Below are 144,179 nucleotides of genomic sequence, written 5' to 3' on the forward strand. Positions count from 1 at the left end.
TTCTGCATACAGCCTTAAAAGTGGGCTGCTCTTACAACAGTGTTCTCAACCTTCCTAATACTTCTGTGTCCCGCGCTACTGTCTTGCCAGCAAGAACGACGCAGGGCACGTAGGATCCTTCTGCAGAACAGCTTTTTAATGCATCTTGAGAGCGAGAGCATAAGCCAACATGGCGGAGACCCAGAGCGAGGCGAACCCAACCCTTATAAAGGAAACAGTCCCCGCCTCGGACGTGTCACTCTCAGATTGGTCAGCTACCCATCATCCCAGATGACGCCTCGGGAGAGGCAGGGACTACAGCGTTGGAAATTTACCAACACATGTGCGTTATCCTGTTCACCGGGCGGGGGAACCGGATGTCAGCGCCATCTTGCAATGGTGAATGTGGTTGCGGTCCTCTACACTTCTGCCCTTTAAAACAGTTCCTCCTGTTGTAGTGACCCCCCAACCAGAAAATTATTTTTATTGTTACTGCATAATTATAATTTTGCTACTGTTATGAATAGTGATGTAAATATCTATCCCACTGGTCTTACATAATCCCTATGAAAGGGTTGTTTGACCCCAAAGGGGTTGCGTCCCACAGGCTGAGAGCCACTGTCTTATGGGGAAGCACTCTTGCCCAAATGAAACAAAGATCTCTGCCACTTGCTTGCCACTGTGGAGAAGCAATCACTGAATTCCACCAAAACGCAAGCAGCTGATGTTTCTGGAAGCAATGTACCTTCTCGACAGACAGTTAAACAGGCCAGATGTTGTCATTCACTCCTGTAAACTCAACATGGTTTGATGAAAGCATTCTACAACTTGGGTAGGGAGCAGCTGGGTGACATTGTGAATGAACTACATACTATAGGACAGGATTCCTTACAAGAGTTAATGCTGTGTTATGTATCTTCCATCTATATTTTAAAATATGCAAGGGGACTAAGAAATGTAGTTCCTGGCTAGGAGGCTGTTGTTTGCTTCCTTATGCAAACCCCAACACTCTAGAAGGGGCACATGTGTCTTTGGTGAGGAGTCAGTATTTGTGTTCACATTTCTGCTGTTTCCCCCATGTTCCAACACATATTTTCAGTACTCAGTGCTGAAAAAAAATGCTCAGTGCGTATGCACACAAGTTCTGTCTTGAAACAGAGACGGTGGCGGGGGTGGGGAGACAGAAGGGAAAGGGGAGGGGAGGAAAAGGAGAGAGGAGAGGAGAGGAGAGGAGAGGAGAAGAGAGGAGAGAACTACACATGTATGTGGAGGCCCAAGGTCCTCTTCAGTCTCTACCTTATTTTTTTGAGACCAGGTCTCTTCCTGAACCTGGAGCTCACCAACTACCTAGGTTGGCTGCTCAGCAAGCCTCAGAGAGCCTCCTGTCTTTCTGACACTGGGATTACAGGTGAATGACACAGATTTTTCTGTGGGATTTAGGGATCAGCTTCAGGTCCTCAATCTTCTGAGAAAGCACTTAACCACCTCCCCATCTTCCTCATTTTCCTCTTGAAGTGAATGGACAGTGCACTCCAGGCCGATGGTGCAGCTTCTTTTTTAATGACATAAACAAGCTTCCAGGTAAAGTTCAATATACAGAGGCCAACGGCCTGGATATCTGAGATTCTTCTTGACAGGCATGGAGTAGATGTAAAGATGACTGGGAAATTCCTCCGTCACCTCTGATGCTGAGAAGGGCTATCAGGTCCACTGGTCCTTATGGCTCTGACACCACTCTGAAGATTTCTTCTTGCTAAGCATCTCTGGAGTCACATGCAAATTGAGTTTTGGAGAGTTTGCCCTATGCAGAGGGTACACAGCATTCATAAGCTGGCTTCCTGCCCGTGCAGGTCCCCACCAACCCAAGTTGTTTAATGCTTGAACAGTCAAAATCTTTGCTACTTTGTACTTATCAATTTCCTGGCAATAAGATGCCCTCAAAAATGTCATCGGCTAGGCCAGGCATGGTGGTACATGCCTTTAATCCCAGCACTCAGAAAGCATTGATAGACAAGCTCTGAGTTTGAGGCCATTCAGCAAAAGAGTGAGACCCCGTGTTAAAAAGTATTAGCACAGGCTTCTTAATAGACTCAAACCAATACTTACTGCATAATTTTAGTTACCTGACATCCATTAATAGGCAGAACGAATTTAGGAGGTGCTTAGGTGTAACATGAGGGCCAGCTTGTTGGGGTATCTGTTCCTGCCCAGTACCCCATAGCCGGCAAGTCCCAGAGAAAAATCAATCACACAGCGATCTCTATAAGTTATAAAGTTGATTGGCCCATTAGGTCAGGCTACTTATTAGCTCTTATAACTTATGTTACCCCATTATCCTTATCTATGTTAGCCACATGGCTCAGTACCTTTTCCAGCGGGGCAGCTTACATCTTACCTCTCCGGTGGTCTGGGCAGGAATGGCGGAGGGAGCTTCCTCCTCCCTAGCCTTCTCCTATTCTCATTGCCTGCCTCTACTTCCTGTCTGGTTGACCCGCCTATACTTCCTGCCTGGCCAATCAGCGTTTTATTAAAATACACGATTGACAGAATACAGATAATTCTCCCACACCACTTAGGCACTACAGTGTTTACTGAGCAAATGAAGACCTGAGATTCCCAAACCCACATAAAAATAAGCAGGTGTCACGCATGCTCTGAGATGAGGACAAGCAGATCTCTGCGGATGGTTGACCACTCTAGTATAGCTGAATTGGCAACTTCTAGGCCAGTGAGGAACCCTGTGTCAGAAAACAATGTGGATATAGCATTCTAAGGGATATCTGAGGTTGACCTTTGGCCTCAGCATGTAGATGCACCTACAAGTACACATACATACCTGCACATGTGTACACCTCTATGAACATGTAATTTCATAAAAACTGGCAAAACTCAGTGATGATGACCCTTTGTGTAATGTCATTTGATGTCTCCGAGAGAGTCCAGTCCCTTTGATTTGGAATCTGTTAGATGAGAAGACAGAGATGATCAGAGGGTCTGAGGTGCTTGCTTCAAGTCACACAGCTATTGACAGCATAGACAGGACTCAAACTCAGATCTCCTACATTGCAGGCCACACAGTTCTCACCCCCAATTCCAGGAGGAAGCAACAGAAAAACTAGATTACAAATGCAGCTTCTCCTTTCTGTGATTTTTAACTAGCATATATGAAATATACTGCCAGTCTAATTTAGTTATGATTAGGTAACCAGGAGGCTGATTATGCTGTAAATTTAGATTAAGGAGCTGTTGTTTTCAATTAGACTTGATACTACTCTGACCGTTTTTCTGGCCTCTGAGAAAGTTTCACATTTCATTTTGTCCACAGGTCTGGGATATTGGTACTAAAGTTCTTGGGCACCCTCAGTCTGATGCAGATTTGGACCTGGTACGTAATCCATTGCTGGCAAAGGCTTTCTCAGTAATAAGGACCCTACTGGAGTGGCTCAGACCACAAGGGAGGGCTTGAATCTCATGCAATAAGAAGTTTAGAGGTAACTCAGTTCCAGGGTTGGCTGATCCACTTTTGAAACATCTGTGACTCAAACACATTCCAATTTTTTTGTGCATCAAACTTATCAAGTACTGGCTTCCAATCTCAGCTTGACCTATTGTATTTTTGATGGTTGGCTCTGGCCCAAGCTTTTCCCTCAGAGGGAAACATTCCTATCTCACGTCTCTTCATACATATTGTCGGTTTCCATAGACCTCTCTAGAATCTTTGGCCAGAATTGTGGCACCAACATTTTTTTGAGTCAACTCTTAGTGACATTCACCATGGACTTAATCTTGGGGCCCATAGTTTCCTGAGGTCTGTGGCAAATGGTAGAGACTATAAATGGAAAGACAGAAAACTGAAGAAGAGAAGGGAAAAATAGCCTTCACCCTGGATCCAGGTTGAAGCTTCCCACCAGCTGAGACAGGTCAAGGGAAACGGAGTGTACTTGCACTCCAACTTCTTTTACCCCTGACCCAAGGGGTTTTCTTCCACCAGTTTAGCCTCAGGTACCTCTAGGCTTCTTGTGATGATTAAATAAGATAATCCATATAACATGGTTAGCTTAATGTCCGGCGGAGACAGCAGGCAACGGTGGTTTGCTAATGTTATCATTGGTGTTATGATTGCCCCGTGTTCTGTGCACCTGGAGAAGGTGCCGTACTCCAACCAGCTCAAACCTGACTCCCTCTTTTTGTTTGTTTTAAGAGTAATTGAGTCCAGAGGAGAGGCAGCTCCTGTGGATGATGACAAAACCATTGGTGCATGCCTGATACGCAGCAGGCAGACAGTGACTGTTGTAACAGGCCCCAGACTTTAGTAGACCCCCAGACTTAGCACAACTGATTCCATGATGGAAGTGCTATTAAGGCCATAAAACTCAACACACAGACAGTACCACCTGCCAAAATGAAAACAAAGACCTAATCCATCAAAGTCTGTAGTTTTGGTAAAGTCTCTAAATGTACTACTTGGCTTCTGTAGTCCTGCTTCGGGCTAACTGTTCTTGTTAACTGAAGTGTGTCAACCCAGAACATGGTTTTTGTGCTTCAAAGGTCATCCCGAGAAAGGCTTGGGGCTACACTGTAATCTGAAACACCCAGTGTAGTGACCAGGCTAACAAAGACTTTCTATTGGCTTAAATCCATGTCTGAGCAGTCTTCTCTGGTGAATACCTCACAACTGTTCTTCACTTTCTTGACTTAAAATCATCCAGCTACATTCATGATGTCTCCATTTCCCTTCTAGTGAAAGCTCAGAGATGCTGCAGCTGCTGTCTTGGAGGCATGGTGCTCCAGTAAAGAGGCCACCATTCGGAAGCTCTGTAGACTTCCTTACAACACAGATTCCTCAAAATTTTGGACCAAATTAACCACAGAAGTTGAATAATTAAACCACATGATCTGAGAGGCTTGACTATCCTCAAAAGTCAAGAATATTACAAAATCCACAATTACAGCAGTCCTTTTAGATAATCCGTAGCTTTGTTTCAATGCTCCTACCCTCCCCTATTTTTGAGACATGGTCTCACTTTGTACCCTGGGCCAATTTGGAACTCATTCTGTAATCCAAGATGGGCTCCAACTTCTGAAAATCTGTCTGCCTCAGACCCATGGATGCTGGAATTATAAGTGTCACCATACCTGGCAATATGAATTTAATTTCACTCTATACAATTATCGCTATGACCAGCTGAAGTTCAGGGAATCAGTGATAAAGATTAAAACTCCAGTTTGCACCAGATCTAATGATTACATGTTTCTAAGATGGGTTATCATTGTAGTTTTTTAAAATATTTATTTATTGTGTATACAATATTCTGTCAGTGTGTCTGCCTGTGGGCCAGAAGAGGGCATCAGATCTCATTACAGATGGTTGTGAGCCACCATATGGTTGCTGGGAATTGAACTCAGGACCTTTGGAAGAGCAGGCAATGCTCTTAACCACTGAGTCATCTTTCCAGTTCTTTTTTTTTTTTTTTTTTTTTTTAAGACAGGTTTTCTCTGTGTAGCCCTGCTATCCTGGAACTGCTTTGTAGATCAGGGTGGTGTTGAAATCAGAACTCCACTTGCCTCTTCCTTCCAAGTGCCAAGATTAAAAGGTATCACCGCAGTTAGCTTCTTTTCATTTTTTAAAAAGAAAATTACTAGTGTTAGGTGTGGTGGTGCCTCTAATACTGGCGCTTGGTAGGTAGGGACAAGTGGGTCTCTGTGAGTTCTCGGCCAGCCTGATCTACATAGTGAATTCCAGAACAGCCAGGGCTACATAGTGAGAGAAAATCATTAGTATGGATTTATCAAGTTTTCCATTTTCTATTTATTTTTCTAAAGCAATGAGGAGTAGGTATGGGAAGATTGCTCAGCAGTTAAAAGCGTGTAGCTCTTGCTGAAGACTGGAGTTTTAACCCCACCATCTACATCAGGTAGCTCACAACTGTTTAGCTCCAGCTTCAGATGGTCTGATACCCTCTTCTGAATTCTGCAGGCACCTGCACACACACACACACACACACACACACACAGAGGCATGCCCACATACACATAAATAAAAATAAAATTAAAAGAACAGGGAGGGGAAATGTGGAATTTTCATCTGTATGTACTAGGGACAGATAGTATATGACAGGGATGCTGCCAGTGCTGACCTGCGTGCCGATAGGGCCAGTTCTGCACCAAAGTTAGAGTACAGAAGGCAGTTTCAGGTAGTGAATGTGAATGTCCTGACTGTCTGAAATAAATAGAAACTGGGATTCATTTGTATGGGCCTCTTCTTCCATATGGCAAGACAGAAATAACTCTTCCCAAATAATCAGCATGTCTATAAAGGAACCCTGGCCACTACCTAGTGTTTATCTCTGTGGGGTGTTGGAGATAAGCTCATCAAGCATTTTGATCCAAACTCCTGGGATGCTGGTGAGGATTGCCTGAATCCACTGGCCATGAAGAGTCGGATGTCTTGGGCTCAGTGGTGCCAATCATGGACACCGTGACATCTGCTGTGCTGGCTGATGGTAGAAGACCAGTTTTGCTTTTCAGCTCCGTCAGACCAGACCTTGCAGGCCACAGCTGAGCTGCATTTGGTCTGGGTCCCTTTTCCACTGAAATGCCACTGGGATTAGGCATGCTCTATTACTGTGACATTTCATCACCAGAATTTCAATTGCCCTGAAAACATTTCTCATTTCTCATCTCCAAACTTTCCTGTAATCCTGTGGCAAGTTTTTCATTCCTTTTCTCTTGCATACTCCATTCCCTTCATTGTAACTTCTAGAACTCTTGCTCCAAGGTCAGCCTTTTCTATTTTTTTTAAAAAAATATTACTTCATTTTATTTTATGTGGATGGATATTATGCCTGCTTGTATAATTGTGCACTATGCATGTGCAATTCCTGCAGAGGCTAGAAGAGAGTATCAGACACCCTGGAGCCAGAGTTACAGATGTGGGCTACCTGACAGGCGCTCTGTAAGAGTAACAATTCTTAACTATGATACATTTCCCCAGACCTCCCACCCATTTTAATGGATTTTTTTGTTGTTCAATTACTTCTCCCAGATTCCTTGTCTTACCTTGAATTTAACAATCATTTGACTACTGCCTCCCTTGTTACCTTCTGAAGGCAAACTGTATTCTCCCAACAGGGAAGGTCTGATGGTGGCCTCCTTGCTGCTCCTTTCTGTTCCTTTCCTAAAGTTTAAACTGCAAGGGTGTTCCACCCTACTTCCTCAGGAGTGACATCTCCAGGTCTTACAGTCATGTCCTGTAGTGATATTTCATTTGTATTTTAATGAGTAAAATGCCTGATGTTCAGAGAGTAAAATAGCAGTCATGATCAGCCTTACAGACCAGACAGTGGTGACACACACCTTTAATCCCAGTAGCCACACTAGTTTGCCTTAGAAACCGGATGGTAGTGGTGCACACCTTTAATCCCAGCACTAGAGAGGAATAAGAAACAGGAGGAGACAGATCTCAGTCAGTCTCATACTGAGGCTTCCTGGAGGCAGGATCGCCTTTTCAGACAGAGGTAGAGGTAAGAGCCAGTGACTGACTGTTTTGCTTTTCTGACCTTCAGGTTAAAGCCCGATTTCTGTCTCTGAGTTTTTATTAAACGTACTACAATGCCCTCCCCGACGTTTTAAAAATGTCCATCTCCTGGTCTTGAGGCCATGGTCCCCTTCTCATCTTTTTTCCTGGATCATCTTTGTCTTTGTACCAGTTCTTATCATTCTCATGAGGAAGCTCCAGCATTCACATCCATAGTCCTTCTCTTTCTCTGGTCTCTTCCAGGCCCATTGGTAATAATTGCAGAGACAGTTACCATGGAGGCTCATCTGTATGGCTAAAAGGTTTGGATGTTAAACATCCGGTCAACAAACTGTTAAATAATACAGGTTTCATTTTCCTCCCCTGATCAATATTTTTATGATAAACTAAAACTAGGTGTAAAATATATGGTAAGGTATATGACTGCTGTGGAACAATCCTTTTCTACACTATGAATATGTACTACTCTCATTAATTAATATAAAGCTGACAGGCCGATAGTGGGGCAGGAAGTTAGGTGGGAAGTTAGGTGGGAAAAAGGAGGGCAGAGTCAGGAGAGATGCCAGTGACCCAAAGGACAGGTAAAATCACGAGCCATGTGACAGTACATAGATTAATAGAAATGCGTTAACTTAAATGTAAGAGTTAGCTAGTGACAAGCCTGAGCTATTGCCTGAACATTTATAATTCATATTTAGTCTCTGAGCTGGTGGTCAGGACAGGTGATGTCCATTTACATATACTGTCTGTAATTTATGGAGCACATCTGAGTGCCTTTTGATAGGCCAGGTAAATAAGTAAAAGTTATACATAATGTATTTATGTCACAAGAGTTAATTTTCTTGCCATAAGTGAATTGCTAATTATTTTGAAATCAAGACTTTCACTAACTGGTATTTAATTTAGAGTAATGACACATTAAGTTTCTTATCTAGGGACACTGGTTCTTTGGATGATTTTCACTAGTTTCAAAGTAGGGAAACCATTTTTCTGACATCAGAGCAAATGGAATTATGAATTAAGTTGTTAAAGCAAATGCTTAGATCAGAAATGAACCATAAATTTAACATAAATTTCTTTTTTAAAAGGCAGCACAAACATTTTTAACTTATCCTAATTATAGTTTTTAATGTTTTTTGTTATTCATTAACGTTTGAAACATTTTTCTGTCTATAAAAAATAATAAGTGTTTTGTGGGGGTCCTTGTAAATGTCATGGCAGTTAGAGAAATGAACCATGAACAGGTAAGAATGAAAGCTAGGTGCAGCCTAACTTAGTAGGTTCGGATCAAACTTATAGTGAAGCACGATTAATAAAAACAGAGACAGATATTAGGGTTCAACCCGAAGACCAGAAAAGCAAAGCAGCCAGCCACTGGCTTTTGTTTGTTTAAAAGATTTATTACGCATGCCTGCATATATCCCTACAGGCCAGTAGAGGGCACCAGATCTCATTATGGACGGTTGTGAGTCACTATGTTGTTGCTGGGAATTGATTTCAAGACCTCTGGAAGAATAGCCAGTGCTCTTAACCTCTGAGCCATCTCACAGCCCTTCAGAACATTCTGCTTCACAAGAAAGTCTGTCGGATATGCTAGACCTGTTAACCAAAGATGGATGCCCCGATGTTGCAGAGGAACTTTGGGCAACTGTCCATCTTGCTCAGTTAATATTATTTCCTTCTTGGGTATCTGAGAGAGTTGAAGACTAGATAGTTATAGTTTTCCTTGTTTGTCTGATGCAGAAAGCAAGTTATGATAGAAAGTAAATTAGGTACAAGACTTGAACTCACCAAGATAGGATAGATATGGAATATTTTCTCTGAATTTGTCAAATGAAAATGGACTAGACATTGTTGATATATGTATTGCCTGTATATATTATATATAGTTACTGTATTTATTGTATATAGTTTTTCTTATATTAGTTATAGCCTTATCTTTTATTTTATACAAAAAGAGGGAATGTAGTGGCAAGTCATTTGTATTTTAATAAATAAAACTTGCCTGAAGATCAGAAAAGTTAAACAGCCACACTGGCCAGCTTTACAGATCAGGCAGCAGTGACACGCACCTTTAATCTCAGTACCCACACTCGTTTGCTATAGAAACCCGTCGGGGTCCAGTGCTAGTCCAGACCATAAATTGTTTCTCTCGACCAGACCCCAACATAAACTATCTCTCTCTGGACTGGCGTGAAGGCATGGGTATAAAGACACAACTCACATGGCTTCTTCAGTAGGGAGATTCTCAGAGATCCCTCATGAAATCCTGAGTTCACATCCTGAAGAATTTCTCTGTTTATTCTCCAAACAGTCTTTATACCAAAATTTAACCGAGGGGAAATACACCAGCATTCTGTCTCCTAGGTAACCAGGTGAATGGCTTTTAGTCACATCCACAACTACCTGTGTGCTCTGTATGCTTCCTGTCCAGTAGGCTGAATTAGCATCTCTATCAGGCACCCTCCAAATTACAAAGAAAGAACCAAAACAACATCCTGACCCTTTGTTAGGTTAGCTACAGCCTGTCTGGAAGGCTACGTGACCATCCTCAGATACTGACTATGGCTTTAGAGCCTGGTTGCCATACCAAATGGGCCTACAGAAACCAGATGGTAGTGTGCATGCCCTTAATCCCAAAACTAGAGAGGATTATAAAATGGGAGGAGACAGTTCTCAGTCACAGTCTCATTCTGAGATTCCTGGAGGCAGGATCGCCATTTCAGACTGAGGTAGATATAAGAACCAGTGGCTAATGGTTTTGCTTTTCTGACCTTCAGGTTCAACACCTATCTCTGAGATTTTATTAGCCGTGCTTCACTTATAGTCTGAGGCCAGGAAGTTTATTGTAAGCATATTTTAACACAGAATTTGGAAGAAAGGTTTCCAGGCAATCACCCCACTTCCAGGTGCACAATAAAATTTAAGGCATGACTGCAGAGAAACTCCTTTGCATAGGAAGATGGATTCTGTAGCTTAAGGTCTAAAATCCAGTGTGGCTTCTGATTGAGATAGCATAGAGGTCAACAGTCTATAAAGTTTGTGTGACATCCACCCTAAGGACGGGTACTATTAACTGGGAGCTAAAGACCAAGTTCTAGGGAGGGAAACTTTGGGATAACCATTCTGGGGGATTTGGGGGAAGTCTGATCGTACAGAGAGCAAAAGGTCACCAGGTCGTTAACAGTATTCCACTCTCAGCTTTCTGCGTGGACTGTAGGTATTTTATTTCCTCCATAGAGGAGACAGCCCTGTGTGATTAACATTCCTGGTTTCCCTAGTTCTCTGTGGGCGCAAGGACCTTTGTGCCCCCAGCAATGCTTGTTGTAAAATTAAAAGATACAAAGAAGATTAAAGCATCCATAGTCATTTTCCCTCTAGATAAACTTCTATGAACGTTTTAAATTGATTTTCTCTTTAAGCATATAAACTTACACATATATTTTGCAGGTATATTTTTACTGCTTTAATAAAACTCACATCCTAGTAGGAAACAGAAAGAAACAGAAAACACGAAGAGGTTAACATCAGGGACTATGGAAAGGTGTATAATTATTAATCTGAGCCCACTGTTGGATCAGTGTTCCCGATATTGTTGTATCTGTCTCTACATACTGAACAAACCAGCAGTAGTTTTAAGTTAATAACTACTAAAGCATGATATACTTTAAAGTATAATTTAACAGTGGCTTACAAAGTTCTAAGTAAGGGTCAACCAGTTATTACAGGCCCATTTGATTTCCCTTTAACGTTTCTTACCCATGACCACCTATAAAACCTGTCAATGATTTCTTTGACCAAACCTGTTTTTAAGTTTTTCCATAATGATGTTTAATCAGTAAAAGTGTATTGAGTATCTTAATAAAATACACATGAAGAGTTCAGTATTTACTAGTGTGCTGGGAAAACCTCCTTGAACAGGGCCGTACTAGAAACGTTTACTATGCTTGTACCGTTCTTGTCAGTTCTAAAGTTTTTCTAGTATTCTGACTTTCAGATCCATGAGTTAGTCAAGGGAATAACAGGGACTTGCTATTGTTCAGTTAATGGTTTCTAACTACACAGTGGTCAGAGAATGTGGTTGCTGTGATGTCAGTCCTCAGACACGCAGAGACACTTGCTTTGGGACCCAGTATATTTATCTTTAGTAAATGTTTCATATATTCTTGGAAAGAATGTATATTGTGCAATCCTTGAAGCAATATTCTGTATGTCTCAGTTTTGGGCTCCAAGGGCTAAGAAAGGCACATACCAGCAGCCTACCCCATTTAGAGTCTGTATCCAGGGCATGCCTCAAGCCTATACCTCTGTTTCCAAGCAAAGGCTGAGACTGCGAGGCCAAGACCTAGGTGGCAAAAAGCATGTGTCGGTGGTGGTGAGGGAACCCCACTATAAAAGATTAGCCAGCACAGATCGTGATGGGACACTCGGGAGGCTGAGGAAGAATGATTGCCAGGAGTTGGAGGCCAGATTGCTCTACAGAGTGGGACCTTTTTCTTTTTTTCTTTAAAAAAACAAAAGCTGATACACATAACCGCTGCCCGCAGTTTTCTCTTGCACTCCGGGTCACACCCAGGTTCCCAGAGGTTCTGGGACCAAGTCAGAGAACGCGGGCGTGCGTAGACCAGTCCTCTATGACGTAATGCAAGCGGGGGCGGGGCCGGCGGATGCTGGTCTGGGCACCTGGCCTAGGCAGAGCCGGGGAGGTAGCAGCTGGGTCTCGTCGCGCGCGGAGTGGGACTCATAGCTCCCGCCCCCTTTCCGCCCAGCTTTTCCTGGGCCGGTCCCTCGCACCACGTGTCTTCCTGGCCGCGCCCCCTCACAGCTCTTCCCAGGCGCCTGTGGAAGCTGCTGTAAAATGTCGTGAGGGACGTCGCCGCTTTGCGGCCGTCTCTGTGAGAAGCAGAGCCCGGGAGTGCCCACCGCAGTTAGCGGTTCTTTGAGCGGAGTCCTGAGCAAGGGCTAAAGCACTCGGGTGGGCGCGCTCCTGGCCCCTCCGCCGCGCCCGTGAGGGCTCCGGGAAATGTGAACTCGAGGCAGCTGCTGTGCTCCCGGGCCTCGGGGAGGCAGGTGCCTGGGAGGCCGCCGGGGGGCCCGGCAGGATGGAGGAGAGCATGGAGGAGGAGGAGATGCTCAGCTACGAGGCGATGATGGACGACCAGAACCACAACAACTGGGAGGCCGCCGCGGACAACTTCCGGCAGCCTCCACCGCCACCGCCACCGCCACCGCCACCGCTACCGCCCTCGTCGTCTATCCAGGATCCCGGCCGAGAAGCCCCGGGGGGCCAGCTGCTGGCTGTGCCCGCGGGTTCCGTGGACAGGAAGGGCCCTAAGGAGGGGCTCCCGATGGGGCCTCCTCCTTTGCCGGAGCCCAACGGGGTGATCATGATGTTGAAGAGCTGCGACACGGCTGCCGCGGTGACCAAGGCGGCCCCCACCCCCAGCTCCGCCATCAACATCAACACCTCCACTTCCAAGTTCCGTGAGTCTGGCCTTTTCCCCCGTAGCCTCGGCCGCTCCTCCACTTCGGCTCGCCGAATCCCCCCCGCCCTGAGAGCAGCTCCACTTCCTTTGTTCCAGGCCTAGGTCTCTCTCTCTCCCCTCTTCCCTCCCACCCTCGTTCGGTGTCTGCAGCCGGTGTCTGGCCGACCAGCCCGGGCTGCTCGTTTACCTTCGCCCGCAGCCCCAGATTATGCTTCAGACAAGATCTTTATTACGCCTGGCCATCTCTCAACATTAGTAAGCTCTTTTTCTCACGCGTCCCCTTCAAAGTTTCACCTTACAAGGCGAGGGGGGACGAATAAGGCGGTCTTGAATTTCGTTAGCAAGAAGTCAGAAAGCAAAGAAATTTGACAACTTGTGTTCTTGTATACTTAGCCGCTACACTTTAAGCAAATCGGGAATCTGAACGTTGTCTTTTTATGTTAGCACTTTGTTCTTTGCTCTGTGCATATTTTGCATCTTCTCACGGAACTCTGAGTTGTTTCTTTATGCAGTGGGAACTGCTGCAACTGTTTTGAAGCTGATGTATAAAAATCACTTTTCAGAGAAGCAATTCAAGTGGCCATACCTAGGGCCCTGCCGCTTGTTGAACTTTTTAGCGCTCTGCCTTAACATTTAGTTGCAGGCGGAAGACAAAAAGTAATTCGAAAACATTTACAGTCGGGTGGTGTGCTTTCGTAGCTAGGGAAAGAACGAGACAGTGTTTTAACCCTGGGAGATGGTGTGGTAAAAGGAACGTGACCACTAGCGGTAGCCAGGTCCTTGTTAACTGCAAGTTTAAAATGACATCTGGTAATTTCATCTGGAGATTTTATTTATGGTTACCAATTTTATTAAGCTATAACAGTAATTGCCCACCTAATTATGAAGAGAAAATTATTTGTCCTGATGTTTATGTGTAGTCACAACCTTAGAAAAAAAATTTTTTATGGAAATAGCACACCGTGACCTTACATGCCTTCAAGATACTGCTTTAAGCAAAGACACTTTTGTGTAGGTGTGGATAGGAAGCTTTGTTCCCTGTTATGCATAGACGGAACTATCATTTATTTCATATAGGTTTTATGTTGAAGGTTATGTTGTGAAAATAGACCTTACAGTGGCAGCGTGGTTTACCTTAAATGCTGAAGGAAGTTTGTATTAATGGTTAAGTAAACTTTCTTTGATGGGTTAAGAAATGAGCATAAAGAACAGAAGTCATCAGCCAAGCTGAGAGCAAAAGACGATCCCTTGAAAAGATGAACACATTTGGGGTGTTGGGGATGCAGCTGGGTTGATGAGTGCTCGCCTAGCTGGCTGGAAGCCCTGAGTTTGATTCCAGTACCTTATAAAACTTAACATGGTGACTAACAATTACAATCCCAGCATTTTGGAGGTAGAGCCATGAGGATCAAGAATTTCATATTCCTCAGCTGTATATGCTGTTCAAGGCCAGCTTGTGAAACATGAGACCTCGTTAGAAAGCAGAAAGGTTAGTAAGCTATGCAGACCTGTTAAAGGATTGGTCCAGGGCAAAAGTTGCAAATAAATGAAAAGATTAAAATAGAACATTAAATTTTAAAAAGCTACCATATGGTAATAAATTTGAGAAGGTAGATGAAGAAATCCATGGTTGTTAGGGAACTATTAACTCAGAACAGTTATCAGTAGAAAGCTTGGACTATGCTTAGACTTGTAATAGTAGTGATGAGGGCCTTCCCTTCCAAGTCTTTTGGTTCAATACTCAATAACCTTTCCTTTCTGTAAATTCTGGAACATAGGTCACAAAAGCAAGGCAAAGCCAAAACTCCCAAGGCCATTTTATGGGGATAGTGGAATCTTGATTCTAAAACTAGATAAGATTATATATAGGTGTGGTTCACCTATTAGTGTAGAAATGAAATCCTGTATACCATTAGCTCATCAGATCTAACCATGTCAAAAGAATCATGATTCACAGTTTGTTCCAGTTTTTTTTTCCAGTGTCGATGTATTAGTATAATTTATCTCAGCAGATTGGAAAAACATGATTTGATCATTTTTTTATGCCAACCAGCCAGTACCAGTTTTTTTTTTAATGATAAAAACTTAGTAAGGCAAAGAGTGCAGGATGACTATATAAAAGTCATTACCAGACCTGTAGCTAATAGTAATGGTGGAGAAATTTTCAATAAATTCATTATAAGATGGTAACCAGTCATAGATACCCCTATTTCTATTCCTGTTTAATATGTTAAGAAAAATCCTGGTTGCTGGTGTGATGGCTCACACCTTTAAACCCCCTCATGGGGATCTTAGGAATTCCAGGTCAGCCAAGGTGATACAGTGTCTCACAAAACAAAAACAAACCCTTTAGAACTTGGCAGTAATATCATTTATCAAGAACCATTGAAACTTTGAGAAACTCAGTGTTGATAGATTGTTAGGTTGAAGACTAGCCTGGAAAAGTTAATATTTATACTAGTGGCAGTATACCAAAAATGGATGCCTTTGTAACAGTAACAAAATTATGGTGTCTGTATTTAAAATAATGCAAGAATACACAGATTTTTAAGGAGAGACAGTGAAACTTTACTAAGGAACTAAGGTGGACTCTAGTTAAATGCCTCAAATTTCCATGTTCTTGAATCAAATTATTTTAAGAATTCCCTTTGTCTCCATTTTAATCTAGAAATTCAATTTAAATATCACCAACATTACGTTCGCTTTGTTTGACAAACTCAGTAACCTAAACCAGATTTTTGTGTTAGTGCCTGTTTCTCTGGTGCTTCTAGACAGCACTGGCTAGGCTCCACGCTGTCAGTCATAAAGTTTATCCTGACAAAGGTAGACAGTAGTAGGCTTTGCTGTGGCCCTGTTTACACGGTTTGGCTCTTTCAAGTGATTTCTGGTCTTTCTTACAGTTATGTGGGAGTGTTCAAATCTGCTGCTTATTTCTTATTTCTTGGATTGTTTGTTTTGTTGTGTTTAAAGACATCCTTGTGAACTTGGAGTGCATGTTTGTCAGATAACCTGCGCTCTGAATGTCCTCTTCCCTAACTTGTCTTTCTTTTAGTGTTTTCTGAGGAGTAGTTTTAGTTTTGATGTTAACTGATTTTTTTTTAATCAGTTTTCTCTTCTATGGCCTGTTTTTTTGTTGTTTGTTTTGTTTGTATCCTGAGAATATTTATGTAATCCAGAGTCAGGAAGAGTTTCTCCTAGAAGTTTTGTGGGTTTAATTTCTAATCTGTGGTTTGAATTAGGAGTTTATATGTGTGCAGTGTGAGATTGACATTCTTTTTTCTCCATATACATGCCCAGTTGTGTCAGCAATATTTGTTGAAATACTACCCCTGCTGTTTTGGTAATTTTGCAAGAAAGTAACTGACTGTATATGTATAGACTTCAGTTCTGTTCATTCATCCCTTTGTATGTACATCATTTTCAGGATTGCTGTGTCCTGGACTATGGGTGTTTTATCAGGATGGAATGAATGCCTTTCTTTATCCCTGTAGTGTCTGATATCTGAGATGTTCAGGTTCATTGTAAGCTGTGTCTTTTCCAAGTTCATTCGTTTTTAAATTAAAGTGCTTTTGTGTGTGTGTGTGTGTGTGTGTGTGTGTGTGTGTACAACATGTGCTGTAGGAATTCCTACAGCCAGTAGCCTTTAAGTTACCCGCCTACTTGGGCATGGCCTCTTATACTATTTATGCCGATGTAAAGATTTATTTATGGCAACCTTTGTGTTTCCTTCCTTTCATTTTCCCTTTCCCTTTCCTCCCCTCCCCCACCCTTCCATTTTCTTCCTTTTAGTTCCTTCTGGTTTTTTGAGACTTTTTCTTTGTAACCCTGGCTGTCCTGAAATTCATAGACCTTGAGCCCAAAGAGCTGCCTGCCTTGTGCCTTTGAGATGAAAGGCATGGGCCTCCAGTCTCTAAATCTTGTTGAAAGCTCTTCACATTGACTGTAAGGTTGAAGTTCATTGTCTATTTTCTTTTACTTGTTTTTTAATCATTTGATTGTGTGTGTGTGTGTGTGTGTGTTGTGTTTTGTTTGTTTGTTTGTTTGTTGTGAGGATGGCCTTGAATTGCTTGCTGGTTCTCCAGTCTCCAAAGGGGTATATCTAAAGTGTTTTGCTCAGTTTTGATGAAATTTGTCTTCAGTTTGGCTTATCACTGACCTTTTTTTCTCTTTAGTGGTCATTCTAAGAGTTGCACTGTGAAAATCTAACTTGAGTAATGCATAATCTTTTCATAGACTACCTCACAAGTGTTAAAGTGTGGCCTTGTTAGCAGTGTGTCAGTGGCTTTGTTAGCCTCTGTCTCTGCTAGTAGATCAGGATGTAGCTCTCCACTAGTTATCCAGTGCCGTACCTGCAGCCATGCTCTCCACCATGGTGATAATGGGCTAAGCCTCTGAAACTGTAAGCAAGCCCCCCCATTAAGTGCTTTCCTTTATAAGAATTGCTGGGTCATGGTGTCACTTCACAGCAGTAGAACAATGATTTAAACAACTGGGAAAGAAATCTTTTATATTATTCTTTGTGTTTTTCTTCTTTAGTTCTGGACTTTCATAAAAACTTTTGCTTGCTTTTTTTTTTTTCTTTGTTTTATTTTGTTTTTTGAAGTAGGGTTTCTCTGTGTAGTCCTGGACACCCTTTAACTTGCTTTGTAGATCAGGCTAGCATCGAACTCAAGAGATTCTCCTTCTACCTTTGCCTCCTGAGTGCTGGGATTAACCACCGACTGGCTTTTTAATGTTTTTTTAGATGTGGTTTTGTTGACCTCCCACTTAGTCAGCTTTTGCTTGTCTGTAGAAGTCTTTGTTTTCTAAGAATATATTTTACTGGATATAGAATTTTATATTATAACCCCTTTCCTCCCATTATTATTTTAAAAGCTGTCTTTCTCTTTTCTCTCGACCTTCATTGTTTCTCTACAATTTTTATTCTTTGAGAATTTCATACATGCATACAATGTATTTTTATCATTCACCTCCTGTTCCCTCCTCCTAACTACTTCTCGATCCACTTTCATATCCTCGCCCCTCATTAACTTTATGTGTGCTTTTTTTCCATAACCCACCCGGGACAGTTTGTGGTGCTTTAAGCATAGTGTCCACCCATTGTCAGCCTACCAGAGCTCACAGCCTTAAAGAACACTGACTTTGTCAACGTCCACTCAGGGTGGGAGTTGTGAGCCCCGTTCCTCCAGTGTCTGTTTCTTATCTTGATTGGCTGAATAGTCTTTGTTCCTTTCTTTATGATATTTTCCTTTTTTCCTGGCTACTTTTAATATATATTTTTTAATCTCTCATCCAGTTACCCATCCATCCAGACGGGATCTGTTTTGGCCCACCCACCCCGTCTTTATATTGATTTCGTAACTGAGGATGACCTTGAACTTTCCACACTCCTGCCTCTACCCTAGGAGGGCTGGGACTGCCCAGGCTACACCAGCTGATTATCCAGCCCAGGACTTTCTGAAGCACTAAAAGCTAAACCACCACAGCCCCAGCTCTGCTTTATCTTTTTAAATATCAGCAGCTTGACTGTGACGTTTCTAGTTTTTCTAAAAGTGTTTGCCCTTGGTCTTTCTGAACTTCCTGGATTTAGAGTTGTCAGATTATCTCCCCCACGCCCATCCCCAGTTCCCTCTGACAGATTGCTGTCTCCATGAATACTGTACTGAAGCTCTGTTCACTTCCTTTTTTTTTTGTTCTTCATACAAATATAGTTCTCTAAAAAGTGTGTGTGTGTGTGTGTGTGTGTGTGTGTGTGCGCACGCACGCGCGCACACACGCGCTCCAGAGGATAACTGTATGGAGTTATTTCTCTCCTGTCTCTATGTGGGTTCTGGAGAGTGAGTTTAGGGTGTCAGACTTTCAGGGCAAGTTTATGTGCTTATCTCTCTGGTCAGCCCACAGATAGTTTTTATTGCTGTGTATGCATGCTCACTGATCTTTTCATTTTTAGTGTCTAATCTGCTTGTACAGATTTACTTGGGAATTCTGACTGCAGTGCATGCTGACATCAAGTCCAGATGTTGTTAATTGAGCAAATCCTAGGTGGTGATGAGTGGAGTCTTCAGTAAGCGCGCCCATTCCCAGTGCATTCCCCGGTTTCTGCCAGTGTCAGGTGCTGCAGTTTTTATGGAATGTTACCCACCTCTTTTTCATTATTCTTGGCACTTGCTCTTCGGTGAAGTCTGACTATAATTAGAGGCCTGGAGATATCATGGGCTCGCTCTCAGACTGATCAGCTTTCAACAAGTTTGCTGCATTCTGGGACTCAGGGTTTTGCTGTATCACAGGTATTGTACTTATTTTCCTTTAGACTTTGGATTCAGTTCATATGGTAATTCCAAGGACTTTCTGTCTGTAAATTTTTTTTTTATGTCAGCTTAGTGCTGCTAATGGTTAGGAGATCCATTGATGGGTTTTGCAGAGGTCTTACATGCTCTGAGACAAAATAAGCTAGACTTTCTCCTTGAGCCTACCACCGTCTTCCGATCAGATTTCATAGTCCATGTATTTCTCGTTCCCCACTACCTCAGCAGCCCACCAGATTGCTTTCTATTTTTAAATATATCCACAGGTGATAATTTAACTCTTTGTAGCTGCATGCCATGTGCTGCTAGAGCTTTTTCTAAAATGTTAGCAAGACTCTACTGCTGTGAAACTCAGTTGTGATAGAAAACCAAAGCTGGTTCTGAGCCTTTGAGCCAGTTTCCTCTGGGAAGTACCATTTGCCAGTCACAGTTCAGTGCGAGAACTGTGGTGTCCACAGCAAGAGGGGATTGAGTACAGGAACACAGGTGCTTTATGAATATTTGGCAGTTTGGAAGGATGGAAGTCAGTGGCCATTCCAGAGAGTGGTCTGCTGTCCTTGTCACCTTTTTACACCAACTCTGTAACCTGTCTCATCCTAGGTTAGTGATCAAGTCCTGGAATTTGGAGTTTGTTAGTGTCTACAGAAAGATCAGCTGTACTCCAAGGCGCTTGGCTTTGATTTGGCCTTCCAAATTGCGCTAAAGTGTGTTTTCTTGGCACAACCTAATTTGGAAAGTGTAACTTTTTTATTTAACTTTCCATTTAAAATTAATGAGCTTTCTTATGAAAATAACCTCCACATCTCAGGGGCTTATATAACAAAGGGTTTTTGTTGTTTTGTTTATTCTTTTTCTTGCTCATGTTATGTTTAATAGGTTTTCTGTGTAATGTGATAATAGGTTTCTCTACTGACACTGTAAGCCAGATCAAGCCGAATTGAAAAAGCAAAAGAACATGTTTATTTGAGCAAAGCAACTCCTGGGTGAGTTCTCCGGCTCCAGAGATTGGAGCTAGAGAGGTCACGTGACCGAACTAAAACAAGGAGCATATATACCCTGTAAGTGAGGGGGTGGTGATGTACTGTCCACAAGCTGAGTTTGTGCCCAAGTATGGTCAAAAACTGACTGCTTTAGTCGGGGTCTTGGGCTACTGGCAACTTCAGCAAAGGAAATAGCTGCCTCAGATTTTCTGAAAGGGTGGGGTTTGGAGAGAGAGGAATGGGGCTTTCTGGATCAAGGAGGAGTGAGCTGGAGGTTCCAGCTGAGCAATATAAATGGCTGAGATTAGCTGTAACCCTTCATACGTGATTTTATTGAGAAGAGCTTATTTTAGATCCTATTTTGTTTTGTAGAGAGAGACAAAGCGGGGACAGAAAAACAAGTTTTTTAAAGATGCTTTTCTGTTTAGATTAGCATATGTGATATAGCCCATCTGTAATGGCACATTTTATGATACAAGCTAAAGTCATGAGAGAGGAAGGAGCCTCATTTGAGGAAATGCCTCTAGGAGATCCAGCTGTAAGTCATTTTCTCACCTAGTGATCATTGGGGGAGAGCCCAGCCCATTGTGGGCAACCCTAGGTTCTATAAGAAAGCAGACTGAGCAAGTCAAGGGAAGCATTCTTCCAGGATCCTGCCTTGTTTGAGTTCCAGTCCTGACTTACTTCATTGGTGAACAGCAATGTCGAAGTGTTAAGCTGGATAAACTTTTCCTCCCCTACTTGCTTTATGGTTGTTGTAAAACCTCGGCTGGCTAAGGAGTCCCACAGCACATGAGAGCCCACAGCAGGTGAGGAGCAGACACACCATGCCAGCAGAGCTTATGTATGTGGGAGTTTTATTGAGAAAAAGGGAGTGGGGGAGGTAAGAGAGAAAGAGGAAGAGGAAAAAGAGGCAAGGATCAGCCTGCCTCCTCAAAAGAACAGTGGGAAGGAGAAGGCAAGAATGGGCAGAGCGTGTCTCTTAAAGGGACCTTTTGTACCTGTGTATATACGTAGTGATGTAGCAGTCATAGGACCCTGGACTGACCAGGGTACTGCCTGGGTTCATCCTGCCAAGTAACAGGAGCCCGCATAATGCCTGAATCTAACAGTGGTAATGGTGTTTTGTGGCAGCAGTAGAATTCCATAATAAGACTCTATCAGAATGCCTGCATCTGCTCACATTCTATTGACGTTAGAGTAGTTCCAGAGTGTATTTGGAAGCATGATGAACTAGGGTATGTTGGGACAAATAATGACTGAATGAATGGCTAAATGGGTAGAAGGGTCTTGCTGTAACTGATGCTGATGTGTCCAGGTCTAAAGGGACTGTGTGTGGATGTGGTGTGGCTGTAGGTGCATGTGCACACATATGAGAGTATGTGTAGTTGTCAGAGGGCAACCGTGGGTGTCTTTGATTTGAGGAGACTTAGTAATCCACATCACTAATAATTCTTGTCCCTAAGTGAGAAGACAATTTATATTTCAAATTGAACCTAATGAAATTACTTTTTTTCTAATATTAAGTAAAATTTAACTTTTGAATTGATGAAAAGTATTAACTGATTTTTCTAAATTTTAAATTTGTCCTTTGGTTGTCAGGGCCTGTCTTTCAGTTTGCAAATGGGTTGATGGACTCCAAATGTGGTGTGTGACTTGTCACCTTCCAGCTTACTGGTTGTGTTTGGCAAGCATCACCATGAATGTGATCCATTAGGTGAACTGCAGGATATTATTGGGGCTCTTCCTTTGCTTTTTTGCTTTTTATTTTTACAAACTGGTATCACATAAAATGTCATTGATAAAGAGAAACCCGCTTTTGATTTGTATGATAAAGCTTAGTTTCAAATCTCTGAAGAAAACAGTTTACTTATTTTGTAAACTAACTGAGCTGTAAACCATGCGCATTGCACTGTAGGTTGTTAGGCACTTTGTGAAGTTTGCTTTTCTTAGCCTTTTGTGTAGTCTGTCTTAGAACTATAAACTGGTTTCGTGTCTCTTCCTGGTGTTGGTGACATTTGGCTGTTAGCTTCTGTAGGTTTACAATACATAGTTACAGATGTGATTAGACATCTGAATGGTATTTTATTCAGCAAGTGTTTCTTTATGCAAAGTAGTGTTTCAGCTTCTGATAATGAGGGCATGGAATGAGACAAAATTAATGTGAGATGATGAACAGAAATAATGCTGGTGTGTTATGACTAGATGCTAGTGTTGTGTACATACTTGATAGCATGAGGAGAGAGAGAGAGAATGTGAATATGAGGATTCAGAAGGGTGAGAAGTGAGGAGTAGTTGGATTCAGATATGACCCATGGTTATTTTGGGAGCACAGGGTATAAGGATGGAATGGCACAATTAGATGTGAATGAATAAAAGTGGTTGGATAGAAGGGCTCCACTCCATTAAGTGTTAAGGGAGTATGTGCCTTGCTTAAGTTGTGTCTTAATGTGAGTGGAGAGGGACAATGACCATTTTGAAGCTGTAATAATTGTAGACAAGAGATGGAGCCTGGACAATTAAAGCTTTGGAGTAGGGGTTTTCAGATGTTTAGAGGTCTTCAGGGATTGAAGTCTATAGAATTTTGGGTTGAGGAAGAGAGGATGAATGGTTTGAATTCCTGAACTTTATTTCTCCTAACTTAGAATATTGGAAATCCTAAAACAGTAGTTTCATCAAAAAACTTGGCTGTTATTAAAATAATACAAGTTGCGGGAGGGGGGGGTAAAGATGGCTCAGTGGTTAAGAGCACTTGCTGCTCTCATAGAAGATGTGATAGTCACTAAAGGACCAAAAAATGTGCTCAGGTACATTCTCTTTGATCTGGAACTTTGACATGCTTTTGTTGAATATACTCTTATTTTATTGTAAGACAGGCTCTCACTGTAGCCCTGGCTGACCTAGAAGTTCCTGAGAGCTGCCTGCCTTTGCCTTTCAAGTGCTGGAATTAAAAGCATATGCTAACATGGGCGGCCTGAACATATTCTTAAAACTTGTCAACAGCGTCATTCCATTAACTTGGTCTTTGCTTAAGTTATCAGTCCTCTTTTTCCTTTTGGTTCCTTAGGGCTAAGGCATACTTGTCACTCAGCAGCTTAAGTAGATAGTGGCCACACCCATTCTCCTTGCCTTTCTCCTTTCCCCATTCCCTCTTTAGTTTTGGTGATGGTGAAAATCAAACTTAGGATCCCTACATGCCAGACAAGGGCTCAACTACACCCTCAGCTTCTATGATTGCATCACATTTTTTGTTGGTACATTCCTGTGTGGGTATGTATGCATACATTTGAAGAAGTCTTCTAGTAGGTTCCTGATAAGAATGTTAGATCTTGCCTAGCTTTAAAAAAAGGGGGCTGCATTCATACTTACCTAATTGACAGTTGAGATGGAGAATCCCTCCCACCCTCATTCTGCAACAGTCTCTTACTATGTAGCTCTTGACTGTTCTGAAACTCTATGTGTAGACCAGATTGGCCTCATGTAACATGTTGGGCCTACAGGTTGTATTTTTGTCCTGCCCAGCCCCCCAGCTATTTAGCCCCAAAGAAAATGACATAGAGGACTCCGTAAGTTATAAAGCTGATTGGCCCGTTAGGTCAGGCTTTTTACTGGCTAACTCTCACATCTTGATTAACCCATTTTTCTGATCTATTTTAGCCATGTGGCTCAGTACCTTTTTTAGTGGGGCAGCTTACATCCTTCTGCTTTGGTGATCTGGGCAGGAGTGGGAGGAATCAACTTCCTCCTCCCCAGAATTCTCCTGCTCTCCTTGCATCATTTCCACTTCCTGTCTGGTTTTCCCGCCTACACCTCCTGCCTGGCCAATCAGCGTTTATTTAAAACATGATTGACAGAATACAGAGAATTCTCCTGCACCATTTCCCCTTCTTTTTTTTTTTAAAAAAAAAAACAAAAACAAAAACAAAGGAAAATATCCATAGTCCATATTTTGGGAATGTGGGCGTAGTATTTCAGACTACTTCCTGCTGGTTGGGGGCGCTGATAATCTTATGGGGACCTAAACAAAATTTAGAGTTATGATCAAGTCCTGACTGAAGTATCCTGTGAGTCTTGATCATCTCAGGCAGCAGTCTTGAATCTGTTCTGGATGAAGAACTCAGACATCTGGGCCATCTGTTCCTACCGGAGATTGCTCAGGTGGTCTCCCTTGGTCAAAGATGATTTTTTTAAACTCTGAATAAATCCGCAACCTCTCATTTTCTGTGGAAACAAAAGCAAAATCTCTTCTCCAAAGTAACATACCTTTTGACTTCAATTCTGAAGCCAAGGTATTTTTAAAATATCTATCTTGGATTAATTTTGCAGCATTTATAAGCAAATATCTTTTAGCAGCTGTTGCTTCTTTCTCAGCATTTAAACAATTTAGAGAGAGTATAATAGCATACAGTATCAAGATTTTTTGTGTATTTTTTATCTTTACGTGGCTTTATTTTTAACCTCTATTTCTTTTATTTTTGCTTTTAACTTTTGGCTTATTGAGACAGGTTCTCTGTATATCTTTGTCCTGGAATTCCCTCTGTAAACCAGGCTATCCTTGAACTCCCAGAGATTCGTCTGTCTCTGCCTCCCCAGTGTTGGGATTAAAGGTGTGTACCACCATACCCAACTACTACAGACAATTCTCCCGCACCAGCCTCAAACTCCTAGAAATCTGCCTGCCTCTGTTTCCTGAGTGTTGGGATTAAAGGCATGTACCACAGGAATTCTTAACTGAAATTTTTCCTGGAACTTTTAAAATGTTCCATCTTTGACTTCAAGCTTGTTATCTACATTGAATGGCATCAAATGCTACTTTGACTTTCGTTTTTGAGGAAGCTTATGGGATACTTTCTTATGTTGTAATCTGTCAGTATCTGTTTGTCTTTACATTTTTCCTGTTCTTCCATTCTCTTGAATTATTAGTAGTCATGTGGAATTTCCAGTTTTTTTGTCAGTTAGCTAGGTTTTATCTTCTGTTTCTCTTGATGGTCTGGGAAAGTTCCCTGATGATTTCTTTATCTCTCTATTAGACTTTGACTGTATTTTTAACTTTAGAAGCACCTGGATTGCTTCTATGCTAAGACAGTTTTTAATTGTATCTTATTTTTTTTTTAATAACACTTACTGTGTGTGTTTGTGTTAGAATGGTAACATATGGAGGTCAGAGGACAACTTACAGGAATTGTTTTTCTTCTTTTACCAGGTAGGTTCCAGGATTGAACCCAGGCCCTTAGGCTTGTTGGTAAGCACTTTGAGCCATTTACCAGCTCTAATTGTATCCTTTTGAGAACAGTAATTATAGATTTTTAAAAAATGATTTCTCCTATCCTTTGAATTACCTTTGTTCTTAGTTTGCCATTTTTTTGTTTTGTTCATGTCTGAAATTTGATCATCCTTCACTGTCTATTCATGGTTAAAATTGAAAGAGACTTTGGCAGGTCTCTGAAGGGGACCTTGCTGAGTTGTTAAGTGTTGACTTCACTTTAGGTGGATTGGATGGAGAACTGCTGTTAAAGAACTGCCAGGTGCTAGTGCATGAGTGTCATTCTCTGGGATGTTCATCCTGAGAGAAGGAGGGGGGATAAGTGGAGCAGGAAGAAGTATATTTCTCTTGGTTGGACTTGAACATTTCTTTTACTCTTGGGCTTTGTAAATGGTGACTGTGCTTTCATTTCCCAGCTGCCCATACCCAAATAATCACACAGAAATTATATTAATTACAACACTGTTTGGTCAGTGGTTTAGGCATATTCTTAGCTAGCTCTTACACCTTAAATTAACTCATTTCTATTAATCTATGTATCACCACAAGGCTGTGGTTTACTGGTAATGTTCTGACATCTCCTTCAGTGCCTACATGATGTCTCCTCAACTCCATGTTTCTCTCTTTCTAAAGCCGCAGGGCAATTGGTAATGAAAAGTCCCCAGACTATCTTAATACAAAATATACAGCTTTAATAAACAGAATTAAGGCTTACACCAGTTTACACCAGAATCCAAACGTCTGGACGCAGGAGCCAGACCAAAGAGAGCTAGCGGGAGCGCGCTTGCTACGCTTATAGGCAAGCTTTAGCCTAAGGGCAGCGCGCCCCAAAAACAGAATGTGATTGGCTGAACTCCCCTATCCTCTCTCTCTCTCTCTCTCTCTCTCTCTCTCTCTCTCTCTCTCTCTCCCTCTCTCCCTCTCTCCCTCTCTCCCTCTCTCCCTCTCTCCCTCTCTCCCTCTCTCCCTCTATCTTTGTTTGGACTTCCTGCCTAGCTTTAATCTGCTAAGCCATTGGTCGAAACAGTTTTATTCATCAACCAATAAAAGCAGCACATATACATAAAGACATCCCACATCAGGGCTTCACCTCAACACCTGTCTTTGTATCATCTTCAGAACTCAGACATTTTTGGTCTTAGTGTCAAGCAGTGATCACCTTGTTGAAATATTAGGAGACAATTAAGAATTTTAAAGCAGTGACATACTTGTAGTTAGTGTAGTTGAGAACTGATTTTCTATTTTAAATACTTTTTTACTTTGGTGAGAGTTTGAACTAGATGGAGTTGGTACCATATAGATGTCATGATAACCTAACCATTTCATACATGTGCTGTCATGATGGGTTTTTCTACATAGCTGTGTCTCAAGTTGAAATGTGATGGTAGAATTGTAGCGCAGTGTTGTGCAGTACACACACAACACTGTTCTGCAGGAACAGAGATTTCTATCTTGCCGGTAGCCAATGCATTGAGTGTTGATTTCTTAAGCTATCTTCTGTTGGGGGCATTTCTACTCTCTTAGTCTATTCCTCTTGCAGAAATGGGTTCTAAGCAATAGAACAGAAATACTATTTACAACCTTTCAGTGTCGGGAAGAGCATTTCATTTGAAGCGAACTTTGTTAGTAGAAAATCACTGACTTGTTGCAGCCTTATCTAGACCAATGTGTCTTTGGGGACAGTTGAGTAACGTCGAACACCTAAGGAATGTGTTAGTGAGGACCTTGATAAAAATCAAATGCCAGTGTAATATGTTTATGTGAATATAACTCCAGAACCTAACATATCCATGGTAGACATTTTAAGCTCTCGATAGTTTCTCCAAATCCCCAGACTTAGAAGTCCCCAAATACCCAAAACCTTTTCATAGAATTTGTCTGGGTAGAAAGAAATGTAGCTTCACTAGATACAGATAGCTGCTCTCTTCTACTGACAAATCAAAATATTACCAAGTAGGTGGCTCAGAGTTAGATTTTTCTCTCATCATAAACAGCCTATTTACAATGGATAATTTTTGTTTTTAAACTGGCCAGTTCTCCTAGTAACAACTAAGTGTTACGGTTATTTCCTTTTTGTTTTGAGATGATCCTTCTGCCTGTTCCTGGAATACTGAAGTTGTAGGAATTCACCTCCACATTCAGTTAATGCTTTCTGTGATGCTGAGGATCAAACCTAGGACTCTGTGCCTGCCTGGCAAGTGCTCTACCAGCTAACTAAGCTACACCCTAGCAAAATTATTTCCCTTTACAACTAGGGTTTTGCTTCTTAAATACTCCCATTCGTTTATTAGAATACATTATCTTGTTTTTGTTCTGCCATCTGTTCCCCTTATTCCCAAGGACTTCTTTCCCACTCTGAAAGTGTAATTTTTGGCCTTCAGCTCCTCTGTCTAGTACTTTAAAGAGTTCAGTCAACCCCTTTTGATGGAGGGAGCAGAATGCTGTGCCTGATATTATGTTTTGAGTAATGCCAATTAACTGGCTTGTTACTGAGATGAGCAAACTGTGCTAACAAGTGGGGTTTTTGTTTGTTTGTTTGTTTGTTTTAAGAAACATCCACTTTCTCCCTGATCTATCACTTTCTCCCTGGTCCATTTCACCAGATGTAAACAGATTTTTCTTTGGGCTGCCAGCTCACAAACAAACAAAGAAACAAATCAAAAACAAACAAACAAAAACCCAGAGACTGACTTACTATTAATTATGAAAGCTCAGCCTTAGCTTAGGCTTGTTTCTAACTAGTTCTTTTTAACTTAAATTAACCTGTATCTTTAAATCTATGGTCTTTTATGAGGCTCGGTTACCTTTATTCTATATTGCCCATCCTGTGTCCTCTGTGTCTGCCTGGCAACTCTGCCTTCTTCGTCCTAGAGTCCTCTGTGTTCCTGGAAATCCTACCTAACCTCTTCCTGCCTAACTATTGTCCATTTAGTTCTTTATTAAACTAATCACAGTGACACATCTTCACACAGTGTGCAATATGCCACAACATTCCCCCTTTTTGTTTTAAATAAAAAGCAAAGGCTTTAATTCTAATAGAGTAAAATTGTATACAATAGGAAATTTTTTCAAGTAAGAATTCCATTCACAATGTCCAGTCCATTTGTTTTTGGCAAATTCAGAGAAAATATTATCTGTTATATCTTGGTGAGTCCAAAGTTTTGTACCTAATTTACTCTTTATCATAACTAAGAAAAGCTGTAACTATCTAATCTTCAATCCCATCAGAGACCTGGGAAGGACGTAATGTTATCTGAGTAAACAGGAAGTGCAGAGCAAGCAACTTCCAAAACTAAGAAATGACAGAGACATCTGGCTGTCTGGATAGTCACCCCAGGGTTCCTCTGTAATGTTGGGGCATCCATCTTTGGCCTATGGGCCTAGATACCTAACATACTTTTCTATGAAGTGGGAATTTTGAAGGACTGTCCTACCCTTTCTAGGCAAAGTTTGGCAGTTGCTTTTTTTGTGTTCTGCTTGTCCAATTTGAACAATATATTATCAACAGTCAAGGTGAGGGCAGTTTCTTTCCCAAATGACTAGCATTGTCACAACAAATGCAAACTCTATATGGAGGTTCTTTGATGCCCATCATCCTTTTTTTGAAGTAAATTAGTACTGCCAGGAGCAGACATGTCTCTCTGTCATGAATAGCCTTAGTGTACCTAGTCATTAGTTATAGTTTGTTATGGAAGGCTGCTTGTTCGTTCCCGGCTGCCCAGACCACGAAATAATCACTCAGAAACTATATTATTTAAATCACTGCTTGGCCAATCACTTAAGCGTATTGCTAGCTAGCTCCTATATCTTTAGTTAACCCATTTCAATTAATCTGTGTGGCTGTGGCTTACCCAGTACCATACAGCCTCTGTCTCCAGCAGGGCTACCTGGCTTCTCTCCCACTCTGCCTTCTTTTCTCCCAGCATTCAGTTTAGTTTTCCCCTCCTAGCTCTACTCTGTCCTATCACAGGCAAAGGCAGTTTCTTTATTCATTAACCAATAAAAGCAACACATAGACAGAAGGGCTTCTCACACCAATAGTTAATTAAAAAAAAAACACAACTATGTTTCAGATGTAATTTAGTTTGCTGAGCTTGGCTTATTTTAAAATTGTCATTACCAAGTCAGAGAATCAATACTATAAGGTGGCTTTCTTGATGGGGAATAGGGATACCATGTGGAACTTTGGTTATTTTACATGAAAGCACTTCTGCCTGCTCTTTCAATATTGTCTTTGATATATTTATACATTGATTGACCACAGTGCAAAAGATGACAGACTCCTTACTAGCAATCCAGAGAAGAAAATAAATGATACTTTCTCTGGCTGCACTATACTGTGTGTGATGTGGGCCAGTGGTTCTCAAACTTGAGCAGTCTTGAGGGTCATTGGGGAAGAGAATATTGAACAGATTCTAGGGTCTCTTCTGACTTCAGAGTTCTGATCAGGCCTAAGGTAGTGTACTGGCTGGTTTTGCGTGTCAACGTGCCATACGCTAAAGTCATCAGGAAGGAAAAAGCCTCAGTTGAGGAAATGCCTCCATGCGAGGCAATTTTTCAATAAGTGATCATTGGGGCAGGGCCCAGCCCACTGTGGGTGGTGCCGTCCCTGGACTGGTGGTCCTAGTTTCTGTAAGAAAGCAGGGTGAGCATGCCAGGAAGCAAGTCAGTAAGGAGCACCCCCCTATGACCTCTGCATCAGCTTCTGCCTCTAGGATCCTGCCCTGTTTGAGTTTCTGTCCTGGCTTCTTTCAGTGGTGAACAACACTGTGGAAGTGTAAGCTGAATAAACCCTTTCCTCCCCCAACTTGTCTTTTGGTCATGGTGTTTCATAGCAGCAATAGAAACCCTAACTAAGTAGGACAAGTGAAGTCTCACAGTTCCTATGATAAACTGCCTTCCCCATGATGCTCCTGTGTAACCAGGCTTTGACTGTTGGAGTGTAATGATCAGTCTCTGCAGTAGCTAGACCAGCCTGGTGAAAGCACAAGAAGTCATTGCAAAAGGATTGGGGAGTAGGACCAATTTTACTTGCAGTAGCCCATGTGAAATGGAATTCTAAACAGCAAATAGTATGCCTTGGATTGTTTCTCCAGTAAACACTGTTAGTCTACTTCACAGACTTTGACTGCCCGTCGGCAGTACAGAGTTGGGCTCTAGCTTTTAATTTCTTCTCAGTAGTATTTGTGTTAAAACACCTTCTGTTCCCTGCTCTCAGGCAGGATTTCTCTTTAGTTCTGGCTGTCCTAGAACTCAGTCTGTAGACTAGGTTGGCCTTGAACTCAAACTCACCTACCTCTGCCTCTGGGGTGCTGGGATGAAAGACATGTGCCACTACTCCTGACTTTTGTCAAGTTTTAAGTTATTTGGTTAATGAAAGTGCCTGCTATGAACAACATATTTCTAGTAGTTTCCTAGTTTTTGACAGCTGTATAGTATCTCCCAAGCCCTAGGTTCCAGCTGTTTGTGTTCTAGACTTAGTTTCATTTGGTTGCAGTAAGGGTCAGTTTAACTACCTTTGCAGTAGGAGTCTGATTGTGAGTTTGATATCTTCCCTGTAAGTATTTTGAGGCTTCATCTTTGTGGCAGTTGTGTGGAGAGTCACACAAGTTTTATTTTAAATTGGAATGTCTCTTTGTGAACTCACACCTTCTAGTTCATTTGCTTTTCATTCTTTTCTCTTCTTCCCTCCCTCCCTCCCTCCCTCCCTCCTTCCCTCTTTCCTTTCTTGACAGAATTTTTCAGCATGCATTCCAGGCTGGCCTTATGCATACTATGCAATTCAGATATCTCCCTTCCTTAGCCTGCCAAGTGCTAAGATTACAGGTGTGCACCACTATGTCAGGCTTTAATATGAGACACTTTTTTTTCTAATCAGAAGTAATAGGTATTGAACCTGTCTTATACATGGTAGGTGAGTTGTCAGCCACTGAGTTAAATTTCCTAAAAGGACATTTATATTATGTCCTTTAGGAGAATTGCCACCCCCTCAGTGTGGAGATTCGAACCCAGGGTCTAATACATGCTAGGCAAAGCTTTATCCTTTATTGTTGTCTCTGATTCATTTGTCATTCAGACTTGTCAGACTTTAATTTCATTTCTGCCTCTGTAACCTATAGCCTCGTTGATTCATTGTATGGTGCACAGTTCTTTTGGTTCTGACACAAGTAGAGTGGTATATTGTTATTTCAATTCCATACAAAGCACCTCATTGCCCTAACACTCTCCCTGTTAGCCCTTTATAGATACGCCTTTTCTTTATTGACAAATCCCTGACAATCAATGATGTTTTTAATCCTTACAGTTTCACCTATATTAATATTATATATAATCTTCCAAATATGGAGACTTTTGATTATGACTTCTTACATTGAGCACTGTCCCCAACCTCTGTAGTTTTGGTAACTGGACTCAGGACTTCTCATATACTAGATGAGCATTATACTGAGCCTTATTCCCAAAATGTACTTAAGGTTATGGTATACTAAAACTGGATGTGTTGGCATACAGCTATAGTCCCGCTCTTGGGAGGTAGAGGCAGGAAGAGCAGGAGTTGAAGGTCATCCATGGCTACATGAGATCCTGTCTCAAAAAGGGAAAAAAATTCTACCATGTTGTCTTAAGAGTCAGTAAGTCATTCTTTAAGTGCCCTTTGGCATGTATTTTATGACACTAAAAGTAAAATGATTTATAGGAAGTTGAATAATAATGATAGCGGTGGTGTATTTTATATATATCCTTAATGGCTAAGGTTAGGCATTAGGAATATAATAGTAAGGTTTTTCCTGACCTGGCCTCTCTGTCTGGAATTGGTCATGTATTCTGGAAGAAGCTACTTAACTTCCTTGCTTCCCAGGTTTTGGCAAAATGAGCAGTAAAATACTTGATTTGGGAGTTGTTACCTCTTATCTTCTTGGGTATCTAGAAATCGTTAGGTAACTCTGTTTAACTTTAGCATCTTGTTGTAAAGCACGTGTTACCCCTGAAGTTAGGAACAGCTTGCTAAGGCCTTGAAAGGATTCGTGATGAGTGTTTGAGTTTGTCCATTGAAATGAGGTGACCCTTCAATGTAAGGTTTCTAGGTCATTTTTTTTCCCCCTTGGACTTGTCAAATTCTAGGTACATCTGAGTGGTACTGTGATACCATAAGTGTCAGTACATTTTGTGGGATCCTCTTTTGGGACTACAGTGTTGTTTAAATCTCCGGCCCTGTAGTTCAGTCATTAGATAGATTCCCCCCCCCCGGGATGTCTATAAAGATTAATTATGAAAGGCTACAGTTCCTGGAACCTTCTTGTAGTTCATTGATGGCTCATTATGTCACATAATTGTGACAATATGTATTTGAGGGTCAGGATTTTTGGAGAATGCTTCACTGATGATAGAAGCTTAGAGCATATTGGGAAAGCAGCCAGTGACTGCTTAACATTCCTGACTAGTTAGTTCGTGTGTGTACGCGCGCGCATGTGTGTGCACGCTTTCACTCTCTCTTCTGCTCATTCTCTTCCCCATCTCATCTCTCTCTTTCTCTTGTCTTTCCCCTCAGCTCCCCTATCTTTTTTTTTTTTTTTTTTTTTTTTTGAGACAGTGTCACTGAACTGTCTCAGAGCTCACTATGTAGATCAGGCTGTCCTAGAACTCAAGAGATAACCTGCCTGCCTCTGCTTCCATCTTCCAACGTTCTTTTCTTTTTAAAAACTGAAATAGGTTGGGTAAGTAATGGGAGGACAGATTTTGAATGTGTATACACTTGCTATGATTTGTATTTCTGTGTGGCACATAGTAATGATTATTTTACTTCTATTTGTAGTAATGAATGTCATAACAATCGAAGATTATAAGAGCACATACTGGCCAAAATTAGATGGTGCCATAGACCAGCTTTTAACCCAGAGTCCTGGTGACTATATACCTATATCCTATGAACAGATTTACAGGTAAGTTACTATTTAATTTGTGTGTGTTTGAATGGAATTTGATTGCTGACAACATGAATGTGATATATAAAGTATATAAGATAACGTTGGATGTAAATATTCTCCACACTGGTGAATTGGATGTTTGGTTCAGAAGTGGTTTTCATATCAAGATATATCTAGTAGACTACACTATTAACTTCCACCTCTGCTTGCTTGCTTGTCTTTATCATATACAATGAAAAACCTCCAAGGCCAGTGAGAGAAGCTAGTGGAGTGTTTGCTATAAAAATACATGTTTTTAAGGAGATCCTAGTTAACCCTGTTGATGCTGACTGATGTCAGTTCTAACTGTTTCAATAGAGATCCTAGTTAGCCCTCCTGATGCTAACTGATGTCAGCTCTAACTGTACCTAGCTCTTAGTCAATGGAAGCAGTAGATTAGGAACTGGGATGGGAAATGAGATCAGCACAGTGACGGGAAGAAGTGACAGCTATGTACACCCCACGACTGGTGTACAGGAGGACGGATTGCAAACACCTTTGTAAGTCAGAAACCGTCTCTCTTCTTGTTATCATTCTCTTTCTCATTTTGTCAAGTATTTTAAAAAAGAGAAAAGCTGACTTATAAGGAGTTACCACATTCAGACCATAGATCCTCATTTTGGATTATCTTATGCCTATTTCACGTGTACTATCCAGGTCATTTGAAGTTAATTGGCAGTGTCCTTTCCTTCAGAACATTGAATGGGGAGGGTAGATTTTTTCTTTCAGTTTTTGGTTGATCACCTGTTGTAGGTTGATGAGTTTTATTTTGAAAGTGTACTTTAACATGGGATTGCAGGGAATGCTTCTTCATTGACTTGGTTTCTGTGCCTGTTCCTTCTTGCAGCTGTGTATATAAGTGTGTGTGCCAGCAGCACTCGGAACAGATGTACAGTGATCTGATTAAAAAGATAACCAGTCACTTAGAACGAGTCTCCAAGGAGCTGCAGGTAAGGAGCTGAGTGCATCAGATTTGCTGCTTTGAGTGTGTCTGGTGGAACTAGGCTGTCTCATGAACAGTTGGAATCTTGTTAATTTGATTTACCATACAAGTTTATACTTTTCTAGTTGGATAACTGGCTAAATGGTCTAATCTTTAGAAAAAAATATTTGAAAATTTGACATAAATTATGGAACTTTTTATTTGGAATATATTTCAGTTCATAACTGATACCACACTGTCAGCATTTCTTTTATTTAAAATCATGGGTTTTTTTTTCCTCTGTTAACTTTACTATCTGGTGAAATTTTAAAAAAAAAGATCCAATATATTTTAACTTCTTTTTTGAATTTGTATTACCTTTCAAGAGTGAGTGGTTTGCCTCCTAGTTTCTAACCCTTGATGTATAAACAACTAAAACTGTTGACAAACCCTTGCAGATGATGCTATTATCTGGGTAACAGCAGAAAGCCCCGAGTGGGGTGCCTGGACTCAGTCAGTAGCTTTGGGCTAGAGCCAGGTCACACTTGGATTCTGGTATATAAGTAACAGGGCCTACAAAACTCACTCACAGTAGGTGACCAGGGTTCACTCCAAGGTGAGGAACAGCTCCAACAGTAGGCTTTGTGTCTGATATTGTTTCTCACTTACCTTGTTGGTTCTTTTTCCACATTTTATCTTGTGTGTGTTTGGGGGCAGCGTGCATATGTGCCATGGGGTGTCCTGCTACATTTGGTTTTCTCCTTCCACTGTGTGGGTCAGGATGTGTGGTGTCAGGCATCTTCTCATCTTTCCATGCTGAGCCACCTGTTTGGCCCAGAGTTTGTTTTGTTGTTGTTTTCCTTTTTTCCCCTCAATTGCTGCATTCTGTAAAATATACACCTTTGCCTATTGTTTTCTTCATCTTTTTGTAACTGAATATATCATAATCATTAACAGATATTTACTGCCTATATATCATATGTCAGTTGTAGATGTTTATTGTGCCTTAAATACTTTGCTTTTAATTCTGTACTCTTCCTTTCTCCCCAAATTCTCCCTAAAGGCATCTTGCAGCTTGCTCTCTGTCTGTCTGTCTTGTGACTGTCATTCCTCTGATTTCTGCCACTGTCCTTTGACAAAGGTTTTGCTGATTATTCTCCCTTACTTTTTGTACCTAAGTTTACCCAGCTTTTGACTGATACTGATATTCCCAAATTTTAGTCATATTTGTGTCAGAGTTTGTGTTTCCTCACCCAGCTAATGCAGCATTTTACAAAACTTAATATTTAACTTCCTGTTAGGAAGGACTTATTAAAGATTAAAACAAGATAAAGGTGCTGTGCTCTTTCTAGTATTTAAAAAGTCTGTCAGTAAATGTAAAGTAAATGTATCATGTAAAACCAGAGAGTTTATTTTTAGAATCAATACACATCTTACTGAGTTTAAAAAGCATTATTTTCTTTAAAAATTTTTTTCTTGATGTTTTGTGGATCATACTCTCTGGTCTTGTGCATGCTAAGCAAGTGCTTCCCCAGTGAACTGAACTAGCTCTTGACAATCTCACCTGGGCTTCCTCTAACAAACACCTGCTGAATTAGGATTGTATTAGACCACTAGTGATCCTTCTGCCTTGACTTTGTGGTGCTGGGATTATAGGCACACACACGCACAGACACACACACACCCCAACCCGCCATTCTTAGTGACTTCTTTTGGAAGTTTTAAATATCTAGGTAAAGTAGGTAACAATACGGGGACCTCAGATGTAACTTGAGGGCCGGCTTGTTGGGGTTTCTGTCCTGCCTGGTATCCCACTGCCGGCAAGCCCCAAAGAAAATCACACAGAGATCTCCATAAGTTATAAAACTGATTGGCCCATTAGCTCAGGCTACTTATTAGCTCTGGTAGCTTATATTAACCCATTATTCTTATCTATGTTAGCCACATGGCTCTGTACCTCTCTCAGCGGGGCAGCTTACATCTTGCCACTTCGGTGGTCTGGGAAGAACTGAGAGGAATAGGCTTCCTCCTTCCCAGAATTCTCCTGTTCTCATCACCCTGACTCTACTTCCTGTCTGGTTGACCCACCTATACTTCCTGCCTGGCCAATCAGCGTTTTTTTAAAAAATGATTGACAGAATACAGACAATTCTCCCGCACCCTGGTTCCAGCTTTGTCGCTCATCAGTTGTAGGCCCTTTCATTAAATGTGTTCACATCATCTTGTCAACTTTTACAACATTAAGGTGAAATATCCTTATTGAAATATCTGTGATACCTAAGATTACACTAAGTTTTAGGATACTTTTTTTTCCTTCTGCTTCCTGCCTTGCAAAGCCTTCTTTTCTCGGTATTACATTTATTTCTGTTAACCAATGCATAGCTTTCCTGGAATTCTTGTCCAGCCCTCAAAACAGTACAGAACAGAACAAAGTGGACAGTTGCCTTTTGTTTGTGGATTCCTGGCCTCTTAGCAGTAACAAGCCTGTTAGGGCTGCAGCTGTGTTTCTGTCTTTGTATTCAAGTTCGACTACTTCTCTGGCTCTTCTGGGAGGCAAGGACTCTGTCCTGCTTCTCTTTTTAGCCTTAATGTCTGGCACAACCATAACTCAGACTCTTGAGTGAATGAATGCTCATCGGCTGATTTTGACCTGTACCAATGGGAGAAGTATCACGATTAGTCTTTGATAACTGATCCTCATGTTCTCTAGGTGTTTAGGTAGTTTTGATAATAACCAGAAGAATATGGCAAGTCTTACAGGGCAGGCCATTGTGTTTCTGTGGAGCATGTTATTTTCTAACCTGGTTTTTAAGTTTTTGAGCCAGAGCAGTATTGTGGTCTGAGTTGCATTTGGCAGATAAGCAAAGATTGAACATTGCAGTTGACAGATCAATGGATTGAAGCCACAGGGCATCAGCCTCTGTCAAGGGCATCTTAAAATAGGTACTGGTTTGACTTATTTATCCATATTTGAAGGTACTTTTGGGGGCTTGGAGAGATAGTTCAGTAGTTGAGAGCACTGTCTGTTCTTCCAGGAGACCAGGGCTCAGTTCCCAGCACCCACATGGCAGCTCACACCTATCTGTAACTCCAGTTCGAGGGCTTCTGACACCCTCACAGAGTCATACATTCAGGCAAAACACCAGGGAACATAAAAATAAAGGGAACATAAAAATAAAAGGTTGGAAATATTAAAAAATGCTGTGTGAAATAGCATTCCATATTTATTTTTTGGTGTTGACCTAAAAAGTAGAGAATATTGTTTTCAGATTTTAATATTATTAGTCTGTAAAACCTAAATATTTTTTATGGTAGCACAATCTAACGTAGTGTTGTAAAACACAGACCTCACACTCCCACATACACTTTTCAGTTTGCAATAGTGTCTTTTCCACCCCTTCAATGACTTGAAAAGTCGCTCGTTGTTGAATTGGTAAAACAAATAACTGAACCCATTCAGTCTTCTTCTCATTTGTTGATTCACTTGATGCTTGTCTATAGTTTCTATTTGAGATTGTGACAGTTTATCCTGCCCATTTTTTATTTCCCTCTTCCTTTAACTTCCATCTCTTTTAAATATAAAGAAATTCAGGGGTTCCCTCCTTTTTTTCTATGTCGCCAGAGTATTTGAATTTTTAGTTTTTTATTCTCAAATGAATGGAACTAGTTATATACAGAAAATTGTTTTACCAACTTAGCAAATAATCTGCTTAGTGTTTTTGTTGTTTGTTGCCGAGACAGGGTCTTAGTATGTAGCACTGGCTGATCTGGAACTTGCTATGGGGACAAGGCTAGCCTCAGAGAACTCTACCTACTTCTGACTCCCCAGTGCTGGAATTAAAGGTGTGCAGAGATGTGTATTACCACTGCTGGCCTGCTTAGTTTTGCAAAGTTCTGTTTAACTTTATAAAATTCACCAAACTTGTGCTGAGGACCTGGACTAGGACTTCCAACATGCCTGCTGAGTTCGAATTACTTCTGATAGATACATCACATTCATGGCCAAGTTGGAATGCCTCTACCTAACTCACTCTCTTAGGCTTGAGATCTCACTCTTATTTGGCTCCTCTTTTCTCTCTTCTTTTGCTTTCAGGTTCAGTCAGTTAGTAGGCTGTCATACTAGTTTCTGCTGACACCTGCTCCAATGCAGTATTCTCTTGTTTGCCTTTACAGGCTCTTTATCTAGTAGAATGTCTTAAGAGTCCCTAATTCATGACAATATATTCTTTGGGGTGTGTGTGTGTTTGTGTGTGTGTGTTTGAGATGACACCTTACTGTGTAATCTTTACTGGCTTCAAACTTAAAGAATCTACCTGTCTCTGGTTGCCAACTTGTGGGATCAAAGCTGTGTGCCACCATGCTTGCCTAGCTTGTGGTCATAAGCGTGTAAGATGGATTGGAGTAGGAAGGATGGGATATGAGGAAGTGCTGACTGTGATGGCCTAACAGCTCATTTGTAATTCCAGAATCTACAAAATAAAAACCTCTGGAAGAGGGTATCTTTTCATAAATTTGGCATCCAAACTCATATATTAAAACTTGATCTAGGGGCTAAAGAGACAGCTCAGTGGTTAAGAGCATTTGTTGATCTTGCAGAAGACCCAGGTTCGATTTTTTTTCAGCACCCACATGGTGGCTTCCAATCACCTATAACTCCAGTTCAGGGATTCAAATACCTCTGACAGCTCTGAGCAGCAAGCTTACATGAGACACATAGGCATATGTGCAGGCAAAACACTCATACACATAAAAACAAAAAGACAAAACTTGATCTAAACTTGTGTGAACAATTTACTGGGACCTTTCTTAAACTTTCTCCCAGAAATGTGTTCTCAGGCCCTACTGGGTCTTTTAATAACACATAATTACATATTACAATGCCTTCTAAATTTGCAGAACTATGAGTAAACTAAACATAGTAAACCAAAGTAAACCAAGGTAAACACTTGGTCCTAGGAGTCTTCATGACAAAACCAGGGACCAGTTGGTAATGAAAAGGAGAAAGACCAGTCATAGTGGTGCATGCCTTTAATCCTAGCACTCAGGAAACGGACAGAAACTATGTGACCAGGCTATGTGTAGGCTAACTAGAACTACATAGTGAGAATAACTTTGGTGCTCAGAAATGGGGTAGCTACAGAACCCAGAGATCATTTCTGCTTAAAGCAAATTTTACATGTTCATTACAGGTGGGGAAATAGACAATGTTTTAGAATGTTTGATTTTACCAATATTAGTGTCTGTATGTTAGGCCTTGCTGTGCAGTGCCTAGAAGCTAGGGTTATAGAAAAAAAATACAATATGACTTTATTCTTGATCATTTTTAAAGGGAAAGGTGTAATGATTATGTTACTAGTCTGAAATGTGAAGAGTGACAGGTTAGGACCTGCTAACTATCAAACCCCAGGAGTATCTTTGTTTCTACCTTTCTGGTGCTGGGATTATAAGAATGGACCATCCATCATGCTCCGCTTGCTGCTGCCGCTTTTTCTTTTTTCCATTTCTTTCCTTCCTTCCTTCCTTCCTTCCTTCCTTTTTTTGAGACAGGGTTTCACTGTGTAGCTGTGTGTAAACCAGGCTGGCCTCCCAGAGATTGCCCTGTCTCTGCCTCCCAGGTGTGTAGTAGGAAGTTGCTTGTTTGTGCCCGGCTAGTTCAGTCGGTAGAGCATGATGAAACTCTTAATCTCATGGTCATGGGTTTGGGCCCCACATTGGGTACCAATCTGTAGTAAGAGGTCACTTGTTCATTTCTTGGCTGCCCAGACTCTCAAAATAATCACGCAGAAACTATATTAATTAAATCACTGCTTGGCCAATCACTTAAACATATTGCTAGCTAGCACTTACATTGTAATTTAATCCATTTATATTAATCTGTGTATTGCCACGTGGCTATAGCTTCTTATGGGCAAGGTTTCATCCAGTGTCTCTCTGGCCGGGCTCCATGGCTTCTCCTTGACTCTGCCTTTTTTCTCCCAGTATTCAGTTTAGTTTTCCCCACCTACCTCTATTCTGCCATGCACAGGCCGAGGCAGATTCTTTATTCATTAACCAATAAAAGCAATACATATACAGAAGAACTTCCCACACCTCAAGTGCTGGAATGAAAGGTATGTACCACTGCACCTAGCCCCATGTCTTGCTTTTTACTTGTGTGTAGGGATCAAACTCAGTTCTCATGCTTGTGCAGTAAGTACTTTACTATCTGAGCTGTCTCTCCAGACCTTATAATTCATTTTTTTAAATTGAGACAACACCACATTTTCTAATATCTACTTGTTAAGACATACAGTTTTTGTACAGTCAAAGTTGTGGAGCCATTGCCAGTAATTTCAGAACATGTTAGTATGCACTGAAAGGAATCTCTTGTGGAATATTTAACTGTGTAAAGATGTGTTATATTTGATTATGCAGCGGAATATTTTTATAACTGTGCAAAGGTGTGTTAAATTTGTTTCTGCTGCCTTTGTTAATGATGTGACGATGTGTTACATTTGTTTACGTTGCATTTGTTTAATTATGTAAAGGTGTGTTGCTGTTTTACCTTGCCTGTGAAAGGCACCTGATTGGTCTAATAAGAAGCTGAATGGGCCAGTTGCTAGGCAGAAGAGGGATAGGGTAAGCAGGGCTGGTAGGCAGAGAAAGTAAGAGGAGAAATCTGGGCAGGACAGAGAAGAGAACAAGGGAGAAAGAAAGGGACTTGATCTGGGAACTGGTTAGTGACTTAAAAGAAAAAGCCTTCTACAGGAACCTGTTAACTCTTTAGCAGATACTCTGTTCTTCTCCTCTTTTGCTCTTGGCCGCCATGGAACCTGTCCTATAGATTTGCCTGTTTTGGGTACTTCAGACAAATGGAGCACACAGTGTGTGGTCTTCTGGTTCTGGTTTAAAACCTAGTACAATATTTTCAGTGCTTAGTGATACATGATTAGTACCTCATTCCTTTTCATGGCCAAATGATATTCCGTTGTAAAGACAGACGACTATTTGTTTAAGCTTAATTGTAGGTAACTTGGATTTTACCCCCGTGTTTTCATGATACATTAAATATTTCAAATTGTCAGCGTTTAAGATGAATCGTTCTCTTGTATTACAATTTAGGTAATTTAATTACTATAGCATTCTTTATTCTTAAAGCTGTCTTAAATGATGATTCCACATTTGGGGTGTGTGTGTTGCAGAATCCACTGGAACGGCTGTAAAGCAGCTTTTCCTCCAGGCAATTTTGTTGATAAATTTGATGTACTTGGTTGAAATGCAAGTGTGTCTTCACTTTAACACCTGAGCATTGTGATTTCTGATGTAGTTCATAGTCCCTGACCTTTAACAGTTGCTTGTTTTCAATCATTTGGAGCTTTTACTGTTATTACCCACCTAGCTGTTCAGGAGAGACTGTTTCCAGAGAAAGACAATAACATTACAGTGGGGGAACAGCACAGACAATGCTGCATTAAGGTCCTGATCGGGAGCAACCAAAATAGAACAGAGGGAGGAAAATGGTATAAGTTCTCATTCTTAGATCTCTAAACAGCACTTTAAATTTATTTCTTTATATTTTATGTGCATTGGTGTTTTGCATGCATGTATGTCTGTATGAGGATGTCAGATCTTGGGAGTTACAAATAGTTGTGAGCTGCCATGTGGGTGCTAGGAACTGAACTTGGGTCTTTGGGAAGAGCAGTCGGTGCTCTTAAGTGCTGAGCCATCTCTCCAGCCCCACTAAACAGTGCTTTATGGAAGTGTTTGTCAGCTGTTTTAATTAAAAGGAAGTTGACTGGGTATACTTAAGGTTTTTTTTTTTTAAAAAAAAAAACTAGTAATTTTGGTACCTTTTAAGCTAAATATATCTTCGTTTGTAGTTACTATATTTGACAAACCAATAAATAGTGAAATTAGTGGAAAGTAAGCCATAATTAGTCTTAACTTTATCCAGGCTGTACAAACACCAGCTTATATTAGTTTGTTGTATATTGTATAACTTATATTTTTCTTACCCAGCTGTTAAGATCTGGGCAGGTGTTGCATTGCTATTTGCTTTTTCCCCAGTGGGTGGCAGTACAATCTAGCTGGTTGCTTACAGTTGTCTTAGCAAAAATAAAAAGTAAAAATAAATTAAAGATCTTGATTTTTAATTCTGTTGAAGTATATAGTGTATCTTAAAAAACAAAACAAAACAAAAAAACAACCTCTTTACTTCCAGTATACTGTTTTTTCCTTACTAGACTAAAGATTTTAGGTAATAAAATTATTGGGCTGGAGAAATAGTTTGGTGGTTAAGAGTACTTGTAGTTCTTGTGCAGGACTGGAATATGGTGTTGAAGGAGGCCGCTTGGTTGTTCCAACTGCTTGGCCTATTAGTTATAGCTTCTTATTGACTAACTCTTACATATTGATTTAACCCATTTCTTTTAATCTGTATATTGCCTTGTGGCAGTGGCTTATCAGGTAAAGTTACATCTAGCTTCAACAGGGCTACATGCCTTCTCACTGACTTCTTCCTTATTAACCCAGCATTCAGTTTAGTTTTCCAGGCCTAGTAGCAGGTCTGCCTCCTATAGCTCTGTTAATAGGCCCAAAGCAGAGCAGTTCCTTTATTAACCAATGATATTCACAGCATATAGAGGGGAATCACATATCACCTCCCTTTTCTGTTTAAATAAAAAGGAAAGTTTTAACATAGTAAAATTACATATAACAAAACAGGTATTAAGCAAGAATTACAATTACAATATTTATATCTATTTTATCTTTTATCATAACTAAGGAAAACTGTAACTACTATTCTTCAACTCCATCAAAGACCACAACAAGATTTAATATTACCTAAGTAAACAGGAAGTACATTGTATGCAACTTCCAAAACCCAAGAATTGACAGAGACATCTCCCTGCCTGGACAGTCACCCGAAATTCTTCTGTACTGTTGGGGCATCCATCTTCACCCTACAGATCCATGGTATCCAGCAGACATTTCCATGAAGCAGGAAATTTCAGAGACAGTTCCACCTGTATTAGCAGTTTGTCAGTCACTTTCTTCTGTGACCTGCAGAATGTCTAGCAGACTTTTTCTTTTCTTTCATGAAGCAAGAACCCCACAGGACCGTCTTATCTTTAGGCAAGTTCAGCAGTCATTTCTCTGTGGGTCCTGCATGTCCAGTTCATCATGCAGTCCAGGCAAGAGCAGTTTCTTGCCCAAATGGCTAACCAACTTCATAAGGAGCCTCTTTGATGCCCATCTTCCTCTTGAAGTAGATTGGTGCTGTCAGGAGCAGATGTGTCTCATTGTCATGAAAAGTCCTAAGCTCTTAAAACATTTTAAATGCCATATTCTGAAGGTCTCTAAAAGATTTGAAGAATACTTACCTAACTAAAATCTATCTCTATATATCTAAAAAAACCTAACTAACATGACTATAAGCTTGCCTATTATAGATGATTATCTACTAACCTATATTTCTTAATTATACATTACATTTTTAAATGAACTACACAATCACAATACCTTAAGAGCAGAAATATACATATAACGAAATTTACTTTAAAATTGTATCAATAAACCAAGATCCATACCCATGTAAAGCTCTATAATGTATCCCCCTTTAAATGTAAGCAAACATTTATAGGCAATATTTGGGAATTTGGGCATAGTTCTCTAGACTACTTCCTGCTGATTGGGGGCACTTTTAATCAGGTCTTTCATGGTGTATCCTGTATGCTAGGTTGGGCAAAGTAATTTTTGGGAGGTGTTCATGGCAACCTTTCAGGGGGTTTTGGTCCATTAAACCACATTAGTCTGGAATTAATCCACAGGTTCTCATCCTCTGTGGAAACAAAAGAACCACCTCTTTTCCAAAGTAGCATATCCTTAGACCCATATTTTGAAGTCAAGATACCTTTATAATATACATGCTGGTTTAGCTTAGCAGACCACACAATGAAATGTCTCTCTATTCTTAGCTCCTTTACAGTCAAAATATTCAAAGAAAACACAACAATATACATAATCCACTCTCCGTGTATATTCCATATTTAAGTGGCTTATTTATTACATAATCCACTCTCCGTGTATATTCCATATTTAAGTGGCTTATTTATTTTTACTCTATTACTTTTTAATATTTTATTATCTTTACTCCTTTAATCTATGACTGTCTATACTCTGTCTCTTTAAAGACTTTGTTTTGTTTTTTTAAAAAACCATTTATTTCTTTTATAACTCTCTATACTATTTTTTTCTCTCTCCCAAGCCTACGTACATTTATCCAACACTGTGGCTCATTTAGAGGTCTTTTATGTCTGAATTTGTACTATTGTATATCTGAAATTCTTTTTTGACCAGAAGTACTTTTTAAAATGCTAAGCCCTTTTTTATGAACTTAAGAAGGATGCTAAAAAGAAATCCCACACTAGCTCAGAATTGAGTATAATAAAGGGTTATTTATTTAGGGGTAGACTCACTGATCACAATCCTCTGCACAAATGGGAAACAGGAACCAGATCACGCCTCTGGAAGAGAGCCAGGACCCATGCTTTACATCGGCATATATAGTATAGGTGGCCACACCTAAGTGGGCTGATAAACTTAAAGACTACTGGTGGTAGGAATTCCTACAGCACCTCCCCCTTTTGTTTAAGTAAGAAGAGTTTTAAATCTAATGCAAGCTTATATACGATAAGAACAAATATCAGGTATAAAAATAAGAATTACAATCAGCATAAACAATATCAAACAAGAAACATGATAAATGTCTCAATAATTAACCAATCATAAGAAGTTTAAGTATTGCATTATAAATAACTTGACCAAGTCACAAGAGGAAAGTAACTACAACTATCTAGTCTTCAACCCCAATGAAGAAGGGAAATTTTACTTGAGTAAGCACATAGTGCAATAAAGCAACTTCCAAAATGTTCAACAAATGACAGAGACATCTGGATACTTGGGCAATCACCCCAAGACTTATTTCCAGCACTAGTCAAACTAAATTTGGCTAAGGCCTAGAATAACTAACAGACCATTTTCAGAGGCAGGAAAATTTTTGAAACTGTCTTTCCTGTCTTGACAAGATGTGATGATCTTTTTTTCTTGTATCCTGCTTGTTCTGTCTGGACATCGTGGATTTTGTCAGTTGTAGATGCATGGACAGTTTCTTGCCCAAAGGCCAGTTTTGCCAAGAAAAAAATAAACTCCAAGTAGAGTGTCTTCGGTGCTTCAAGATTCTCTCAGAAATAGATTGGTGCTGCCAAGAGCAATTATGTCTCATGTCAACAGAACCCTAAGTTATTTAAATGATGTATTCTACAGTTCTTGGAAGTAGTTAAAGATTGCCTCAGTTTTCTTTATAATTCAGAGACTTTTCCACAAAAATTTTTAATTTTTTACTTGGTTTATGTGGTAAAAATATCCATTCTAAGATGTCTTTCCTTTGCATTAAAATTCCTGTAGGAGAAATTCTGGAAGGCAATATGACTAAAATGCAATTAAGATTTGAATTCACCCAATCCACATGTGCCTCCTGTAATTTCTCCTCAACAATCGTCAGTTCCTTTTCTGCTTCAGCTGTTAATTCTCTGATACTATTTAAGTCTTTGTTACCATCTATGGTTTTGTTTAAATGAACTGTTAGATCAGGTATTATTCCAACAGCCGGTCGTAGACTGGAAATGTCTCCTAGCAATCTTTGAAAGTCATTAAGAGTCCATAATCAGTCTCTCCTAATTTGTGCCTTTTGTGTTCTAATTTTCTGTAAACCTATTTTATAACCTAGGTAATTAACAGAATCTCCTCTCTGTATTTTTTCAGGAGCGATTTGTAATTCCCATTTTGGCAAAACTTTCTTTACTTCTTCAGACATTCTTTCTAAAGTATCTATGTTTGAACCAGATAGCAAAACTTCTTCCATCTAATGATAAATTATGGATATAGGAAATTTTTAACGTATTATTTTCAATGGCTGACTTACAAAGTATTGGCATAGGATGGGATTATTGAGCATTCCCTGTGGAAGGATGGTCCACTGGTATCTCCTGGTAGGTTGGGAATTAATATAAGTAGGCAATGTGAAGGCAAAACTTTTCTCTGTCCTTTTCTTGTAAAGGTATAGTGATGAAACAATCTTTTAAATCAATAACTATGAGGCCATCCTTTTGGTAATAGAGAAGGCAGAGGAATTCCAGATTGTAGAGGGCGCATAGGTTGAATTACCTTGTTGCAGCTCTAGATCTATCACCATTCTCCATTTACCAGATTTCTTTTAAACAACAAATACAGGAGATTTCTGATGGCTGGTTGATTCTTCAATATGGTGAGCATCTAGTTGCTCCTGTACCAGCTGTTTTAAACCTGCAGTTTATCTTCTGTTAACGGCCACTGTTTAACCCATATTGATTTCTCAGTGAAGCATTTTAAGGGTAGGGCTGTTGGTACTTCTAAAGGTTTGCTAGTTGCTTTGTGTTCTCGTACAGCCTGAATGACTGGTGAGCTTTGTGTGACTCTTCTTCCATCTAATGATAAATTATGGATATAGGAAATTTTTGTATATAGTACCTTATAATATTTTTCCCAGAATTGTGAGTTTCTGGAACTGCAGGAACGTTAATCTGGTTATTCCATTGCTGCAGCAGCTCATGACCCCATAAATTCCCTGCAATATTCACCACATATGACCTCAGCCTTCCTCTCTGTCCTTCTGGCCCTGTGGATTCAACTCTTCTTGTTTTTTGTTTCACTTGATAGGGTTGCAATTCCTAGTAATTGAACGTCTACCTCTTGAAGAGGACAATTTGGATGCCAAGATTTTGGAGTAATGATACGTTTGCACCTGTGTCTATCAAATCCACAATTACAATATGTGTTGCTTTGGCGAGTGGTAGTATGATATTTACTAAATCCACCTTGCTGTCTAGGCTCTTCATAGTTTAGAGTTGGGGTGTCTCTTGAGAATACCCTGTTTACCTGTTGGTAAAGCCCAGTTTTATTTGTTTTGGGGCCATACAGTCTCATTGCGTTACCCAGGCTGTTCTCAAACTCCTGGGCTCAAAGGATTCAGCCTCCTTGGGAGTACAGATGCTCTCCACTGTACCTTCATTAATTCCAGATAGAAAAGGCTTTTTTGGAGTCTTTAGGGTTAAAGATTTATCATTTATTATTTTCATGTGTATTTGTGCTCCCATGTGAGTTTATGTGCACCATGTGTGTGCAGGAACCTGTGGGCAAGAAGACAAAATAAGATCCCTTGTAAAATGCCATGTGTGTGCTGGAATCTAAACCTGGGTTCCCTGCAAGAGCAGTAAATGCTCCAAACTGCCGAGCCATGTACCCAGCCCCATCTTTAGTTATTTTAAATAGTGCAAATGATTCCAGGGATCAAAATGTTTTAGACTCAATAAAATAAAACCTACTCCAAGATAGTTGTTAGAAAAAGTACACATTGGTACTAGAATAACTTCACGTTTGTGCAAAGAACTATTAGACTCTTAATTCTACAAGCAATATATTTCGAAAGGATAGAAAATAATTAAATGGTCGTTGTTTCAGGGAGGAAGAAGTGAAAGTGAAACTCTAAACCCATTGAACTGACGGAGGGTGTGGCTGTGGTATAGAGCACATTTTTCTGGCACTGGGTGAGGCTCTCAGTTCTGCTCAAGCACTTGTACCACTTCCCCTAAAGACTGGAAGAAGTTTGGAATAATAGTTTTTTGTTTTGTTTTGTTTTGTTTCTGCAGATTCCTTTTTCTTGTTTGATGTGAGGGATTTTTTTTAAATTAATATTCAAGCCAAGTACTGTCATTTTGGAATAGTGAAGCTCAAACTAGGCAGCATTTCCTAGTAGAGACCAAAGTGTACTGATTTTAACTTTTAAAGAGGAACAGTTTGATTTTATTCTCAAAATGACATTTATTTCTAGGTTCCTGGAAAAGATGAAGTTTATTTCTCAGACTGTCATAATTTATAGTCTTTGTTATTTCCAAGGTTTTAAGTGAGTAAGTGCTACATGAAATGTGAAAGTAAAGAAGCTGAGTGTTCTGACATTTGATTCAGCACAAAACGTACTTTTTAATACTCCTAGCCTTTGAGGCTTGGGGACTTTGTGAAGGAATACGGAGCTCAATTTTACTCATTCTCTCTGCTGTTCAATGTGCCTTTTGATCAGTATTCATGCTTTTAACTCTTAGATGAAGTGTCCTTTCATGAAAAGGGAAAACTATTTTAATGTAATGGATTTTCAGATTTTTTTTTTCTTCTATATGTGTAAAATTTACTTCTTTGAATGCTGAATATCATTTCCTGAGTTCTTTGAAGCTGCTTTGAGAAAGATGCTGTGTGCCGGTCTGTTCATTTCTGGTAGTTAACCTGTAATGTGGAATCATTTCCCGCAGTTTCTCTGGTTGACAAAGACAGCTTTTTAAAATATTATAAGTGTTAGGCACATGGTTGCTGTTTACTCCTACTCATGGATAGGAGGTTGTTTGTCTGATTCTTGACACATCCTTAGAAATAGCTTCGTGTGGAAATTGCTACTCAGTATGGAAATGAAAATTTTAAGGGATGAGTTACTCAGTACCGTAAACCCTTATTAATACTAAAATAGAAACTTAGATTTAAACAGAACTAGGTTATATTATAAAGTTTAGATTTCAAAAGACTCTGTCTTTGAAAAATACATCTCTCTGTGTCCTGTATTCTAGACAGTCTGGTCAGATTGGAGAGGAACAGGTAAGGCACAGATCCTGCCTCAGGGTTTGCAGTTAGTGACAGAGACTTGTGGGAGCAGTAAGTGAGTTGCCCAACTGAAGGGTCATGAAACTCAGATGTTTTGAGAAAGTTCCAGTAGATCTTGAAGGAATAAAGCAACTCTGATGGAGGTAGGGAGAAAGATGTCTGGGCAGACAAAAGAACACTGATATTACTTGGGATTGGCTGGTTGGTCCAGTGCTGGGCTGGGCGGTGTTAAAGGTGTAGGCTGTAGATGCAGAAAAGTAGACAGTGTGCCTTCAATTGAGAAGTCCGAACTTAAAATAAAAGGTGGCGGATTTGAGAGTACTAAGAAGGGAGTTTCCGTACAAAGTAACCCAGAGTCCCCAGGGTTGGATTGAGTCTTAGTGCATATTGAGCTTAGGTTGTATTACAATCAAATACTTAAATATTCCTGAGCTGTTTACCTCCTACATATGATGGAGACAACCGTTATTCCACAGGCAGTTAGGAGGACTAGGAAAAGATATGGAAAGAGAACACCAGACCTTTAAGTACTCTGTAATGAGAACTGAAATAGACACAGTTCCCTGCATGTATTCTAAGTTTCTAGGTAGAAATGAAAACATTTATGAGGTGTTTTTACAAATTATGAATTTAAAAAATTAAAAACATTTAAGAGTATTAGAACATTGAATGTTTCTCAAACAGCTTAAGACATGGTTTCTATAATTTCACTTTTAAAAAATTTTTAATTTTTTTATATGTATTTCTATATGTGTATGGATGAGTGTGTCTGAAGAAACCAGAAGGCTGGGATCATTGGTGCTAGAATTATAGGTGGTTGTGAGCTGTCCGATAATGGGGGTTTGGGGAACCAAACTTAGGTCCTCTGGGAGAGCAGCAAGCATTCTTTCCCACTGAGCCATTTCTCCACTCCCCTAATTTCACATTGTTGGACTTGTTACTTAGGAGTCTTAGTGTGGCAGAACTGGAAAGCAGGATTTGTCTTTAAGGTCGGGTTGTCAGATGGTGAAATTTCCAAAGGACAAGCTTTATGTAGGGTGTGTTCTGTTTTTGTATTTTATACATTCCCCAACACCCTGACCCAGGAATTAATTTTTAGTTGAACATGTGTGTTTTACATTTGCTAATATTTTAATCTTTTAAATTACTTTCATTTAGGCTTCTTTACTTTTAAAATTAACTTAAAGAATAAAGTAAAGTAGTACATGAATATATTTTCTGTAAAACATAACTTAAAGCCCCACAGCATAACATCTTAACTTACAGCAAAATACCAAAGCCTGGGAAACTTATTTCTTATAGTTTAGAAGCAGAGAAGTTCAGGATCAAGTTCTGGATTAGGGGTGCCTGGTGAGGACTTTTGCTTACTTGTAGGTAGAAGCATTTTCACCAAAGTCTTTCTTCCTCTGTGCCACATTTTGATAGCAAATGTTTGGGAGTAAGCCCATTGGTATCCTTTCAAGGGCACACAGTCTTGTAGGATGAGGGCCATGCCCTTATGACCTCATGAAATCTTAATTGTTTCCTTATTTCAGATCCAGCTACACTGGGAGACCAGACATGTTCAGTCAACACAGAGTAAAAAAGAAGTTTCCATAGTGACTTTTGTCACTTAGTATCTTGTAGCAGTGGGTGAAGTTAAGTGTGCATTATACTGTATTTCAGTCTAGACCTGCAGGTCTATGTGAATTCTTCGAGTTCTTACTTCTCATGTTGATAGTTTGTTAGCTGCAGTCACTGTTTGCAACCAAGCTAGCATTATAAAATTTATTAGCCATTCTAACAGTGTCTTTTTTTAAAAAAGATTTTTTTATGTGTATAAGTGTTTTTACTTGAGTGTGTGTGTTGTACACCTCATGTGTACAGTGCTTGTGAAGGCCAGAGGATGATATCAGCTTCCCTAAAACCAGAGGTACAGATGGTTGTAAGCTGTGGGAATTGAACCTGGGTACTTTTGCAAGAGCAACAAGCATGTTTAATGGCTGGGCATCTCTTCAGCCCCTCTAGTAGTGTCTTGAACCTTGAACCTGTGTTATTTGCTTGAGTCCCCCTTCTCTCAATGTATTTTGATTCCTGTAGGGAGTGTCTCCCTAATTTAATGGTGATTTATTAAAAAATAATATGTTAAAGTTCTACAGTTTATAAAGGTGACTAAACTGATTTGGAACAAAGAAACCGTAGCTGACTTTAAAATATAAGTCTCTGTCTTACACACACACACACACACACACACACACACACACACACACCCCACTACACACCTTACTGAGAATTTGAATTCTTTCTAAGTTGGTTTGTATTGCAGGAAGTTGAAGAAGGGCTTTTACCTGCTTTCTCCAAGTGCTTATGTTGATATGCTTTCTTACAGGCCAGCCCTCCAGACCTCTATATTGAAAGATTTAATATAGCTCTGGGACAGTATATGGGAGCATTACAGAGCATCGTGCCTCTTTTCATATATATGGTAAGTTAGAGCTCTGTTTACCTCCCAAACCATGTGGGGTTAAGTGTGTTTTGGTTTTCTGTTACTATATTTGCAACTCCCATTCCTGAGTCAGATTAAAGATGGGTGTCTTCATGAATTTGGAGTTGAGAGTAGGAGGTGTAATCACTACCTTATTCTTCACAACACATCTAAATGGAATGAGCCTAAAAGTGAAGGTGACAGAAGAAATCATACCCAATTTTGAGAGTGAAGAAAGGCATTTCTTCTCCCCCTCACAATTTTATTTTATTAAATTTGTTCTTTCACCATTTCATCCTATATATAGTACATTCTGTTTGCTTTCTCCTCCAACCCTCTCTTAGCCCCCTCTGTGTTACCCCACACCGCCGTACACAGGTCCCATTCCCATATTCTCGCTGAGAGAAGACCTTTAGATCCTGTCAGGAAGGAGAATATTGGTTGGTGTAAGAATAAAACACCCTTGTTCAGCAAAATACCAAAACCAAAAATTGGTGGAGAAGTTTAGGAAGTTTGCAAAACAAAAGACACAGGTTTATTGTCTTTTCTAACTAGTTTCATGGATTACTTAGAAAAAAGTCAGTAATTATATTTTTTGACAAAGGGTATGAATTGTATAGTTCACAGAATATATAGCATAAAAGGAAAATATATATGACATCATTGTTAAATACAAGTTAAAATTACTTTTAAAAAGTTCTTGCAAATACTTTTGATGAAGCTGTAGAGAAAGAGGTCTATAATTTACAGTAGAAATATAAGTTGGGGGGCTGGAGAGATGGCTCAGAGGTTAAGAGCACTGACTGCTCTTCCGGAGGTCCTGAGTTCAATTCCCAGCAACCACATGGTGGCGCACAACCATCTGTAATGAGATCTGGTGCCCTCTTCTGGCCTGCAGGCATACATGGAAGCTGAACACTGTGTACATAATAAATAAATCTTTTTTTAAAAAAAAAAGAAATATAAATTGGTAAAATTGCCTTGGAAGGCTCAAAATTTTATCTCTAGAATTTCTCAAACTCATAAGTAGATATAAATATTAATAAATAAATAGATATAAATATTGCCTATGTATAAGTTATGTTTTAATTTCTTTTTAATAGCAAAACATTGGGCATATCTGTATTGTCATCAGTTGGGAACTGTTTAAATAATTTATGGAAAACAGGAAAATATATAGTTAAAATAATGGCATGTTTATATAATTTTGTGGAGAACAGTCTCCTAGAACGTAACATTAGGGTAAAGGGTACAGGCAGTGTGTTGTTTTCTCAGCAGGTGCTTTCTCCCAGGGAGAGAAGGGGGTCACATGTTCTTGCAAATAGTGTTTCAGAACAAATGTACCATATGGTTTTCTCTACAGAATGTGACCTATAAGAGCTAGAACACAGGATCAGCTCTGGTTGGCTTTTGATTGTGCACCTGGTCGCATGGTTGTAGTTTTTAACTAGCCATGTACATCTTCTTATTGTTTTTGTTTGTTTGGGGTTTTTTTTTGTTGTTGTTTGTTTTTTGATACAGGGTTTCTCTGTGTAACAGCTCTGGTTGTCCTGGAACTTGCTTTATAGACCAGGCTGGCCTCCAACTCATGGAGATCCTCCTCCCTCTGCCTGGGGTTAATTTTAAAGGCCCACACCACCACTACCTGGCTTTTTTTTTTTTCCCCAGAAAGGAAAACACTGTTCAGAACCAAGAGAGTTAGTGAGCAGTTTGTTTTCATTTTGTTTTCTACCCTTTGACATTGAGCTAGCATTTAAACATGAATAAATTTAATGGTTTAAATGGTTTTAGGTTTTTGTTTAGGTGATTTTGGTGGCAAGAAAGAGAAAACTTGATTCAAAGTGACTCAGGTAAATAAGGAAACAGTAGGCATCCAGGGACGTTGGAGTTGGGGGCTTAGTTTTGTCTTGTTGTATACCATACCGCTCATCTTGTTTTAGATATAACTGAACAACTTCCTTCAAGCATTGCCTGCTCTCAGCCTCATTAGGGTGTCTGCCTCTGAGCAGAGATGGTATCTGGAGTTTGTTACTCTGCCCATTGCTGATGGGCGTGTTTACAGGGACTCTTCTTAGCTTCCACTGCCTGTCCTCATCCTAGATGAGTGCCCTTCCTGAGTTTCCCAGCATTGCCTTTTGATGCTTCTGATGAACGCTTAAGGACACAGCACACAGTGTGGCTCCATACTGCCTCTGTAGTTCTGGGATTGATTGATCTTTCAGCCTTTCAACCTCATGCCAAAAAAACCCGTGACTAGGAATGGCTGGGTTTTGCTTTTTTGTTTGTTTGTTTTGTTTTGTTTTTGTTTTTCGAGACAGGGTTTCTCTGTGGCTTTGGAGCCTATCCTGGAACTAGCTCTTGTAGACCAAGTTGGCCTTGAACTCACAGAGATCTGCCTGCCTCTGCCTCCCAAGTGCTGGGATTAAAGGCGTGTGCCACCACTGCCTGGCCTTATTATTTTTTTAATCAATACATTTATACATTATTCCCTTAAACAGAATTTGGTTCTCCCACTCATGGAAATGATTGCTTTCCCTTGTTGATATATTAAAAACTTATTTTATTTTTCAGAATAAGTTTTACATAGAAACTAAACTTAACAGAGACTTAAAAGATGATCTTATAAAGCTGTTTACGGAACACGTTGCAGAAAAGCACATTTACAGCCTAATGCGTAAGTAATTTCACTTCTTATGGGGGAAGACAGCACTAGCCATGGTCTCCTTTCTCCTTCCCTTCCTTCTCCAGCTCACTCTTACTCTTTTCCTTTCATCTGAGAACATTGTCTTCTAAATTCCAATATTGACATCTCTAGAACCAGAGAACAGGAAGTCGTAAAACTAACCTCAGTCCGCAGAGAGACACCTGGGGTTGAAATTGTGACTTGCCAGTCATCTTTTGTTGTTGGAATACTCAGGAGGTCATGTATTGGACAGTGTCTTGTGCCTGCCCTGATCTGTGTTGCCTTTCTTCCCTGAGCAGAAGGGTGATTAACAGGGTTACATGTAACTGCGGTATCACTGACTCTCAAAGGGGTGCTGGGTGTCTGTGAAGGCCAGCACAGGCTCTATCTGGTTTCTACTGTTAGTCTAATGTGGCTGCTACTCACTGTGTTAGCAAGCTGCCAGCCTCCTGTAGATGAGCATTTGTAAAATATTTACCATGGCTGTATCGATAGCTAAATAAGGTACAGGTGCCAAGCTCAGCCAGCCTTTCCCCACTCCTGGCTCACAGCAGGTGGCATCGTTTCCCCTTCATCTAAAGGAGCAGACTCCAGGTGTGCCATCACTTGTCACTCAGCACCTTCAAGAAAGCTCATGTTTTGGTCAGTACACAACAAGTAATTTTGGTACCAGTGTAGATTGTAGTCTATATTTTCTTGCAGTATTTCAGTTGTAATTAGTTGTTGCCACACAGATGTTTTACTGAAATTTACAAAGTAATTGTTTTAAGCTTGACCACAAACTCTTTTTGTTACTTTTGATTTAAATTAAGAGAAAGGATTTATATACTGGACCAGTTTACTTTTGCAAGACACAGTTTTTACAAAATAGTATAGATTCAGTTGACATCAATTAGCTCCAGAGAGTCCAGAGTCTCTTGGAGAGGGCCTTGCTTAGCCTGTGTTGGCTTAGAACTGTAAGCAATTGTCTTGCCGGAGCCTTCCAAGTTCTGGAATTACCGGAGTTTATTACTGCGTCAGCTTCTAACCTTTGGTCATAGCCTTGGATACTGACATTGTTTTTAATTTTTTTTGTGTTTTGTTTTGTTTTTGGAGACAGGGTTTCTCTGTAGCTTTAGAGCCTGTCCTGGAACTAGCTCTTGTAGACCAGGCTGGCCTCGAACTCAGAGATCCATCTGCCTCTGCCTCCCAAGTGCTGGGATTAAAGGCATGTGCCACCACTGCCCGGCTTTGTTTTTAATTTTTTAAAGCACATTTTTTTTCTTTCTAAATATGTCTTTATACTTGCTAATAATTTGAAAGTCAATTTTATTGCACATACAGAAAGAATATTAAAGAGAATATTACACTTAAATTGGATGTAAGGACTTTCTAGTCTGGACTTTTCAGGAATTGACACTTAAAGGGTACAGCCTTTTCCCAGCAAATAGAAAAGGCCTTAAATTTTTGTAGGTTGGATTAAACTAAACACATTAGATATTTATTGAGCAGCTGGTATGTATTGTACGTAGGATGGAAGACACAGCTGCTGGCCACACTGGTTTGGGTCCCAGGACAAGGAAGCTCTGTAAATGTCTTAACAGTTGCATAGATGATCGGTACAAGGATTTTTAACAGGCACTCACATGTTTACATGTAGTAGTTTACCTGTTCTAGATACTTTACAAGTTCTACCTAAATTTCATGACACTAAGGTAGGTGGTCATTACCATAGAAATTGAGGCAAAGAGATAAAAATAAGGTCAAAACAACAGTAATTCAGGGTTGGTATTTTGACCACCACTCTAGTGGCTACAACACAAGTAAGTATACACAGTGTCTTTTCTAAAAATCTGAATATAGTTTGTAGCACGATTAATAAAAACCCAGAGTCAGGTAACAGATATTGGGGCTCAGTCTGAAGACCAAAAAAGCAAAGCAGCCAGCCACTCAGTCCAAAATGGCGATACTGCCTCCTGAATCCTCAGAATGAGATTGAAGTAGAGCTGTATAAACATAGTACCTTAAGCAAAAGTAGAAATGTACATATAACAAAATTGACTTTAAACTTATATCAATAAACCGAAGTCCACACTCATGTAGTTTCCTTCCTTTGGCCTTCAGCACACTGAACAGTGCTGCTGTTCCATTAACTATCATTTGGAAGTACAGTGGCTCCAGCCAGCACCGTCTTTCAATCTGCTGTATATTCTGGAAAGGGCTTTTGTGAGGCGGCTTTTCTGCCCTGCTCTGCACTGGCTGATGTGGCCTAGCTGGGGCTTTCCATTGCTGGCTTGCATGACTGCTAAGTTAGTGCGGTTTTTAGTTTCTTATACTTTCTCCAATACTGAAATGTTCCAAGATTCAGAAAGTAGAAACTTGGAAACTATGTTTAAAGTCCTGAACGCAGGAAAGATTTCCTGCATTCTGTTGGGTAGGCTACTGGGGGAGATCATGGACCCCCATCTCTCAATGGGGGGATTTCAGACTAGTGTATGAGTGTTCATCTTAAACTAAGACAAGAGTGTGTGTGTGCTAAAGACAGATTGGTACTCAGTGTCCTCATGTTCATGAATTAATATTTTGTGAATAAGAAACCGAGTTTCTGTTATAGGTGAGGCTAGTTTTCTATCAGCACAGTGCATGGTCATTGCATACATGTGTCCTTAGAAAATAAAGTGACGTGGTTTTGACTGGTAACAAAATTGCTTTCCTTAGAAAAAAGTTTTCACTTTGAATTAAAGCTTGAAGAATTTACATTAAATGAAGTATTTAGATGGTGCTATACTGAGCAGATGAGAGAATAAATATGTTCATAATCAGGTTGGACACTTCCAGAGAAAGTATGATGTCAGAATCCTCTGGACAGTGAAGGTAGTGAGATATCTCAAAAGGTCAGGCTGCCTTCTGCCAGATCTGGTGTTCTTAATCCTTGGAGTAGGAGTGAAAGAGAAGTGGCTTTCACAAGTTGTCTTCTGATCTCTACACATGCACAGTGGCATTCATGCACATGTGTGACCATTTCTTAAAATAAGAAAACCCTTTGCAAGATCTTCGCATCAAGGAATGTTTGAAACAACAGAGGAGCTCAGGACCCAGCAATTTACTTAAGAGTTTAATGTGATAACATGGGAAGAGAGATTAGAACACTTCTGTGAGTAATGGAATTGTTGAAGCACCCTGTTCTTTGATAAATGACTTTCAGAAGAAACCAGTTACTAAGAACAACACTTTACTAGCTTCAGTCCATGTAAAATCAGTGTCTTTGTGATGGTATGTGTGGTAAAGGAAGAGTGAGTATAGGGTTCAGAATGAATACAAGTTCCCTAACCATATGGAATATTTCTCTAGTTAAAGCAAACAAAGATAGCAAAGGCCAGAATTTACTAGGTGCAGTAAACACCCCACCCCCTTGTGTCCTTAGCAAATCCCAGTTCTTTAAGGGGGAAAAAAAGCTGGAGAATCCTTTAAACTTAAATACTTTCTCCAAAAAGTGTAAATAGAGAAGAGAAGATGCTATCAAATTACTAAAATATTTTATCAGCTCTTGATAACCTTTCTTTTGTTTTGTTTGCTTTATTGAGATAGAGTCTCTTGTAGCCCAGGCTGGCTTGAAACTCTTAAAGATGACCTTGAACTTCTGATCCCCTTCCTTCACCTGTGCCTGGTTTCTGTGGTGCTGGGGGTCAAACCCAGGACTTTGCACATGGTAGGCAAACACTACCAAACTGAACTGCATTCCCAGCCTGTAGTAATATTTATTCTTTGAATATAATTACAGTCCACTCCAAGTTATTTATACACATTTCATATGCCTTGTATGTCTTTTTAAAGTTTGCCATTTCTTCACAGCTGTTAGATTGACATAGAAATTATGGTAGAGACTGTTGCTGAGGTCAGTACTTAGCCATGTATTAAGTATGTGGTTAAGCATGAAGACCTCAGATTGGTAAAAAGAGCACTTAGGTTTGGGGTACATGCTGAGTACCTAAGGCTTTCAGAACGGAACATTTAGAATTCAGTTTTCAAACATTAAATTTTGATGTATCATGATTTTATGACAGTTCACATTTGTCACCTTAAAATTTGTTATTCAGAATCGAAATTATATTTGGATAGTGAGATGTGAAGAATAAACAAAGCATTTTTGATGATCTCTATTAGCAGACTTCATAGCAGGTCATACCCTATGTCTGAAGTTACCAAATCCTTGAAGTGTGAGGAGGTATTTCCATTTTTAAAAAGACATGGATAAAAGAAAATAATTAACTACAAACCTGGTTTATATTAATATCCTACCATTTAGTTTTCTCTTTTTCTTTCTCCCCACCCCCCCCCCTCGCTTTTTGTTTTGGATAGTAAATATTTCTGTAGTGGATATTTTTGTTTAATCTTTGAGTGACGAATTAAAAATGAACTGTTTCAGGGCAGGGGCACTTGCTCTCCCAATAGACATGGAATTAGTATGTTAATGATTAATACAAGTGTAATTGAAGTAATTCCTTGTTTTTAAAATGGAGGAAGTGTAGGTAATAAAAAAGAAAGTTGACTCTTTTCAAAGTTGCCGAAGTAGAAAAGGTGAGTTGTCATCTCTGCCCTTTTGCAGAAGTTTTTTCTTTTTCTTTCTTTCTTTCTTTCTTTTTTTTTTTTTTTTTTTGTAGAAAGATGGAGCTATGGCATTTGGGAAGTAAGCTTTGATACAGTTAATAAAATTACTATTGGTTGAGTTTCCCTAGTCCTGAAAGTCCAAAATACTCTGAAATCTATAATTTACTTTGTATTTGATGGAGAGGGAGTTTCACTGTGTAGTTCTGGCTGGCCTCTGACTTAAGAGAGAGATCCGCCTGCCTCTGCCACCTGAGGGCCAGGAGTAAAGACATATGCCACCATTCCAGCTAAAATCTGTAGCTTAATCCAAGACAACTTCTGATCCAGTCATTTGAGATGAGGGCGATTTGAAAAAATAAAGGTCACCTGTCATTTTCTCCCACGCAGGCAGGCACTTAGAGCTACGTAATGAGTCCTCCGGTTCTGTTGCTTTAGAAGGCTTTACTTCTGACTCTTCTGCACTGCTTTACTTACTAGTCAGCAAACCAGCGCAGATTGCTGTTTTATTGAGTGCTGTGCTAAAGGCTTTTGTAGTCGTTTTGTTTAAACTTTTATCTGTCTGTGCTGCTCTTTTCTTGTGGTGTTTACCTCTCCAGCCTTCAGAATACTAATAGAAAACTTTACTGTTACCAAGTGTTACATGCTTTTTTCTTTTTTTATTCTTTTCCATTTTGTTTCTTTTCTTTTTCTTTTTCTCTTTTTTTTCTTTTTTTTTACCTGTTTTTTCTTCTTATTCCAGCTTTACTTTTAGAAGCCCAGTCAACACCATTTCAGGTCACACCTTCAACTATGGCAAATATTGTGAAAGGCCTGTACACTCTCAGACCAGGTAAACACCTGTCATTTCTGTTGGGATTGGGCCTGTGTTTTTATTTATTACAGCCTTATCCAAAGGGCATTGGTTCTTTACATGCTTTCTAAGGCCAAATGACATTTGGGTTTACTGTAATAAAAATGCTGGAACTCAAATCTGCATGAAATGTTGGTTTAGGACTTGCTTGGAACTCGTTTTCTACCAGTGGAAAGCAGCTGCTTTGGTTTTTGTAGCACCTGAAAGAGGTCCCAGGATAATTTGCTGTACTGACAGTTGAAAGTACAGTCATCTGTGAACTGAAGCAAGACAGTGATTCTAAAGCCAGCCTGAAAGCTGCATAGCTAGACTATATTGCTAAACAAAGCAAGAAAATGTATATTGTATTTGTTGTTACGGAGTTTCTCTTCCATTTCACGCTGTAAGTATGTGTAAGAATATACACTCAGATTACACCTTCTAGCTCATTACATAACTGACAAGGGATTAGAACAGTTGATAACGTTATGTCATGAGAATTTGGGGGAAGAAACATAAACAGTGCCCATATTCACAAGCGGGGCCTGTAAATGACCTTACTGTACCTACTCATAGTAAATAAAAACATGGTTAGATGCAAAGCAATCCAAAGAGCCTTTGTAGGGCGTCAAGTTTGCCACCGAGTCATCTAGCCGTTTACAACACGCCCACAGGAGAAGCTTGTAGAAATCTCAGGTTAAACATGGTCCTACAGTCAGTAAACACAAAAGATACTTTATTTTTTTGTACAGAAATTGCTGTTTTGTGAAATTTTGTTATCTGAAGATTCAAAGAAATACAATGTGAATGGGGACTGGAGAGATGGCTCAGTGGTTAAGAACACTGGCTGCTCTTCAGAGGTCCTGAGTTCAATTCACAACCATCTCTAGTGGGATCTGATGCCCTTTCTGGCATAAAGTCGACAGAGCATCCATATACATAAAATAAATAAGTAAATCTTTTTTTTTAAAAAAATTAACCTGATACCAATAATAATCATTGGTACTCATCACTTGAATTTGATGATTATTTTTGATGAATTGATAACTGATAATTAATTTAAAAGGCACTTCAAAATTTAGTTTGTTAAATTTTGAACCAAGAACCAAGTGAAACTGCTATCAAGAAATTATTATTATTATCATTATTATTAATATTTTGAGGCAGGGTTTCTCTGTGGCCCTGGCTGTTCTCGAAGTCACAGAGCTCTGTCTGCCTCTGCCTCCCAAGTGTTGGGATTAAAGGCTTGTGCCACCACTGCCTGGCAAGAAATTATTTTTTCTTGAGGTACTATAAAATGATTAGTGACTGGTAGAATTTGCATGTTTATTATCTAACTTTGGATTTGGCCTTGAGCTCTATTCTTTGTAACTTTTAACAATAATCATTTGTATGAATTACTTTTATAAAGTTAAAAAATATTTTATTACATTTCTAGTAAGCTATTTTTCTTCTAGCTTTTCTGATATTTGAATTTCATTTTCCTATGGTGTTATTAAGAGTTCTAATAATTTTTTTTATACAAGATTATGAATGATGTTTTTCTTTTATGTTGGAAGTCTTCCCAGTGTAGAATGACAAATTCTGCCTCATAAATAGGCGGGTTTATCAGCCATGGCTTTTTATATATGCAGCAAAATTACAAAATAAAGCTAATCACTATGGGTAGAAAAAAAATTTAGATGCCTGTTTATCTAAATGCTATTTTATCCAGGTTGAGCTCTTGTAATAGGATTTATACTCCTAAGGAGAATTCTGTGTTTGAGAATTGTCCTTTTCAAAAGGTGACTTTTATCACAGACTAACCTTTTGCTACCCTAGGCGTGTTCAGAGACACTACTAAATGCTTTGACATTTCCATGTCTTGCTAGTGCCCATTATATTCGTGGTCTAGTAAAATTCTAGTCACCTGACAGATTAGCTTGGAATATTTCAAAAGCCGAATTTGAAACAGAAGCTTCTTGTGCCACAGGTGTCCTCAATAATGTTAGTCTTTGTGCCACATTTCAGTCACCTTGGTAGGTTTTCACCCTGCTCTCACCCACTGGCAATTTGGAGGATTTAGCGTTGATGTTAACTTTCCGTCAGAGTTTTTAAAAACCCACTTTCGGGGCTGCTGCAGCGATCTTACTCTGCCTCTTTTCATCTAATATATACGCTTTGTTTCATTATCTTTATTTTAATGACTACTTGAAGATAAACCACCTGGTGGAAGGATTTGGCCTCTGGAGTCTCAGACCGGCTGGCTAGTCATTCCCAAGAGCACTCTAATAACTCTTTTTTCAAGCCACATACCAAACGGGCACACTACTGTGAGCATTTGCCATGGTTCTATCAAGGGAAGCGTGGCTGACCTGCATTGCTTCCAGCTCTTGCATGTTTCCTCTCATTTAGCCCTTCTGCAGTTGCACATTGTTTTCTACTTTTTACTTGCTGTTGGCCGCCACCACACAATCAAAAATGTGGGCTTTCAGATTCAGATTGTAGTTTTTAAAGAAGGCTTGCCGGCTTTATAGAGCATTGCCATGTTTCTTTCAGTATAAAAAACAGCCAGAATTTTTATAAAGGGGGCATGAAAGCCCTAACCTGAAATACTTGGGAAAACCTAAATAGTGCTCATGGAAGACCTTATTCAAGAAGTTCAGGTAGCAGTGCCATCCCTGAGTGGAGAACCAGTGTGCACATGGTTTACCTTGAATGATTAATATTAGCAAGCCGGCTTAATGCTGTGTATTTTTTCTTCGAATAATTCATTCCTGTCTTTGTTTGTTTTGAGACAGGGTTTCTCTGTCTAACAATCCCAACTGTCCTGGAATGTACTCTGTAGACCAGACTGGCCTCGAACTCACAGAGATCCGCCTGCTTCTGCCTCCCGAGTGCTGGGATTGAAGGTGTGTGCCGCCATCACCTGGCTCATCCTGTCTTTTACTCTTCTCTGAACCTGATTTGTACAAACACTCTAATACACGTTTTTGTTATGTCTGGTAGAAATATATTCCTATGTCCTCTCTTTGCTTTTATTTTCTGTAGATTTTTTTTTGGTCTTTCTCTTGATAACCATGTAATTCTCTTTACTTTTACTATTGTATTCCCACTCACACACAGAGTTGTCATTTAACAGGGATCAAAAAAGATTTTTATTTGCAAAGCACTAACTAGTTCTCCACTTCCTTGCCCCGTTTGGATTTTTTTCCTCTTTGGGTTGTACTTATTGTTCCCTCTGCAGTGCTGTGTTCTGGGGCTGGTTTCTTGTTTGAATTAATGGCTCACAGAGAGCTGGTTTTGACATCGAGCTGCTTCTCTGCACATCCTTTTCCACTCGATATTGCCTAGTAATCTCATTTGTGTTTTCCTACTTCTTTATAATTTTTTGTAAGATTTATTCAAAAGTTATAGGTTTTCATTTAATTTTCTTGAATCAGTAATGTAAAAATTTCAATTTTATACTTTTTAGAAAGAAAATATACATTTTTGTGTGTTCACCAAATAGGCTGGAATAAGTTTTTCTTCATTTGGTTTAATATATATTCTTGTTGTTTAAATAAGAAACTTGCTTTTTTTAATTTATTATTTTCTTAACAAATCATATGTTTCCCTTTACAGAATGGGTTCAGATGGCTCCGACTTTGTTTTCTAAGTTTATTCCAAACATTCTGCCTCCAGCTGTGGAATCTGAACTATCTGAATATGCCGCTCAAGATCAGAAACTTCAAAGAGAACTTATACAGAATGGTTTTACCAGGCAAGTTGGCTTTCTTTAGTGACAATATAGCCCATTCTCCTAGGCTTCTAGCTTAGCTAGAGAGAGTGTCGAGTATCACTAAGAGCTAGAGCTGCAGGCTTCTTACCTGGACATTCCCCGCTGGGTGCTAAGCTGGAGGAAGCTGTTCATTTCTGTGTGCATTTTGAAGAATGAACAGTTAGATGGGCCAAGGCCTTCTTCCAAGTTAGAGTCTCTCACATTAATCCTGAAGCGACGCAAAAACATATTTGTCATGTTTTCTCTAAATCTAAATGTTCTTTAAAAGTAGAGTATCTCTTTATAAATGTCCAGAAATTTTCCTTCCTTTACTTTTGGTGTATGTTTTGTTTTTCTAAAATGTTTGCAATTCCTTATTATGGCTATACCCCAGAGAAATCATAGAAAGCACAGGTCTTTTTTGAATTAGAATGAATTAATATAAAAGTCTGGTAATTTCCTGTGGGAAAGTACTTGATTATGTTAGGAAGTCAAGAACACACTAATAACTTATATTTTCATAACTTTCATGTGTATCTGTCTCTCCTATCTTCTGGTATCTGAATACCTAATGTTAAGGAAACTTGTGGAAAAGAAGACCCAAGCAGCAGATTGAATCTTGATTATCTGATGGAACAGGAAGGACATATCTCTAAAAAATTCTGAGGCCAAACTGAATTTCAGAAACAAACAAAGAAAAACAAAACAAAACAAAAACTGCCTTTACCATGGTTGTTTACTTAATCTGTTTTGGGTTAAGAAAGAAAGGAAATGTTATTGTTTATCTGTCCAATTGGACTTCATTGCATTGGGGGCTGTGGTCTTGGTGACGTCTGTAGTCATGAGGTAGTAGAGGTACTGAGAATTCCACTGGTCATTTAGTTCCCTCCCTAGTAGCTTATACCAGAAGTGTCAGTGCAGACAGGTGTTGCTTGAATGTAAGTAGATGGCTTTTCCCTTCGAGATTGAGGAATCCTGTATCTGCCAATATTAAAGTATTTTGTGCATAGAGTAAAGCCATTTAATGCCATATTCTTTGACAGTTTCATGGATGCATGTAATATATCTCATGTCAGAGTTGGTTTGGGATGAAATGAGTAGTTAACTCTGGAAGCTCCGTCATACTGTATTTCTTTTGCTTTCAAAGAACTGTCGTAGTATTGTGCTGCCAAGGCCAAGGGGATCAGGGAACTGCCTTAGGCTTTTGAAGAAATTAGAGTTGTTATTATTCATAATGGATTCTTTAAAACAGCTTCTGAGTGAGTTTTAAACATTAGTAAAAGAGGTAGTAAAATTGGAATGTCTTGTAGCACAAACTTAAGCCACTTTTATAGTTGACACTATATTACAACATCACTGTGAGGATTAAACTCTGCCTTCTAAGTGATTCTGATAGGTACTTTGAACAGAGTAGGCCCTGCCAGAACTGACACCCTATGACCCACTTTTAGTCTTACTAACTACCTATCAGAAAGGACTGCCATGCTCAGCCCTGTTGCAAGCCTGTCTCTGTGTCATGGACCTTCTTTGTAATACCCTGACAGACTGGTGTTCTCTTGAGTCCTTATCTAGCTAGGATTGTCTTAGAGATAATGTTCTCTGACATGAAAGGGGAGAGACCCCCAAAATATACAGGCTCTCAGATAACTCTTTTATTGCCTATTTGGACTTGAGCAATAATTTGTGAGTTTTATTTCACCAAGTTTGTGGTTCTTTATTGGGATTCCAAGCTCTTCATTTTGTATCAAAGTCTTTGAAATGTTTTTACATACTATGCAAATGTATTCAGATACATCCTCCTCTGCAGTAGCTCTTTAGATGCTTGGAAGTACAGGGAAGATTTATTTCAAAACTAGAATAGTAATGTAGTCTTGAAGCATTATGATCTTTGTCTTCTTGTGGGTAATTGAATTGGTTGAGAGGAGGATAGGTTGGTGTCTGCTGTCAGAAATACCTTGTGGAGATTAAGCTTATTGGAAACAGAAAGCATGGGCCCTTGGCTGGAGTGTACTGTTGAGGCCAACCTAGAGTTCCAACAAACATTTTGCAAGGGCAAATAAGATGTTCTGTCTGAGAAGAAGTGACTGCTATTTCTGGAATGTAGTAAAACCTTGTAAAGATACTGGTGCTTTTGGTTTGTTGTTGTTGTTTGTTCAGCTGAGAGGGAGGCCCCCGGATTTGGGCTTTTTCATTACATAGCAGAGCAGTGTGCAGCTGGGAGACTCCACGAATCAGTTTTATCTTTTGCATCTGCATCCATTACTTTCCTCTGGCCTACTGTTTTCACATTTGCATTTCACCCGTTACTAGTAGGTCTTCGGTTTCTATTTAATGAGAGGAGATAGAAATGGATACTTTGTTTAGAAGTAGAGGTTCCAGATAAAAGGTTTTGAATCTTCAGTTTTAATCAGTATTATAACCACAGAAGTTGCTCGGCTGGATTTGGTAGGCACAAAGTCGGATATCTTTTTAGGCTGCTCAGGACTATTCCTGGAGAATACAGTGGAATTTCTTTTAGATGCTCACTCTAAAGAACCATATACCTTCCAGTCATGTATTATGGTCTCTCCTTAGATTAGCAAGAGATGTCTGTCTTGGTCAGAATCAAATAAGGGAAAGAATAAACTTGGAATATCTGGAAAATTATTCAAAATCTTGCAACATTTCAAAATTAGCATTGGTTTAGTAATCAGATATTATTTTGTTGTTTGGTTAATTGAAATGTGGGATGCTCAGGTCAGCTTTTTAGTAATCATCTGAGGTTGTGAATTTGTTAATTGAGCAGAGAGATTGCCAGTGTCTCTTATGTTCTAGACACTGAGGCACTAGGGTTGGAAGACAGGCAAAGTTCTCACTTTCGTGGTACTTATGCTCTACTGTTGGCAAAGAAATAATAAACTTGCAAAAGTGCATACAGTTTCAAGTAAAAAATAAGCACTGTGAGAGAATTAGAGAATGAAGTAGAGTTAGGGGTTATCGGTGACATGGTGTTGGCTTCCAGGGGGATGACTGAGCTGAGGTGAGGAGGAAGAGACAAGCTATGTAACTGCCTTGGGAAGAGAGCAGCAAACAGGAAAAGATTACCACCCAAAAGTGAGCAGAGGTGGTAAGCACTGGAAAATGAGGTGGGAGATTTAGTCCCGAGCCTGACACTGGCTGGGAGATGAATTGGAATTGATTTTAAACTGTAGTGGAAAGTTACGAAGAGTTTTAATCAGAGGTGTGAACTGATCTTATACCTTGTATAAGCTTACTCTGACTCTTTGTCAAGAATAATACAAGCCTAAGGAAGGTTTGGGGGTGGAGCTGAACAGACATTATATTCTGGGTATGGTAGTTTTCAATGTGTGCTTAATAATGAGAATACTGAACCTACAGATCTCAGACAGACAGAAATCAAGAGCTGCCTGTGAATTTCCGAGCTACAGACTGACAAGGCCTGCATCTTAGAAAAAAGAGAAGAATGTATATGGAGAAGAAAAGGTGGTCTATGACTGTGTTAATCAGAGCAGCAAAGGACACCAGCAGTGGGTGGCAGAGGGTCAGAAGAAGCTAAGAAAAAAAGTATTTCAGGAAGGAGGATTGATTGCACCCTTGGTTGAAACAAGTGGAGCTGATACTGCTCATTGCTTAAGCACTGGAGTTTTCGGTTAGTGTCTGAAGTCAGAAAGCCAGAGTGTAATTCATAGGAGGCATAAGGCCTGTTCACAACCAGTCTTAACTACAGTGCAAAACTTGACTGCCTCTAGGCTTGTGAAGCTAGACTGGGCATGATATCTGAAGGTTTGTGCTCTCCACCACAAGGGTCTGCAAACACCTTAGTTTCTGACTTCCAAAGGCTTTGAGGGTCTCAGTTTGGGGCTTGAGGGCAAGATTTTTAACTTCCCTCTGTTTAATATTTAAAGTTTGGTTAGTGTGTACAGGATCTTGGGGATAATATTAACAGAATCCAAGGTTGTCATCAAAGACATATTTTACTTTCCACCTTTTTCTAGTTCAGTTTAGCTGTCTTTATAGATGATCATTCATTTAATAACTTTCTATATTTTACAGACTACATACCCTTGAGGTACAAATACTCGGGGTAAATGACTCAGCTCATGCTTAATGTCTGTTTAAACAGGCTGTTGGGTTAGAACAGCATTTGCTGTTTGTACTGTTACATCGATTTATTTCTGCTGGTTTTGTGTGTAAAGAAACCAGTCAGTTTTGTTGACTTCTTTCTCTTTTCTTATCCCTAGAGGTGACCAGTCTCGGAAGAGAGCTGGGGATGAGTTGGCTTATAGTAAGTAATGATGCTTTTCCTGTTTTGATGGGTTTTTACATGGGCCAGCTTCTGAGGATGAGTATGGAATCCATGGGGTAGGGTTGGTGGTCTAGGTGGCACAGCATGGCTTGTGAAGTTGAAGTCCTGGCCTTGGGATCAGGCAGGTGCCAAGAGACGACCACCAAGACTCTTGGGATACTGCCCCACAATCGGTTCCTGGTGATATTGGCTCCTTTTCATTTCTCTCAGAACTGTGTTATTTTTCAAAGTTTTAAAAATAAACACACCAGGAGGTGGGGGTCAGGAGAGAAATAGCTTGCGCGAACAGAGTGCTCTCTATCTCTCATGGTTTTTCTTCTGACCTTTTTTCCAGACAGCCCGTCCGCTTGTGCAGGTTCCAGGGGATACAGATAGTGACTGTTGAAGGACTTTTCTCCCGGAGAGAAGACACTGGAGCTGCAGACACTGTTCCAGGCACAGTGGGGCCTGCACCACTCAGGAGCTCTGTCAGAGGCTGTTCTCAGAGAGGAGCCACACTTCTTTCTTTGATTTTCAGTTTTAAAAAACAAGAACTAACAAAAACAATTGCTGCTAGACTTGAGGGTGATTTTAAAATGGGACAATCTTTTATTAAGTTTATCTACAGAGCAAGTATCTTGGAGAGTGGCTATTGCTAAGTGAAGCCCAACATGCAAATCCGCTTCCTCCAAAAAATACAAAAATGAAAGAATCTTTTTTTAAGCACTTGTCTTGTTCTTTTGTAGACTAGGCACATGGTGCCTCATGTCAAGATATCTTTGCTTTAAAACCAAGCAGATGCTACAGTAAGTGTTTTCCCCGTGCCCCAAACAATGTTTTAAATTCAGAATCGGTCTATGTTTAGCACTAGTCTTATGGAGGAAAATGCTAATAACTGCTTTCACTGTAACTTTCCCCATCCGTTCACGTTTTTAACTCTGTGCCTTGAGCTTTGTGCACTTTTGCAACTGTGTGACCATGTCATCAAACTCACAATGCTTCCCGGAGAAGTTGATATCCCAAACTGACCCACCAAGGCCTCTGTAGTGTGGGTGGAGCCCTGGTCCAGGGCTGTGTTACTGTAGAGATTGTCCAACAGGGGGAGCTGCTCCCTGAATCCCTCTAGGGAGCAGTGTTAGTAAAGCCAAACAAATATGGTGAGTAGTTCTTGGTCCATCTCATTTTAATGGGTGCAGTTAGTATTTGTAAAAGGTCAACTCTGCCCTGTATCTTGTAAACATCATGTTTGATATTTGAATACAGTAGGGAAGAGTTTGCACTGGTTTTTGAAGGCTTCCTTCAGCTGGTAAAGCTGAATTTTCTGTCTCACTGCACCAACAGTGCTCTTTAGCTCCTCACAAAAGTCTGACGCTTACTCCAGGTGTTTTTTCAGTGGTAAACAAAAAATAGACATGGTGAAGGAAAAATATTTTTTCTCCTCAATTTTGCTTGAATGTGAAGTGAGCATTGACTTTGTGCTTGCCCAGCTCTAGCCAGCGGTGATTCTGAGCCTTCAGAGAATGCCTCCTCAGGCTACTGCTGCGAACTCCGTGGGCAGAAGAGTTAGAACGTTGCCCTGAAGCAGTTCAGAATTTGTAAATGATGGTCTAGAGGAGGAACAGTAAGAGCTGACAGCTTGGCTCTTTGGGGTTCTACTCAGCAGTTGGTAGAGTAGGAACAGGCAAGCTCTTACTATGGCCTGCACAGCCTTTTCTGCTCTAATAGCAAGGGAAATTTTCATTTTATCAAGAAGTCCAAAGTTTGCTTTTCTATTGGAATGTTTGCCACATGGTTGTAATATCATTTGGAACTGGTTTCTTCTACATGGCTTTAATATTTTTGACAGTAAGCTTGGAACATTTCTTGAAACATAGGTAAGTAGCTCAGTGTCGTAATTTATACTCCTCCCCTGAAAGGAGTACTTTTTTTTTTCTCTAACAGAACCTTACCTATAAAAGCATTATATTATGTAAACTGGCATTAAAGTGGGTGCTTTTGTGTTACTAAATTAATGGAGAAGTAATCGTACTCATTCTGTGTTAGCACAAAATGTACAGGGAAATCCTGTAAAAGTCTTTGAGTTAGAGTTGGCTACAACTGTGCAGATGCTGAAAGGTGTGGGGGAAATGTGATCCTTACAGTTTGTAAAACTTACTCAAGGTGAAATTGGCCTCACTTATTAATTGAAATTTTGACAGAATTCTTAGTCCTCAACTATGAGGAAATAAAACCTGCTCTCTTCCACTTAGTATTTCAAGAAAATGTCTTCTTTTCATGTGTACTTGTGTTCTTGCCAGTGCAGTGTGCACTTTTTCTATTTCTGCTGAGGACTACTTAACCAGATCCTCAAAGGCCAAAAAGTATAGATTGGTTAGCCAGTCAATGTAATGTAGTTGATTTGGCTAAACTGGCAAGTGTGTACATTTGCCTGAAATTAAGCCCTTAAAAGAAAGCCACAAATTGTGCGTTGTTTCTAGTTAGTGAAACATTTCTGGTTCCCATAACAAGTCATTTACTCTCCTTTTTGCTAGGATGAAGTTGGTTTGTGTGTAGGTATAGAGTGCAGAGGAATGGGTGCCCTTGGTCATGACACTGCACATACGTCTCCAGTGCTCAGACCTGTGTAGCTGCTGCTCCCCTTGTTTGCTTTTTGTCAGGTTGCAAATTTGCACACGTGAATGATTCCTCAGGAACAATTTGCACACTCCTCACTTCATTGTACTCTGTATAGACTAGACATCATCAAAGGTTATCAGCACAAGAGGCTTCATACATCTACTAGCAAAGGCCATGGCGAGCTTGCAAACAAACTGGTTTCTGCAGGTCATGGGAAGAGGAGCACCTAGTGTTTAAATGACCTCTCGGTTCTCCCTGTAAATAACTTCCAGATTTTGCTGTCTTATTGAGGCTGTGTTTTGTTTTGTTTTCTCCCGTTTCCTCTCACAGTGGTTAATAATTTCTCTGGTTAATTGCCCTTGAGCTAAGATTCAATTATTAAGCAGCTAACATTAAACTAAGCATTATTCTATGAATGTATATTCATAGAATATACTAATCTGAGATAATAAGAAACAACTAAAAAGCAAAATAAAAAGCCTGCATTAGCTATCCAACTGTTAGAGTGCTTAGAGTTTTGGGTTGTTTTTTGTTTTTATGGTGTATTCCTTGAGCTCGTAGCTTGGAATATTATGTTTGCTTTTATCCAAGTGGTAGGTCTCTTAAGGGGATTTTAAAATTCAAAGTTGGAATGTGACACCGGTGACTGACACAGCTGAAACCAGTGTAGAGAACCTAGAGAACCTTTTCTGTTGTGATTACTGTGTTCAGGAAAACTGTGCAAAATAAAGTTCATTTTTTTTTTTTACCAGAAGTTACAGGGGTTCATAGAGAAATGGCTCTTGTGCTTTAATTACCATATAAAAATTTCCTTGGTTTCTCATTCCCAGAATATTTGGAAGAAGGTACCTGTTCTTTCCCAAAGGAAATGTCTCCTCTCTGGTCCCTTTGCTACTTAACTGTAGTTACTGCCTCCTCTCTCCTGCCCTAACTGAGACCTTAACTTGAACCTCTTTCCAGAGGGGTCCGTCACCTCGCTGCAGTTTTATAGAACCATTCTGTGCAGTAAAGAACTTCACTTTAGGCTTGATTCATTTTTAGAAGAGTGATGATGGATTGCACCTCTGGGAAAGTCGTCAGCATGGGGTTAAGAGTTGAGTGGTTTGGAAAAAAATAGTTTGTATTGGTTCTTATGTCATTTAAATATTGTGACTATACTAAGTGCAGTAAGACTGAATGTTCTCCCAGGGTGTGTTTGGGTGAATGGTTGACAGTGCCCTTGGCTCTTCTTTGTCTTTGTCAGTGTTACAGCCATGCGATTGCGGAGAAATTATTTAATGTCACTTAAAAATGAGGGACTGTGACTCAAACAAATGCTCATACAAAATACGGAAATCCCATGCGGGCACCAAGCTTTTGCCGCCCACCAGCATAGCAGAGTGAACAAGGCATTGCTGTCCAGTTTCCTGACCATTTGTCTTCTGACATGGCAGATCTGGTACTGTCGTTCACCCCCTCCCTCCCTCCCTCCCTCACAGAACGTGACTGAAGCACTCATTCCCTGAGCTGGGGCACAAAGCAGCTGGCCTGAGCTCTCTCCTTCTAAACGGTTGGTGGATTTTGAATCACTCCTCTGTATTGGGTGTATATTCTCACTCTAAAACATTGTGGTTAACGAAAAATAAATCTTGTACAAATGTCCTTAAACTTGTCTTGTTATAAGTTTTGTGCAAATGTCCTGGCTCTGATACCTGGTTCACTGTTGTAACATGGATGTTGAGTTCCACTTACAGGCAGGGTACTCTGTAACATGGTAACCACAACTCAGACACAGTCGGCCTTAACCTCTAGATCAGTGACTACAAAACTGTTTACATGTGCTTTACACATTGTAGTGTGTGCATAGACATGTACTATATGTGTATCTTATAGTATATAAGTATGAATGTGTGTATGCATGCTGTAGATGATACAGTATATGTGCACACATGTATTCTGGGTGTATATGGTAAGTATGTATGAATGTACTGTGGATGTAGTATATATGTATGAATATGCTGTAGGTGTAGTATGGACACATGTGCTTTAGACATGTGTTATGTGTATACATTGCTATAAGCATATATAATGGGCATGATTTTCTTTATGGAGAAGCCCAGAAGCTTATAAGCATTTGATAATAAGAACATTTTGACTGTTGTAAACATGTCATTTCCTTTTGAATTAATATATGAATTTATACAAAGCCATTCCAAAAACCAAAACCCTTGTTTTTTAATATAATGTAAAAGCTCATGTGGAAGTGTAACAGATGGAAATAGGAAAATACCCATTGAAAGAAGAAAGAAATAGAAGAAACTTGATGTAACAAAAAGATGCATCACATTTTTCAGAAGTGCAATTAAATTTAAAACAGTTACAGTAGTGTAAACATAGACTGGGAAATGGGTAAAAATTAGGAATGAAGGCGTATGTTAACACTGGCTTTTAAGAGTTATTCTGGCCTTGAGGAATTATTCATTGAAAACTGCTGGAGAAAATTAAATTGATTGCTGTCATACCATTCATCAAAGAAAGCCCAGATGAGCTTAAAATTAAATTTAAAAGCACAGCACAAAAAAGACACTATAACTCCCCGTCCCTAGGAATGGAGAAGTTTCTTTTAAGGACGTAATCATGAGACACAAATGCTGTAGACATGCTGTCATTTGCCTTTGTGCTCCATGGAGTGTTCATTGTGTGCACTTATGGATCCATGAGTTTATGTGTACCATGTGCATGTAGTGCATGCAAAGGTCAGAAGAGAGCTCTCAACCTATGGGTTCCAACCCTTTCACAGGGATTGCATATCAGATAATTGTGATTCATAACTAGCAAAATCTCAGTTATGAAGTAGCAACAAAAATGGTTGGAGTTACCACAACCTGAGGAACTGTATTATAGGTTTGAAGCATTAGGGAATGAAATGAGAACCTTTAAGCTAGAGTTACAGTTATGAGTTGTCTGATGTGTGTGTGCTGGAAACCAAACCCAGGTCCTCTGCATAAGGAGTATGCACTCAACATTGAGCCATCTGTCCACCCCCAAATTGTTTACTCACATGCTAGTACACAGAAGACAAAAAGAAAAAATGAGATAATGTATTTGAAACTATTGTGGGTAACATTTGTATCGTTTAAAGCTATTCTTTATTTAAAAAAAAAATAGTGGTTTTTATTTTTTTGCTTTTTGAGAGGGGTTTTTCTATGTGGCCCCTGGCTGTCCTGGAACTCTCTGTAGGCCAGGTTGACCTTGAATTCAGAGATCCACCTACTTCTACCCCTCTAGTGCTGGGATTAAATGAATTGCCTACCCCCAAAATAAATGGTTCTTAAGGAACTTGAGCCATGCAATTAAAAAATGATTTGGAGCTGAGGAGAGCAGCTGGTAGTATGCTATGCTGTGTGACAGCTGAAGTCTGACTCCTGAGGACCTATGAAAGCTGTGTGTGGTAGCATTCCTACAGCAAGATGGGAAATGGAGACCGGAGAATCCCTGGAAACTTGACAGCCAGTTAACTTGGCATTGCAGTGTTAATCAGACCGTGCCTCAAAAATACAAGATGAAAGACAAGGAACCACACTCAGGGTCGTCCCCTGATGACTTTGAACCATCGCATATGTGCACAGGATGCATTTGGACACAAACTATTTTTTAAAACTTCATCTTAGGGTTACTGTTGCTATTTTGAAACACCATGATCGAAAGCAAGTTGGTGTTGTGTAGCAGTTTCCTCCAAAATTAAAACATTCTACCGTACAGGGAAGCTCCTTAAACAAAAAGGCAAAAACTCAAAGTAGCCTCAGGAAGTCCCTAAAACCGACCAGATTCCCTAGGTCACCCTTTGCCAGGGTAAACAATAAAAACTGAGAGTCCCCCTCAGAGGAAAGAGCTAAGCTACAGAGAAGACTCAAAAAGAGCTGAACTATTAAAAGGTGGGGGGGGGGGGGACATAAAAAGAAGATTCCAACCAGACAAGCTGCCTGGAAGAACCCAGCTCAGCTGTCAGGAAGAGCTCACTTTGGAAAGGACTCCCTCCAGCCTGTGGAGCTGCCTACAGGCTGTGCAGTGTGCTCCAGGTCTCCCAGCTCTGCATGGGACCAAACTAAGCCCTCTGAATGTGGGTAACAGGTATGTGACTTGATCTGTTTTGGGAGGGGGGGTGCTTGGCAGTGGGACTAGAACTTATCCTGGGTTCATGAACTGGCTTTTTGGAACCCATTCTCTGTGATGGGATACTGTGGTCAGGTTCTGGATTTGCTCTCTTGGTGATAAGAGTCTGGATAAATGACCACTCTGTCCCAGAGATCTATGTTCTCGCCATCTCAAGAGACATGGGATGCTCTTGACTTGGTTCACCAGCTTCCACTGGTGATGAAAACGCTATCCTCCATTTGAAAAACATAAAGGGTGCACTTTAGCACCCAATTCTAACTGGCACTGAATGTGTCTCCTTTCTCTGCACCAAACCCTCAGTGTGATTCTTTTACTCTGAGCTTTTCCAAATTCCGTTGTAACCCTTTGCACAATTTCATGTTCTATTTCACCCCTCCACATAATGCAGGAATACTGACTGCAGACACTCTACTGTGCAGCCATACAGCCCCCTTGCTGCCTGCAGCTTCAGCCTCTGCAAGAAAAGGGCAGGCCACACCCATCAGGCCCAAGCTGCTGCACTGGCTGTTTTAGCCCCAACTGCCCGCAGCTACCTGAGTTCCACTTTCCTTTTACCCTGCCTGAACTCCCATAACAGGCCATCTCCTTCTCCCTACCCAGCTGTCACCTGGCCACACTCGCTCTGGTGTTAGCACTGTGTGTGTTAGCACTGTCAACTCTGCATGGCCCAGTTCAGCCTGGCCTGGAGGGGAAGAGTCAATACTCAGTGGCACACAGCAGCCTTTCCAGCACTTTAACCGGTCACACCCATTCTGGGCTTCTGGGCAGTCCCTCCCATTTCTTGGCTTCCTTCTGGAAGTTATACAGCTTCCTTAGGGCATATAGGGCTACTGATACCCCTCCATCCCCACCGAAGTCCCAGAGTTTGTTCCCTGTTTGCTACTCCAGTAGTCCCTACCATCTCGCTCCCACGCTCCAAAATGCCCTTCATTTATCCCGGTTCTGCCCCTCCCCCACTCTCCCCCCCCCCATTTGACTGAAAATTTCCCACCCATCTCCTGAAGGGCCCTCTAGCTACTGTGGTCAGCAGCAGCCTGTGATGGCAGTCTTATCTCTCACCTCCCTCAGCCAAGGCCCTTACCAGCTTTCCCACCTTAACCCTTTCCTGTCCTGACACTGCCTACAGCATAAGCTGAATCATACAAAAGAAAATAATATTCTGTGATGATAAAAGCCTACTGCGTTTATGGTTTATTTCCACACTTAAAGATCTCCAGTTAAATCTTCAACTTTAAGGCTCAAACCTAGCAGGGATAATGCTACAAGTTCTAATGTTTAAAAAGCTGTATTAACTTGTTATAAACTGTTAATGATAATTAAATTAATAATCAGTTACCTTATAAATAATCAAATTTGTAATGTGTTTGTAGCCATACTTATGATTAATTACAAAATAAGTTAGGAGGTTAGACCTAAAATGAGATAACAGCTACTTGGTTCTCAAACTCCTCAGAGATCTGCTGAATATGGCATTTACAATGTTCAGTAAAAACCTTCCCACATTAAACAGAGACTCCCTCCTAACAAGAAACTTTAAGGTCTCCAAAGAAAACAGATGGAACACCAAACCAGTGACTCTACATGGGCTGTGGTAGTGCTAACCACAGGGGAAAACTGCCCCATGCCTCGCCTGCTGCCAGAAACCTGCATAAACTGTGGACAGGTACGAACAGATTGGCAGCTATACTCTGCCTTGTCAAGGTAAGGTCAGTTTTTCCAAGTTCTTCCTCTCCAGGAAAAATTCCTCACATCTGACAGCCAAAGACCCGCTGCCCTTTTCTGACAACTGAAGATCTGCTTCTACAGTGAATCTCATAAGCCTCAACAGTCTAAGTATCTGTTATTTTAGTTGACACAAAAACAATTTAAATTATACTTCCTACTCAAATTTATCCTTTACAGATCTCCAAAGACACTGATGACTGACTGTAGCTTTAACAGCAAATAGCTACTGGCCAGTCACATTCATTTGTAGAGTTTACCTTGATGACAGACTTCACAATGAAAGGCCTCCTGATCGGGGAGACTCTCACTCAAGTCTTGGGATAACACAACCCCCAAGGAACTCATGGGAGACGGTCCTTGCTGCAACCACACGAGGTTTATTGATAGGACAGGAACCAATGCACTGGGGCTAAAACTCATTTCCCACACAGGGGTAGAGAGTTCGACCCCGAGTAGCTGGGAGAAGGGGTGTTTAAGGGAAGAAACCACAACCCAGTAATCCAAAGAGGATAGGGAGGACGTCATTGGAAAATTCCAAAAAGACCAGTGATAATCACAAGGGGGTAACTCCCTGTTTCTCAAGATTATAATCTAACTTTATCTTTAGCTAGTTCCTGAAACAGAGTCACTGAACTGGCTAACCTAGATTTTTGGCTCTTCTCTTCCAGCTAGATGGGTCTGGATTTATCTGGGTCTTTCAACACTAACAGAGATTTGGAATTTCTGAAGGTTATGAGAAGCAGGCAAGTTATATAGGCCCAGGAAAGTAAATGATACAAGTCATGGCAGTCCAATGTGTTAAAAGTCTGAAGATATGAAAGTTTAAGTAAGTGGTGATGGTCTGAGAAAGTCATTAAAGCATCCAAGAAAGCAATTTAAGGCATATGAAAAGTTGTTTCAGTTCCTTTCCTCTTGTCTATGCTGCCTCCTCACCCATAGTCAGAATATGCAGCCAGTCCACACCCCTCCAGACTCCCTTCACTGGCTCCTTTCAAGGTTTTTCCTCATTCCCTCACGTCTATTGCTTACTAGAAAAGGATGTCCTCTCTATCATACTGAAGCCTAAGTTTTGCCCTTTTCTCCAAATTCCAATACCCCTTTCAATACCCCTTTCCCTTAACTAGCTTCTGCCAAGGCTTGAAACCCATTGTTTCTATGTCACACCTCCTCACCCTACAGTATTCCCAGACCAAAGTCCAAAACCTAACAGAAGTGGGGCTGGAGAGATGGCTCAGCAGTTAAGAGCATTGCCTACTTTTCCAAAGGTCCTGAGTTCAATTCCCAGCAACCACATGGTGGCTCACAACCATCTGTAATGAGGTCTGGTGCCCACTTCTGGCCTGCAGACATACATGTAGACAGAATATTATATACATAATAAATAAATACATTAATTAATTTTAAAAACTAACAGAAACGCCTGCCCGCGTAGTCCAGGCCCTTGTTCCATCAGCTCTTGTCCCTTAACACCCATGAGTCTCTAACCCCTATGCTATCCGCTCCATTTTTTGACGCGACTTATTTTTCAATCTTAAATCTCTTTTTTAAAAGATGTACTTATGTGCATTGGTGTTGTACCTGTATGTATGTTTGTGCGAGAGTGCCAGATTCCCTAAAACTGGAGTCATAGACAGTTGTGAAGCTGCCATGTGGTGCTTTAATTGAACCCAGGTCCACTGGAAGAGCAATCAGAGACTATGATATTCAAGAAGGAATTAGTGCAAACCCTGGCCTGGCACTGGTCTTTTGAGGGTTTCTTGAGTTCCCCTGTGTGCTACCTGATCCTTGACGTGGGGACTGAGAATCACCATGTATTGGTAAAGTCTCTTTTCTCTTAGAAACAATTGTTAACTCCTGGTTTTTCCTTGTGTCTCAGTGATAAGAACATCTTATTCACTGTGCAAACCACTTATTTAAAAGGGAAGGGACATTTACTGCCCCACAGAAGTGCTAAGGTTAATAGATAGCTAAGGGGTGTGGGTGAATGAAATGAGGACGTGGCCAGTCTTAGGTATGGTGGAAGAGAAGGTTTTATTGTAGATATGAGGGAGAATTCAGTCAGAGACATCTAAAGAGTTCAGAGCAGAGAGAGAAAATGTACTGAACATGGCCAGCAGAGTAGACCAGGCTGTGGGAGGAAAGAGATGGGAAGACTAATAGAAGGGTAAAAGAGGGAACCAGGAGAGGAAAAAGAACCAAAAAAAATGGTTGAAAAAGCTAGGTTTTCTAGGAATCAGAGCCTGGGGTAAGGGAAGCAAAGCTCGGGGGCTGGAAAGGCTTAGGGTAGAGGGTAGGGGTGGTGAGAAGTGCTGAGGGAGCATGGTGGCTAGTATCCACTTTGATATGTTCATATCAAAGTATCATATGTTCAGTTAGCCATTTGTCCTGGGTTTCTTTGGAACCCAACAGTGGACTGCTTCTGGCTCTGTACCAAGCCAGCCTTGGCATAATGGTTCATCATGGTTGTCATCTTGCTTGGACTGAGTAATGCCTAAGGAGATTAGTAAGACAAATGGGTCGAGGAGAACTCAGTGATAGTAAAACACACATCTGCCTATCACTGAAGGTGTCATCGGAGAGGATTTTAAATAAAGGGTACAGTATCCCTGAACGTGTGCAGCACCATCCCTTAGGCTGGGGTCCCAGATGGAATAAAAAGGAAAAGGAGCAAGCCCAGAGTTCTGGTGTTCTTTCTGCTTTCAGCACTCTGAGACATTAGCAGCTCTCCTCACAACGATGAACTGACACCTCTGAAAACATAAGCAAAATCAATCTTCCTGAAATTATTTTCTTGGGTATTTGTTCCAAAGACAGAACACCTAACATTACTTGTGTTATCTGGGTCCTCATTTGTTCCCTTGGCTGCTACAGTAGTCGGTTGTCACATCAGTGAGCTGAACAAGGGGCCTCTGCCTCCAGGTGTCAGTTTAGGGGCAGCAGAATATTCCAGAGACTTGGTGTTTGTCGGCAGGGGTGTCTGGGGGCAGGGCAACACAGGAACATACTCAAACTAATATCTAATAATTGTTCTGGGATCATCTGAGTTGTAACATGCCAAAGCATGTGAATTTCTCTCTCTCTCTCTCTCTCTCTCTCTCTCTCTCTCTCTCTCTCTCTCTCTCTGTGTGTGTGTGTGTGTGTGTGTGTGTGTGTGTGTGTGTGTTGTGGGGTGGAGGCACACATATGGAGTTGAGAGGACAATTCCTTACATTTTGTGGGGTCCTGGGATAGGACAAGTGCCTTTATCTGCTAGACCATCTGGTCAGCTTGAATTCATCTGTGTTTTATTCTCAATGTTACCTCCTTGCCTTTAACATTGCATTTCTGATTGTCAATCAGGAATTAGGGAGTGGAGTTGGTGTTAGTTTAACTTTAGCCATTAGGTCCTTGCATCTAGTCAAGGGAAGCATGGGAAAGGGACCTTTTGAGTCACTGGCTGGGGGAATTCCTTGAGCACTTTCTTTCGCTTCAGCACAAATTGCTCTTGGGTTTTTCAACAATGATCTCTGTGACAGTCATTCTCCCACAGACTTGTGTTGTGCCCAAATCCGTGGGTCCCCACAAAAGCCAACACAGGAGACCGAGTCCCATATGTAAAAGCAAAGAGCCTTTATTTTAATCAAGTTTGCAAACTCGGTCTCTCCACACGTCTAACGTATTGGAATATCTGGAGATCCCCAAGCTCAATAAGGATTGGGTTTTTATAGCAGTAAAGGTGGGGGTGAGGGGTCTCTGAAGTTCAGGACCCCTGACTGGCTGACATTTGTCTACAGGTGTCCTGGTGAAGTGCTGGCAGGTGTTTTTATTTACAATGCTTGGAATACCAGGAATTTCCTTTGAATGATCTGCTCTTGGGTGGGAGTCAGGTAATCTCAGCCTGCCAGGCATTGTCTCAGGGTAAACTATTTAGGTTCCATTTAACTTTATTGGTGGCCAGAGTCCCAGGTGATAATGATTGGAGGAAGTAAAGAACTTCCTTTTTGCCCAGACTTAGATTATCATGGCTTGCCCTCACAACTTGCAATTCCCAAGCCAGGGAAGAGGATGAGAAATCAAACTAGTCCCTGGTGGTAGTGTGGAGAATTACTTCCAGCCTTCGAATATAGCCTGGGGAAGATGAAAGGCACCAGCCATGTCTGCGAATACAGGAAAGGACATCAAAAGCTTGGAAGCAGATATGTAAGGACTTTCTTCTGAAAGGGGCCAGCTTACCAGGTGCACAGGGCCCAGGAAAGAAACAGAAAAGGTAAAGAAGACACTGTGGGGGCTGTTGATCATAAATACATTTCAAGGGATCAGACTGCTAGGCTCACCAGGCCTTGGTCAGCTGGGCAAGCCATCTCAAAACAGGTTGACATCTTCGATGAGCCCTTATGGGCAGGAGAGGAGACACAGTACTCCTGTAGAGGCAGTGAGGCAGTGGTGAAACTGAGACCTGAACCTGGGTCAGGACATCTGAGAGGCCCCACACTATAGCAGGTGAATGCCAAACTTAGACCCGGATGTCTTTGAGGTCAGGTAGCTCCTGGGCCTATAAGTTGTGTCCCTGTATGGGTCACTTCATCTTGCTGAACCTTGGTATCTTCTTTAAAACCAGCAAACCAGTGCTTTCCCTTTCTCCTGGTTTCTCAGCCCTGGGGCTCACTCGTTCTTGTTCACCAAACGCTGGTGATGTAGAACCATTTGTCTAATGTGTCAGAGAATTTGACAACACCCTTGTTCCACAACACAGTTGTGGCCTGGCAGCTGACCTTAATGTCTCAGCATTCTGACCAGTGTTGGTATAGGGCTTCAAGGTATATCCATGACACCACTAGACAGAGCAGGAGGCCTGGGAGTACCTATATCCTCTTTTGTGCCCACAAAAACAGGCTATAGTCCATGGCAACCTAGCTATCATTATGGCAGAGGTGCTCAGACTGTGAACATATAGCCTCTTTATCAACAAACAGCAGTGGTCAAGCCCACCACCTATGGGCTATCTCTAGACTGTGACAGAGCTCCAGGTTGTAAAGTCTGACTTTGGAGGGAGAGGCATCTCACAGGACTGTCTAGGAACAATTTCAGCAAGGCCAGAGACTACTAGGTTCCAGTGCCTACCCTGACAATAGGATCAGAAAAATAGGACACCCTGGAAAGACTTGCCATGGACTGTTGAGCAGAGGGTGGGAAGTACAGGCCAAGGTCAGGCTTGCTTGGGAGAGGATGGACGTTATTCCATGGAGATCTCACCCTAGAGTCAGGTTCACTGGGAACCCTGGCTCCACCATTAGTTCACCAGGTAAGTTATCAAGCCTTTCTGACTGCCTGTGTCTCTGTGCTTTAATAAAAGAAATTAGCTGTGGTAGAGGACGCCAACTTCGGGGTGTAGTTGACCTCCCCCTGCCCTTCATGTCATTTAATTGGCAATGTTTCAACATAGCTATGGGGGTAAGTTTGGTGAAGGAGACCTGCCTCCCTCAACCGGCAAATAGAAGACGTGTGATCCTAACCAGTTAGGTTTCGTTCTTGGAGCTGCAGCTGTTTATGGGTTGAAGTCTGTTGATAGCGGAGCCAACCCTTGCTGGGAGTGGACACTACTGGATTCCTGCTGTGGAGATCCTGGCTTTGTCTGGTACTGGCACTCCTGAAAGGTGCCGTTTTGCTTTGTCTTTAGACCCCTCGCCTTTCCTATTTCACTCATCTTGAGAAATGAGTTTGTTTTCGCTGTTTGTAGGCTATGTACCCTGAGATGCCTCGAAAAGCTTCTGGCGGCTTCTGCTTTCCGTATAAGGCATTCCCTATAGGTGGGATCTTGATTGCCCATTTCAGGGCATTTGTGGAAAGGGTGAACGGGTAAGTAAATACATCTAAAGAGAATTACTTGCCAGTCTTCATCCATTTGTAAACAAAGGGGACACTTTCTAGGGTGCTCCCTGTCTTGGCCCTCTTTGTGTTGTAACAACAAAATTACTGAGGTTGAGTACATCAGGAAGAACAGATTTAGTTAGCTTAAAAGTTATAGAGACAGAAAATTTCAAGAATACTTGCAAGGCTTCCAGTGAGGGAGCCTGGCGCATTGGTTCATGGTAGAGAAATGGAAGTGGAAATGATTGTGGGCCAAAGATCACCTTCTGGGTGGTCTCATTTTATGGGAAACTTTCCCATGAACGAGATCCATCAATTAACAGAAGTAGTCTCTCTTAATGACTTCATAGTTCTTTATAAAAGCCCTTCCTTCCTATTCTGATGCACTAAGGAATAGAGCTTCTGTATGAGTTGGTGAGGACAGAACAGAGTGCCCAGAGATTGAGTCCCTAAGAGCCCCTGATCCTTGATCACCCAGCAACCAAGAGTCCCAAGAGTCCTCTCACCAGCCCCTGCCAGTTCTGGATGACTGAACGCCGATACACGGTGTGGACACGTCTGGAAGCCTTAGTCCACACTGTTTAATGAACTGCCAAACACCTCTAGCTGCATGTCGCTCTGGCTGACCGTCTGTAAATTGCTTTTGCCCTGCTTCCTGACAAGGTGAAAAACGCATTTCCCAACTCCTGGCAGCAGCAGGAGGATACTGGCTGCCACCGCAGCAGGTGCTCACAGGGCTGGCCTACAGCCTTGGAGAGGGTCCATAGTGCAGCGTGTCCCTGACTTTCAGAAGACTGGCCGTCTTCTGCAGAATGGGAGCCAGCCAAGGGGGTAGAGAAGGGGCAGGCGACTGGCCCCCAACTGGAGAGTCTTTCCCTATACAGCAGGCTTTAATGACAGCCAGAGATAGCCTACTCATCACCAGTCACATAATACAGGGAGGAGCCACCGTGGGTTCAGTGTGTTCTGAGCAGGGCGCCATTCCCTGTATAGGCTGCTAATGGGAGCTTTGTGACTAGCCCTGTCCCCAGCCCTTCTCACAGTGTGCCCCATGTCTCCACATGGTGTTCTGCACTGAAGATTGCTGTCTTTTCTCCATTCTCCTCCTGAAATCCCACTGCTGGGTCCTGATCAAGGCTTCTGACCTCAGAGGGGTCAGCTGGCTTGGGTCTTCTGTTCCTCCCCAAGCCACCACTTCCCCCATATGTATAATGCTCAGTGCTGTCTTCATCCCTGGAGAGCTTTGTGGACGTCCCTCCATTCCTCCCATGAGTCAGAGTGAGGACATAACAGTTGGGTCATTTTCCTGGTATTGAGCACGGGATGCTGAAGGGAGCCAGGGAAACCAGAGCACAGTCTCTGAACTCTGCTCCTGCAGCTGTATGACCCCATCCTCAATCTCCACAGGGGACAAACCCTACCTGGAATTGGCAGAAAATGACTGTAACTACAATCAGCAGGCATAGAAGGCTTTTTTTCTTTAGAAGAAAGCAGTTTCTGGTAAGTGTTGAAGAACCAAATTACAGGGCTGTCTAGCCATAGACCATTATTCTCATTGCTTTTTAACTTTCTTTTGAAAAGTTAAAATTAGACTCTTTTTTTTTTAACTTAGTGGATGTTTACTTAGCATCCTCTATGTACTGGATTAGGCAATTGCCATGGTAATTCAAAGCACTCATATCTTATTGTAGTTCTACCAAGGTTTCATCCTTGGGTATGGGCAATGCTTCTAGTTATTGAGTGTTTCTTCTTTGGGGCTGAGGAAGCACCACTTATGATCAGTGACATTTAATTTAAAGAGTCTTGTGGGGGAACTGATAGCATTTTTAAAAAATGAAAATAAACAATCAATAAAAAAAATCCATCAGATCTTATGTAGAACAGGCTGGCCTCAAGCTTGCTATATAGCAAGTATGACCTTGAAATTCTGATTGTTCTGCCTTCCTCTGTACTGCTGAGATTACACAGGCACACATCATCATTCCTAGTTGATGTAGCACTGGGGAATTACACCCAGTGCCTACTGTTTGTGTGGTAGTCAGTGTACACGGCGAAATTTTGTGTCATGCCATGTTCTAAAGCCTGAGTTTGGTTCAGCTTGGGGTCTGACCCCAAAGCTCTCGGTACATGGCCACACTGCAGACCTGGAATGTCACAGTGGAAGGAGACTGAGCTACCTTAGGATGCTGAGCCCCTTAACTAGATCCTGATTCTTCTCTCCAGGAGTATTCAGCCAGCTCTTTAGGTAGCGTGACTGCGATTGAAATGCCGTCTGCACCAAGAAGCAATCCTTGACTTCTCTAGGCTGAAGTGGCCCTAATGGGTTATAACCTAATGGTTATTCAGTGTGACAAAGGGAGAAAACTGCAAGTAGCAGCTGACCTTAGTCTGAGCATGTAACATGAGGGCTGGCCTGTTGGGGTTTCTGTCCCGCCCGGTACCCCACAGCTGGCAAACCCCAAAGAAAATCACACACAGGACTCCATAAGATTATAAACTGATTGGCCCATTAGCTCAGTCTTCTTATTAACTAATTCTTACATCTTACGGTAACCCATAATTCTTGTCTTTGTTGGCCATGTGGCTCAGTACCTTTTCCAACTCTCAGCTGATGTGTTGCTGCTTTGGTGGTCTGGGCAGGAGTGGTGGAAGGAGCTTCCTGCTTCCCAGAATTCTCCTGTTCTCATTGCATCACCTCTACTTCCTGTCTGGTTTTCCCGCTTATACTTCCTGCCTGGCCAATCAGCATTTATTTAAAATATGATTGACAGATTACAGACAATTCTCCCGCACCATGAGCAGAACCCTCTTCCCAGGTCAGGAGTCTGATGAGGCTGAGAGGGAAGAAATGGAAGGACTACCTCTGGCTCTGGCTTGAGTGCTTCAGTCTGGAAGATGGAGTTCCCTCTCTCATCTGCTCATAAATCAGATTGGGGATCATTCACGTAGCCCTTAGAGTTCTCTGCAAACAGCCTAACCCATCCCACCCTAACCCAGAAACTTGGGGGCCTGATTATCCCGAGAAGAGTGTCACTCAGCCAGCAGATGGCAGAGCCCACCCAACATGAGATCAACAAGGCCATTCCTTTCCCTGAAGATCCTGCTGACAGACTGCAGTGACCCAGCTGCCTTGCCACTCAGGTTTCCTCTATAGGCATCTAAGATCATCTTACTACAGGAGTCCAGAGGTTCCATAAATTGAGGGTTGGCCTGCCCAGCTGCTCCAGCTCAGTGATGGCCGTGCTTCCTAGAGCTGAGTCCCAGGCCTTGGTCTTGCTTGGTTGAGACCCTGGCCATACAACTGCTGTTTACTTACTGGCATAAGAAGAGTCCTTCAGCTCTTGTGTGCAGAGCTGTCTCTAAAAGGGTTTGTCGATCATGGGGCTTTCTTGCCTGTTACTCATGACTGAGGTTTTGATTCTGTACATGTTCTATAGTCCCAACACCTACTCTTCAGCCCACACTCCACATGGCTCAGGTGTGCATAGCAAGCCCACTTCTAGGAGACACAGAAGCTGGATCAAGTCTAAGAGACCAGTTTCCATACTGTCCAGTTGAAGACTTTTTTTTTTCCTCTTTTCAAGACAAGGTCTCAGTAGCTCAGATGGCCTTGATTTCTTGATTCCGTTGTCACTACTTGATTTCTTGTCACTACTTACCAAGGACTGAGATTGCAGGTGTGTGACGCCACAACCTGCTTGAAGACTAACTCTTAAGTCATCTTTGATCTTTTTTTTTTCTCATTTTAGGGCTAAAATTAGACTCTCAATTTGGGTGACCTTTCTATTCCATTCTGACTCTGTGCCCTGAGCTCTCTTTATGGAGGAGGACTTGGGGCAGGGCTGATAGGGACACGGAGTGCCAGGTCCACATAATGGAAGAGACTGAGTGCTTTGGAAGGTCTAGCAGATAGGTCATGCAGGGACCTACTAGAGCGCGTGCTGCCTCTCTCCTTAGCCTTGCAGCTGGGGTCTCACTCCTTCTACCAGGCCTGGGGCACATATGTGTAGCTCAGATGAGACATTTCAGTGGCTGCTGGCCTAGCTGGGATGCAGAGCTACCCAACTAGCTGGCTGTGGGAGGTGGGCTTTGTGGTGGAATGCCTCTTCCCAAGTGCCCTCTACAATCAGGATCTTACATTGGTGGACATAAATAGGATGCTTAACTTCCCAAATAAATAGATTTGAACGGTTACTCTGGCAACCAGGCCTGGGTCCATTCTTTGCTGGGGGAGGAGACTGGTAGGATTTCTGTTCCTGCCCTTGGATTTTGCCCTCAGTGAGCCTAGGGGCATGGTGAGGGAAACTGTCACTTAAGGGGTGCTACTGACCCCCACAAGCTGTGAGAGAAAATAAGTTAGATGCTGAGGGTTACTTAGGCAATGACTAGGCATCCCTGACCACTGAGCTCCAGTGCAGTGGTGGAGTAGGAGGGTACCCCTTATCCTGAGGGTCCTGTATTGGAGACTTTAGAAAACTAGAAAAAAATAGATGGGTAAGTCTCCTGCAGGGAGGTCCTGGGGTTGAGATATGGAAGAACTTACTGCAGGGAGGCAAGAGACCCTATGGGTACAGGAGTCTGTCTGGAAAGTCTCACCTTGAACTTCCCCCACCCTGCCTAACCTTGGGGGTGCCCTGTTGAGATTCTCCAGAGGAAAGAAGAACAGGAGATGGAGAGGGTGACAACACTCTCTTGTCACAAGGTTGGACCTCAGGGGACATAGAGGGAGGCCTCTGACCACTAGGGCCAAAACCCACCTCACTAGTGGTGACTTAGAATCATCTCTGCAGAAACACTGCTGGCCTGGCAGCATCGCCAGTGATTTTCCAGAGAGGTTGTGCTGCAGTCCCATGTCACACAGCCAACAGACACAAAGGCAAACTGTGTGCTCTGGTTCTGACCTGCACACTAATTAATTCAGTTGTTTGGGCAGCAACCATTTATTGTCAAGTTTGTTCCAGTCACTTCCCTGACAACCCTTGGGGGTCCTGGTACCTCTGAGCCCAGACTAAGGGCTCCAGCGTTCACCCTACCTTGTCTCTCTGGTCTTGGTCCCTTGGTAGGCTGGCAGCATCTGTAGCAGAGATACAGAGAATACCAGACCCGTGTTTTTCCAAAGCCAGCTGTCATGTGTAGAGAGACAAATCTACTGTCCTGTGAACAAAGCTCCAGTCTCTGTCAGGAAAGTCAGGAGAGCCCCCAGAGCAGAGCCACATGCTCATGGAGGGTCAACTAGAAGCAAGTCATCACCTTGTTTTAGGTCTTTCTTTGGTCTGATCCTTACAGATTAGGCTAGATCGGCTGGCCGGTGAAACCCAGGCATCTGCCTGTCTTCCCCTCTCTAGACCTGGTCTGCAGCCATTCAATTTTAATTGTGGAACAGGAGCAACTGGAAGTGCCAGGAGCCATCAGTACAGGAGGCTGTGGGATGCACTGTCCAACAGCAGTTTGAGTGCAGATGAGAGTGCTCTAGAATTTCAGGGTCCACTGTGGCCTTGGGGCCCTGGGTATAAGGCCGGTGAAACAGGGGAGCTGGTGTTTATGTCTATTTAATGCGATGAACACCAATAGCCAACAGTCATGTGGTGGCCGCCCCTGCTGAGCCCAGTCCCGTTCCATCCCTGGTTATGTTGAGTTCAAGATCAGGTCGCTTCCGTGGCTATGCAAAGAATGGCAGGAGGGCAATTGAGGCTGAAGCCAGGATTTAAACTCAGACTCCATCAGCTGTGTCTACTTCCCTGATTAGGTTTCTTATATGTAAAGTGGGACGATTATTAACGTTTGCTCCCGAGAATTGCTTTGAGAAGTAAAAAATAATTTGGTAAAGTGCTCTTGATCCCTGGAAGGAGAGAGGCTCACAGACACAACTTTGCAGACGAGAGCTTGCTGCAGCTCAGTGCACTAGCACCAGGGCCTTTCTTGTGCTTCAGTATTCTTTCCTTACTGGCTCCACACTATAGCTCTAGGGCACAAGCAACTCTCCTTAGCTTTATCTGGCACACAGAGAGAGCACTTGCCATCGGTCACACAGCAGAAAGGGGCAGAGTGAGTCTTTGAATATAGTAACTACTGCCCAGTATACCAAGCTATCTCTAAAGATGTAGTCCTCAGATCAAATGAGAAAGGAAAGTCCTTGGCTTCCTCCTTAGACATATTGAATTGGAAATTCAGCATTCAGCCAGCCACCCACCCTAACAAGGGTGCCAGGTGGTCTAATGAGCGTGGAACTAGCCATGTTGCTGGAGGGACTCCCAGGACCTCACCCTTGTGCTTCAAGGGACCTGGACTCAGAGCTGCAACATTGTCCCCTGTTTCTTCTTCCCAGCCCTGGAAGCATCCCTGTAGTCTGCTGCCTCGGAGACAGCAGCCTTCTTTCCAGATTGCTCACCAACCAAGACAAGTCCTGGTTTAGTCATTGTTCTATTTCTGTGAATAGATGCCACGACCATGGCAACCCTTACAACGGGAAGCATTTAACTGGGGCTGGCTTACGTTTCAGAGGCTTAGTCCATTATCATCATGGTGGGAGCATGTGATACACACATGCTGAGTAGCTTGCCTGTGACACACATAGGCAGACATGATGCTGGAGAGGTAGCTCAGAGTTCTACATCCAGATCTTCAGGCAACAAGAGGAGAGAGAGCCACAGGGCCTGGTTTGGGCGTTTGAAAATCCAAAGCCCACCCTTAGTGATACACTTACTCCAACAAGGCCATACCTACTCTAATAAGGCCACACCTCCCAAGGATTCAAATATATCAGTCTTTTGGAGTCATTCTTAATAAAACCACCACAAGCCCCAAGGCAAGTGGCCAGTGAAGGCTGGTCGGGACTACCCCTGCCTCGTTTCTGAAAGAAGGAAGTTGTTTCCTTCCTATCTAGAGAGCAGTATGTACTGGGATGCTCTCCCCAGCTGCTGTCTGATTATGACTGTTAGCCATGATGACAGAAATCAGAACTAGAGAGGGAATCTATTATGGTTTGGGGTTCTAGGTCCTGAGGAAAGAGGGGGGAAGAAGGAAGGGAGCTGATGGAGCCATGTGATAACAGCTAGGGTAGGAGCTGACAGATGTGCCCTAGGACACTTAAAACATGAAGGCACTTGCCTTGTCAGCTTAAGGACCTAAGTTTGGTTCCAAGAATTCACATAAAAATACCAAGTGGGGCACATGCTTGTAATCCCAGCACTGGGAAGTGGAGATGGGTGGCTCCCTGGGGATCACTGGTTAGTCAGTCTAGCTTAATCAGCGAGCTCTAGGCCAGCCAGCAAGCTCTTTGTCTCAAAAACAAACAAATCCAAGGTGGATGGAGCTAAGGTTGACCAAGATTTTTGACTACATTTCAATCATTGGAATTTAACAATGAAGTCTCCCGGTCCAGATGCAGGGGTGAAAGCTTGCTAGCTCAGAGAGGCAGAGAAAGCTCCCAGTTGACCTGTTGACCTTCCTCCTCCACCAACATCCCAGAAAAAAAGGCTTTCTCCTATACAAAACTCCTCAGACTGAATGTCCCTCCTTTCTACTCTCTCTTTCTCCCTTCCTCCCTCCCTTCCTCTCCCCCTCTCTCTTTGCTCCCTCCCCCCCTTTCTCTTTGTGTCTTCTTGATCACCTCCTTCTTACTCTTTTTTTTCCTGTCAACTGGTTGCTTGCTGTGCTTCTTGACCTATGGTTGACTTTTTTCAGTCCTGTTTACAATATTCAAGCAGAAAGCTCTTGGATTAAAGGTGTGTGCTAGGGCTGAACCACACCACAACTAGAAACAGGTTTTTCCAGTAAATAAAGCTATCTTGAGGTTCACAGCATGATCAAATATCCTGCAAAACACACACACAAGTACTGAAGAAGTTGACCTCATTTTGGCCAATGAAATTAGACCCTGGAGGTGGAACCTGTTGCTGATTGGCTTGTTGAAGCTAGTGGCTTAAATAAAAAAAATCTCTCCAATTTGAGTGCTTTTCGAATTTCAAGAGCAGAAAGGATCCTCTGGGGTCTCAGTAAGATGCAGCCTCAGCAGGTCTCCATTCTGACCAAACTTGTCCATAACTAGACTTCCTGTTTGATTTGCTGAACATGGTGGTTAGTGACTTATGAGAGGAAAGAAGGCCAATTACCCACATTCCACGCAAGAAATTTAGTGTTTATGCTAATTTTGCTTAAAATATTTGCATGAAATTTACAGGTGTGGTGTTTTATTTTCTCTGCGTTGGTTGATATTTGGCAAATGACTCTTAGCAATTGGCCCATTTTAGATTTCCATGGAGGAGCTTGCAGGTAACCCAGAGAGAGGGAGCAGCAAAACTGCACAGGCAGTTGGGTGAGTCCCCAACCGTCTCAGAAATTCCCAGGCCGCCTTTCTCCTTCAACCATGTTTGAAAACGGAATCTTTTAATCTAAATGCTGCACTTGACACTTGAGAAATAAATTTCAAAAAACTTGAGTGGTTTGATTGGGGTAGCCCAGGCTGACCCATCGTTCCAGGCAATGCCTGCAGTTCATGGTAGAGTCAGGCCCCTGGCTCAAAGCCTGTCATACCCAGTTTCACCTTTGAAAGGAGGCCACTTGGCTGACAAGGTGGAGCAGGCCAGAGTGAGTGTGGATTCAGCACCTTCCAAATCCTAGTGACCCCGACTGTCTACCTCTGAGTGACCCCTCTGTCTTCCTCCACAACTAGGGGAACTTTGGAGACTAGAGCATGAGGCCTCCAAGTGCTATGCCTTTGCCTGTTGGTTTCTGTAGGGGATGAGCCTCCTGCTGTTATCAGATGATAGCGTTGGCCATGTGGCCTCTGTAATGAAGGACGGATATCTGCGATTCAGCCCTCATCTGGAACTGACCAGCTGTCCTGTAGGCTGGGCTGTACCTCTCTTGCTGGGAGATATAGAGGGGAGGGGATAAGTCTGAAGGGCCTATTCCAGTGCCTGGGTACTGACACAGACAGGGAAGACCTCAACCATGACCAGGAGCCATGGGAAGAGGAATTAACTTCAGTCCTGGTGCCACTTGGGACCTAGAAGGTGGTGACTGACTCTACGCTCAGCACAGTAGAAAGCCTGAGATAGGGCACACCTTCAGAAGGTCATCTGGTCCAGCCTCTGCCTTCAAGACATGGACAAGTGTCATTGCTGTTGTGTAGATGGGGCAACAGAGCCTGAGGGAGGAAAAGGAGTTGGAGAGAGACCGTTCTGAACCTGGTGTCTTTAGATTGGGTGGAGGTTCTGGGGCCACACAGGATCTCTGGGTTCTTCACTTTTCACAGCCCCCCACTTCCCCAGGCTCCCAGCAGAGAGCAGACGGGATAGGGCAGATACATCAAGGATGGAAGGAAGTTAGAATGGAAATGTCTTGTATGTGCTGTGGATGCTGGGGAGGGAGCAGCTTTTGGGATTGGAGGTTTGTTTGGGGTACCCCAGATCCCTGAGTATGGCAGGGGCAGGCATAGCCTCATCTGGGGAACCTTCACCTGGCTGCTCTGTTTGGCTTGAGTCCTTTCAGAAGTGCAGTGAGACCCACAGCAGATAAGGGTATACATATATATTGCTGTGGCCCCTGTGATCACAGGACCAGTGTGAGGAGGGCCCTCTGCCCTGATTAAGGACCCGGCCCAAAGGCAGACACAGGTGAGATCGGAGCAGCGTATAAGGGGAAGCCCTTATATTCCCATCCTGTGGGTGTCCCTCTGTCACCCTGGGGACACCAATGCTATGTCAGTGCATAGAGACTCAGCTTCGGAACATCTTCCTTCACTCTGTTCCTTCCTGTGGTGGGGAGAGAATTAACGTAGTCCACACAGACACACTGTGCTTTCAGTGAGGCTTAGGAGCAGAGAGCCTGCTGCTCATTGTCACTGTCTTTGGGAATGGGGAGGAATGGGGGCTTTTAGAGGCAACTTTCAGCCTTAAGAGACGACTGAGGGGATGAGGTCCAGTCCACTCTGACCCTCACTCGGAATATTGCTTAGAGTAGGAATAGAGGAGCTTAGGCAGGGAGCTGTTGATCACTTCCTCTCCACCTCCCAAGTGGTGGTGATGGTGATGGAAGCTACCCTATCCACACGACGAGTTGTAGGGACTCTGGCAGGGTGGATTGTTCATCAGGGTTGCAGGAACTTTTTTTTTTAAGGTATCAAGAAAGCCTTTTAATGAATCTATTTTACAAATGCACTGGAGAGTCCTGCAATGCTGCCTGCATTCAATGCAATCCTGGGCCACAAGTCCGCACACTCCTTTGCAACTGGACCCGTGAGAGCACCCTTGCGTTGTCTTCAAAATAGAGAAACACCCCATCTTTTCTTCGATATGATTTTCATTGTTGAATTACAATGGCTGGATGGACCTTTTTTCTTAGCTCTGGTTTGCCTTTCTTAGCCGTGGCCATCACCATGTCTCCCACACCAGCAGCAGGAAGTCTGTTCAGCCGTCCCTTGATTCCCTTCACAGAGATGATATACATTTTTTGGCTCCTGTGTTGTCAGCACAGTTGATTACAGCTACTACCGGAAGACCCAGGGATATCCAGAATTTCACTCCGGAGGACCAACCACATCCTCGCTTTGACATCTTGAATGCCCGGAAAGAGTCAGAAAGCACTTTTTTTTTTTAAATTAAGGCTTTACAGACCCTCCAGAGTTTGTAGGGTTGATCCTGGACATTGGAAGCATATATCCTTAGGGAGTCTGCAGCTCAGCCACCAGCTCTGGTCCTTTCTCTCACCTCCTAATTGCAAGTGGGAATTTTTCCATTTCTGAGAAGCTGGTGCCAGGAAGGACGGTGGTAGTTGGAGCAGACTGTAAACAGCCAGTCTAGATGGTGATAGCAATGTTTTCTCCATCCTATTTGAAAAACAGCTGAAAAGCAGGCCTGTGTCTGATTCAGTGCTATTATCCCTAATCATCACATCACAGAGGCCTGACCTCTATCAGAACAAGTTCCTATTGCAGTGACTGGGGCATGGGCTGAGGGGAAAGACTGGAAGCCTCAGATCTGTTTTTGTTCCTCAGACCTAGTCTCTCCAGAGCTGAAGAAGCTTCCTCTGAGATACAATTAGTTTGGGAAGGAGTTTGTCCCAGAGGGGGTGGTGACCAGTAGGACCCAAGGGTAGGTGCTATTATTTTTCACCCAGAGTGTCAGAATGTGGACACAGAATTATGAGGCTTCTGAGAATCGCTCTAAGGGATTCTTGAACTCAGAAGACATGTATTTAGACACACACTGTCAGTGGCAGTAAGACAGAGAGGTACAACTCCACAATGTCAGGCCCAGCAGCCCAAGGAGTTCCCTTAACATCCTGGGACTCTGATTCAGGTCAAACTGGATCCTTAGCCACACCGCAGAAAAAAGAATTTCAGGATCAACCAGTATGAAGTAGAATTGGAGCTTATTAAAAATAGAAGGAATAAGGCACACTGCAGAGCATAACCTTCTCAAAGAAGGGTCATGGTTAAGTGTTTGACCATCAATGCAAGCACCAAGCTCTTAATTTGCTAAGAAACTTTTTCTCTTTCGTTTTCAAGAAATGAGATTATAGGGAGGCTCCAGAGAAATCTAGGATAGGGCTATTATCTGGTAAAATAAAACCAAGAGCCACTAGGGTTGAAGGAGACATACAGGGCATTTCCTTTTACTGTAAACAAGGTTCCTATTGAGATTCTCCAATGATTTCAGGTTCACAGCTGGGAAGGGAAAAAGACCTTAAACAAATATTAATTGTGCATGTGGACTAGGCTGGCTTCAAACTCATAGAGGTCTGCCTGCCTCTGCCTCCTGCTGCTAGGATTAAATGCATACTCAGTTGGGCCATTAATTGTGTTGTTGGAGGTACTCAGCTGGTAGGAGAGAGTTCAGTGATGGGCTTTTTTCTCAGATCATCATAGCTTCCCTTTCTTTCGATCCTGCTTTTACCTGAGAAGTCTTGCTCTCAGGAATGGTTACGTTGAAGCATTAGGAACAATAAGGAAGCTGGTACAAGAAAGGACCCAAAGACGTCTGCCATGTACTACCGATAAGAGAAAAGGGTATTCTGTGACAGTCGGCACTGAGTGTTAGTGCAGGCTGCTATGGCAGAATATTACAGAATAGTTGGTTCGAACAGTCCTTCATTTTTCTCAGCATCTTTGCATTGGACGGCCAAGGTCAAGGGGCCTTCAGGTCTGATTTCTGGTGAATTTCTCTTCCTGTTTGCAGAAGGGACTTTTCTTAGTTCATTCTCATGTGATCTTTCCTTTTTGATATGGACTGAACCAGGGTCTCTTCTTCCTATGAAAGACACCAGTTTCATCTGTGGACTTAGTTAGGGCAGCCCAGAAGGACCTTAGGACCTCAAGGCATCATGGACCTTACTTATTGGCCTCCTGTATTAATTGTTTTTCCTGACACTATCACCAAATACCTGACAAAGAAGCCACTTGTCAGGAAGGAAGGCTTATTTATTTTTTGACTCATAGATTTGAGGGGAAGGCATGACAACAGGAGCTCTAGCTACCTCTACGTGGTTTTTCACGTTGTAATCACAGACAGGAAGCAGAGAACAGACAAGAAGTAGGGCCAGACTGTAAAACTTCTAGCCTCACCCAAAGTAACCCACTTACTTAAGTGAAGCTCTGCCTCCTAAAAGGTCCACAGCGTTCAAAAACAGTATCATCGACTCTTCAGGCATGTCCTCGTTTAAATCCTAACACCTCTTGAAAGACCACATCTCCTGACCCAGCTACATTGGGGATCAGGGCTCCAGGGTGTGGTAGAGGAGGGGGAGCATACAGTTCAGTCAAGAAGGTGGTGGATTTGTCAGCTTTGTATGACAGCTGTTCTCAGGAGGTCAGATATGGTACGTGGATCCTTGAAGGGTCTCCAGGTTGGTTGCTCTGCTCAGGGCTAGGCAAGCCTGCTGCTCCTGGGGGTCGTGTGGAAACTAGACACAGGAAGGCTGCCACAGGGGTAATGCCCCACCCCCACATATTCAGAAAACCTGAAATGCATGAGAGGACTTCCCATGAAAAACTGGTGGAGCCATCAGGTTCTGTGCTGGTTAGTTTTGTCATCTTGACACAAGCTAGAGTCACCTGGGAAGACAGGCCCTCAGTTGAGGAATTGCCTCTCTCAGATTGGCCTGTCTGGGGAGCATTTTCTTGATTGCTAGCAGAGGTACCAGTTCACTGTGGGTGGTACCACTCCAGGGCAGGTGGGCGTGAGCTGTATATGAAAACAAGTGAAGCAAGCCAGAGAGCAGAAGCCAATAAGCAGTGTGGTGTGTAATAATATTTCATCTGTATTTTGATAAGTCAAGCTTGCCTGAAGTTCAGAGAGTAAAATAGCTGCAATGATCATCCTTACAGACCAGGCAGTGGTGACACACACCTTTAATCCCAGTATCCACACTAGTTTGTCATAGAAACTGGACGGTAGTGGTGCATGCCTTTAATTCCAGCTCTACAGAGGAATATAAAATGGGAGGAGACAGCTCTCAGTCTCACACTGAGGTTTCCTGGAGGCAGGATCGCCATTTCGTTCTGAGGTAGAGGTAAGAGCCAGTGACTGACTGTTTTGCTTTTCTGACCTCAGGCTGAACCCCTATCTGTCTCTGGGTTTTTATTTATCGTACTACAGTGGTGTCTGTTTTAGCTCTTGTCTTCAGGTTCCTGTCTCAAACTCCTGCTCAGTGATTAACCTGGGAATGTAAGATGAAACAAATCCTTTGATCTCCAAATTGCTTTTGGTCATGGTTTATCACAGCAATGGAGACATGAACTAGGTAGAAGAGGCACTAAGCCTGGGCTTGTGGTGATGGAAGCAGATTCAGGTGGGGTGAGAAACCAGTGTGGGGGAAGACTAGAAATCGGGAGACCTCCCCCCCAAAACTAGCAGAGCTGGAGGCTGTGACTGTGAGGGGTTGTGAATCTGCCCTGTTCTGCCAACCACCTTTGCATCTCTGGCAGGGGCAGGCGTGATGGCCCCACAGTATGTAGGAAATGTTTCAATATTAGAGAAAAACCTAAGGAATGGAAATACATAGTGATTCAGTAAGTATTTTGATGTGAAAATACAAAATGCAAAATTAGCCCCATTTAGCTGGGATAGGAGTCAGAATTACCCTACAAGTTGACGTTATTAGATTGTATGTGTGTATACGTGTATGTGCATGTATGTGTGCCAGTGAATGTGTGTGTATGTGTGCCCGTGCATGTGTATGGATGTGAAAGTAGTGGCAAAAGATCACCCTTGGGTATTGTTCCTTCTTTAGTGTTTCTCTTTAAAATCACATTCATTTATGAGGGATGTGGGTACGGTACGTGCAAACCACAGTGTGGCAGCCAGGAAGCTTGTAGGAATTGGTTCTTTCCCTCCTTGGTGTGGGTCCCAAGGATGGAATTCAGACTGTCAGGACAGACAGTGGGTATTTTTACTCACTGAGACATCCTGCTGCCCACCGTTTATAGCTAGTGCCTCTGTACAGCCTAAGTATTAGTATTGTCATAGTAACACAATTACCAGGAGATCATATCTAAAACATTCTATTCCAGGTATTATCAGCTGGACTCTCACTGGTCTGGGGCTCACTGATTAGGCTAGGCTGGATTGACAGTCAGTGATTGCCCTAGGGATCCACCTGTTTCCACTTCCCCTGGCATTGGGATTACAGGTGTCCACCACCATGCTCAGCCTTTTATACATGGGGTTTGGGGATTTAACTCAGGTCTTAATGATTACTCAGCAAGCTCTTTACCACTGATCCATTTCTCTGGCCCATTATCTGATTTTCTTTTTAAATAGTGGGCATGCTTTTCTCATATAATCATTAAAGCACATAAATATGTTATTTTATGGTGCTCTGTGTAGCACGCTCTCTCTCTCTCTTTCTCTCTCTCTCTCTAGTTCTCTCTCTCTCTTTCTCTCTCTCTCTCTAGCGCTCTCTCTCTCTCTCTCTCTCTCTCTCTCTCTCTCTCTCTCTCTCTCTCTCTCTCTCCCCACCCCCAGAGTGATTTGGTAGGAAATTGTCCTTGGATGTATAGCTGGCGCCCTTTCTTCAGCTCAGCACTTTCTGGCCAGCTCTAGGCTGCCTGCTTCTCATGCAGAAGGTAATTTTCAAATGGAAGATGTCACAAATGTTGCCCCACACTGCCCCCTCCTTCTGCTTGTTCTCAGCCCCGCTGTACAGCGTACGCATTAGTTATTATCATCATGACAAGATTACCGTGGGACTTCATCTAAAACATTTTCTTACAAGTGTGCTCAGTTGGGCTCTTCAGGAGACAAACAAGCTCATTTCATTATGCCAAAGTACCCTATTTGGTACCCAATTTCCTGCCACCCTCAGCCTCCCCATTTCCTCTTGGGGGAAGGATGGGCATAAAGGCAGGTGTGCACAGGCTTGCCTATCCAGGGCTCCTTAACAGCATGCAGGGCCACTTCTCCATGAATCTGGGCTCTTGGGAGTGCAACTGCCATTTATTATGTGATTAGTCTCACCAGGGCCATCTTAATTTGTCCTTCACAGACACGTATTCCAACCACACAAATTGAGGGATTGCGTCTCCAGCCTGTAATAAGACAATGCCTTCAGCAGCATCCTGGAGCACAGCACAGCGCCACATCCTGAGCTTGGCCATGGCCTTAATTTCCATCTGGACTGAGAAAACACGGACATTCTGAGAAGCTGCAGCTTTCTTAGATGACCAGTATACCAAGGGAATCGTCAGGCAAAGAATTCGTCCCCTGTGCCCTTCTCATGGTCTTTGGGGACTTTGGAGCAGTGAGTGAGATGAGCTTAGGACTCAAGAAGCAGAGTTAGAATTTTAGTTCTTCCCTACATGTGTGCAGCCATGGCAAAATGATTTAACCTTCTCTGGATCTCACTTTCCTCATTGGTGAAATGCGTCTGATTATAAGTATCCTGTGTGTTGGTCTGCCCTGGATGTTTCTCGGCATCTCTCAAAGCCCGAAACTGTTCCTTGGTTTCCTTTTAGGGGGAACCTCTTTCGCTTGTGTAGACCCCTGGAAGGGTAGAAATCAAGGCGTTTTGTCCCTGGGAGGCTGGGAAGGGTATGCAATCAACCTGGGCAATATGAGTGATTTTGGGGACATCTTCAGGATGACCAAGGCTCTTTGTTCTATTGGCCACAGCAGTGCCCAGACTGGAGAGAGATTGTTCCTTAGATCTAAGACTTCTCCCATTTCTCCAGCTCTCTTGCCTCTCCTATGAGCTGACCATTTCCTTGGAGATGATTTTTTCTGCTTCTGTCCTCCAGGGCCATCTCCTTTGCTTGTGACTAAAGCAGTTACTACAGCTCAGAGCTGACCCACCTGCCCTCCTCCAGAGAACAGCAGAAGCCATGGTGATTTTAAATTATATCTCCATATGTGAGATGAGCCACCTGAAGTCTCATCAATTTGCCTAAACCTCAGGAGAGCACGGATTGCGGTGCCAGATCCCGCTATCCTGCAAGTCCAAATGTGTCAGCCGGAAACGAATGCTGATCAAGCTGCATTAAATGTGTGAAACCACCTGCTCTTCTTCAAAAACTAAACAAAACTATTTTGTGAAAAGTTAGACTTCATAGAGAACACACAGAGAATCTGGCAATCACGTTATCATCCCCCTAAATTAATAGCTGTGAATGTATCGTCTATTTTCTTTTACACATTAAAAAAAATGAACACTGGGAATGGAGATAAAGCTCTTTGGCATGACATTGGCTGATTCTACTTTGATCCCTCAAGCTGCTGAGTTAACCTCTGCATTCATGTGCCAGGAAGCGTGCAATAGTGTGACTTCTCCTGGGGAGAAATGACACAAATGTCTACTCACCCCAGATAGAACATCAACAACAGATCAGAGTAATAATTCTTCTAAAGTCAATTTGGTTTTTTTATTGGGGTTTCTTACAGGAACAGGGATGACTCACAGGTTGCTCTGAGTTCCTGAAATGCCCACCTAACATGGGTTATGACTGCATCTTTCCAGCTCTCTCCATTACTTGCAGACAGTTCCTTAGGTCTCAGAGTATATTCTTTCAGAAAGAATATATACTGCTTTTATAACCCGAGGAGGGGCCTTGCAAATCTTGGAAGTTTCTGATATTCTGGGATGTATGAAGTTTGTTTACTTCCTGAGTTTCACGAGCCTCCCTTAGCCCTTCTGGAGGGAATGCTTCAATTTGGATGAAATTTGCACACACACACATTTGTACAAGCATGCCTACACTTGTGTGTCCTTTAACAGGATTTATATTAGTGCACCGATGTTTTTAAAAAATCCTATCTGTAACTTTTGACATCTTGATTTTCATTCAACATTATTTTTATTTATTATTTTACAAGTTTGGATATTTTGCCTTCCTACATGTCTGAGCACCATCTGTGTGCCTGGTGACCATGGAGATCAGAAAAAGGCACCACAGCCACTGATACTGGAGTTATAGATGGTTATGAGCTGCCATGTGGGTTCTGGGAAAGGAACCCTGGTTCTCTGGAAGAGCAGTCAGTAATTTTAATCACTGAGCCATCTTTCCAGACCAATGATGTTTTTGTTTTTAATTTTTATATGTATTTAGTGTGTGCAATTTGACGGACTTTTGTTTGGCATGTGTGTAGTAGTGCGTGTGTGTCATGGTACATGTGTGGAGGTCAGAGGACAACTTGTGGCAATTGGTTCTCTCTTTCTATCTCATAGGTCCCAGGAATTGAATTCAGATCAACAGATATGGCAGCAAGCATCTTACCCAGTAAGTCATTCCAGTGGTTCCTGAACATTTTTTAAAATCTATGTATATGTATGTGTACCTGCTTGAGTTTCTGTACAACATGTACATGCAGGTGCCCTAAGAGGACAGAGAATGTTGGATTCCCTGGAACTGGAGTTACAGGTAGTTGTGAGCCACCTGATGTGGGTGTTGGGAACTGAACCTGGGTCCTCTGTGACAGCAGAAGGGTAAGGGTAAGGATTAGGGTTAGGGGTTCGGATAATTGCTGAACTGTCTCTCTAACCGTATGTTAAGTCTATGTTCTATATATATGATCTAACACACACATGTGCAAATGGAGACTATGTAGAAAACATACACGTGTGTACTTGGATTAAGCAAAATTTTTTGAGTGTTGAAAAGACCTTGCCCCACAAGATGGAAAATTCCATATCTGACTTCTTGTGGTAGGCTGTGATCAAAATGCAAGTATATAATATATAGTTTACTCAGCATTTCTAGGGGAGAAAAGATGCTCCCAACACCTTCAAGTGCAATAGACAAACTTTGTTTTATGTGCAAAATATTATATAAGATGACTTCTGGTCTGTGTGCATAGGTATATATGAAATGCACACTGTTTATATTTGGGCTTTGATACTACGCCAACCTATGCTAGCCCTCCTTCACTGTGACAAAATACACAGAAAATAAGTTAAGAGGAGAAAAGGCTTATTGTGGCTCATGAAAGACAAGACAAGAGACAGAAGAGTCAGGAGGGCATCCAATGAATACTGTATCTGCTCAAATATATGTACAAATATTTTGTACATATTTGCTTATGTACAAAGCAAAAGGGGAAGGCAAAAGACTTCCCTCCCATGATACAAGGAACTTCCTTAATACTCAAAGCATCCAGTAACCATGCCCTTAGTCAAGCATCCTGTTTCTGGCCTTGATGATCAAGGCGCCTAATAACCACACCTTAGATTGAACATCCAGTTATCTGGCCTTGAGGATCAAGAATAGGTTTGAACTTTTGACCCTAAGTAAAGATGGAATGGAGTCAAATCTGTGGGTTTCCACAGCTCCCAATATATCCTTCAAGGGCATATCTTCAAATGACCCAATTTCCTTCCACTAGACCCCAGCTCTAAACGTTCCTGCACCTCCCAATAGTGCCACCATCTGGGATAGAGTCTTTACTATATGGCCTTTGGGGAACTTCTATGATCCAAATTCCAAAAATAGGTCTTGCCAAACACCTGTAACTTTGAAAACTACTCCATCACAATTCCCCTTGCTGCCCTTCTAATATTATAGGGACCCTCTATGCTAGCATTGGCCAGCTTAGATTTTTTGAAGATGGGTTACACTCCCACCTCTCTGCTTTTTCCCATGAGTGCTTAGTGTTCCTGTTTCCTTTCCCAGTTTTTCTTCCTCTTGCTCTTCCCTATTCGCTCACTCAAGGTTGTGCTCTAGCCGTTCCAATCTTGGGTTACCTAGGAGCCAGCATGGTATTCTTGAGGCACTTTAAACCTGAACTTCCCTCTCACTAGGCACCTAGTAGAGACCACTTACTAGTGCACTCAGCATCCATTCCAGCTTCCTTCTAGGGTAAGTTCTTCTCTAGTAGTACCTGGAAGGTTGGGCGCTGTATATCCCCAGCTTCCTGCAGGTGTGGCTCTGGATGGGGTTCAGATCATTCATCAGATAGACTTATTTGGGTCTTGAATTCAGGACAGAGTTAAGCAGTAAGTGTAGATGGAAGTTTATGTCCTGTCTGGTCCTGCAGCCATTCAGTCCCAAAGAGACACACATAAGCTTATATTAAATATAATCTATTTGGCCTATTAGCTCAGGATTATTATTGACTAGCTCTTAGAACTTAAATTAACCCATAATTCTTATCTATGTTTAGCTACATGGTTTGGTACCTTTTCTCAATGAGGCATTCTCATCTTACTTCCTCTGCATCTGGGTGGTGAGTGACTCTCTGCCTTTCCTCTTCCCAGAATTCTCTTAGTCTGGTTGCCCTGCCTATATACATCCTACCTGGCTACTGGCCAATCAGCATTTTATTAAACTAATGAGTGACAAATCTTTACAAGAGCATTATCCCACAGCAAGTAAGAGTCACAGTATCTATATTCTGTGGAAGGTTCTAGCAGACACGTATGGCCTTGGAGTCAGACGTCTTGGTGCCTCTCCCTGCTCTATCCACTAGTGGCGTACACCTGGAAGTCCTTGTTACTAGTTCTGCTTGCTGATCTGAACAGAAGAGGCAATTTCTTCCCTCAGCGGGCCAGCTCTGTGTCCGTCTTTGGGTATTGTCACTTAGGTTAGAGATTATTCTTTCTTTGTAACCACATGAGTCCCTGAAACATTCATTTTACCACACATTAGCTAGAGTGGTTCTGTTTGCCTGTAATGGAAATGTGACCAATAGAGTTTCTAAGAAATGCAGTGTTTAACACTCAGTGTACCCCTGCCTTTTCCTCTAAGATCACATTTAACAGCAATGCCTTAAAATTATTCATCAAATAATCCAAAAGTATATACTGAAAGTATGTAACAGTAAAATAAGATGGTCCATAGCAGCACTTGGGAACACCATCCTCCCATCTTCTAACTTAAAAACCACGGGTGCTGTGATGGCTAATCTCGTCAACTTTATAGGATTGAGAATCGCCATGAAAACACACATGTGAGTGTATTTAGGAAGGGTGTTTCTAGAAATAGTTACTTGAAGAGGGAAAACCCACCTTGAAATTGGGCCATGTCATCCCATGGACTGGGGGTCCCAGACTGGATAAAAAGATATCTGTCTGAGCACCAGCATCCCTCTCATCTCCCTCTGCTCTCTGGCTGTGAACGTGATGCAATTAGTTGCCTCAAAGTCCTTTCACCATGACTTCTTGCCGTGATGTACTGTGTGCTCAAATGTATACCTAAATACACTTTCAAGTTGCTTCTTGTTAGATATTTGGTTACAACAATGAGAAAAGTAACTAACACAGGTGCCTTTGACCCTTCGGCTATTCCATAAGTTTGAGCGTCAGAGTGGGTCTTGATATGTTGATCACTTGATTCTACAGGTTCAAGACCCTTGAGACCTCAGTCTATCCCTGTGCAGACAAGAGGACAAACAAGCTGGAGGAAAGAGAGTGTCACCAAAAAAGTCTCTTGTGTTCTTGAGGCTCACAAAGAGTACCATTAGCACCTGCCTCATTAATGTGCTCCATTCAGGAGCTGCCATTCAGGTTCTGAGAACTGCAACACTGTCACTTCTTCTGGCCAGCTCAGCAGACAGAAACAGCTACTTCCCTGACAGCCACATTAGAATCACATCTGTGAGGGTCTGTTCTGACAGAGTCTTGGTTTTTGCGTTAATGATGCTTTAAGCCTTGAGATCTGTCACACCGTGAAAGGGAATGAAAATGCAGATACCTCTGAGTGTAAATGAGTCAGGTAGCTTCAGGGACAAGCTTGCTTCCTTTCCTTTTTCTATTTTAGAGTCATAAAAAAGTTTATGAATTATTTAACCCAGACTTCAAAATAAGGAACACTACTGGAGATGAAGAGGGACCTTTCATAACGGGGGAAACAAAGAAAAGTGTTTGTGTGTATGTGTTCCATCAGACGCTATAATATTTGTAAATATACATGTATTTCATAACAGAGCTTCAAAATACAGGAAGCAAAAAACATCAGCATCAAAGGAGAAATTGATAACAAATGGCCATTACGGGAACACTCTTACTCCCCTCTCAGTAACTGATAGAGGAGAGAGCTTGGTAGACAAAGACTGTGGAAGATTATCGCGGTGCTACTAACCATCTTGACCTAGCTGACATTTATAGACCTCTCTGCCGAGAACACACAGTCTTGTTCCCATATAAAAGGAACACTCAACCCACAACAGGTTTTTGTGCTGGGTCACAAAACAAAATTTCAAGGTAATGAATTCTGTTAAGTACATTTCCCTATAAAGTATATTATTCTCACAATAGAGAGGATCTATATTTCAAATGTATAAATGACTTCACACACATATATTAGAACATACACATGGCAAGAAAACACAATGGGATCTACTTAGGGGAAGAAGGGACCAACAGGAGATAAGACATAAAAGAGAGAGTAATGGGGAAAACACAGTACGGAGCAATAATATACCTGTCATAGTAAACATTATTTTATATGATAACAAAAATAAATGAAAGCAAAACAAAATACTTTGAAAGCACAAATACTTCAACATTAAGCAACGCAATATTGTTTTTACTTATGTCATGCTAGGGGTTGAACCTAGGGCCTCATGAGTGATGAGCAAGTGCTGTCCAGCTGAGCTGCATACTAAACCCAATAACATTTTTTTCAAAGGTTAAAAGTTATGTGTGCCTACGTAAGTTTATGTGCCCCATGTGCATGCAAGTGCCTTCAGAGGCCAGAGGGCATCAGATTCTCTGGAACTGGAGTTACAGGCAGTTGGAGCTTCCTGCTGTAGGTGCTGGGAACTAAACCTAGATTCTCTGCAAAAGCAGCAAGCTCTCTTAACAGTTGAGCCATCTCCCAGCCCACTAAACCCAACAAGACAATTTTAAACAATCCATTGGTCAGAGAAAAAATATTAAGGATCGACAGTTTCTGAATTTCAATCATGGTGGTTTCTTTCTCTCTTAGAAGTGGCACGGCCAGCTGCCCCAGTCTGCCTAGATCTTTGTCATTTTCATTTCACAAAATCCTAAGAAAGTCCTGGATTGTGGGTAAACAACGATTGATGGTCATGCGATAAAGGGCTCTGTCTGGCTCACAGTGTCATTTTGGACTGTGAACCAGACTGAAATAATCACCCCAAGCCTTCCTTCACTCATGATGGTTGTGCAAGTAAAGGATCTCAGAGAGAAAGATTCTGGCTCCTAGGACTGGTCTGGACACCATGAGAGGTGTGGGTGGTGTCTGCTGAGGCACCCCCAACAAAAGCCTCCTGCTTTTGTGGGCCAAGGGACTAGGGGAAGAGCTACAAGTGGAAAATGCTTGAACTGGAGTAGATCAATTATCTTTGCCAAAACCTGTCTGAACAGAGGTGCATCGTGGGGGTTAGACTGGCATGTTGGTCCATGCCAAAGTATTAGTTGTCTATGCCAGACTTCTTGTGCTTGAGATCCTGAGTTTTGTCTTATTGTATTTTTTTAATATTTATTTATTTATTATGTATACAATATTCTGTCTGTGTATATGTTTGCAGGCCAGAAGAGGGCACCAAACCTCATTACAGATGGTTGTGAGCCACCATGTGGTTGCCGGGAATTGAACTCGGGACATTTGGAAGAGCAGGCAATGCTCTTAACCACTGAGCCATCTCTCCAGCCCTTATTGTATTTTTTGTGTAGCAATGGAAACTTCTGTGATGCAAGAAACAATATAATGACTTATAATGAAATTGGAGAACACCCAGATTGAGACCACTATGGAGCCAAAATGTTAATGTCAACACTGGATTCCTTTTTGAGTGGATTTTTGAGGAACATGCTATGTCCGTTTTGAAGTGTGTATACCCCTCATCAGGAAAATAACTGAAGTGACCCCACAATAGGATATACTGGTATTGTCTGAGAAACTGCCCTGAAGAGGTCTCTCCATGGGTGGCACTTTCACAGAGTTCCCGATTCATGTTCCATCCCGGCTGTGAAGAACGGGAGCTGTTGAGCACCTCAGCACAACATCCCAGAGGACCCTAAGAACTCACCTTCGCGTGAGGAAAGCAGCCTGACATTTACAACAGACAATACTGCACTCAAAAATCCACCGTGACAAATGGCAGGAATTTTGCAAGTAGAAGACAGAACAAAAGAGCCATCCAGAGCCCTCTCTCCATAGAGGGGAAAAATACTTCTGGGCGGAACAATGAGATCTGTGCACTATGGAAGAGATCTGGGTTGGTTATATAGCATAATATGGGTAATTACTTTAGCCTGGATATCATTACGTAATTGCCATTTATTTTTAATACAGAGCACTATGAGACAAAAATACAACAAAATAGGAAAGAGGAAAAGCCCCATCTGCCTCCTTGATACACACACATAAAGCAGAATGTGCCTTGTCCACGGCCAAGATGAGCTGGACTGAATGACTTACATGTAGGGACAGATGTCGTGGCAATGGCCTGCGTTCTGCTGGTGGCCCAGGACAGGATGGAAGTCAGGTCACGTGTAGAGCTAGTGGGCCTGTACAAGGCTACTCTCCAACGTTATGATGGCAAGCTTCCATTTTTCCCTACATACTGAACTAACATGGGAGCAAACCAAGGCCAGGGAAAGAGACTAATTAGGGCCAGGCTGTGGGAAGACCTCACATTTGTGGGGATTTTTTTCACATAGGCATCTGGGCTGCACTGTGCTATGGAACACATAGAATGTTTCTGGACTGAGATTCATGGATTTAGGACCCACCCCCCCCACCCCCCACTTCCAGAGGAGAACCAGCTCTTCCGGGAGCCACTGGCCTGGGACTCTACTGACTCTGGTAGAGGCCCAGGGCTCTGGCCCTGTTAGTAATTACATGGTCACCTAACACTAAAAGAGCCTTGGCTGGGCAGAGGATGGTGTATGTACTTCAGGAGTTTTGGATGGCAGCTGGAACTACACAGACAGCTCTGATTTCCCTTCCCATTAATGGTGTCTCCACCTGGGGAAGTTTGGCTCATGCAGAGGAGGTGGGAAAGCCTGGTGGGTGGTTTGAGACGTTAACAGTGATCGTCTGTTACTTTTTCTTTAGGGCCTCCTTACTTCATGGAGTCTCTGCATTACACACTTCAGTCACCTGCAAACTCCCTACCTGGTTGTGGGTCCTTTCCAGGTCCAGCTGGCCCTGTGTGCATGACTGTCCAGCCTCCTGTCCTGCTGGCACTCTGATCTAAGTGGCCACCTTTCAGATCCTTGCATTTTCTTCATCTCAATCTCATTTTCCTAAACTCACTCCAAACGTGACCTGACTCATCTTCTCAGGCCCCAGGCAGCCACTTTCTTCTATGGGTAGATTGAGGGGGAGGGGGAAAGGCAGTAGGGATTCAGGAAAAGCAACGCTCAGGTGCTCAGGTGCCTGGACACTGTCAAACCTCTGTTTTAATCTCAGTCTATTTATTCCCTGCAGGTGGTACCTTTCTTCACTGGATAGGAAATAAGTTTGCTCCTTGCCCACAGCTCCATCTTTCTTCTCAAGTCTTCTACTCAAAGAAGGATCATGCTCCTTCCCAACTTCACCTTGAAGAGTTTTAGGGGGAGAACCCTAGCTTTGCTTGGGTCCATTGACTACTTACAACTCAACCAACCATGGTTAAGGTCAATGCCATTTTTGATACAGCCAGAGTGTGAGTTTTCTTATTATCTAACTCTCACAGTGGGTTCACACTGGTCTGATGGCCATCTAAATATCACACCTTTCTACCTTTTTCATAAAGCTCAATAGATAGAAAATTGAAATTTGCTAGATGTTCAATTGTTTACTCTGTTTTCTACAAAACTGAAATGATATAAAACGGTACTTTTTTTCTCAAGACAGGGTCTCGCTATGTAGCTCTGGTTGTTCTGAAACCTACTATGCGGACCAACATAGTCACAAACTCAGTGATTCACTTGCCTCTGCCTCCGCCTCCCACATGCTGAGATTAAAGGCATGCACCATTATGCCTGGTATAACAGGGTACTTTTGTTTGGCGAGTTTCCCTCTGTCTTAGAAGAATTAGCTTCAGGGATGTTCAATTCATCTTTGCCCTGGTGCCTTGTTACCAACGCCGGCGGCTGTATAGTGAAGAGCAAGGGAGGTCGAGAGAAGAAGCCTTGGGGGAGAGAAACGGAGTGGGAATTATGCACAGCTTCAAAGGAACATTCCATGAGAGTGTAGCCTTCAGATGATAAATTCACTAGATATAATTAATTTATTCAAAACGTATTCTAGAAAATACATTCATATAATTGTATTTTATATAATAAATTCATAAAACTGTGCCTAGGTACAAGCAATTCTTTGGGCTAGATTTGTCTTATGAATAATATGTTAATAAAGAATATATTTGAGGGAATCTTCATATTCAAGATAATCTTATTAATTTTTCTCTGGGTCTCTGAATATTTCCCTCCTCTGCCCCGAGTCTTATGAGATGAGAGCCTATTGTTTTTTTTTTTATTCCCATCTGCTTAAGCACTTCCAGTATGTGGTTTCTAGATTTTTCATCAATTTGCATGTATTCCTGTCATTTACAAGTGACTGATTGTATCTTTCTTCCAGGCCGGGTCTTAGATGTATGTATGTAAGTAAGTGAGTGGGTTGGGACAGTGGCCTTGAGTTCACACTCTGTCCTGTTAACCATTATCACAGTGATTATCATATGTTATCATATGCACATGTTAGTTTTCTTCATAACTATGCCTTTTAGTGAATGTGTGCTGGACTTTGAGTCAGATAAAATCCTCATACCAAGCCAGTCTGTGGTGGCACACACTTCTAATCCCAGCACTTGAGGGGCAGAGGCAGGTGGATCTCTGAGTTCAAGGCCAGCCTGGTCTACAGAGTGAGTTCCAGGACTGCCAAGGCTACACAGAGCCCTGTGTCTCTAAAACCCAAAACAAAAACAAAACAAACCCAAAACAAAACAAAACCCTCATATCTTGTTGACATAATTTCACCCTAGCTGGGGGAGAAGATTCTCTGCCTAGGATTCAGGACCCTTGAAAAATATAAACGAGATTTCTTTCTAGTATTTTAAGCTCTTACCTTTGAATGGAGAGTGTGCTGTCTGCTTTCTGTTTCCATAATAAAATACTCAAGACTGGATAATTTATAAAGAAAACTGGCTTATTTGGTTCAGGTTCTGGAGGCTGAAAGTCCAAACAGATGGTACTAGTCCTGGCAAGGGCCCGGGGCAGATGTCACTATGCTGGGAGTCCAAGAGAGTCAGGGATATTGTGTGGTTAGATGGAAGCCAGAGAGGGGAAGGGCTAGTGCACATCTGTAGCCAGTCCAAGCCTGGGAACTTGCTGGCCTCTCAGTGACCTATCAACCACACTGCCTCACAACATCACCAGTTGATTTCCACATGTATCTTTGATCTGGCTATGGTGGTGCATACTGAAATCCCAAAACTCAAGAGGTAGAGAGTCAGAGAAATCAGGAGGCCATAGCCTGGGCTGTAGGAAACCTTATCTCAGAAACCACCTACCTACCAATGCACATGCACGCATGTACACACATGATAGCTTAGAGGGACACACACTCCCTCTGAATCAGGAGGCAATGACTGCAATGCCATACTTTGGTGATATTCTAATACTTATAGCATGGGGTTGGTGCTAAATTTATACGAATCCCAGTACTGACCTTCCCCACACCCTCCATTGTGACAGCTTGAGTCTGATGTGATCGCAGCACTTGTTTGAGGGCCTAGCTTGTTAATCATGTTATGGCTGCAGCAGATTTCTCAGTGGCACGTTCTGTGACTTAATTAGATTTTTATTTTGCCACAGCAGGGGAAAGCATATTACATTTCTAACGACTGTTTCCCTTGAACTCAAAGAATCCTCGTTGAAGGAGAGAGTTTGAACACTCATTTGCTAATCTCCCAACCTGTTTGGCACATCTGACTTCTGTTGTTCAAGGCATCTGTCAAAACTAGCATTTAAATCCTGATTTAATCTCTGGATTCATGACACAGCTTTTAACCCCTTGAGACCTTTAATTTTTGATTATATGCTAAAAAGTGACACGGCTTCAGGAAAAATCATGAAAATATGAAAAATTACCTATTCATATTTTTATAAAAGGCCCATTGATGGAAGAAGGAATTGTGCATGAATTGAATTAGATGGTTGTGGCAGATCCACTGGGCAGCAGCTGCTGGGCAACCAAGAGAAGCAAGAGGCTTCAGTGTTCTCAGGTCTTCAGACTTGGTTTCATCAGAACGGTTGGGAAAATGGGCAGAAACTAGAAATCTTTCAGCCTTTCCCCCTTTTGCACACCTGTCATTTTACCATTAAAGTATGAATAATAGCTTCATATTTACCTACTCAGTTCCTGCTGGTATCCTAAGCCCTTTGACTGTTTAATCTTAGTGGGGAGATAGAAAAGTTACTATTGAGATAGGGAAATTGTTCTAGTTTCTATTTTATTTCTGTGAAGAGACACCAGGACCAAAGCAACTCTTATAAAAGAAAGCATTTAGTTGGGGGATGTGTTTACAGTTTCTGAGATTTAGTTTATTTATTTATGGTGGGGAGCATGGCAGCATGTATGACCCTGGAGCAGTAGTTAAATGCTGAGCCTAGCATGGACTTTTAAAATCTCAAAGCTCACTCCCAGTGACACACTTCCTCCAAAAGGCCACCCCTCCTAATTCTTCTAATCCTTTCAAATAGTACCACTCTCTGGTGACTAAGCATTCAAATTTATGAGCCTATGAGGTCCATTCGTACTTAAACCACAACAGAGGTTAAGGACTAACACTAGATATCCGGTAAGTAGAGGGGTCTGAATTTAAAACCCAGGAATCACTATATCATACACATAATTAATCCCCAACCATGAAACATGAGAACAACTCACCGTATCACACATCACTATTTATGTAGCTCTGCTGGTGCAGAAACTCAATGCTGATGTTCTAAATGTCAGGGTGCGGCATCATTTGTATAGTATCTTCCAGAAACCAACCTCTTGTTGCATCTGTAAAATGGGCATGACAATCTCACACTGTCCAGGGCAGCTCCAAGGTGGGAAACCAGACAATAACTATTGGGAACAAACATAAAGATAAAAGGCTTATGATGGCTACTCAAACTCACTTTGTACCATCTGCACATAGGATTGGGTCGCACAAAACACTTTCCACCTTGTATTTTCCTTAAACTCATTGGAATGATAAGGAAAAAAAAATGAGGTTCGATAGGAAGTCTGTGTTGTAGATGGAGAAATGAGTCCATAAAGGTCTCCAGCATCACACGGTCTCCTACGTAGTCAACCACTGGCATGGTGCTCCCAGCAGATACCCACACGGGGTGGTTTTGTAGTGCCCTGCTGCTGTCTACATGAAGGCCTCTCATCTAGTATCTCCAGGGTCCTTCCTCTTCCCTAAGAACCTCCTCACACCCATTTTTCCACAACTGCCAGCTCATTCTTGAGCTTGCATCCTCTCCATCCCCCATCTCTGATTCACCACATGTGCTCCTTTTAGGGTGCCTGACCTGGACTAGCAGGCTACGTGTACTCCAGGATACTTAGTAATATGGCCCAACACAGAACTGTAAATTTAGTTAAAACATTGAGATTTTCAAGCACTTTTGTGAGTAACTTGATTGTGTGGTTCCTTTAAGAAAAGTTTTAATTTAAAAACTTTGTCATGGGGGAGGGGGACAAATGCCCCAAAGCACAGGTAGAGGTCAGGGGACAGCTTTGTGGAGTCAGTTCTCTCATTTTTATGGGAGCCCTGGAGAGTGAACCCAGACTGTCAGCCTTGTGCAGCAAGCTCTACAGCCCGAAGAGTCATCTGTTGGGCTGCGCTGTGAGGTTCTTGAGTATGAAATTTGTGGATGACATCTTGTTCCAACATCAAAAGGTTAGATGAATCTGCTAACTTTCACTTTCGGTTGCTTGGGCATAAAATGACCACGAAGACTTTTTCCTGCCATTTCTATTTCCAGTTCTCGCTCCGAGTTCTTCACTGAAAATTGTGTGTGTGTGTGTGTGTGTGTGTGTGTGTGTGTTTTACATGGGTGTGTGTGTATACACATACATGAGTGTATGTACACATGTACCTGCTTAAGTATATGTGCACACAGGTGTGCAGAAAGTCCATGGAGGTCAAAAGAGGATGTTGGATGCCCTGAAACTGCAGTTACAGGAGATTGTGAGCCACCATGTGGTGTCTGGATTTTAACTGAACCAGCTGGGAACTGAGGTCTTTTGCAAGAGTAGTAAGTGCTTTTAACCACTGAGCCATCTCTTTAGCCTGTTCCTCTAGCTTTGATTCTTGAGCTCTCCAAGGGATTGGATGCTTGTGACCTGTAATATACTGAATAAGGGAATACTGCTGGTCACATGACCGTGACTGACCTTGGCACAAAGAGTCATTAATTAGGACAGGCCACAGGATCACCAACAGGAAATATAGTCACACTGATGGCATCCTTCAGTGTATCTGATGCATTAATGCTCCTAGAACATTTGAGAGTCTTCTGATATGGCAGAGAGGGACACTGACACGGGACAGAAAACCCACTAGGCAGGCACAGTTACTGTTTCAGCCCATATCATACAGGAGACTAGCACTTGAGTCAGAACTTTCCACAGTCAGCGGCCACTGCTTCTGCTGGAAGTTTGTTTTGTGTAGAAAAGGGAGGAGAACAGATGTGAGAAACAGTTCTTTTCCCTGTAAAACAGATGCTCTGTCTTCAAGGAATCAAAGTGGGGGTGGGGAGGGCAGCAGCCATGATACTGTCTGCATCCTCTTGCATGCACACTCTATTTTTTGCGAACATTCTGCTGTCTCCTCTGAGGACACTGTTGCTCACAGCTGCAATTCCTTCCTTAGCTGTGACTTCACTGGCATTTACAGAGTACTATAGGGGGACGGGCTGATAAACTGCCAGCTCCGGCTGGTCTCCTGGGGGCAATTAAGTCAAACAAATAAAACCCAAGAGAGGGATGAAGCTCAAGTGCAGACTGGAGTTGGGGCCTGGGACAAGAAAGCTGTAGACTTGGGAATTTCTGGGAAGCAAGAGAGGCCCTCGTGGGCTTGAAGTGGAAAGAACTCTCCATATTTCTCTTGGTTTTATAAGATAAGCATTAATTTAAAGTTTTTGAAAGTATATTTTTGAATATTTCATCCATGAGTACTCTATTTACATCATTTCTACCCCTTCCTTTCTCCCTGTAGCTCCTCCCATGCTCCCCCACTCCCTCTCAATTCATGACCTCTTCCTAAGTATTATTGACACACACATGGCCCATAAAACAAAACAAAACAAAAAGTAAAACAAAGCACAAAAACCTACTGAATTCATTCAGTGTTGCTTATATCTAGATGTCGGGCTGACCATTTATGGTTGGATAACTTGTCAGGGAGTTGTCCCTAAAGAAAACCGAACCTTCCTTTCTCAGGAGTCATTGATTGCCTGTACTTCGTCCAGAGGTGAGACCTTGTGAAATTTCTTCCATCCTCATTGAATAGTACTTCAAAAGATGAAAACGACTGAGGATGTGTAGTTGAGTTTTGTTTTGTTTTTTTAATTTATTTCCACTTTGGGGACCTGCCACCCAGGTTCCAAATAAACACATGGAGACTTATTCTTACTTGTGAATGTCGGGCCTTAGCTTGGCTTGTTTCTAGCTAGCTTTTCTAACTTAAATTATACTGTTTCTCTTTAACTACATTTTGCCTCTGAGATTTTTGCCTTTCTTTATTCTATATATTTTTCTTTTCTTTTTCATGGCTGCCTCTGTGTCTGGGTGACTGGCCCCTGCCGTCATCCAGATTTCTCCTCTTATTAATTCTCTATGCCCGGCAGCCCTGCCTATCCCTCTCTTGCCTGTCTCTTGACCATTCAGCTCTTTATTAGATCAATCAAGTATTATAGGCAGGCAAAGTAACAAAGCTTTACAGAGTCAAACAAATGCAAATAAATCAAACAAATAAAATAATTCAACATATCTTTGTATCATTAAACAAATATTCCACAGCATAAATGAATGAAATCCATCTTAAAATAACATTCCACAACAAGAATGCCCTCAGTTTATTGGGATGAGGCTGACTGAAACGTGGCATTGAGTTGGGGCCAGTAGCTCTTCCCTTCCAGGTTTCTAGTTTGAATGGGTGGAAGAGTCAAGTGGGAGGTTATATGAAGCTTGTTAACTTTTTAGGTAGTCATTAGTGTCCAAAGAACATCCTCCAAAAAGATGGAAAGGTCCCATAGTTCTTCCCTTTGCCACTGAATATCTGAGTGTATTTGGCTGTCATTCAGTTCACCCTCAGCTGTCCTTTGTAAAGAAGAATCTTTAACCTCTAGTATCCAGGGTTGTCTCTCTTCATGGGTTCTTGGGAAACACCTGGGTGCTGTGAATAGATTATAGTGTGGCCAATGCACCAGACATGTGGGCTGGTCACATGGAGTCTATGTTCTGGTGGCACTAGCATTAGCAGGAATGGTGCATCTTTTCAACCTCTTCAAGCTGGAAGGACTTGGGTTTTTTATGGTGCATGGAGTTTCAACCTGGAATGACTGGATCACGGAAGACAGTGTCCACTCTTACCCAGGTACACCATGTAAGGTAATTCTTTATATCTGGTCCTTTTTCCCTTGCTATCAAATGGCCAGTACACTGTGAAGGCACAGGGCTCTGCCCACACCTGGGAGGGAGGGAGGAAGAGTTTGCTCCTTGTAGACTTCCCTCCAGAGATCCCCCAGAGATCTCTGCTCCCCCTAGATGCTGCCCCTCTGCCCTTCTCCTCCCATGCCACCATATTGTCTCCCAGGTCAACTTTCTGTCTTTTCTTTCCTTCTTTCTTTTCCTCTTCACATTTAGTGAAGAATTCTTTTGGGGAAGTGAGTCTTCTTAAAAGGCAGATAGATTATAAATAATTAATAATTTTCCTGTCATAAAAAAACTCAGTGAGAAAAGCAAGACAAATGTGAAGCAAACCTAGAAAACAGTGTGGGTGTACACAAGCAAGGGTGAGACAGTCACAGGGCATAAGGGCAAAATGGAGTGACCACGGGGCAGGGGTTAGAATACTCAGCACCAAGAGGAAGGACAATGTTTTGAGTGTTTCAAAGGCTTCTAGATGTCCTCGGGGTCACTGCTTCCTCTGTAAGAAATGAAATTGGAGCTTAGTGGCTGGCTATGTTCCTGAGTTTCTCTTGTACCAAGGGACAGTGATGTGGCTGTCAATTTCTTGCTCTCTTCCTCCCTCCCTTCCCTCCTTCCCTTTCTCCTTTTTCCTTTTTCTCCTCTACCCTCCTTCCCTCCCTCCCTCCCACCCTCCCTTTCTTCTCTTTCTCTTTCTTCCTTTTTCTGGTTTATTGAGACAGTTTTGCTCTGTATCTCAATGCTGAGATTGCAGGAGAATGCTACTAGACCTAATTCTTCTGTCCCCCCCCCACCTTGGAAAGAACTAGGAATGTAATTCCCCATTCTCACAGGCTTTTCCATTGTGTGTGTGTGTATGTGTGTGTGTGTATGTGTGGTGTGTAGTATGTGTGTGTGGTGTGGTGTGTGTGTGTGTGTGTGTGTGTGTGTGTGTGTGTGTGGCATGGGTAGGAGCAGTGTTGAGAGCTATATCCAGAGATGTAAACCTCAGGCCCTGGATGGTGAAGATGTGCCATCTCAGGACACCTACCTTTGACTGTTTCTATTGTCACTGCATAGTGGGGGCCTGCAACCACTCCTGTACTGAGAGAGACACTATTTATACAGTGCATTCTCTCCACACTTACGCAAACCTCACCTTCGTCACAGGCTATCCTATCTCCACTGCAACGAGACACATCTGTCAGAAGCAATGGACTCCAGATACATTTTGCAGAATGAAAGGGACTGAAAGGCACAGTGTTTAATGAAAAAGTAATTTCACAGGACAATATTCCTACTACAGTCACATTTGTGTAAATAGTAAACATTTCTTCAATCCCATACTACTGTCCTTCAAGGATATACACATACATATACACATACACATGTCCAGCTGTTCAAAGGCATACATGAAATTAAACGAGCAGGTGTCAAAGAAGGAATCAAAAAGGGAAAAAATTAAATTTACAAAAGAGGGCCCTTGTACAGAACTATGATGACACTGGGTGTGGCCTGAGAAGGGCCCTTAAAACTCCCCCAAAGAACCACACAGACTCCAACAGACTCCAGGGTGTTTAGCCCAGGGTCCTTTTTCTTTCTTTCTTTCTTTCTTTCTTTCTTTCTTTCTTTCTTTCTTTCTTCCTTCCTTCCTTCCTTCCTTCCTTCCTTCCTTCCTTCTTTCCTTTCTTTCTTTCTTTCTCTCTCTTCTTCTTTTTCTTCTTCTCTTCTTCTTCTTCTTCTTTTTCTTCTTCTCATCCTCCTCCTCCCCCTCCTCCTCCTCCTCCTCCTCCTTCTCTTTGTGAACAAACAAGTCTATAAGAGTTACCTACATGCGTGTTACAGGAGCATGGATAACTCAAGGGAGCTATATCCTGCAGAAGCTCACTCCATCACGGGACCACCCATGTAAGTTGCATCTCTAGCGTGATCTTTACAACACACAGGCAGGTCAAAGAGTCTTCTTGTCACTCTTTCTTATATATTTACCTTAAGATACTGAATCAGCTAAGGAGAGAGTCAGATCTCAGCTCACGTCATCATAAACTACTTAAAGTGAACACACAAACACACACACAAACACACACATACACACACTGGCTCTGCATACACACATACTCATTGCATTAGCCATGGTTCCTTAGAGTAACAGACCCAACAGGATATATATATATATATAATATAATATATATATTATATATATATAATATATTATATATATATTATAAGAGGATTTATTAGATTGACTTACAGGATATAGTCTGCATGATGGAGAGGCTGATAACATGGTAGCTGTCAGTCCATGAAACCAAGTGCCTCCATTGTCTTAACTTGGTGCTGAAGGATTGGAGGATTCTTGGATAGCCAGTGGTCTTTAGTCTGTATTGAAGACTTCTGATGTCAAGGAAGGAATGCAGCAGCATGCTAGGTGACTGGACAGCATGGTGAGAAGGCAACACAAAGACAAGCAAACAAAAAAAAAATGCTTTTCTCCCTCAGACCTCCTTTTACCTAATTGCCACTAAGTGTTGCCCACACCTTTAAACTCTTCCCACTTTAAATAACCCAATCAAGAAAATTCCTCATGAGTGTGTCCAGTGGCTTATCTCTTAGTTGATTCCAGATCCAGTTAGATTGATAGCCATGACTAACCCCACATTAATACTGTAGAGAGTAGTAATAAAAGTGGTAATGAGACTTACTGGAGTCTGCGGTGGAGATAGGATAATCCCATTGGAAAACCAAGAATGGTGCAGACTTTAAACACAGGGCTCTTTAGGACCTGGGTGTTAGCCAAAGCTTTGTTCCTAGCTGTAAGCTCAGTTCTGCAGCCCAGCTAGATTTGGAGGGGCATAAGGACAGCATGAACCTTAAGAGTCGTAGCAAGAGCACACAGATTCCAGAAAGTTGTGAACAGGTGGAGTGGGCCAGTTCTGACTACAGGAAGGCTAGTCTGGAGGTTAGGATGCAACTAGTCAGGTCTGTTAGATGTTTACTGCAGGCAGTGATGACCTTTTTTGCCAATCTTGCTACTCGTGAACCCAAAATGTCATGGCTTCCACTGTGTTCAAACTTTCTGTTAACTTCCCAAAAGTCACAGATCTGCCATCTAGAGACAGTCTTGGTAGGGAACTATTTGTGATTGTTACAGTACTTGCTATGAACAAGATTCTTCAGGATAAATTTCTCATGACCAAATCTCTCCCATTCAAAATCATAGCCAGTACCATTATGAAGGGTAAAGTCATCACCCTGTTGCATGAATTCTGAGCAATTCTGTGACTGCAGAAACATTTAGAACCAGGTACCATCTCTCTGGTCCTCAGCATGAAAGTGCCCTAGTGATTCTGGAACTCTATCTTACAAACAGCCCCCCAAAGACATCCCAATGACTCACCATGGTAGGTGACAATGAAAATGCACCATGGACTTGACTAGGGTTGGCAGTATGTGACTCTGGGTGACAGCTGCATATAAAAGCTCACAGAGGGAAGGGTGTTGCTTAAGGGATACTTACACATTTGCTCTGATATAGGATGAAGGATGCAGTAATGAGCATCCAGCTGAGAACAAGATAAAGAAGTCTCTAGCATAGATTGTCTTCAACAGGATTGCTGCTGCCAGTTCTACGAGGTCTTGATAGTCTGCAGATCCTAATTCAGGAGGCCTGGACTGATTAAGGTCTGAGCACTTTCTTTTAGTATTCCTTCTGTTAGCTCCCAGGTGCTTCTGTAGCTGTCTCATGGGCCATCCTTTGAGAAAGGAGATCCTGAAACGTGCAATCCCGTTTTCAGTAGGCCAGTTAAGTTAATACTGAGGGATTATTCGTGGGTAAGGGCACTTGTCGCTAAACCAATGGCAAACTGAGTTTATCACTGGGAACCACTTGGTGAAAGAAGAGAACTGATTTCCTCAAGTTGCCTTCTGACTTCTACACGTGCACTATGTCTTAAATATGCACACACACACATGCACACACACAAATAAATAAATAAATGTAAGAATAAATAAAAGGAAGATGGGCTGAGAAAGAACTCAGTAGAGTGCTTCCTTGGCGTGCATGAAGTCCTGTGTTGGCTCTCCAGTTATCACATATACTGCTGCCGCACACCTGTGCTCCCAGCACTTGGGAGCTAGAGGCAGGAGGATCAGAAGTTCAAGGTCATCCTTCAATACCTATTGAGTTTGAGGACAACCTAGGCTACCTGAGACCCTGTTCCAAAATAAAACACTAAACAAATACATGAATGAGTGGGAAAAACAGAAACAAGCTCTTGAGTCTGGCGTGTTCAGGATTGTCAGATGTTACTTACTAGCTTTGTGGCGGTTTCCTAGGAAACGGGCTTTGCCTTGCACCCTGTGTGCTTTCTTTTTGTTAATGAAGATTCTTGCATAAGAACTATCTCAGGGAACCCTGTAGTGGTGTTTATCCTCGTTGATTTGATGTAAAAAGAAAACTACTGAATTCATTGATTATGTTTATGAATTGTAGGATATGAAAGGAAAGTAGTCAGGAGAGGAAAGCGCTCAGAAAACAATTATCCAAGCCTTGCATGCAGAAACCCCATGGGAAGCAGCAGTGTCAGTGGTAGGAAGCACCTGTGGAGTACAAGTGAGCAATGGTTTTGATTAAACCTGCTGAGTCATAGAATCGAACAAAACAGTGCTTGCTAATCTATGAAGGCTGCCAGAGATCATGCAGGCTGACACCCCCCCCCCCCCCCCCCGGTGTCTTAAGCAAGAGAGTGGAAACCTTGATAAGGGTACATGCAGACTGAATGGTTTCTCTCTGGGTAAGTCCCAGGGACTAGATTGTTTCTTAAATATCCAGGAAGAGCAGGACAGTGGAGAGAAAACATTAAGTGCAGCTGAACAGGATGCCCAGATGGTCAGGGAGCCACTTGGCCTGGCAAAGTGCTTGCTTTGAAAGCACAAAGACCTGAGGTAGAGCCCCAGAATTTTATGTAAAAATCCAGGTTTAGTAGAAGTATATTTGTAATTTCAGTTCTGGGAATCAATGACTAGCCAGCCTAGCCTACTTGGTGAATTCTGGTGTAGGATATTCACCAGAGAAGACTGCCTAGACATGGGTTTAAGCCAATAGAAAGTCTTTATTAGCATGCAGGTGACTACACTGGGTGTTTGGGATTCCAGTGTAGCCCTGAGCCTTTCTCAGAATGAGCTTTTAAGCACAAAAACCATGTTCTAGGTTGACATTCTTCAGTTAACAAGAACAGTTAGCCAGAAACAGAACTACAGAGGTCTACAAACAAGGCTAGTACATTTTAGAGACTTTCCCATAACTATATGAACTTTGATGGATTATGCCTTTGTTTTCATTTTGACAGGTGGTGCTGTCTACATGCTGAGTTTTACAGTCTGAATGGTACTTCAATCATGGAGCCGGAGTCAGTTGTGCTAAGGTCTCAGGGCCCACTAATCTGAAGCCCTGTTACAAATTCTAGGCCAGTGAGAGATGCTGTCTGAAACAAAACAAAGCAATAATAACAGAAGCCCCAAACCCAAGATAGATGGTATTTAAAGAATGACAGCTGGCCCCCATACACACGTGTACATGTGTATACACACACACACACACACACACACAGAAAGATAGATGATAGATAGATAGATAGATGATAGATAGATGATGGATAGATAGATGATAGATGATAGATAGATAGATAGATAGATAGATAGATAGATAGATAGATAGGGAGAGAGAGAGATGTCCAGGCACATAGGAGGAAAGATGAAACTGCAAGCAAAAGTTATCATTTCATATGGCATGAAAGCAACTAGAGCAACCCAAGAGCACCTCAGGACCACAGTGTCTTAATCCTGGACCATCAGGGTTGGTAGAGATGTCAAGCACACACGTGGGATTCAATGACCAAATGCCTTGAAGACCATTCCAGAGATGTAATCATTATAACTATGAAGCAGGCACAACAGGGTCTTCTCATTCTAGAAATGTCTGAGTAACTATGCACGGGTAGGCAAAACGAGATGTGGCTCTCGGTGAGATCAAAACAGAGATCCTGAGTTGGGAAGAACTTATCCTGGGTGACCTGAGTGGGCACAGTCACCAAGGAGATCCATTCGCATCTATCTGATTTGTCAACCCAGAACCTGAACATCTCCCCTCAAACTTTCTGTACCCCTCATTCCCACAGATTGCCTCTGCAAGGATTTAGCTGGAGATCCCTGGCTCGGCCTAAATGATTCAGGGATCCAGTGAACTAAATTCTGGCCTGAGATACTGAATTATCCACGAATTTGTGGGCTTACATGGAGTCTCAGTTGTACGTGACTGTTCTCTGAGGCACACTGCTATCATCTTCATAACTTCAGCAATGCCTGCTTACAAAAGATCATTGCAGCTGGGCTTGTTGGCAGCGGACATTCTCTCACAAAAGAGTGGACAAAGAGGGTTATGGGACTTTCACCTGAGTAAGCAGTCATTCCTTTTACCCAGCTGTATGAAATTTTGTTTTTTCATTTATTTTACATTGCCTGGGGGGCTCAGGGAGGGGATGGAGTATATAGGTTGGGGAAGAGTAGGGTAAAGGGGCACAACCATCATCCATGCTGGGTTTAGACCTCCCAGAGTGACTGCTTCAGGCACACCTAAAGAGGTCAGTAACTTCTCACCCATACCTTGTAAGTAATTCTAATAAACTCATCATTTCTTCAGGGTGAGTATTGGTAGAAGCAAACTTTATTTTGTTATTGGGACCTTGTGAAGAGGGGGATAGGTAGTGTTTAGTCTCCTGCAGGGAGAAAATTCTCCCAAAACTCTCCCATGGGCATTTGAACTTAAAAGTAGATTAAAATAGAGGTTCCTCGCTGATCCAAAACCAAGTGGCAAGCAGTACATATATGACATATGTAGTATATCCAGGTCCTGATGGGAGACGTGGCATTCATCCTTGGAGATTTTGCCAATCTCAGGAGTCTCATGAGGCCCTGATTGACTGTGTGCTAGGTACAAAAATGGGAAATTTTGGTGTCTGAGGAAGCTCTGGGAAAGTGTAGGTACTCACCAAAAGAAAAGATAAGATGCAGGGAAGAATGTGGGGTTTGAGCATCCCCAAATAATGCTGCCTGATTCAGTAGCAGCACCCCCACTTTCCCCAACCATTAAAGAGACTAAAGGCATGTAGAATGTGCTCCTGTGATTCTCTGAACAAAATGAAGGTCATATGATCTGGTGAGGGCATTTTGGAACTTTTGTTAGTTATTTTTATCACCGCGCTGACCAAATAATCTGACAAAGCAAGGAAGGAAGGGTTTATTTCTGCCCACAGTTTGAGGGTCTAGTCCATCATAGGGAGGCAGGCTTGGTAGCAAAGAGAGAAGGTCCCCCACTCAGCAGCGGTTTACACAGTTTTGATTTTAACTTTCAACTGGGCCCTTATGGGGACGCAGCCATCAGCAGTGGGAACAGCATGTTTCTACCTTGATTTATTAGGAGGGGATAATACATGTGGACCCCCAATTATGCAAATAAACACGGAGTTCAAAACAAAACACTTGAAGGCCATTTAGATTGCATTCTTCTCCAACAGCATGGGACTAGCCAATTTGCTTCCCCATTTCAATTCCAACCGTCCTGTATTAGCAACCAGAAATGGCTTTTATGGGTGGCAAACCCATCTGGTATCTGCATTATGGCATTTGGTTGTGAAGAGTGGTTTGCAGACACATTCAGATGAATATCTTGACCCGGAGAAGACCCTCATTTAGCGTTCCATTACTATATCTCCTCCCAAAAAAACAGTTATGAGCACAAACATTTCACTAAACCTACCTCACTTCCTTATCTAGGCACAGCCAACTTCATTCAGGTATTATAACTTGAATAGAATGACTCTATTTGTTTCTTTTATTTTCTTCCTTTTTTCCCCTTTTGGTTTTTGTAACTTCGTCAGACATGAGCACACACACACACACACACACACACACACACACACACACACACACATTCATGTGCACTCATCCATCATTTGGGGACAGCAGTGTGGCAGGATGACTGTCCTGGGGACTGCATCATCCACTACTTTGTTTTGTTAAGGGGTCTTTGTCACTAGGGAAACACCTGGCTTTCATTCTTAAGGAGATTATGAAGCAACATCTCAAGAAAGAGAAAGTAACTAGAAAGTATTGGTTTTTGTTGTTTTGTTTGGTTTCCCTGGTGTTGACTAGACCATGGACTTCCTCCAGCAGAGTTGGTTATGAGGCTTGCTATAATGCGAATGGCTAGAACACAGGATAGACTCATTTAATCAGAGCTACCTGATGCGGGAGAATTGTCAGTATTCTGTCAATCATATTTTAATAAAACGCTGATTGGCCAGGCAGGCAGTATAGGCAGGAAAACCAGACAGAAAGTAGAGGTGATGCAATGAGAACAGGAGAATTCTGGGAAGCAGAGAAGTTCCTCAGCGACTCCTGCACAGACCACAGAAGAGACAAGATGTAAGCTGCCCAGCTGAGAAAGGTACCATGTGGCTGACATAGATAAGGATAATGGGGTAACAAAAGTTATAAAAGCTAATAAGTAGCCTGACCTAATGGGCCAATCAGTTTTATAACCTTATGGAGTCTTATGTATGATTTCTCTTTGGGCTTGCCGGACATGGGGTACTGGGCGGGACAGAAACCCCAACAAGCCGGCCCGTCACACTACAGCTACCAAAGGTGCAGCCTGGGAAACCGAATTGATAACAAACAGACTGGGTTATTCTAACTTGCTCAGGTGTGAGAATACACTACTGCACCCTGGCAGGAGGTGGAGGATCCCTGTGGTCTGGATGCTGGGCAGGGCTAGAGAACACAAGCCACCAATGACTGTCAACCCCAGACAGCCTTCCCACTTGCAGGGTTCAGAAGTGACGCTAGTCCCTTCCCCCATAACCACACACTATGCAGTAGATGCAAAAAGGGTAACTTTCAATGCTTCCTGTCTAGCCCATCTTTTTCCTTTCAAATTATTTTAATGACATTTCTGAAAACAAATACATTCTTTTGTTTAATTAAACAAAGATAAGGGATCAGCAATATGGCTCAGTGGATAAAGACATTTGCCTCCAAACCTAATTATCTCAGTTCTATCCCAGGAATTCACATAAACAAAAGAGAGAATGGCTTCTGTGAGTTCTTCTCTAGTCCCCACATGCACCATGGTCTCTCTCTCTCTCTCTCTCTCTCTCTCTCTCACACACACACACACACACACACACACGCACACGCACATGCACACACACACATACATGCACACATCTCAATGATTAGATATATAAATATGCTTTTTCAAAGACTGAAGTCCCCTTCACCATTTTCAGCCCTAACTGATCTCCGTGAATGTAATTGTTTCCTCTGGGTTGGACAAGATCATTGTTATCTTGAAGCACAACAAGAGTTTCTCATAAGATCATGCCTATTATTATTCTCTTGTGGAGGATATAAGGTGCCTCATAAGAGACTCACATGGCCTTTCCCCTCCATGGTATTCAACTCATCACTATAGAGGCAGTAAGTGACTGATTGGGCTGGGACCTCCTGGTGGGGCCTGTGCTCCAAATATAGCCTTCATAAACTTTGGTTTGTTGGTTCTTTCTCCCTCTCACTCCCCACACTCTCCATATGCCCCCCTGAAATAACAGTCTCTCAGATACTCTACTTTTCCAGGATGTATAAATGACTACATGCGTAAGTAGACTGTATTATTTTTCTGTTACTGTGATAAAACACCATGATCAAAAGCAACTTATGGGAGAAAGAGTTTAATTTGGCTTGTGATCCTGGATAGAGTTCATAACAGTGGGGAGGCATGGCAGCCTTGGAGGTAGGAGCAGGAAACTGAGAGCTCACATCTTGAACAGCCAGCATGAAGCAGAGCAAACTGGAGCAGCATGAAGCTTTTAATCTCAAAGCCCACCCCCCAGTGATGTTCTTTCTCCAGTGAGGCTATACCTACCTTCCCAAACAGCACCACCCACTGGGAACCACACATTGAGTATGTGAGCCTATAGGGGACATTCTTATTCAAACAACTCCATGAACCTACAGAGCAGGTGTCGTGCCAGTGGACAGTTGGTGGCTAGGAGCATTTTGCTACAACACTGCTCATTATCATGGACAGACCTAGGTGCCTTCTTGGGGAAGCCAAGACAATCAGCAAGGAGACATAGGGCTATGATGGTTAGTGTTGATTATCAAATTGATAGGACCTAGGATCGCCTCTAGGTCTAGATCTTCTTAGATAAAGTTCTGGGCACACTGTGAGGGAGTTGCTAGATGGAGGTAACTAAGGTGGGGAGAACCACTCTAAGCATAGGTCTTATAATTCCTTGGGTTGCGGTGTCCTGGCTGGGAACTGGATCTTCAGGGATAGAGTGAAGTCCAGCGTCATAGAAGGCTACCTATGTCTGGAGAATACAGATAGGCCACAGACAGTTGGAAAACACTTTAGGGTTCCCCGGTAACTCCGCTCACTCAGGCTGCATTCCAAAACTGGATAATCATATCAATAAACAGTCCAACACTTCCCACCCTCATCATCAACGTTACTTGTGGGATCTTTGGTAGATTATAGCAGACATGCATTTCAAAACTGAATAAAATGATCAGGAAAGAGGATGGAGCACAAACATGGTTATTTTATTTGTGTTTTAATAAATAAAGTTTACCTGAAGATCAGAGTGCAGAGCTAAGTCAAAGGAGGCCCCAGGGAGTGGTGGCACACAACTTTAATCCCAGGACTCAAGGCCACCCTGGGCTACAGGAGATTGAATCTATCTTAAAAAGATATAGAACTCATACAAAAGCGCTCCCAGCACTTGGGAGTCACATGCCTTTTATCCCAGCACTAGGGCAGTGGAGACAGGAGTGATATGTCTGGGCAGAGAGAGGTATATAAAGCAGAAAGAGACAAGAGTTCATTGCAGTCTGAGGTTTGGTGGTGAGCATTGCCATCTACAGTTATGCTGAGGACAGGATTGCCCATTTGTTTGTCTGAGCCTTGGTATAGGTAAGAACTCTCTGGTGGCTTGGCTACTTTGCTTTTCTGATCTTCAGCTTGAACCCCAATATCTGTCTCTGGGGTTTTATTATTTGAGCTACAGGCAGAGCCATCTAACAGCTTAGCATATTGCTCTACTCAGGGTTGGCAAGGCAGTGGGAGATGGTTGGAAGTATATCTCCAGGAAGACAGACATTGAGCAAGTGGCTAACGCAGGAAACACAGTTTCCTGATGCAAAGCACTGGCTGAAGAACATTTCAGTGAACATTTAGAAGGACATTTCTGAAGGCATGAAGAATACCTCTTCTCATTCATTTCATGCTATGTGAGCATGTAAGCAATTTATGGGAATTCATTGTGGGCCCATGTGTGTAGTACTCACTACACATAAACATGGGAAGAGTGACATGCCTATGTACATTTAAATAAATATGATCTATGACAGTGAACACAGCTCTAACTTATAAGAGCTAATGACTTCCCAGTGATAATTAACCTTTCTATTGCATTGCACATGGTGGTGGCATTTATCACAGTTCATATATCCCAGCAATTTCTGTAGACTTCTCTCTCATGCACTGAACTGCAGAATTTTAGATGATAATATCTTTAAAATTATTTTATTCCTAATTAATCTTACAACATCTGGCCTTAGTCATTGTGTACCTGGGAAATAACGATTACATGGACCAAGACTGAAAACCAGCAATTCTTGTCAGAGCGAAGTCAATCTCATGCAAAGAGCCATATTATATGTTGAAGGTGTATTTGTTTTGAGTACTTTTTACTCTAGAGTTATGCTGGGCATGGTCTCCCCTATCCCTTGAGATTGCCTAGAATCTACCCAGAATACAGCCCAAACAGTGATTCATGAGAACAAGAAATGACTGCTTTTGCCACTCTGTGCCCTGAACTCAAGAATTTCTGAGATTAAATTTCTTTTCCAGAAAAGCTGGCGCCACTCACTTCTTCAGAGTTCAGGACACAGTGAAGAATGTCGTCAGAGTTTGCCTAAGCATTTGGCCAAAAGGTCTGGGACTCAATAAAAATTTCAGATTGAAACGAGGCAGCCTTAAATGTCACTGCAGGGCTGCCTCTGGGTGAGAGGACAGCAGGACCTTTGAGTCTAGCTTTTGACTTTAGATAGGACAAGAAGAAAATTCCAGACAGAAAAGAGCAATTCTGGTCAGCCCCGTTCAGAGCCATCTAAATGAAACACATGGAGTTTTTATGAGTTATATTAGTTCCTACACTTCCTGCTACAGGCTGTTATCTGACCAAGGTAGTTGACTCTGCTCTGTTGCAGAGCCTTAAAGGGCTGGTAAAGGGTTCAACCCATGAGCCAAGGGACTCTTGGAACACACAAGGGACAGGTCTGGAATCATATCCAACAGAGCTATCTGTCCTGTGACTGCCTGGACTTAGACGAGATTTAGATAATTGCTTTCTTTCTGCAATGTTTCCTGTGTATTTGGGATAACTTCAGCACAAAAGTACAAATTTAGCTGCACAGCATGAGGATCTGAGATTGGATCTCCAGTACCCATGTGAAAAACAAGGCATAGTGGCATGTGTTTATAAACCCAGCTTTGGGAGTGGAGAAAGCAGAGATAAATGAATCTTATGGACTCACTGGTCAGCCCATCTAGCTGGAGTTGGAGAGCTCCAGGCTCAGTAAAAGACCTTGTCTCAAGAAGTTAGCATAAAGAATGATAGAAGGTGATATCCTATTCTAGCCTCTGTACTCCACACATTACACACACATACACACACTGGAAGAGACCAATTTTCCATAATTCTTTTTGAAAAACACATCCCAAGTGACCCAACTTACTCCCACTAAACCTCACCTCTTAAAGGTTTCATTACCTCCCCATTGCACCATAGACTGGAGTCCCAGCCTTTAATACACAGGCCTTTGGGGAAATACTAATTCAGACCATAGCAGCCATTCTTAGCAAATATTCCCTGAAGTTCTTATGGCTAAAGAGTCTGTCCCCATACATGAGGTAGAAGGGGTGTTTTGGTTGAGGCATACATATCTGTTAAACTTGGTGATGATAAAGTTGGATTTACAATGGAATTTTCTGGAGCTTTCCTTGGTGAAGCAATTTTCTAGAGCTTCTATCTATAGACCTATTTGAATCTGCTGTCTTTTCAGTCTGGGCAGGTTCACCTGTTATTCACTCATGGCCAGTAAAATACAGCAGTGGGGGGCTGAGGCAGTGGCTCAGTTTCTAAGGTGGTTGATACACAAGCATGAGGACCTAGGTTCAGTCCCTAGGACTCCTTTAAAGTGCCTGGCATGGTGGCGCACACTTGTAATCTCAGCGCTGGGGAGATGAAGACAGCCAGATCCTTTGAGTATCATTGATCAGTCAGCCTAAGCTCCCTATGAGAGTACTGCTATCGAAACAACAAAATAGCAACAGCTTTTGAAGAATGATACCAGATACACACACACACACACACACACACACACACACACACACACACACACACTGAACAGGCTTTTCCTGGAATAAAGCAGACCTGAACTGAAATTACATAGAGCCTTTACCACATTGTTTTGGCAAGAGGTAAATTATCTTCTTTGGAAAGTTCCCCAGTAGACATGTGAGCTACTTAGCACCAGGAGTTCATACTGGTTTCTGCTACATGGATTATGGCTCAGGGAGTGTGGTCGTCGGGTGGAAATAGGCACACAAACAGGTGGCTTTTGTATCATAGCTGGCTTTTCTTCTTGTGTGAGTGACTCACTGAAAATTTAAGGGTGAGATAACCTGTTACTACTTCCAGTGGAGCTGGGATATCTGAAGCCCCAGAGGCCAAAGCAGGACTTACCAGAGAGGTAATCAGACCATGGGATTCAGCCTCTTCTTGAAGCCCTGACATTCAATAGCTTCTGAACAGTAGTTACAAAGTCCCTTTCCTGACAGACCTGTCACTGTGCAGCTTGATTTATGTGTCGGTGACAATGCTACTAAAGATTTTATGATACTTAAGCTTTTCAAATGTCATTTTTGTTATTCTAGCTAAACTGAGACAGAGAGGCCTGAGGGCTTTTATTTAAGGAGGAAAAGGAGAGACAGCAGGTCAGGAACTCAAGAATTCTCTGCTAGGATAGCAGGTGTTCTGCAGTGGCTGTAGCAGAGAAAGAGGAGTGAGCCAGAAATGGCAGGATTCAGATCTTGGAGTGACTCTGTGAAGCACAAACTGGTCTGATAGCTGCTAGGGAGACAAAGATGGCATGGTCCCTGGTGGTGCTGATCCACACTGAAGCCAAAGTCACCAACTCTTCGACCTTAACCCAGTACTTCTCAGCCTGCAGCCCAGGTAACAAGACTCAGACCCATGGAGCTGCAGTAATTTCGACTGTCGCGCGCCCCCTTGTTCAGTACCCACACGCCACACTGAGCGTCCCCGGGGGAGTTGCCCGTGGTGCTGAATTTTTTCCTTTGTTTGAAAGGGACCTGGGGCCACAATGCGAGCAAAAGGCTCAAAGGGTCCTCTGTAGAGCCACACCCCTTAAATCCCTGACCAGCGCCAGACTCAGCACAGCAAAGCCCTACTAGACTCCCTATCCCACTCCTCTAGCGACTCTGTCAGCTGGAGCTGGAGCTTTGCAGAATCTGGGGATGTCCTGTCCGGTCTTCCTTTCCCTCGCTAGTGTAACTGGATTTCTCTATTCCCACATTCTTTCCGATCCTTTGCCTCTTGAGACTGCATCTGCTGGTCCCCATAACTTGACTCTTTCCGCACCTCCTCTCACCTCCCCCTGGGACACGCCCCTCCGGAACAGCTTCTCTGGGCACTGCACACTTCCGCAGTGGAGATCACTCCTGGAGTTTGGGGCCCAGGTTCCTGGCCCCGCCCCCTTCCTGGCTCCTTCTCTACTACACACGCTGCTCCCCTTCTCTAAGCACAGAGTTGGGCAACATGCTCCACCTTCATCTTCCATAAAAGGGAGAGGTGGAGTGGGGGAAGAGATGGAGGGGAGGAGCTCCCAGACCCCTCAAAAGCTGCTGGCCCACTAGGTACTCCTGGATCCATTAGTAGAAGAGAGCAGCTCGAGTGGCCATCTGGGCTGAGGACTCCCGAGGGATAGCAGGCAGTCTGCGCCTGCCTTTGAGAGCCTTTTCCTGCCAGCCAAGCCAGCTCACAGGTAGGACCAGCTCTCAGATCTGCCTTCCTGGACCGCAAGAGCTAGCCACGAATAGGAGCTGTTTAAAGTACCTGTACTAGGTCTATTTTATAGAGCTGGGAGGACAGCATTTATTGCGTTTGATGTTCTGGGACTAGTTATGTCAAAGAGTGGAGTTGGGTGATGGAGAGAGGGTATATGAGGGGTGGATGGAAGATGGAAAGTGACAACTTTAATTACCTTTGGACAGGTGGCCATGACCTCACTGCCCACTGGAGCCCCCGGGGACCCCGATTTGTTTTCTGGGCTGCCGCCAGCCGGCTCCACTCCAACCAACCAGAGCGCAGAGGCCTCGGAGGGCAACGGGTCGGTGACAGCCCCCCGCGCTGCAGCAGTCACGCCCTTCCAGAGCCTGCAGCTGGTGCACCAGCTGAAGGGGCTGATCGTGACGCTGTACAGCATTGTGGTGGTCGTGGGGCTGGTGGGCAACTGCCTGCTTGTGCTGGTGATCGCGCGCGTGCGCCGGCTGCACAATGTGACCAACTTCCTCATCGGCAACCTGGCCTTGTCCGACGTGCTCATGTGCGCCGCCTGCGTGCCGCTCACCCTGGCCTATGCCTTTGAGCCTCGCGGCTGGGTGTTCGGTGGAGGCCTGTGCCATCTGGTTTTCTTCCTGCAGCCGGTCACCGTCTACGTATCGGTGTTCACACTCACCACAATTGCTTTGGACCGCTATGTCGTTCTGGTGCACCCGCTACGTCGGCGCATCTCACTGAAGCTCAGCGCCTACGCTGTGCTGGGCATCTGGGCGCTATCCGCGGTGCTGGCGTTGCCGGCCGCAGTGCACACCTACCATGTGGAGCTCAAGCCCCACGACGTACGCCTCTGCGAGGAGTTCTGGGGCTCACAGGAGCGCCAGCGCCAGCTCTATGCCTGGGGGCTGCTGTTGGGCACCTATTTGCTCCCCCTGCTGGCCATTCTCCTGTCCTACGTCCGAGTGTCGGTGAAGCTGAGGAACCGCGTTGTGCCTGGCAGCGTGACCCAGAGTCAAGCTGACTGGGACCGGGCGCGTCGCCGCCGCACCTTCTGTCTGCTGGTGGTGGTGGTAGTGGTGTTTGCCGTGTGCTGGCTGCCGCTGCACATCTTCAACCTGCTTCGGGACCTGGACCCTCGTGCCATTGACCCCTACGCTTTCGGGCTGGTGCAGCTCCTCTGCCACTGGCTCGCCATGAGCTCCGCCTGCTACAACCCCTTCATCTACGCCTGGCTGCATGACAGCTTCAGAGAGGAGCTGCGCAAAATGCTGCTCTCCTGGCCTCGAAAAATTGTGCCCCATGGCCAGAGCATGACCGTCAGCGTGATCATCTGATGTCACCCTGTCAGTCCTGAGCTGGAGGGCTTCATATCCCTTAGCCCAACATGAGACCTAATTCCCAGCACCAGAGTTAAGCCAACACAGTGCGAAATTTGCACCCAGTCTTCTTGTCTAGCTGTCTGTCTGGTTTTTGTGTTTCTGTAAAATGTTAGGTGATCTTTGGAGTAGAAGAGTCTGGGGAGAGAGAAACAGATTTATCAATTCTTCCTTCGGCTCCTGAAAGCAAAACCCAGCTATTTCTCTGGGTTCAGAAAAATAATTCAGAAGCAAGTTTTTCTTTTTCTTTTTCCTTCCATGTTTATTCTGTGGGTGAGATTTAAATGCGATGCTGGGGTTGGTGAAGATATTCAGCTTATCTTTTTGAAAGGCCCCAGCTGAGATATAATGACAGATTGTTTTGCCAACCTGAGCCTTGGAGTCTATTATTTCAGATAATTATATATCCCAAATCAGTTTCTAGGATTTCAACATTTCCTGAATAAGACCTTTATGCTCCAAAAGATTATCAATTTTTAAACCATTCAGATTTCTAGTATAAAATCCAGTTTCAAGTTCTCTTTCAGGAGGTGCTGTCTTTGTCTCCCTTCTGACTCCTCAGCTACTATAGTGAAAGGATGAAGGAAGCAGGTCATTTGGTAGAGAGCTTGCCGAGCCCTGGGTTCAGTTGCTGCATAACAGGGTGTGATGGTGCATGTCTGCGAGCCCAAAGCTCAGGAGATGGAAGAAGAAGGCCCAGGAGGTTATGGTCATCCTGGGTTATATAGTGAATTTGAGACCGTACAGACATCGTGCGCGCGCGTGTGTGTGTGTGTGTGTGTGTGTGTGTGTTGTTTACCACAATACAGAAACTCAAATGTTTGGCTTTGTGAATGCTCAGTGCAAACTGTGTGCCTCAGCATTCTCCTGCAGCCTCTAATTGCTGAATTTCAACTGATCAACAGCTGCCATCTGACTGCTCAGCACCTGTTCCCTGGAGACTCTTGCAACATATCAGCCCAGACGCCAAGGGCTGGAAAAAAATTACTTAAGGATAGCACAGAAAAATAAACTCTTATCCACAAGATGCATAGTTCAAATGCTAATCCCTTTCAGGGTTGTGGAAACAGATGAAGACTGCTGGGCATGAACCTGGGTTGGTGATCAGCACATTGACCTCCCGAGAGTTTTGCTAATGAGTAATGTGTCTGGGACAAGGGCTTCAACAATGTCTGCTGGGGTGGTGAGAGAAGGGGCTTTGGGAAAGAATACGTAGAATCCTGCTATTAACCTAGACTCTGTAAATTGTATGGCAGGAACGAGTGTCTGTAAAAAGCCTGTGAGGTTCCCGTGCTTCTCCAGCAAGGTTTCCTCTCCTCTTCTATTACTGTTGGAAAGAGACTTGCTCGTTTATCAGAATGCTGTACAAGAGGAGGTGTGGTGCTAAAATGAAAAGGCTTAAACAACTAGGGTCACACCTACAGCAAGAATATTTGCTCCTGAGCCAGGCAGTTCTAGAAGTCTTTAGTAGCTACTTAGCTACATCCCATAGACCAGGGAAATGATGTTCAGAGAAAAGCTGGAGCAGGTTAAAACTGGGAGATGGTAACTACCTCTGGCGGTAGCACCTAACTGACTTGGAGCTTCATCTAAAGGCTGGAGCATGGAGAACCTATATTCTAGCAATGCAGTCCATCATTAGAACTGTACTGTTACAGACAACAATGGTATTTGCTAGGCACCCAGAGATGGACTTTTGTGCTTCCTGTGGAGGCTCAGAGCCAGGTCAGCTTTTGATGAGCACAAGTGGAGAGAACAGGAAATGGAGGAAGAGGTGCGATTAGTTAGGGGGAGATGTAGTTGATTTTGGTCTTTTTGTTGAAATGGATGGCTGCTCTTAGAATTCCCAAGGTTTTTAGAAATCCAAACCAAACCAAACAAATTACATGGATGCCTAACCCTTGTTAATACCTCTTTCCCAAAATTTAATCGACTTGAGATGGGGTCTACAGTCTGCATTTTTCAAAACACTTCTGGAAATTTTAATGTGCAGCCTAGGTACAGTAGCTTAAGAAAGGCTATTTTTCTAGTGCTGCTCAGAAATGCCCTTGTGAGTCTTCATTTGTACCTACCGAAGCTGTTAAGAATCTGTCCTTGAATTTGACAGTGAGTTATGCACCACAGCTGAATACTCCACCAGTCTTCAACAGCACCTGATCTATCCACTTTAGAGAACAATCCTCATGATTAGAATATTTGGCCACTCACCCAGCAATTCTTTTCCATCAGTTCCTGTGTATCCCGTCAGTTTAGAAGGAACATTATTCAGTTTTAGTTGAACTGCTTATAAAGTTACCCATCATGAACTAGTCCAAAACTTCACTGTCAGGGTGTTAAAAAAATAAATAAAACGTTCCCTTATTATTGTAAGACCACACGAACTGTGAGAAGAAAGTGTCCCTCTTAATGATCACCACCAGTTTGTAATGCAGTGATTTAGGTGAAAATTTTAAACATTTGCAGTTTTCTGGGGACCCTAAAGAGGGTGTTGAATCAGGCTACACTTATAAGTATCTTTGCAAATTGTGAAATTGGCAGCTGAACAGCAACTAATTAATTGTTACTAGTTGTGACATCTATTTGGAAGTAGTTTGCCAAACAAACTGACTTGTGAAAACATCTCTTAGAGATGGTTTCAGGGAACTATGTATAGGCTTATACATAGAAGTTGTATTTCATAATTTGTTTCTGGTTAGTATCAAGTGCCCGAGACAAGTAACCAGGTTTACTTCTGCAGGAAATGAGTCAAGAGCAAAGCTGGGAACCAAGCCAGCTTGGAACTCGGCAGCAGCCTCCTTTCCCAAGGCTGACAGGAGGCTCTGTAATCCTTTTTTGCAAGCATTGTCAACAGGCCTCACTTTTGGCATGTGATTAATAGATTTATCTCACCAAATCAACAGAGGAGTATTTCAATATGTGTTGGCGGTAGTGACCTAGGAGTAGCAACCATAGGTGACGCTGAAGTAAACAATATTCCAACTGATGTAACCTTTTTTGAGCTTCTGCCTAATGGATTTCAGGCTGCTCTCTTTGCGAGGGCAGCTCATTTTCAGGTTTATTTTCTCTGTGAACTATTCAACCATCTTTGGTCTGCATTCCTGATCGTCCAGTAGTGTTTTAGATGCAAGGCCAGGAACTGACCTCAAAGGCACCCGTGTAAGAGCATAACTTGACGGTGAATGGACTCACTGTTCATCACTCCCAGAGAAAGGTTGGGAGTGCCTGTGTTCCCCAAGGCATGTCTGTAATGGATTCATGACCACACATTGATTTCTTTACTATGTGTGTAAGATGTTTTTGTTTCTGAGTCAGTGTGGAGACTTCTCAGGCTGGGGCTTGTAGTGTGTTTGACATAATAAATATTACATTGGTTGCATAGTCTCCAGCTCTGGGATTAATGCACCTATCCTGAATCATTCCAAGGAAAAAAACCTTAGTGCCCAACTAAGATTTCATCAATGTTTACTAATTCCAGAGATGAACCGTTCATGTTGGCTTTTCTATGACTCTCTGTCCCCAATTTGCACAATGCTAGCATTTTAGTCTATGGTACTAAGGTTTTCCCAGGGACAGAAGCCTAAATCCACAAGACCATCAACAAGAGAAGTGGAATATTTCATGCTGAGTTTCGATGCTGTCATGAATGTAGATAAACATCTAATGGTCAGCATTTTATCAATCATTTCCCACATGTAGCTTGGAAAAATTCAGAAAGCATACTATATATGGGCCAATAAATAAGATGCAGAACATTTTAAAGCATTAGTGACAGGGTCATAAACTATTTTTTGCTGAATATAGATTATCATTTTAAAGCGGACTTATGGCTGGCAAGTGAGAAGACTCATCTAGTGGGAAAGTGCTTGCCACCAAGACTGACTATCTGAATTAAATTTCAGGACTCATATAGTGAAAGGAGAGAACAGTCTCTCTAGTGTTGTCATCATCTGACCTCCACATACACTCTGTGGCATGCACATACCCTCTAATAAATCAATGAATTAAAAATGAATTCATGGGGGTTGAAGGGTGGATGGAGAGGTGGCTCAGTGGTACTTCAATCTCAAAGACCTAAGTTTGGATCCCAGCACCTACATGGGGTGGTTCACAGAAAGCCTGTAATTTTAGCTCCAAGGGATCTGACACTCCTCTGGCATTTGAGAACATCAGCACACACACTCACTGTTCACACACATTCACACTCACTCATAAATAAAATAAAAATAATTTACAAAGGGATTTATGAACCCATTTCCTCTGGTCCCACTCTTCCTGAGCACAAAATAAGCTAGTGTGCAGATCCTGGGAAAGGAAGGTGTTCAGACTGGCTGGGATGGGAGTTGGTTGTAATTCATGAAAAGCCCGAGCATTTAAAGTCAGTCTTTGGAAGTCTCATTGTGACAACCAAGTCCAGACATTCCTAGCAAGTTCTTGGACTATTATCTGTTTTTCAAACCTTCTCCCTTTTCTTTTGTAGCCCTCTGTTTTGCCGTTTGTCCTTGCTGATGCTCTATTTATCTGTAAAATACCTCCTGTCTGAAGTCCATTCTGTCCTAGGAATAGGGAGCTGATGGGATTCAAACACTTGTCTTCTGTTTGTTTCTCATAAAGGAGAGTCACTGGCTATTGTAGACGTAACAAAAGGTAGCTTGTGCCATGAGCCCGGGTGTGCCCGGGGTTGCAGCTCACAGTGGGGTCCAGGAGCTTCACCATCACCTGTTTCACAGTTAAACTCCAGCCCCAGAAATTTGCCTGGAATTTTCACAGGACCCAAAGCTTGATAACCCTCACTGCGGGCTCTCAAGAGGAACAAACAGTAACAGGTCAAACAGTTTCTTTTGAGCATCTGGCTTCGGGGTAAAAAAAAACACAACCAAACAGCCTTTGCTTTTAAGCATTCCCTTCCTTGTCTCTCAGATCTCACAAAAGCTTTTCTTGGCTTGCTGATAACTAAGTCCCCTGGTCCCAGAGCACACAGCCTCCTTCTGGATGACAGCCACTGATGAATGGAATGCCATGCTGCCACCATTTCCACCACTCCTCTGTTACAGCCAGGCGAAGCAAAAAGAAAGAAATTCCCTTTGAGCTGAGAAGACTAAATCAAGATTTTGTGTGAGTTACAGTTGCCTGCTAGAGTGGTACAATCCCTCTTACCCTTGGGTCTTCACCGCGGGGGGTGGGCTCAAGATAGGAGGCACCCCAAGGTGGGCGGATTTGGTGTCCAGGCTACAGTCAGTGTGTTTATAAGCAGGCTCCTTCGAGGAGCACAGATTGTCCTTCTGAGACCATTGCTCTTTTCAGGACAACTGCTGTGGGCACAATGCCCACATTCAGTAAGAAACAGAGTTGTTGGCAGGTAGCACCTCTCAATTTCACAGCTCTTTCTTGTGAGCAAGTTTCTGTGCAGTCACATTTCCTACCTACTTTATAGCCTCTGCCGGATATTCCTTTCCACGACACAAGTACAAAATTTGATACATTTACAGCCCAAGGTTACTTTCTGGGACAGGAGTTGGCTTTGACAAGCTTAGACGGAGACATGCAGAGCAGTTTCTTTCACAGTTCCCTGTATAGCTCTACCAGAGGAAATTATCTGGTCAGACTCAAGAGTGTTAGTCACTTTCCTCTTTGCTGTGACAAAACCACCTGTCAAAAGCAACCTGTGGAAGGAAGAGTTTATTTTGACTCATAGCTGGAGGGTCCAGCCCATCATGGTTGAGGATTACCATGGTAACAGGAGTATGCGGCAGCTAGTGACATTGCACCTTCCATCAGGAAGCAGGGAGTGATGAATGCTTGTGCCCAATGCAACTCACTCTCTTTTTGACACATCAGGGCTCCAGCCCATGAAAAGGTGCCACCTCCATGTAGGGTGGCTCTTCATATCTCATGAGACTCAACCTAGAAACTTCCTCACAGACATGTCCAGAGGTTTGCCTCCTAGGTGGTTCTAGATCTTGTCAAGTTGACAATATTATTCACTATATCTGGGGAGCTTCTACCTGCTTTAACTGCCCGAAGTGGCACCTTCTCTCGAAGAGGAAAGGTGGTGGGAGAATCTCCTTTGGGGCTATAAATCCGGACGGTCATAGGTCCAGGAAAGCAAAGTACTTTATCATATCTAACCACAGCTGAGTGTTCTGGCCCACATCTAGATATAGTAGAGGTTCATCCACTAAGTAAGTGTGTGGTGTAGGGACTTACAAGGATGGGGCAATAACCCCAGGCTAGAAGGAGCAGAGGAGCTCTTACTGAGCTGACACTCCAAGAGGAAGGGTTATTTGGAGATATCTCGAGCAGAATATTCTGAGGGAGTACTGGAGCCAGCTCCAAGAGTCTCTGTGGAGAGGGAGCCTGTGACAAAAGTTAAACTTGCAGGAAACTGGAACTCTCACTGTCAGGAGCAAGGACCAGAAAGGTGACATATGTCATGCACATTCAGTAGAGGGACTTCTCATACTTGGCTCTTGGGCTCTGAGAGCCTTTATGGATAAAGTGGCATTTGACTCAGACTCTGAAACTTTGAGTAATGAAGAGGGTGCTTTGGAGGAACATGGCTCAGGGTCAACAAGGTAGGACAGGGTGCTGCTCTTCAGAAGAGTGTAGGCTGTTCTTACAAGAGTCAGGAGGTCGAGATTGGCCCAGAAAGATGAATAAAGTTGGTTAAATTAGAAGGTTTTGCTATGTGTTGGACACAGTGCCAAGGATCTTACATTGTTTCACTCTTACCACATTATTCTTGTTTTTCAGAGAGGAAAACAGACATTTAGAGAAGCTGAGAAATTTGCCAAGATGTCACCATGGTAGGTGGCAGCCCTGGGCTACAAATTCCAAAGTCTGCAGCTGGAACAGCAATAACATCATACTTGGAATTCAGCTCGAAGAGCCTGGCCCTTGAGGAGAGGTAGTCGGGAGCCATGGAAGGTTTAGAGTAAGAAGCAGAGAGAATGATGTTCAGGACTCAACTCTAGGTCTATGGCAACAGGGAAAGCATGGGATTATGTATTAGTTGTTTTCTTCGCTGATGTGACCAGATTCCTGATGTAAGCAGCCAAAGGGAAGAAATACTTGTTAATGTTTTGCCTTATGGTTTCAGTGACTTTAGTCCACAGTCCTTGGTGCTGTTGACTGCAAGCCCGTGGAGAGGAAGACCTTTATAGTGGGAGGAAGAGAGTATAGTATAGATCCTCACAGTATAGAGGAAAGAGTGTTGACTTCTTGGTGGATCAGGCATGAGTTATATCCTTCCAAGGTTTGCTTCCAGTGACCTATTTCCTCCAGCTGAGCTCTGCCTATTAAACTTACCATGTGACTTTTCTTCAGACCTTGCTACACACACAGGGAAGAGCAGAAATGAAGCAAGCCTGCATCCTGGCTTCTGAGATGGGGTAAAGCTATAGATTTGGAGACTTGGGCTGAGTAAGTACTGATTACTAATGATTTCTGCCAGTGCCTGAAGGTGTTGTGACTCACGTTTTATGTACCATCAGCTATATCTCAGCAGAGAGCTGCCAGAAAGTTAATTTCCATTTTTTCCTTTTTTTTAATGCCCTAAAATATTCGTGAAACATGAAGACCATGAATATGGATGAAAATAGCTTAAAGAGACGCCATGTTCACGAACAATGGTCCCAATTACTTTATTTTTTTTCTTTTTTCTCTTATCATGCTAATTCTTTCAGACAATGAAAACAAGGCAGCTTCTGGTCCTCTGGTGGGGAAACAGGGCTCTCCTGCAGCGGTTCTCAACCTTCCTAAGCCTCTTTTTTTTTTTTTTTTTTTAGTAAATTTTATTAAATTATAAAAGTTTCCATTTCCGCCCCCCCTCCCATCACCCTCCCACTCCCCCCCCTCCCCCCCTCCTTCCCCTCCGTCCCCCAGGGCAGTCAGGGTTTCCTGCCCTGTGGGAAGCTCCAGCTCCCTCCCCCTCCCTCCAGTTCCAGGAAGGCAAGCATCCAAACAGACTGGATCCCCAAAAACCAGCATATGCAGAGGAAACAGGTCCCAGTATCATAGTCAATGGCTTTTCAGAAAGACTTCGGGCCAGCCACATTCAGAGAATCCGGCCAAATTCCGAGAATCTGGCTAGATCACGTCCTCGTTCAGTCCCAGTCCGACTGGCCCTGGTAAATTCTCGTCAGATCCGTTCCCTTGTATCAGTGGGTGATAGCATCCCTCGCAGTACTGATTTCGTCTTTCATGTTCCTCCTCCTTCCGCTCCCCCTCCGGACCTCGGGGGGCTCAATCCGTTGCTCCAATGTGGGCCTCCGACTGCATAGCCGTCCTTCGCCAGACAAAGGATCACTCCGAAGGCCCTCTGGATGGATCCTCCGAAGGCCCTCTGGATGGATCCAACCTTCCTAAGCCTCTTATGCAGAATTCTCACCCTTCCTGACCCTGCGACCCCTTAATACAGTTCCTCATACTGTGGTGACCTCTCACCACAAAACCATTTTGTTGTACTTTATACTGTAATTGTGCTACTGTTACGAATCACAATGCAAACATCTGTGTTTTCAGGTGGTACTAGGCAACTGCTGTAAAAGGGTCACAACCCACATATCGAGACCTGCTCTTATGTGAGACAGCCTAGTCCTCAGGGGGTCTGCCAAACAAACCTGTACTCTTTGCAGATGCTTCCCAAGCAAGAAAGTCTTGCATGAGACAGGATTCACTGCCTTCCTGATCTTTTCCTTTGCCCCATTTTGGCACACATTTATCACCCTTCCTCCATCTTTCTGATGTTGCAAATGGTTATTTGTGCTTGAATGGAAGGAGGAGGATGTGCTGCTGCTTGAATGAACGCCCCACAAAACATACAAATGTGGCAGTCATTTATCAGCCGTTACCATTCAGGTGCTTGTTATGATAATCATCAAGTAATGATGCTCTACTTAGCTGCTGAAGCCTGAATAGAAATCAGGTTGTCTGCGCTGACAAAAGGCTAAAAACTGGATCATGTGCCCATCTTCCAAGTTTACTGTGAAGGTTGTTAGGATGTGTGTCTTCATGTTCTATTCATTAAAGGGGATTTGGCTTTGAGTTTCTTTAGTAATTCATGGTTGAATGTACATCTCTGCACTCATCATATGTTTCCAGAGACACGACCAGGTTTGTGATAGACAAGACAACTAACTTGTTGATACCCACAGTTGGTGGAACAGATCACAGTGCAACAGCAATAAAATTGGTTTTGAATTTCATTACAGGCTCTCACTGTAGTCCTCATAGGCTCTGCCCACACTACAGACTTCTGGCTGCAGCTCTGGCAGGTGGGCCTTGAACGACAATATTTTATGCTTTAAAAAAGTGATTTTTATTTTATGTTCATTGGTGTTTGGCCTGTGTGAGGGTGTTAGAGCCCCTGGAACAGGATTACAGACAGTTGTGAGTTGCCATGTAGATGCTGGGAATTGAACCTAGGTCCTCTAGAAGAGTAGCCAGATATCTTAACAAGTGAGCCACCTCTCCAACTCCCCTTCCCCACATAATGTTGTGATCTACAATGTTCACACTTGAGAATCACACAATTCAGTTACACACACACACACACACACACAATAATAAGAAACCATAATAATTCTTAGTGGCTTTTCTCTTGCTGTGATAGAATATTCCGATATAAAGCAACCTGGGGAAGGAAAGCATTTATTTCATCTTATATTTCCAGGTCACAGCCCATCATTGAAGACAGTCTTGGCAGAATCTCAAGGTAGGGATTTGAAGGTGGGGCTGCTTGCTATTCTACACAGCATGACCTTTAATACGGTAAATCATTCATAGCCAAGGAAGTTCAGCAGAAATCATGGAGGATGTTGCTTGAGGTTTGTTTGTTCGGAGACTCATGCTTGGACCATCTTCTCAGATGGTCCTTCCTCTGGGGATTGGACCTTCCTACATCAATTAACAGTCAGGACAATACCCCACAGGACCAGGATTTATGCCTGGTGCATGAGCTGGCTTTTTGGAACCCATTCCCTATGGTAGATGCCTTGCTCAACCTTGATGTGCACGGTGGGGTTGGGGGAAGAAGCGGCAGGGGGAAAGGACTTGGTTCTGCTTCAACTAATGTGCCAGATTTTGTTGACTCCTCATGGGGGTCCACTTTCTGAGGAGTGGATGGAGGGTTGGTTCGGGGGTATTGAGGGGGAGAGCAGGTGTGGGGGTAGGAGAACTGTGGTTGGTATGTAAAATGAGTAAAAATTAAAAAAAAGATAACACCCCCACAGACATGCCCATTGACTACTCTGGTTTGGGAAATCCCTCAATTGAGACTCCTTTCTCAGGTGACTTTAGGTTGTGTCAAGTTGAGAGTTAAAATCAACTAGAATATAATGTTTCAAGTTTATTTATCATTCTGTGTTGGGCTGTATTCATAGATATCCTAGGTTACATAAGGGCCTTGGGAGGGGGCATGCCAGCTGAAGATCTTCCTATTGGCTGGTCCAGCTACAAAAATCAAACCTATTTATCTAGTGAGTGAGAAGTCCCAAAAAGCACTCCAAATCCTAGATCTCAGGACTCCCAGGGAACGTCTGGTCTAACTCCTTATACAGTCAATCAGGAGCTAAGTTTCAGGAGGTCTGTCTGTCCCAGGGCACACAGACCATGACAGTTCAGGAGCAATGATTTCTGCTTCAGTTCTTTCTTATACTGCTTTTCTGATTTTGCAAATCATCAATCTTATGTTTAAAAAACCTACTAATACATAAAAGTTTTTAATGATAATGGTGCTTTATGTGGCTCTCCCTGGAATACAATATTGTGTCTGACTTGCTGCTTTGGATGGGAGAGGCTCTTCTAGAGTGTTCCAAATATTCTTCCCTATTCTGTAGCTTTTAGCCCACAGGATATTAAACCAGTGTAGAGGTCATGCTATCAACTGAGTTCATTCTAATTATTTGGGGACCATAAAATGGATACCAAGAAAGATCGTGGGACCACTAAGTCAATTGTGAGTTGAATGTGTCTAGGACTTGATTGATTATCTGGCTACTATAAATCCCAACTATAACAGTCAAGAACTTGATGACTGTGATTGATACTTGACGTTCTAATTAGGGTTTCTATGAATCACCATGACCAAAATCAGCTTGGATGGAAAGTGTCTATTTTAGTGCTCATAGCTGATTGTCGACGGCAGTCAGGGCAAGAACTCAAAGAGGACAGGAACCTGAAGGCAGGAGCTGATGCAGAGGCTGGGGAAGTGCTACTTCCTGGCTTGCTCCTCATGGCTTGCTCAGCCTGCTTTCTGACAGAATCCAGGACCACCCACCATGGGCTGGATACTCCCACACCAATCATTAATTAAGAAAATGCCCTACAAGAGACATTTTCTTACTTGAGGGTCCCTCCTCTCAGATGACTCTAATTTGTGTCAAGTTTATATAAAAAAACTAGCTAGCACAGCTGATTTTGATTCTATTTTGTTTGAATTAAGAAACCCTTAGGTCATTAGTGAGTCCCATATTTGTATTAGGGAGGGCATATCCAGGGAGGATTAACCGATAGAAAAGAACTACCCTTTATGTGTGTGGTACCAGCTCTGCAGTCTGGGTTCCCAGACCGAATAAAAAGACCAAAGAGGAAGATGCTTGAGCACCCGCATTCCTTTTCTTTTGTTTCCTGATCCATTGAAATGTAGACAAACAGTCTTATGTGATGGGCGTGGTCGACTGGAAGTTGTAATTAACCAGACCAACTTAAAATAATATTCAGCTTTTTATTTTTATTCAGCTTTCAGAAGAAAATAACTTACAAAAAACCTGGGGTTCCAGCGATCCAGAAATGCAAGGAACAAAAGGGGAGAGGCAAGTGGACCTGGATCTTTTATCTGTTTTCTTTGACCCCAGGGGGACACCCTAAACAGAATGTGATTGGCTGAGCTTCCCCATCACTTATGCATAGGCAGGAGTTAGCTATATCTATGCCTTTCCTGCCACGATGAACTGTACCTCCTGAAGTGTGAGATAAAATTAGCCTCTTGTCCCTTAAGTTACGTATGTTGGGTATTTTGTCATAGCACCACAAAAGCAGTGACTTTCATGAGTAAGTGTCGGGTTTGAACCTCAGCTTGCTTTACTCTTTGGCCACAGATCAGAGGCATGCATGCCCAGGAAGATCTTCTGGCGTGGCACAATGACTTTAAATTGTCAACTTCTGGATTTAAAAAAAAATTAAAAATATTTTATTCAAATTATATGTATGCATGTGTGTCTCTGTCTGTGTGGGTAATGTTCACATGAGTGTGAGTATCCGTGAAGGCCAGAAGAGAGCATCAGATCACTGGGTGCTATAGTTACATACAGGCAGCTGTGAGCCTCCTGACATGGGTACTGGAGACCAAACTCAGGTCTTCTCCAAGAGCAACAAGTATTCTTCACACTGAGCAGCCACTGAGAACCTTCTGGATTTCTTTTAAAGCAGCAGTCAAGGTCAACAGTTTTCCAGGGTCGTGGGTACCATTTCCTCCTTATTTCTGAAATACCTTGTGCCATCGAGGGTTGGTGCACCTCTTGCATCCCCTTTCCACTCCAGAGACAGCAGAAAGATGTTTATGAGCTATTCTGTTAGCTGTGCTCAGCTGAGCGTCATTACTGCTCAGGATGGAGCTCCCGTACCAGTCACGGGAATCTGCCGACCTATCTGGGCATCATCTACTGCTCAGGATGGAGCTCCCGTACCAGCCATGGGAGTCTGCCAAGTTATCTGAGCGTCATTACTGTTCAGGATGGAGATCCCGTACCCGGCGTGGGAGTCTGTCGAGTTATCTGAGCATCATCTACTGCTCAGGATGGAGCTCCCATACCAGCCATGGGAGTCTGCCAAGTTATCTGAGCGTCATTACTGTTCAGGATGGAGCTCTCGTACCAGCCACGGGAATCTGTCGAGTTATCTGAGCATCATCTACTGCTCAGGATGGAGCTCCTGTACCAGCCATGGACTCTGCCTCAGCATTTCCCTTCTTGGATCATTCTCGGATCCAGTGGTTTCAAGTTGTGCTATGCAGAGAACACACTGAAAGTTAGTGTATGGGGTGTGTAAGCGAAAGTGTTCATGGATCAACAGCTATTGGAGGAAACAGGTGGATGGGTGCTGGGAAGAGTTGGCTGCCATCCACACCTGCTGAGGTCAAGTCACTTTGCTGGGACATTATTTTCAGATGTGTGACTTTTGTTTACGCTGCCGTTGTTTAACTCTGTGGAGCTGTGTTACCGTGCCTGTCTAAAACACTTGATGGTCTAATAAAGAGCTGGATGGTCAATAGTGAGAGGCAGGAGCAAGGATAGGCGGGGTTGGCAGGCTGAGAGTATAAACAGGAGGAGAAATCTGAGAGGAGGGAGAATGAGGAGCAAGAGAACAAGGGAGGGGGACATCAGGGGCCAGGCCCCCAGCTACACAGCAAACCATGAAGAAAGAAGTAAAGAAAGGTACACAAAAAAAAGAGAAAGATAAAAACCCAGAGATGAAATGTAGTTGGGATAATATTTGTTAAGAAA

At 42.4% G+C, this 144,179-nt stretch overlaps 2 protein-coding genes, 1 long non-coding RNA gene and 1 pseudogene across 4 annotated transcripts; 3 read left to right on the top strand and 1 right to left on the bottom strand.

Moving 5' to 3' along the window:
- The first annotated feature begins 12,315 nt into the window (after positions 1-12,315).
- Cacul1 (CDK2 associated cullin domain 1) lies at positions 12,316-72,004 on the top strand. Of its 2 annotated transcripts, XM_048423114.3 has the most exons (9): positions 12,328-13,000; positions 33,361-33,487; positions 34,359-34,461; positions 51,523-51,618; positions 54,190-54,292; positions 59,628-59,717; positions 63,321-63,459; positions 67,698-67,741; positions 68,097-72,004. In XM_048423114.3, the coding sequence occupies exons 1-9, from the start codon at positions 12,619-12,621 to the stop codon at positions 68,135-68,137; spliced, it is 1,125 nt and encodes a 374-aa protein (XP_048279071.2). In that variant the 5' UTR covers positions 12,328-12,618; the 3' UTR covers positions 68,138-72,004. The 2 variants fall into 2 exon arrangements, with proteins under 2 accessions (XP_048279072.2, XP_048279071.2); XM_048423115.3 differs by lacking the exon at positions 59,628-59,717 and having other exon boundaries at positions 12,316-13,000.
- A 20,210-nt stretch (positions 72,005-92,214) lies between these two features.
- On the bottom strand, positions 92,215-92,640 carry LOC125393472 (large ribosomal subunit protein uL14 pseudogene; annotated as a pseudogene).
- Positions 92,641-128,786: 36,146 nt separating this feature from the next.
- On the top strand, positions 128,787-134,061 carry Prlhr (prolactin releasing hormone receptor). Its single transcript, XM_048424137.3, has 2 exons — positions 128,787-129,290; positions 129,520-134,061. The coding sequence occupies exon 2, from the start codon at positions 129,526-129,528 to the stop codon at positions 130,636-130,638; it is 1,113 nt and encodes a 370-aa protein (XP_048280094.1). The 5' UTR covers positions 128,787-129,290; positions 129,520-129,525; the 3' UTR covers positions 130,639-134,061.
- A 1,147-nt stretch (positions 134,062-135,208) lies between these two features.
- Positions 135,209-140,433, top strand: LOC146893702 (uncharacterized). Its single transcript, XR_015003363.2, has 4 exons — positions 135,209-135,792; positions 137,431-137,584; positions 139,890-139,952; positions 140,351-140,433. It is a non-coding gene; the product is annotated as an uncharacterized LOC146893702 (long non-coding RNA).
- The last annotated feature ends 3,746 nt before the right edge of the window (positions 140,434-144,179 follow it).

This window comes from Myodes glareolus, chromosome 7 (genome assembly GCF_982192425.1).
Source record: "Myodes glareolus chromosome 7, mMyoGla1.1, whole genome shotgun sequence".
Classification (NCBI taxonomy): Eukaryota; Metazoa; Chordata; class Mammalia; order Rodentia; family Cricetidae; genus Myodes; species Myodes glareolus.

What these genes read in the sequence shown, in the direction of transcription:
- Cacul1 (XM_048423114.3), top strand. Translation starts at nt 12,619, where the DNA reads ATGGAGGAGAGCATGGAGGAGGAGGAGATGCTCAGCTACGAGGCGATG. An exon ending in CCTGTACACTCTCAGACCAG is followed by an intron (nt 59,718 to 63,320) that starts GTAAACACCTGT and finishes TTCCCTTTACAG; the next exon opens with AATGGGTTCAGATGGCTCCG. An exon ending in ATACAGAATGGTTTTACCAG is followed by an intron (nt 63,460 to 67,697) that starts GCAAGTTGGCTT and finishes TCTTATCCCTAG; the next exon opens with AGGTGACCAGTCTCGGAAGA.
- Prlhr (XM_048424137.3), top strand. Translation starts at nt 129,526, where the DNA reads ATGACCTCACTGCCCACTGGAGCCCCCGGGGACCCCGATTTGTTTTCT.